At 43.8% G+C, this 125,633-nt stretch overlaps 1 protein-coding gene and 1 long non-coding RNA gene across 2 annotated transcripts in view; both read left to right on the forward strand.

The window, feature by feature from the left end:
* Nucleotides 1-10,544, forward strand: part of LOC310901753 — a 17,052-nt gene extending 6,508 nt beyond the window's left edge. Inside the window, exon 3 of the long non-coding RNA XR_014586122.1 lies at nt 1-10,544. This exon is cut by the window's left edge and continues 4,236 nt beyond it. This is a non-coding gene — a long non-coding RNA (uncharacterized lncRNA).
* A 9,126-nt stretch (nt 10,545-19,670) lies between these two features.
* PDIA5 (protein disulfide isomerase family A member 5) lies at nt 19,671-118,786 on the forward strand. Its single transcript, XM_083842024.1, has 17 exons — nt 19,671-19,836; nt 30,647-30,773; nt 33,815-33,902; nt 47,169-47,252; nt 48,016-48,061; nt 54,486-54,578; nt 55,858-55,918; nt 59,673-59,740; nt 63,915-64,006; nt 64,110-64,181; nt 69,086-69,222; nt 86,218-86,288; nt 87,347-87,510; nt 89,987-90,117; nt 106,507-106,577; nt 115,283-115,417; nt 117,575-118,786. Exons 1-17 carry the CDS (start codon nt 19,753-19,755, stop codon nt 117,653-117,655), a joined length of 1,605 nt encoding a protein of 534 aa, XP_083698150.1. The 5' UTR covers nt 19,671-19,752; the 3' UTR covers nt 117,656-118,786.
* The last annotated feature ends 6,847 nt before the right edge of the window (nt 118,787-125,633 follow it).

A 125,633-nucleotide genomic window follows, 5' to 3' on the forward strand; every position in this document is an offset into this window, starting at 1 on the left:
GTCAAGGGGCCAAAAGAATTCACTTATTAGAACACTGACCTACCTAAATCTCAGCTGTGCTTTCAGTTGGTAGGTAACCAGGTTAAGTGTGATCAATTATTTGATTGCCTATATGTTACACTCAGATTGCAATAACAGACTGGCATATGAGGTTTGATTCTCCTCTCCCTTTCCTCAAAAATGCAAGATCCAACAGTGGTAGAGAAAGGAAAAAAAGGGCAGAAAACGTGATTTTCCGGGAACAATGAATGGAACTGCCACGTTTCATGTAAATAGTATCACTGATCTACGATACTATCATTTCTACAGTCAGCAGGCCAGATCTCACCAGTAATTCCTTCCTCGTCAAAACACGTCGGGTTACTCATACAAGTAAAGGTTTGCAGGCATGCAAATTAGTTTGTAGTAAGGTGGTTAAAGTTCTAAATCATGTATTAAATTACTTCTATTGTACAAGTTTAACTTCATTTTCCAAGCTAGTCTCACGCAACAGGGATGCAGTAATGTAGGTATTCCAGCTGAAGGAGTGATTAGCTGCCGGTACCTTCTAAAATGAGATTTGTAAGCCAGATCATTGGAAAGATCAGTGGTTTGTGTCCTGGCTGTCATGAGACCAGAGAGGTGGAATATTGGCAGAAGATTAGGTTTATTTTTGTATATGTGCTTGAAATATTTAGACAGACTAGGATAGAAATCAACTTGTAAGTTTATAAACCCTGATCCAGCAAAGCAAAAAAGTCACAAGCAAGCCCATCTCCTGTGTTCAAGGAACATAAATATCAAATTGAACAGTGGCCCAAAGTCCCATTAAAGTTCAAGGAACAGCAGTGGTTTTCAAGCACTTGCTTAAAGTTAGGCGTATGCTTAAATGCACTAATGACCAGGGGCATTTTTACATGAATATCCCTATATAACAGATAGCATTATATGTTAAGACATTATACCCACCAGATTTGTTAATATTGCAGGCATTGCTGCATCTCCTTGTTTCTGTATAGAAGCATACTGCAGACAGGTTTGATTTTGCTACAGGAAAAAAAAAAATAGCATTCCAGTATGAATCATCTGCCTGGGCCTGATTCAATAGAGAAGTTAGACATCAGTTTCTCTAGGGTCAGTTTGGGCTATAAACATTTATTCTCATGAAAAATGTATTTAGGCCTTTAAAAGGCTTGGCCTGAAGTGTAACAACCCCTGAACAATCTGATTGAGACCGATATATAAGCAGCCAGACTAAGATGCAAGTGCTTTTCCCTCCCTCAGGAGCTTTATCCTTTACTGTTTGTGGGTTTACCTGTTAATGCTCATCATGGTTATAAGCTCTGACTCGAGAGCTCTCATTAATCACTGCCAAAAAACACTGCATCAGGTAAGCAAACATATCAGCTGCTGAGCTGAAGCAGCGGTACTCACTTCAAACTGTCATTTGCTCCTGACATAACAAGGGAAAAAATTGTGCAACCTAAGTACCAATAATTTTTCACTGCATGATTCAAAACAAGCTTTGGAGATTGGTGCCACATTGCTACAAATGATGACACTGAGAGCTCGTGAAGTTACAGTGATCAGCACTGAAGCACACATCCTCTGCATGTCTTGCGTTATCCCCACTTAGAGTTACTCAGAGGTGTTCAGCTGATGAGCCTGGATAATGATGTTAGATTTGGATTCAGGTCTCAATATTGGGGGAGAGCTTGAAAGCTAGGTCAGAATAATCACATCCTTTGTCAGAGCCAGCTGTGAAGTACAGCAGAAGGTCATCATTTTACAAAAATTTAGGTTCACTTTAATCCAGATTTTCACGCATAATCTGGCCCTAATTCTTCCTCTGATTAGCAATAACCAGGCAAGACTTTGCATAGGCTTTCAGGCAATTAGCAGTTCAGTTCCCAGGCTGCCAATTTTGCTGACTCTGAGAACGCAGCAGTTTTTAAACTATAATCTACCAAACCGCTGCTGTCACGGTGGTAAAGTGTCTGTCAGTCTCAGAGATGTGATGTCTTGCTGCGGTTTGGAGCTCAGGTCAAGATTCATTGAAGATTCCCAAATGCTTTTTTTTTTTTTCCTTAACCAGCTAGACCCTGCAATAAAAGCATACTTCATCGATGTCTTTCTGTGTCTGCTGTAAATCCAGCTGGAAGCAAATTTTCAGCCAATGATCAAAACAAAAAGGCAACAAAAAAATGGGAGGAGAGAACCAACATGCAGAGTGACCTGGAGAGAAAATTACGTGTCTGTGTGCAAGAGAAAAAGTGAGTGTAGTAACAAGTCTAAAGTCGCAACATTCTAGTTAGAGAATGCTGAGTGATGGGCTGCCTCAAAGCAGACGAAGGAAGCTTGGTTTCCCATTTGCTTCCTAGAGTCAGTCCAATTTTGCTCAACTATTTTTCTGGAAGCTGCAACGTATGTTGGAAAAATAGTGAGAAAAGGATTGGGACACTGCAAGGAAAAACAGAATATAGGAGAGATAAGAGGCACCAACTGTGTCAGGGCAATGTTTGAGAATCACTGAGTCCACACATCACTGGTTACACTTGCCATGTATTTTCAGCCGGAGATAGTATTATTCACAAGCAATGTCCAATCCGTTCAATAGTGGATCTTGCAGCAGCTGCTATTTTGCAGCCCAGAAATGGCTGCATTTCAGTGGTAGGCAAAGGGATGCCAATAGTTCCTAAGTGTTTGGGCAGTTTGCTGGGTGGAAAAGAGTTACAAGTTTATAAAGAAACACGTTTATAACTTACTATCTTTTACACAGATGTGTGCTTTATGGGAAAAAGCATGACACAACAAATTCAACCTTCTCTTTAAGGCTCACACAGGAATTCCTTAAGGTCACAAGTTGTAGTCTGTGTACTTTGGGGACCCACATTCTACTGTTTAAACTGTGAATGGCCTCAGGCCAGCTGGTACAAAAGGCAGCTCTCTTTTCACGTTCACATGCTGTAACACTTGCATGGATTTTGTCTAAACTCATATGTGAGTTGTCATGGGATTCCACTCCCTGCCTGTTGTTTGCTGTGCTGATATCCTGACACTTCCAGAGGCAATTTTTCACATCATCAGAAAGGTCCTAACAGTGGACTGGGTTCATAGGTACAAGCGACTACCTAAATGATGAAGGATTCCTGTCTTCTATGTATGCAAGATTAAAAAGGGAAGGCAGGGGAGAGAGAGAACAAAAGGCCATGCACAGGCAAAAGAGCATGAAACCTTAATTAATTTGTGGAAGTAATAACATTTTCCTCAGTTACTCCCATTTTCTGAAGGATAGAACCTCACTGATTGAAAGATGCTCAGGTCAGATATGCTCTCACTTGTCAGCAGCTAAGTTGCTGCAGCTCTTGTAAAAGCTAAAATCTTGTGAGCTTCACGCACTGTTGTTTTTCAAGGCTACTCTCACTCAGCGTACAGTATAGGAATTGTCATATGTTGTAAAACTGGCAATCTATTCAGATCAGTATCCTCTCTAATGGTACCTTAGGAGGGCAGTGCAATAATCTGATAGGTATACTTTTTTAATCTACTTTAAATCTCAAATTATTCTCTTGAAATACTCAATTCTTCCCTGGAGCATACACTTTAGAGTATCTTTGAAATCTGTTGTACATTGTGCCAATTGTGGACAGCCTTGCTATAGCATAACTGACCAAACCTTCTGGAATCTCTTTAAGTTCTTGGCCTCAGTGGCTTCCTGTGACAATATGTTACACAGCTGAAGCACACACTCAGTAAAAAATGCTTATTTTTATCAGACACTGTCTCTTTTGGAATGTCTTGATATTTCATTTCCTCTCTTTTCCAGTTACTGCAGTAGCACAGAGCCCACTGCCAGGGCTCTGAGTGCGCTTGTAAGTCTGAATGGCTCTGACCAGCCCTTGGGGCCACAGCCCGGGACCCCACTCCAGGACCCCGGGGCCCTCAGTCCTTGCTGCAGCAGTACTGGTCTCCAGCTGCCCACAGCCTCACCCATGGGTCCCACCAAGCTGTGTCCCTGTCCCCAGGGTGCCACCCGGTGCCCAGGGCTGGGGTTTTCCCCATGGCGAGGCCACGTTCTGCTGCCTGAGGCAGACCCTGGTCCCCAGAGAGCCACCGGCTCTTATGGCTCCCTGGCACGCGTTCCTTGTGAAACAACACCACACAGTTGGCTTTTTCTTCCCCAAATCTTTTTCTGAAATTGACACAGAAACCTCCTGCAAATAATCTTCCCTCCCTTCCCCCGGCCAGCTGGGAGCCCACTCAGCGCTGACTGCGGCCCTCAGCTTGAGGTTTCTAGTGGCTGCTCTGCCGAGCAGGGACGATCCCCTCAGGACCCCAGACCTCAGGGGCTGTGTTCAGCACTGTCCCCCACCCAGCAGCACCCCAACATCTTTCTGTCCCTTCATGACTGATGAAAACACTTCTGTGTCTGGTGAGGGGTGCTGAAGACCTATCACCCTCAGAGGGGACGGTCTCAAGCTTTTTCCCCCAAACCCTGGAAACCCTTTCATGGGTGCACAAAATCAATTATACCTTTAGATCTGGAGCTCCGAACACCACAATCTCCCTGTTGTCCCAAACATGACTGAAGCTGGTGGCTCCAGGCCTTACCTCCTCCTGGGTGACAGCCCCTGAAGAGCTCCTGACGTGGCAGCAGGACACAGCTCTGCCAGCCTCACTGATGGTCGCTCTCCCTTCTCCACCACCCAGCGCTGTCAAGGTGCCACGCCAAGTCCTGAGGGAAAGGGCAGGCCAGGTAGGCTCGGGGAAGATCATCCAGGTCACAGTTTTTGGTGGAAAAGACATTAACACCCAACAGCCCAGCAGGCTGCATCCGGCCTGGGGCAGACAACCACACTGCCTCAGGGAGGCCGGGCAGCCCTGCCAACACCACCTCCTGTGGGCATCTGTGGTGAATGTTGCTCATCCCCTTGTCAGTTGGCACAGATAACTGCATCACTACATTCTTCCCTTCAAAATTTAGCCATGTTTTGGCTAAAATGGTCAGAACCATCACCCAGGTAAAGGTGAGTGGGACTAGGCTCCCCATAGGTCGTCATTCAGGCAGAAAAGGTGCATCTTTTTCTCTCCAAGGCCTTGTTTTGGTCTCGAATGATGGCACAACGTGTCTTCCCTGAAGGTTATCACAATGCAAAACGTTAAAAATAGATTTATTTTACTCATGGAACAGACCCAGAGAGATGAGATGATTTTCACAGTCAGTCTCTCCTCAGTTGTGCACTAAAACCGTAGCTACGAGCTCATCCTTTTTCTTTGGTGGCAGCTATCTAACTAAATGGGTTTTCTTCAGTCTAATCCAGTACATTGTGCTCTGTGTGGAGGTTGTCAGCTCGCTGTAACTGCTCCGGAGCTGGGTTTTGTTCTGTTTTTAAATAACAGTGAAAAAAATTCGTTTGTGAGCTCTGGATTAATACCCAGCATGGTTTTGGGCCAATGTACTTGAATACATTAATGAAATTTCGCTTTATCCTTGGTGTCTTATCTTCAAGAATATTTTAAATTTACACTTCTTTCCTTTATCTTTGCTGTGTTTCCCTAGCTTGTAAATACACATAATACGTCCTGGTTTTGTTTGCCTGTTGATTTTCTTTGTTAGGATAACAGATAAATAATTAATCGGTGAATAACAGCAAGACTGCTGTTGGAATTATGCCAGATCTAAACTTGAGTCTTCTCTATTTCTTTGTAACGTATTGGGGAAAGAAAAATGAAACAAAGAAGTATGAACACATAAAGCATGTAATAAATTCTTCCTCAGAGTGAAGAGCGTTCAGGAAAACTCCTTCCTTTCCAAGAGCGTCTTTGGTTTGTTTGATATGGTATTGTTGTCAGGTACATTGGGGTCATTTTGAAAGGAGAATGTGACAAAACAATGTTGAGTGTCTGATAATTAAATGTAGCTGTCTACAGCTGCCAGTCAGAATCAAGCCTGAAAATCTCATCAGCAGAAGCACAAAATTCCTGCCACCTAAACTGAAGGAGGAACTCCGTTACCTAGAAATGAGTAACAGGCTATTACAGTCTCTGCAGCCAGTCGTAAAAAGGAAACATTCAGTACACTGCAATTATGCCATGCATCATAACCTCTCCGGTTATGTGCAGAGTAAATGTAGATCGATCATTATTAACATCCATTTTTTGGAAGAATCAGCCTAAGTACCTCACATAATAGAAAATAAACTCATTAGAAGACGACGACATGAAAACTGGAAGCCTAGGTTTCTTTTTCATTTTTAGCTAGGTCCTTCTGTTATTTCCTCTATTGTCTCATTGAGGATCCTTGGTTAGAGCTGCCTGGAAAATTGGCAGTTAAGAAGAGTTTCTTAGATAGAATATTCTGAAGTGGCAGTGAAAAAGAAAAATATTTTGATTCCTAAACATATCTGCGTTGCCTCCTGGGAACTGTAGTGCAGGTGTTGCAAAACAGTATTCTGCATGGTAGGTTGGGTTCCTTGTCATGAATAAGTAGATCAACATGCCCTTCTCTTTCATTTTATTTGTAAAGGGAATTGGTGCGTCACGGCAGTGACATGGCCACAATGCACCCAGGGCGATTAGAAGAGTGTAAGACAATCATAGGATGTGTATGAAAGACTTTAGTAATGTTACAAAATTGTAATAGCTAGTGTTATGATTAGTTTCAGCTGCAGTTTTCTGCAGAGAACAAGTACCACCAACCAGAAACATTTCTAATTAAACTAATTCTGTTAAAAGCTCCGTTCTCCACCAAAAACAGGCTAGAACTGTACTTTTTCATCAGATTTGCTGCTGATAAATGGAGCAGGCACTGCTTCTGCCTGCTTCTTTCTCAGCCCCCTGTGGATCAGATTAAATGACAGGGGTTGTTCCCTCTAATTCTCATACATGAACTGCAGTGCTGAGATGCATTTATGATCATGACCATGCATTCTAGCAGAGATTGCTTCCCCAAAAGCTTAATGGAAAAGACCCTCTTAGAGAGAAAGGAAACAATTTTTCTCAGAAAAAGTCCAGAGGAGAAAACAATCTTCTCTAGATTCTGGAACAGTAGGTTAAGTATCATTTAGCAAGCACAGAGAAAAAGCCATGCCTGACTGCTCTCCTGACATACAAATCCATGCTTAAATGGGCACTGTGAAGGGAGTGGGCTTTTGTGGGAGGCTGTTGCTTCTGGAGAATTCAGAGGAACTCAGTATATTGTGTTGGCGTCCCATGAAACTGGTATATTACTGAAAATGAAGCAACGATGATGAATCAAATTTTCTGGAAACAGCAATACAATAGAAGAAAGAAAAGTAATCCAGTAATTAGTATGCTAGCCGGTATTACAGACTTCAGTATCCTAATATATTGCAGCCTTCCTTCATCAGTCTCTTAAACCTAGATCCTCAGAGGAATCTAATCCTTATTGATGCTGATTTTAATAATACCAGAAATACTTTCAAATATCTCTGGGTCCAAAATTAGAATGCATCTTTTTATAATTTTAGATTAATATAATGCTTCTAGATTGTAAGCTCCCTGCATTGGTGTTGTATTAAATTTGATGGGATAGATGAATCAAAAGTGTGTTCATGACCAGTACTGAAAGGCTAAATAGGGTTCAGGATTTTGAATGCTGGGATTTCAATCTATCTAACATCATAGCAACAAGGTCTGTGATCTTGACCAACTCAGAAAAACCCTCGCTAAAGAAAAGCTAAAAAAAGGAAGATAGAATAGAAATAGATGGGAAAGAAAAAAAATCCAGAAGGAAGAGCCACAAGTGCTTGTTCAGTTTTCAGCCAAAGCTGGCAAAAGATGAGTCAGCTAGGTCTTCCTCGCCAGCCTTTTTATTTAATGACTCTTCTGAAGTGTCGAATAGCGGATCCCTCTATTATTTTAACAATAAACAGATGTGAGGTTAATCTAGCACATTCTTTTCTAGTTTTGTTTCCTTCTTTCATATCACAAATGGTTTTAGTAGTACAATTAGGCTTTTTTGTTTGGATTAATCCAGGCCCTTTTGCTGCCTTTTATAAACAAATCATTGTTACCTTGGGCAATTTAGTGTATATGCCATAAGGAATAGCAATAATAATCTTTTTCATCTGTGTTTCTATAGCAGCTACCATAATAGAGCTATGCTCCATGATGATGTCTCTGCAGAGCTATCACAATGTAAATAATTAATAATAACAGTTGTTTAACACTTGAATGGGACTCTGTTGTTTGTAAACAAAGAACTTTTATTTCCTCTGCATTGCTTACTACACAAAACATAAAATGACTCCCAAGGAAGGAAGCTGTTTTCCTCACGCACTTGGAAAGGCACAGGAACTCAGCAACCCATCAAAAGTGAAAGGTCAAATGGATTTTCAAATTATCTCAATTTGAACGCATTGTGTTATTAGTAATAAGGGTGAAGAAATCTGATATTTATGTTAACAAATTCATCTGTCAAAATGCCATTGTAAACCAAATAGACAGTGTAGTAATATTGTCCAGTAAATCCATGTGTTATTATTTTGAGAAGAGAAAAACAATAAATAGATTTTAAAATAGGAAAATTTTAAAGGACATTTTATTACAGTATATAAACACAACTACAACAGCAAAACCATATCAGAAGTTACACAACATGCTTTGACCAAGAACATTTGTCAATATTACAGAGAAATTGACTTATTTTGCTGTCTCATTATGCAATCTTGCTTGCACTTAAACATGTATTGCAGTATTTAAGTATTAAAAAAACATATAACCAAAATATTTTGAATTAAATTGTTGTTTTTTTTTTTTTTTTGATTCCAGCAGATTTGAGAGTCATAGTTTTCCTTTACATAAGTCATACCATCCCTATTGTGGTACAGATGGCTGAGTATTTTGATTTATGTAACCTGAATATATCCATGTTCCTCATGAAGAAATTATGTTTATATATCAATAAGGATAAAATCCTCACCCTAAAATTCTTACTTTAAACAGAAGATATTAAAATAAATCCTTTCCCACTTAAAAGTTTGGCATTTATGAGTACACAACCAAACAGATATTAATGTCACAGGTAAAAGCACAAACCCAAGAGACTGTGGTAAGGAAGAATACCTAGGGCACACACAGTTGAACATCCCTGCTTCTGTCTTTTTTGACCATCTCAAGACTGAATCAAGAGGGAATGGAAAGTACATATTACTGTCATGAAGCTGCATTACACTAGCAATAAATCGGATCAGAAAGCCTCTGTAATGAAGAGGATTCCTCTCCCAAAGAGAGTGCAACAGAATACAAGACCTTATAGCTTATAGCTCTCATCTTGGGAAATTTTCTAGGAGTTATTTAGTAGTTTTTCATTTAGACAAATTAACTGAATTCAGCATTGCTCACGTTTCCCCCAGAGGAGGCTCTAAGTGTAAGCAATTCAAATAAATATCTGGGCTCCCCTGACTTCTGGGGGTCCTGAACACCTAGTCTATCAAATCCTCACCTACACAGAGTAGCTACAACCCAGCCGTGCCCTGGTACTTATGGCACGTACTAGGTATGTAGCCTTCTTCCTCCGAGTGGCAAGTAGCTCACATGAACTGTGTGCAAAGCGAGATAAAAGCTCACACGTGGGAGATCTCGTGCCTGTGGGAGGCAGAGGCTTGTGGCTCCTTGGCCTGGTATGGGTTATATTGACGGTGCTGGGATCCATGTGTCTGGCTGATGACATAGAGCGGGGTCTGGGAATTTGGCAACAGGAGGTTAAAAATGGGGAATATGGTTACTTTTTGTCACTGCAGTGGTAAGACTCCATTTCTAAGAGATGCTTAGGACCTTGCATTTTTTGCCTGTCCATAGCGACGTCTCAGACACGTGCCCTGTCATTGTTTTCCATGCTAGCTGCCCAGATCTACTGCTTTCATAAACTCAGAGAGCTATGGCACACTTCAAATCTGCAGCATTTTTCACTGTCAGCCTGTATTTCTTGGGTCACATTCGCTGCATCGGCTTGCACTTTTACTGCTACCATTTGCTGCCTGTCATTGACAAGCGCCTTCAGCAGGTGCTCAGTTTTTCTGCTGTATAACTGACAGAAGGGGAAAAAAAAAGTGGTCGTTCCGGCGATGTTCCTTCTGCGGTGCACGCGGGGAAATGAGCTTGAGGTGACCCTGTCAGCCTCCACTAAACCTCATTGTATTGCTTTTTACTAGTTCAGCTGGACAATGCCTTATTAGTGTCTCAGTGCTGTCCTCGTCTTATATTTCACAGACTCCAGTCTGCACAGAACTAGTTTTGGTTGCTGTTTTATTACCATGCTATCCTTCCTCTTATTTATATATATATATATTGCTTTTTTCTGGGCTGCTGCCAAGAAGCAACTTGTTTAAAAAATAAACCAAATCCAGATCCTGGCTTATGTCACCCTAATAACCTCAAATCCGTAGTCTTGTCTCTAGGGTCTACAGCTCATGACACCAAGTTACTTCATAAAATGAAACTGGATTTGATGGCTCGTGGATTTTGCTCCAAAACTCCTGAAATTAACTAACTAGACTGCAGTTTCCTTCAGAAGTATCCTTTGAGCTATCCTGGAGTCACTCTACGAGGTCTTATAGCTCCTGTGAAAAGAATAATTCATTAAGCCTTGTAGCAGATTTCACCAGCAGTTCTCAAAACACTTCACTAGCAAGGAAAAGTATCATTATCTCCATTTTATAGGTCCTTAACACATTTTTACACAATGTTTTTGAACACCTTCTTGTCTTGTCACTGTTCATTTCTTCCAAGATTGTTTTCTTAGAAAAACAGGTATCCATTACTATTTGAGCATTTTTTTTCTACAGTCCCCTTCCTCTTTCAGTGCACAGGATAGATGATGCTCAGTCCATGTGTAGCTCTTCATATTTTAATCTATCCTCCGTCTTGCACATATGCTTGCCTCCTTACGGTATGCTACTCACACTTTGCCTTGATGGGAGTTACATTCATCACAGGGTCTTTTGCATGTCCCAAAAGAGTGTTTCACAAAGAGAGATGGGGTTTCACATTCACAGATGCATGTTTCACAAAAGAGATGGGGTGATTCATGCAGTTTGTTTTCCCAATTATAGTAGCTTAAAAGAGGATGCCCTTTCGCTTGATAAAGGGGGAACTGAAACAAGGCAATATAAGGCTGAGTTCCCTATATTTGAGCATACTTTTTAACTAACTAAGACCTTTTATTTCAGAACTGTCAGCTGTACAGTGTAAGTACTCACTGCACTGCTCTGATGGAACTCAGTTTCTCTTAGGAGCGCTCAGCATTTCTGCAAATCTGATCAGATACCAAGCTGGATGCCAAGAAGCAGAGATATCAACATTTAGGGGTGATGTGGAAAAAAATCATTTAAGCAGTTTGCCCAATGTTATAGAGATCATGTTTTATTAACGATAGGTCTGCCTTTTCCCTTCCAGTTATCTCCAGCCTTTAATTACAAGTCTCCCAACAATTGCAACAAACAGGTTAGGGAGTCTGTGGAAATAAAAAAGCGTAATTGTGTAATTAAAAACTCCACCTCACAAACCATGCTCAGGAAAGCCAATACAGTTTTTCAAACATCCTTAATCTATCATTTCCCAACTTTTGAGTGAGCTACTTTGTTCCTTCTGCACTTAGAATCTGGGGGAGGAGGGGATCTGAAGTTGCAATTTCTTGCTCAGCCTTGGCCTCCCACAGACGTGTGCCAGTTCTCTCCTGATCCTGGGCGGTATTTCTCAGCCTAGAGGCACCCAGTTTCCCCCGTGCAAGAGGCTTATGTTTCTGGCATGGGGTGGGGAAGCAGCCCAGCCGATCTGTGCAGCTGCAGGCTGGCCTGCTGGAGCTGTGGGAGATGGGGGCCCTGAGGACGCAGGCGCTTGCTGTTACACGCGTGCAAACGACAGCTTTGGTTTGCTTTTTTAATCTGAACTTAATTTGGGAAAATTGGGCAGTTCTTCACAGAGACTGCAAAGGGCATGACTCCGCCATGAAGGCCAGATGCCTGCTCCAAGGGAGGAGGGAATTAGAGGCTTTCAGACTAAGTAAAGGTGGTCAGGAGTTTTTAAGGCACCTCATCCGCTAAGCCTAATGCTTAGAGATGGCTGAATAATTCTGGCAGAAGTTTCCCAAAATAATTAAACTTGGAGCAGATGCCCAGAATAAAAAATTTCTGCTCAAACAGTTGAATTTAATGAAGAGAATCATACCTGAAATAATTAGGTTGTATCAGAAACCTTTCCGTACCTGGTGTGGTTTCTGGGTCCACTCACCACAAGATAACCCTGCCAGCTGCTAGAAAGCTCCCGGCTTCTAAAGCCACTTTTGTCTATTTTTATGTGTGTGTAGCCGATGAAGCCAGAATATACAGGAACCAAAAACGCGACCAATGAGAAAATCATTGCAGAAGGAACTGAGAATCGTTATTATTTATGATGTTTACTGTATGTGCCTAACGACTGACCTACTAAGTAGGCCCTTGAGAAAGAGAGCAAGAGACAGTCTTTGGCTCAAAGACTTTATGGTCTGAGCAGCACAAAAGACACGAGATGGAGCAGTGGATATAATGCATAAGGATAGTGAACAAGGAGACGGCAGCAGAGGAACTTTTTTATCTACATCTTTCTTTGGAGGGAAGAGGCGAATATCTTATGTAGAGGTCAGCTAAGCGGAAAGAAATGTAATTGGGAAATGGATATTACAGGGAAAGACGGCCCAGGAGAGAAGAGAATAAGAGGATATCTGCGAGGCAGGAGCGGAAAAAATTGTGTAGGAGCAAGAGAGTTCGAGAAAGCCGCAAATGAAGACAGAGCCAAGATGCTATAGTGCAAAATCCAGACCGTCACCTGCGTGTGCAGAGATCCTGGCTTTGGCGGCGTCCGGCTGGAGCCTTTGGCTGGCCCTCCTGCTCGGCTTTTTCCTGGGGGCACAGGGAAGCAAGGGGAGGAGAAGTCACCTGGAGATCCCCCTCCCTCTCCCGGGCCCCAGCGAACAGTGCTGTCTGCCTGTCCCGGGGCCGTACCGCAATTCCAGAGTCTCCCGCTGAACCCCAGGAGGAGAAAATCGTTTTTCAGCTTCAGCAAACAGCCGTGTGATAAGGCTTTCTGAGAGGGTAGGCATGTGGATACCCTCGATAATTAAGGTGTAGGAAGGAATTTACCTGGCTGGCAGAGCTCCTGCTCGGTGTTATAAAGCTGCAAGGATTTCACCATTGTATTACAGTACCAAGAGCCACACAGAGGTGTTGCTAATTATCTTAGTGAAATAAATATATCCTTAACGGAAGATCTGGAAAAACAACTGAACCTTACTATGATCCTTTGCAGTAGGAACATCCGTTTTCAACACAGACCCTACCAGAGGGTTTCACAGTGGAAACTGTCTGTAAATCTCCCTGTTTCACAAACAGCAGCCGAGTAACCTCCTGTCACCAGGCTTATGAATATTTCAAGAGGAGAAAATGAGAAAAATAATACTTTATAGACTTATTAATGGTTGCCAGGGCCCTGGGACAGAGCTCTGAAACAGAATTTAGGTCTTCTAACTCCTGTTCTTAGCCTGCAAGACAATCTTGTCCTATGAGACCCACCTTAGACAATCTTTTCATTGCTACAGTGGAGGCAAGAGACAAGACTGTATAGAAATGACATAAACTGATTCCCTGGCAATGTTGAAGTGCTACGTAGACAACCAGCTGAAAAAGCAGGAGCAAATCTGCTTCCTGAACAACCTGTTTGCTGTTGTTTTTTTCTCACTCTTTTCTATTGACATTTCAGTGATGTCCACTACTGCTCTCCTCTGCCTCACTTTCCTTAGCACTCTACCTTTTACTTTTTCTGTTTCCTTCCTTTTTTGTTCAGCATTTTTTATCTCTGCCTCCTTTGTTTCCTTGTTTCTCAACTGTTTTCCTCCCTCCCTTACTGACTTTTCTCTCTGACAGCTGGGGCTTGAGCCAAAGCCTGCTGAAGTCAATCCATTACCTTCAAAGAGTTTAGGATCAAGGCTTTATTCCCACTTGCTTCCCTGCTTCTTCTACAATCTCTTTTCACATGCGGCATTCTCAGTGGTGTTTCCCTACTAAAAGATGGGTTACCGCAGTACGCAGGAAGGAAAGAGGTTTAGAGACAGAAAATCCTAAGGACCTAGTAAATTCCTTACTGAGTTGCTAAATTGCTACCCTGGCTGCACAACTGCAAAAAGCCAAAGGATTTGACGGAAAGTTGTTCTTTAATGTTAGCTTCATCACAACGCAGCTCTTTTCATATGACTGTGAGTGGTGGTCCTTGCAAAGACGAGGTCTGTCAGGAAGGAAATCCTTCTCATTAAAGTCTGCATTACTGCACATAGTAACTAGTGACTGCACGGTCGTGCATTTAATTGCATCTGCTGATCTTGAGCTTACACAGGCAGTACTTTAATCACACAAACTAATACCAGGAAAGCTGAAAAATGGAGAAAAAAAAGCACATATTGACTGGATAATGACTATGATTATATGTAATGATATAAATTGCCACAAAGCATCTGTTTAATTTAATATATGCCACGTATACGTGTGCATATGTGTATATATACGTATAGAAAAAGTAGCTATAAAATTATCTACCTACATACAGAGAGGAAAAAGTACTGAATATGTGTGTATTGCATATATTGGCTATATTCTCATAGGACAGATGTATGAAAAATATTTTAGTGGAACATTGTTTGCAGCAAATATACAATATATGATGGTTGAATGCTAATACATTTTTTGTGTACAATATAGAGACAGATGCTCAGCTACTGTGGAAGGATGCAGCTCCATTGAAGGCTGAGGCAAGTAGTGCAAACACTATTTTGGTCAACCAAACAATATTTTGGTGATATATTTACAATTTTACCTTTATATTTAGTCCTTTGTATGCATGAATATTTCGTGTACTCAGACCAGAGGCATTATAACTCCACTCACACAAGAAGCCCCATCGACTTCCCCACTGCCACCCCTTGGTGTGAGGCTACCCCTGAGCAGCATGGCAGAATCAGTCTCGGTATGTGAACTTACAGAGTGAAGACAAACATTTTGCCATCAGGTTAAAGACCTATATTTTTCAAAAATAACCAGCTGGGTCCCTGTTACTGGGGTATGTAGGTGCCATCACAATCCAAGGGATGTTAGCTAAGCTCCACTAATGCACCTATTTCTGTTTTACAGGTGGAGACGTCAGCCCCCGCTAGATCATATGAGATGTAAATCCTCATGCAGGAAACCTGTGGTTGTGCTATGGACTGAATTCAGATTCAGATCTCAGCTCTCTTCACAAGTTCATTGTTCGACCCTTTCCTGATGACGCATTCAAGGTAAAACAGCCTGCAAATGTTTTATAAAGATTCTGCAAATCACTAGAAAACCGTCTCAACCGCAATACTTTGGAAACACTCAGTATTGCTGTAGTTACTGCATAACAGCTAGACTCCAATGGTTGTTTTAATGTTGTTTAAACTATTCTCTCAGCAGGTAACTGAGAGACATAAATTATCTACTACCTGCCAGCAAGGTGCCCATACTGTAAAGGTTTTTGTGTTACTCAGGAACACATTATATCCAGTTTTGGAAATTCAGTGAAAGAAATGACAGTGTTCTTAACAGTAGGTCCACTTAAACCTAAAGGGGCATGCAGACCTCAGAGTTAAAGAAAGCAATAAAATCTGTAATGGAAAAATTCTAGGAAGAAAAGTTTGGAAAACATCTGTACACAACTTTTAACTGACTCCTGCAGTACCTACTGCTTTTTTTCCTCTCCTATATAAAGAGCATCTGTCTACCTGTGGTCCAAAAGTACTTTGATTCTAGACCGAACGAAACAACAAATATAAAGTACAAAAGTAAAATTCCCATGAAAGCTCACAGCATGTGTATTTCTCCTTTGTGCTGTGCATGGTCTGTACAAAAAGTGCACAGTCCTTCAGGACCTCAGAAATGTAAAGGGGTGTGATGCAGAAAATGGAAACACTAAGTGATATGGTTGCATAGGGCATCCTTGCAGAGCATTAAGGCTAAGAGCCTTCAAACTAAACTCCATCCTGATTTGCCTTCATGCCATCCCCATTCACTGCAGAGAGTGAATCAGGTGAAAATCACAGACGTGTTACAGCAGAGTAACAGACAGCAGTCTCTGGAGACTCATGATGTATTTCCACCATTAACAAAACAGTGTTAAAAAGAGTTTATGTAAAAGTATGAAACTGGAATGTTCAGCCTAAGAAACAATCCTCTACATTACAGCTGCACCTTTGTGTCCCTCATTTTGGCGTGCTAATGATCTTTCGTGTAACTTGTTAGCTGATGTGATGGATACACTGCATCTGCAGCCCCGCTCCAGGTGCTGAGGAGGCAGGAGTGGAAAGCTGCCTTCAGGCTCTCCCCTCTGACAGCCATCAGCTAGAGGAAAGCGCTGTGCAGCTGTGCCTCTTCTCTGAGACCACTCCCATGCAAAGTCCTACAAGGGCTAGTTCTGTCTCTTTTCCTTTTCATCATGTACAGAAGAGCTGTAGGAAAGGTCATGATGAGCCCAGGGCTTCAATACCATCAATCTGTTGATGGCAACCAGCTCGTATGTCTCTTTTCAGCTGATGCAATCAGTGCCATGACACAGATGTCACAAAAATTATAGGAGATAAGACCATAGATTAAAAACAGTTGGCTGACGCTGAACTAAAGGAAGAGATGGTGCTGGAAGGAAGGAGGAGACCTTGATGCAGTTAAGGCAGGGAGGGAATTGTCCTTTCATTTTGGGTGCTGTGTGGTTTGGGGTCCCAGTGTAGAATGCTGGATTGCCCCTGGATTCAGTTTGGCTTGCAAAGTGCTTGTGTCTTTTTCTGTCTGCTCTACTGTCATTTTTTTGTGTGGTAAAGGTGACTCATTTTACCTTTTGTGAGAAACTGCCAGAGACTTGCTCAGGTTAAAACGAGAACAAAGAATAAAGCTTGTCAAATAAAGGAGCAACATATAGGAAATACAGAAGGTGTAATTCCTTACAGACGTACATACTGTCAGTCCAGTTTTGTATTTTATCCTTGGTAAAATAGGCATTTGAATATAGACAGACAAGTAAGGATTAGCAGTCCCAATGCAGACTTTGGAAGCGAACCTCATCTGAAACTGTCTGGTTTTATAGCCCTGGGCAAATCACATAATCTCTCTGCTACTGTTTTCTGATCTATAATCCAAGGGCAGTAATTCTTTCTTGCCTCTCAGTGGTGAATAAATGGGTGCTCTGACACCCATTTATTTGAGGTGCCCTATACAAATACTACAATCATGAAGAAGCAAGTGGAATATGATATTAATGCCAAATAGATACAGGGTAAAACTTGGCGTGCTGGATAGTGGCCCACTCGGATACCACTGTAACGAGTTCATTAGTAATGCACAACCAGATTGATTAAGTAGTTGGCACTGGCAAGCCCAGTCCAGACCTGATACTTGATATATTATTTTGACCTGAGACAAATGCTCAATGATTTTGTCTTTTAAGTTCAGGCAATGCCTGTCATGTCAATACAAAATATCGAGCTGAAATGAAAGAAAGAAGCTGTAGTTGTCACAAGGATACCCTCTTTATTTTCTTCTCTATATAAGAATTGTGGCTTTCCAAACTGGACTTTTTTTTTTTTTTTTTTGTATAATCTTTCAGAAAATCCACCACACTGAGGTTACTTTTGCATTGCCTGGTACTGGTAACTGTGATGCGAAGCGTCAGAAGATATAACAGTTTCCTACACGAAGGAGTCACAGGAGGATTCAAACAGTCTTTGAGGACCTGGATATCCAACTGAGATTAGAGGTCCGGATGAGTCAGGGTAGTTGTGTGCAGAAGCCTTTCAGCTCGGGGCTAGTGATCTGGAGGTGAGCAGCGTCTGGAAGAGGTGGCCTGTTCTTGGAAGGTTTGATCGCTTGTTTGAAATGGGCTTCAACTGGGAATCCAAAGCCTTTTGCTGGTAGGCTGATTATTTTATTGTTTTGGGTCCTTCCACTGTAGATGAAGAGATTCCTGCCTTTCCTTTCCTCTCCTAAGTCTTTCTCTGGCTGTGCATCCTTCCTCATCCCAACCTCCTGACGGTTCCTGCGCTGCCCTGCTCGGACATTCACCAGCATTTTTAGGTGAAGCTAAGGATTGCCAGCCCCATTTGGAGGCAGGCTAACCGAGGCCTCCCGCAAACGGGAAGCGAGGTGTAGCACTGTGAAATGGTTTGCTAAAGGTTAGCCAGCTGTGACTGAGGAAAGCACGCACTGTTTCCGCCGCAAAAGATGCCACAAAAGTGTAAACGCTCATAGTAATAACTTTCTCGATGTGTATTTCTGCTTTGCAAAATTACATCTCCACCAGGGGACTTGTTAATGTCAACAGTGTTCAGTTTTCATGATCACCGCTTGAAGTGATCAGTCAGCTGTATGGATCTACAAATTGCTCCCTTGAAGCCAGCCTCTTGGTGTAATGCCCAGGCGACAGCCAGCCGCAAGGATCAGACTCAAAAAGACGCCTTTGATTTCCCTTTGATGTTTCTGAGCCAAGGAAGAATTTCACGCGGCCACTGGGCTGTAGGTGAGGATCCCGCCTGGTTGTGGGAAGCCAGTTGTAACACCTCTGACCCGCTTTGGTGCTCAGATTACCAGAGGACAGCCGGGATATCGTGGCGAGGCAGAGCGGGGACGCTGCGTGTGGCGAACCGGGGGCATGGGCTGAGTTGTTGGCCTGGGTGCAGCCAGACAGTGCCGTTATAACGGAGGTCACACAGACCGATCCAGGTCAGAGTCGCTGCGTTTATTACCGATCTGGGTCAGGCTCCCTGCATTTATTCCCCTGCAGTTTGGCACTGTTGGACCGCACGGCTTTCCTTCAGGTTTAAAGGGGTGAGAGGACCACAGGACTCTCCTTCAGGATTTAAGGTGTGAGAGGAAGGCAGGACTCTTCTTTAGGATTTAAGACACGTGAGGACTGGAGGGCTCTCCTCTAGGATTTAAGACATGAGGACCGGAGGACTCTCCTTTAGGTTTTAAAGGGTGAGAGGACCACAGGACTCTCCTTTAGGATTTAAGGTGTGAGAGGAAGGCAGGACTCTCCCTTAGGATTTAAGGTGTGAGAGGAAGGCAGGACTCTCCCTTAGGATTTAAGGCGTGAGAGGACTGCAGGGCTCTCCTTTAGGATTTAAGACATGTGAGGACTGCAGGGCTCTCCCTTAGGATTTAAGGTGCAAGAGGACCACAGGGCCCTCCTTTAGGATTTAAGACATGTGAGGACAGGAGGGCTCTCCTTTAGGATTTAAGACATGTGAGGACTGCAGGGCTCTCCTTTAGGATTTAAGACATGTGAGGACAGGAGGGCTCTCCTTTAGGATTTAAGACATGTGAGGACCGGAGGGCTCTCCTGTAGGATTTAAGGTGTGAGAGGACCGCAGGGTTCTCCTGTAGGATTTAAGACACGTGAGGACCACAGGACTCTCCTTCAGGATTTAACACTCGCAAGCGGGCACAACTGAGGAGGAGGAAACCAGGTCCTCATTCCTTCGCCTCTCTTCCACTTAACTCTTGCCCCCCTCTCTTTATTTTCTGTGCCCTCGTCCCCCTCTCCTCACAACCCGCCCCCCCAGCAGGAGCTCCAGAAGCCCCTCAGCGCCGAGGCGGCAGCGCCGGGGCGCCGCGCCTACAACCCCCAGCATGCCCCGGGGGCGGCGGGGCGGGGCGGCAGGAGCGCGCGCGCGCGCGGCCAGACGTGGCAGCAGCCGCATCCCGCAGCGGCGGGGGCTCGGCGATGGCTGCGGCGGGGCTGGGCGCGGGGGCTGCGCGCCGCGGGCGGCTCCCGCTGCTGGGGCTGGGGCTGCTGCTGGGCATGGCGGTGAGTGACGGGACGGGACGGGGCGGCGCGGCACGGGGCTCGGACGCGGGGGTGTCCCCGTGCCCCGCGGCGGGAGGAGTTGGGCGAAGTTGGGAGCGGGACGGGGCCGCCGGGGTGCATCGCCCTGCTGCGCCTCGCCTCCTCCCCTTCCCCTCCTCGCCCTCCTTCCCTCCCCTTCTCCCCGCTTCCCTCCTCTCCCCGCAGCCCGAGGGCAGCAGCCGCCCAGCGTGCGGCTCCCGCAGCCCGGCTGCTGCGAGGGGGGCTCCGGGTGCGGGGCCGCGGGGGCTGCCGGCCGCGCTGAACTTGTCCTGCTCGCCTCCTGGTCGCCCTCTGGTCGCCCCCCTTAGCCCGAGCGGTGCTGCCTCGCTGGCTGCGGGGCGTGAGCTCCACCTCGTCCTTCTGCCTGGGCAAATAGAGTTAATAATTAATGCGTAATTACCGGAATTCTCTTAGCACGCCAGATCTGAAATGCGCGACCTGGGAGCGCTCACCTCGCCGGCACGACCCCCAGCGCGGCATCGGTGATCGTCCCCTGCTTGCTGCGGGACGGGCAGCCCCCGGTACCCTTCCTCTGGGGCTCGGCAGGAGGCTGGAGAAATGCTGTGCGTGCTGCACGGCGTCTGCCTCCTTCTGAGCCCACTCTGGCAGCACGGACGGAGCCCTCGCTAATTTATTTATTGAGTTAAAGTGAAACTGAGGGCAGGGCGAACTCTTCCTGAAATGCTGGAGAGGTCTTGGAGTGCCTTTTCCCACCCCACCTGCCTGTGCCTCCTCCCCGATGCGCCCGGTACTCGGCTCAGCGGTCCTTGTGGCAGCGTGCTGCCTGCGCTGGGCATGTGCTGTGCACCAAGTGGACTGAATTTCCCTCCTTTTAGAGACATAAACGTGGGGAGTTATGTGTAACGTTTCCTTCCGCGTCTGCGGAGACCGTAGGACTTTCATTTACTGTAATATTCATTTTATGTTAATGCAAGTGTTTTGCTGTGAGTTCTCCTTGTAGGTGAAGAGATCTTTTTCTTCCAGGTAAAATAAGGCTTCCCTCCTGTGAATATGTTGCTTCTAGCTATTCTAGTTACCCTTCTTTGGACCTTTTGTATTGCGGACCTGTTGCCTTTGAGACGAGCAGAGTAGGCTTGCCATTGTCAGTGAAATTGTATGATGCCATTATAATTTATCCACATTATTCTCTCTTCCCCTTCTTAACTTGCCCGAGCATTTTATTTGCTCTGTGATGCTGCATGCTGAGCAGATGTCTTCATTGAGCTGTTGATTCAGCTAATTCTTTCCCCTTTGCTGTGTACAAGTAGTTTAAATTATTTCTTCCAATTTGCATTATCTTGCACTTGAAGGTGTGATTTTTCATCTTGAAATATGTAACTCGCTCTACGCCAGGATTAAAAAAAAACTAGCCTACAGCTGTGACATTGCAAAACCTGCTTTTAATTTTTTCTTGAGTCAATGTTTGCAAAGGCAGTGAGGCTGCTTAAATCAGGATGTTCTCGGTGTGCAAAGTTAAAGTGCAGGTAATGCTGGCTGCTTGGTGGGACAGAGGTTAACGAGAACATTGTCTTTCTTTGTAGCCCTGCCCTTCTTGATGTTTACAGTTTAGGTTGACACAGCTAGTTCTTTATGTACCCAAATATGATTTATTTCTTTTTTTTTTTCTGGAAGTGTTGAGTGCCAGCAGTGCACCTGGGATAGCGGCTAGAGCTCTGCATGCTTGGTGCTCCTAAAATACAGGGGTCATTTTTAAAACAGGACCCAAAATTTGAGGCAGCTTCCGAGAATTGAAGTCCTTATCTCTGCGAGACTTCCTGCGTTTGTCGAAGTAAAGCTGCAAAGCTGGATGAACAAAATGCTGCAAGGTTTTCCAAGGGAAGATGCTCAGTTATCTTCTGCATCGCTGCAAATCTGTGGCGCGTGAGGAAGGACTTGTGGCCACCTCCGCCTGCCGTGAAGGTTTTTTTTCTTAAATGACTTGGGGAGTCATAGGGAAATTGTGGTCTCACTTCAGAGATACTTCCCTATTTCGGTATGTCGAGTGGTTGACTAAATCCCGTGCTTGAAGGGCTGAACATGCTGTTGGAGGCACTGGGAAGGAGTTTGCTTCAACGAGGGGGATTTGTATTCCTCCCAAGCGTCAGGTGCTGTGTCCTCTCCCTGCCAGAGGCCAGCCGCTGCTTCCAGCAGGATTGCACATCTGGGATATGTTTGCTGTGCAAGCACCGCCTGAATGTTATCTCAGGCCGACGTGGCAAAGATCAGTTAGTGCTCTGCGTGGTGGTGTGAGAGCAGAGAAACTGAGTCAAGAGAACGTGGCCAAGTTACAGCCTTCAGGAAGCACGAGGCTGCTCGCCCTGGTGCCATTCAAGCGCGGTGCCTTCAAAGAAAGCTTTTAAGGCAATGTGCCAGGCTTCCTGAGCCTGAAATCTGAACAGGTCCCAGGTAACGTCGCTGCTGTGCCCTGGTGAGCAGGGGCATGGACTTGTGCATCCAGGCAGGTGGAGGAGTTGGATGTGGCTCTCCCTGTGTGTTGCAGGTAGCCCTGCTGTGGCTGCGGTGGCCTCAGTGGTGGCTTTGCTTCAGGTGCGTTTGCAGGCAGGCTGCAGGGTGCTGCTCTGCTTCTCTTTTTGATGTTGTGGCCCTTGGGCTTGAGTTGAGGAGTGCCTCTTCGTTCGCTGTTACTGTTTGTACTGCAGGTGCTGCTTTGGGAAGTGCCTCGCTGCACTTGGAGCAATGGCGTTGCGGAGAGCAAATCCCTTACTTACTGTCCTCTATTCCTGCTTTGTCTGCTTCTTCCTTAAATATAGATTTTATAAAAGTTGTGGCATGGGCTGTGCTCCATCTCCTCAGATGCCCTACCCAAAGCAAACCTTGGCTTTCAGGGCTGGTTTTGTTACACAGCTCCGTACCTTTTGGATTGGCATTTTGAATCCGTGGGCATCGGTGCCGAAACTCCCATTCCCTTTAGAAGGACTGGGACATTGCTGCAGGCACGGCGTGGACACCAGCAGTGATGCTTCTGCTGAGAGCTGTTGGCACTCGGCCACGAACGCTGTCTTTGTTCTGTTGTTGACCGTTTCTTTTGCTTTTCAGCGACGTGGCTCCTTGAGTTCCCCCGTTTCAGTAAAATGGGGGTACTGAGACTAACCTTTCTTCAAAGCTGCTTTTGGAGGTCTGTGAATGGAAAAACTCAATGCAGGTTGGAACCACAATGAGAACCTAACATTGCCTTAAATTCCTTGATGGAGATGGGGTTGCTCTGGAAGTAAGGTATGGTTTACTTTGATCCTGCCACCATTTTGAGCTTGTGAATCACAGGAGATGGTGATAGCAAAGCAGGTCTTAAATTTTGGCGCTTTGCTAGGTGGGAGCAGCAGGTAGCATTCATGGAGAGCGCTGAGCCTTGTGTGCTTGCAGAACGAAAATGAGGTAATCTTTCTTTGGGTCTGCCATGGGTCCTGCCTGCTTGGGTCCATAGTCCTGTAGCATATTTGCTGAGTGGTTGCAGATAGGCTCCTTCTCTCCACCTCTTCGTTTTTTGGGAGATGGGACACCATGTGCGTGTGGTTGTGCACAGCTTGCACAGATCGTCGGCTTGCTCAGACGCTGCATTTGTTTTGTCTCTTGCAGATCTCTTCTTTTGCTCCAGCTGTTTAAATTAAGCTTATTCGCCTCTCACCTGGCAGAAAAATGTGAGGATTAATTAGTTAATATTTGTGCAATGCTTTGAAGATAATGAATGCCTTATGAAGTGCTAAGGATTTTCAGGTGCCGTTTTTTGCCCTCTCTTCGTTAAGTCCCATAAATAGTGGCTTTGTCTTCCTTTTATAGCATCTTCTACCTGCTTCTTGTGCTAGGCGATAGTTCTTTAAACTTCTTCAAAATCCAGTTTTTAGTGGGGGATTATAGCATATGCTTTCCTTGTGCCCTTAGTTCCTGAAGTTATCCAAATGTGCTTGTTCAGAAGTGACACCTGAAATACTTTTTTGTCAACAGCTTGTTTAATATATATTGCAGCATTGCCTGGCTGGAAAGGAGAGAGTGAGCTTCGTGTTCATAATAAAGAGAAAGTTCTTTGTCAGCATTAGTAATTGACCCTATTACAGTCAGTTGTTAATTAGCAAATAGTTGCACGGTTTTTCCTTCACTAAGCATTTGAAAACCAGAGATAAACCATACAATTAATTGGCTACGTGGAGCTTTGCAACAACATTTAATACAGACTATTATGCCTGTAGCTTATGTTCCTTAAAACCCAGTGTTTAAGAACAATATGAACAGTAGAGACTAGTCAAATCTTGACGTCGCCATGGTATTTTTGCTATCTTCTATATTTGGAAAGTGAACATAGCAAGTACCACGTTAAGTTGAATGCCTTATTTGTTGCGTTCTTCAGTCTAAGTTTAAAGAATATGAGGACACTGTGTCAGGATTTTAATTTGCCTTCCTTCGTGAGCAGAAGTCTCTTCCAGACATGACCCACCACAGTAAAATGTCAGCAGCTCTTGTTTTTTTTTTTTATTCCTTGTATGGCTTGAGGTGAGAATTAATTGATCTGGATTACATACAGAATAAGAATATGTTCTTCCATGGAGTTCGAGGGGAAATGAACAGAAAAGGAACAGAAATGTCCAGTGGGACTGTCTGCAGAAGTGAATCCGTCAGGCAAGAACGTGGTTCCTGAGCGCTGTCAGTCACCTCATGCAGAGGTTCTCGGTCTTCTGGCAGCGTGTGTTGGCTGGAGCGTTCCTCTGAGCGGCTTTTCGGACCCATCGCAGGTGATGTCCGGTGGCCTCTGTGCCGGTGGCCATCAGCACGCCGCAGTATGGGAACCCTGGTGGTTGTCCTTAGGAAAAGATTGTGGTGTGGTCCCAGTGGGATGGTAGGGGCTTCAGGTGTGACCGCTGAAATCGGAGGGCAAAGCGTGTCCCTATCTCTTGCCCTTCCTTCAAATGATCAATTCTTAGCAGGCTTCCTTGAGGTACCTTTGGGTAAAAGAGAGAACCCCGTCTCCCCTCATCTGGTTTGATTAAAATGTTTTTACAGCTATTTTAGATATTAATCATGAATGAAATCAGGGGACTGTCCTGCTTATCACTATCCATCCTGGAAGACATTTGTTACAAATGGCTCAGTGATCACAGCAGCACAGCCCTGAATGTAAATAGCAGAGGAGGGAGGGCTTGAGTGAAAAGCAAGCAATTATTGCACAAGGTCAAGAGCGGTTTGTATGATGAAAAAGGAAGATAAAACATCTGCAGTCAAACGGTGATTCTTGTAAACATGAGAGCTTTGGATTTGAACATCGTGTATTTTAAGCTAGAACAAACTGGGGGGAAGGGAGCAACACATCTGTTCTTCTATTGCTCTCACCTGGAGATAACTTGGAGCTGTTATGTTCAGTACGAGCCCTCTACCTGCACCCTAGGACCTGCTGTGTCGCTGCCTTGTCTGTGGGTTTACAGAGCGGCACCACTGCAGGACAGGGATGTGCCTCCGAACCCACCCTCAGGTGAAGTGCCTGTCCTGCTACAGGCTTTGTTCTGGGAACTGAGATGGGAAGGACAGGTGAGGTCTGGTCTTGTTCTTGGGGTTTCTTATCTTTTTTTTCCCCCACCACATTTTAATGTAGCAGCCAAGACATCTTTTTCGAGTGTGAAACGTTCCTTCCCCCTCCAGAGAAATGAACTATGAAATTAAATTTTGTGATCTCCGTTACTGCTTGGGATTCTGCGGCAGGTCTGGTCTTCAGCTAAATTCCCCTAAACTGCCTTGTCAGACACAATCTGTTTCATATGCACAGGGTCACTCATTGACCATATTTATGGTGGGTTGAATGCTGTTGTCCCAAAATGAGAATGACATCAGTGGGCGACTAAGCTAAGGCAGAAATCAAAGTCAATATGTTGCTGGAAAATGGGCTTTTGAAATTGTGCTTGAGTGTAAGACTCTGCTCCTGCCAAGCAGCAGTTGCGCAGGAATCGGTGTTCACATCAGTCCTAGCTCTTCTTGATAAGCAGTCTGCAAATTGTCTACCTAATTATACATGCAAGTGTTAGTGTAGTTGAATGTTGACATATGGATTCAGGCACTGAAGCACTGTTTCAGCCACATATCTATTTGTAGTTTTTATGCATAATTTGTGTCCAGGGAAATATATATTTCATGCATTTGAGCTGGAAATAAGAGAATAGGAAATAGTTTTTCTGTCCAGTATACAGTGCTACTCCTCTGATAGTTACTTCGTACTTAACTATGATTTGTATTTTCTTGTTTTTAAAACTGTTTTCATTGCTGTTGATAAAAACTTCTCCTCCAGGCATGCTGCTTGTCCTTAGCAAGAGACCATGCCATTGTGAAGCTTTTGTGGGGAGCAAGGCATAAATCGAACTTGGTTCTGTGGGAACAGCAGTTAAGCATTTATCCAATTTAATTTGAATAATAAATGTAAAATATGAAAATATGTTCTTATGGCTGCTTAAAAGATATTCCCATTTTTCATTCTCAAATAAGACTCGGCGAAGATTAAGAACTTGAGAAATAAACCCGACTTTCTCAGATCCTTGGTGATTTTGAGAAAACATGGCCTGAGGGATGAGCACATTCTCCCATAGCGTCAGTCCTGGAAGTATAATTAGCAAATAGTTATTTGCTTGAAACTCTCTTTGCCTCTGGGTTTCTGAAGGCTCAGATGGGTCTCGGGTAGCAGCTCGGAGCGGGGCTGTGGAGCGCGGCGCTGCTCTTCAACGCATGTGGATGCTCAGCAGCTCTGCAAGGAGCTGCTGGAGAGTGGGTGAAGAGAAGGGAAATCACACCTCTTTGACTGCTCAGGCTGCTTCCACCTAGCTGGTAAGATTCAATATTTAAATACAGGCTTTGATTTGAAGAGCAGAGGCGGAGCTAGAGCACGTGTGGCTTTGTGCGTTGTTTTCAAATAGCGGTACCTCAGCGGTTTCGAACTGGCTGTCTCGAGGGGTTTGGTTCCCCTGCGTCTTACTGAGCATCCGTGATGCAGCTTGGATCAGGCACCGCGACCACGTGCGTGCTGCGTGACCTACGCAGTACAAAATACTGTGAAAATGCATTCTGATTCAGATCTTGAGATGGGGAAAATACGCAGACAAGAAGTGGTACCAGATCTGGATTTTGCAGCCTGCCTCCTGTATGCCTTTCTCTGAAAGCCTTAGAGAAATTTCCTGCATCCAAGGATATCGGGTGACTGTTGCACTGGGGACGGCGCTCAGAGCCAGCCGTGGATGAGGACCCGTTCTGCTAGGCACTGTGTGAACACAATGTGAAATAAAACAAACCTTCCTCTGTATTTACCTCAATTTCTTCTCAACGTAACCCTCCCTGGGGAGGGATGGTGCAGATGCTGCATGTATTGGTCCTAATATGTCTTCGGCTTTAATGGGGACCGGGATAGGCAGCTGCTTGAGGAGGCTCTTAGTTGAAGCATTTAGAGTCTTTCTTAGCTTCTCAGCGGTGGTTGTGACTAGATTTTAAATTTTTAGGATGCTCAAGTGACAAGAGAGTTTCACTGACTTCTTATTTATAGAGTTCCATATGTGTGAGTGTAGCACTTCCTGCGGCATGCAAGAGGAGCCTTCCTGCCCAGGAGGGACCGTCACCTTTCTTGACCTCTTCTTTCTTTAATAGGAGCTTATTCTCCTTTTGTGCCCTGGATCGAAACTAAAAGCAGCGTGGTCGCTCCGGCTGGCTGATGAGCTCTCCTGCAGACTCTGGCAGAACGTCTGGAGTAAATCTACCTGAGTCATGTCTGACAATTACAGTTGTACGGCGCAGAACATGCAAATCAGCCTCGTCTTCGCTGCCGCTTTGCCTGTGGGCTGTGCACAAGTGTGATGCTGACTTTTGGCGAGGAGTGCAGAGCTGCTTCCATGAGGTGGTTTCCCCACCCTCATCATTTCGGGCTGCTGCAGCCCAGCTGAGGGTGTAGCTGCTGAGACGAGCGTCGCAGCCTCGGCTTCGTGGCAGGGCACATCAGCCCCGTGGCTGGGACTGGCACCCGCTGAAAATATCTGCTTGTCTCTGTGAGCTGCCAGCACAGGTTCTTTGGGAGGTTTGATGGGAAACCGGCCTCTTATTTATTCCTGGAGAGGGCTTTTCTTAATTTCAGCAGGAGAAAGCCGGAGAGCATAGAACTACTTAATGCTTATCAGTTTGCAAACACCGCGCGATGCAAATGCTTGTCGGAAGGCGGTGAACTTTTCAGCACAGCTGATAACCTCCCATATTGCTGCCGCTGCCTTAGATGTGCAGTCAGGGCATTTCTGCCCAACTGGATGCCTTCAGCTCTGGTTTTTATACCCAGGAAAGGCTGCAACATTAATCTTAATTAAAAGGCAGATAATGGTTTATTCTGCAGGGCTGATGCACAGTGGGTTTTGCTCTAAACTAGAGCATCAGAGAAGGGTGCTGTAGTTAAACTGCAGCAAAATGAATAACGTGCATTGATACCTAGGGAGAGATTGGGCAAAGTAACGGAGGCTATTTGCAATGCAATGTGCTTCTCCCTCAAAGTGCCCGCAGTTCCACCAGCGCAGCGAGTTCTCTGTTAGTGGCAACGCAGACAAAGCAGTAGTTAAAGCTGTCACTGTTTCCAGAATCCAATTTTTCAAAAGGTTTATAGCTCTGCCATTATAAGAAAAAAAAATCTCTGAAATTGACTAAACAGCATTTCCATCTGGAAAAGACATGAAATACGTGTGCTTCGAAGCTATCGGTAAAGCTGTACGGATGCTTTACACAAAGTTCATAATACCATTTGGTGTCAGGTTGAAAGTGGCCTTTGTAGCTTTTTTGTACTCCAATTCTTTCTTCTCAGCAGTGAGCTCATAACTACTTATCCTTATTTAACTGTGATTTGCTAAACCGAGGGAACAGCCTGCGGTTTCACTTTTTCCATCTGTGTTCAACCTTGGTTTCGGTGAAGGTTAGGCTTAGCCTTCTGTAACTCAAGATAGAAATAAAACTTTAGGATACTTGGATAACTGCAAAAAGTTGGGCTGAAGAGAAAGCGTTTAAAAATATTTAGGATTAAAGAGATCTGCTCATAAGTCCACGTTAGATTAATCCCTCCTGCAAAGCCCCTGACTACGATCATTTTGAAGTGTGAGTGTGAACGGCTGCCTCACCTCGCTTAGCACAACTATATTTGTCTGCTCTGATTGACAGCACCATGCATTTATCTCACAAAATACACAAATGATTCACATTCATCAGCCTGAAGTAGGAAGGTTGAGCTCTGGACATCTGGATTTAGAAGAATGAGCATCTGTCAGTTGAAATAAAGCATCGAGGACGTTTGCGCTGAAGGTAGCGGCGTGCTGGCTTTTTCCCTTCTTGCAGGGAGCCCGTCGGATCTGTGGGACTCTCGCCTGTGCAGTGGGGCGACTTGTTCACCCTAAGCCTCTTCCGCCTCTCGCGCTTTTGTATTTTACATTGTAGGTTCATCTTCTGGTGACTTCCAATTCCCAAGCCCGCCCCGAGGGTGACAGCCCTTCTAGCTCGCTGGTCCCTTGCGCCTCCTCACCCTTTCCGCATGTGAAAAAAACTTCTGGCGCTGGCAAAACGTGGCTCGTAGGTGCAGATTTTGTTTCTGTGCCTCAGTGACGTGGTGTTTGCAAATAACTGAATTTGTAATGAAATGTAAAGCCTGGGGCTGCGTCCTCTGGCTTGGGTTGGCTTAGTGCCTTGTTTTTGCATGCGGCCGTCTGTAGTGCACGGGATGCAAGGGGAACAGGCTTGCTCTTCTCCCCATCTACCCTGGACGCAAATTTTACAGCCCGGTTGGAATGAGACATGATCAGAATTAGTCCCGTAATTAAGGAAACGTTGAACCTCTTGTGTGTGTTAGGCAAATGAACTAAAGCTTTTAGCCAAGCAATTAAGTGTTAAGGTTTTACTGTAAGGTGAATGTAAACTAGATAATTTCTCCAGCTAAGCTTCCCATAATCATTCCATTAGTATGAATTCATTACTGTGCAGAAGGGAGGCAGCGTAGCCTGATGGATAAGATTATTATTATTATTGAAGATTATTGCAGTACAAATGAGCAACGGAGGCCCCAGCTGAGGTTACGGTCGTATTTTGCTAGTTTTACTTTATGGCAGGCTAAAAGACAAATTCTGCTCTGGAGCAGTCGCGATTTAAATAGACCAAAGGATGCAACAAAAGAAATGATTTCTTTGCATAGATGCAGAACTGAGACGAGAGAGGGTTTTTAGTGGTGGCTGTTAGCGCTGTATGCGGACACAGTTACTGACAAAGGAAACAAAAACAGAATTTGTCTGCTCTGTGTCAGCCTAGGTTCGTTATTTGTCTTCGTGGCTCTCTCTGCCTTCTGTGGAGTATGAAAGTACTTGGCTGGGTTTTCAAAGTATTCGGAGATCTAGGAACAAGAGGGCTTTCGAAGTGGTATTTTGCTGCTTCTCTTGTTACAGTATATTAAATTTACATGGGAATTTTCGTTTGGTTATCTGACTAAGGAACAAACTTGTAAAGGGGATGACTTCTTAACCGAAAACACATTTATTGACGTTGTGTTTACCTCATCTTTCCACATCAGAATGCTTGCCAGGGGTGGTGTTGGTCCAGTTTCAGTAAATCACGTGTATGGCTTTTTTTTGTTTGTTTGTTTTGCTGATCAAATCAATATAGCAGTTTATTTAAGGCAGCACATCTCAAGATTGTGATACAGGTCAAGGCAATTTCAAAAGCAGTTTGTGCTTTGTTTCTCAGTGTGGAAGCTGTTACTAATGTTCCTCGTGTTGTTTTTCTGTAGGCATTCCTGCCGCCATTTGGGTATTCATTGAAGGTGTCTCCACTCATCGAAAAAATAAGTGACCACAAGGATTTTAAGAAGCTTCTCAGGACACGAAATAACGTACTAGCTCTGTATTCCAAATCTGGTAAGTTCTCTCGTTCTTCTGAACGCCACAGCTCTTTCAGCCCACCAAGTGTTTGCAACCATCTGTGTGCACATGAGGACCTGTGTCCTTTGCTCTAGTGCAGAGACTCCTGATGTTTCAAGATAGAAGAGGCTTCTTAATTTGGCCTCCTAATTGCCCTGTCACATTGGCAAAAATGTACCTTCTGGTTTTGTCTCCAAAATGGCTGCTTGTAAAAGCCATCAGTCAGAGCTTTCTGGTGTGTTTATCGCAGCAGTTTGCAAGCTTTGATTTCCTCGTGACACTGAAAGGCTTAATGATAGTTACAGTACTGAAATCAATCCGTCCTTGCTTTTGACAGCTTTGGATGTCCCACAGTTGTCTTTCAACTCTAATGAACAAAATATAAAAATAAAAAATGAGCTGCTTGTGTAAGAGGGAGAAAAATGGCTCATTTTAACGTCATGCCACCTGTCCCCTTAAATTTCTTTGCTGTCTTCACTCTCACTCAGGCTCTCATAGTTGTTCACTCTTGCTTGTATGTGTCTGTTTGCTCTTCCTTTTGCTGTGATCTGCTCCTTCTGTACCTTTTCTCATTTGTCACCTTGTTTGTTTTGGTGCTTTCTTTTTTTGTGGCACCATGTAAAATGGAGAAGCAACCTTAAGCTCCGTATGCAACTGCAGAATGCTGTTGTGGCCATGGAAATCATTGGCTGGCAGGGAAAAAAAAAAAGGCATTACTAAATTCATTTTCTTTAGTACTGTTCAGATGCATTGTTATTTTGGTGGTGTTGCTTCCTTTACTTTCCTGCAGGACAAGTGGTGCAAGATAACGTTTTGCTTGGTGGGTTGGGTACTCTGGTGGGTTGGGTACTCTCTTCCTTACCTGTTGCAGAGGTTTTATCTCAGAGGCAATGACATTGGTAGAATTGCTCTGAATTTATCAAATCAGAGCAGTATGGGGTGACCCAAGCCTACCCCCCAATATCAGAGAACTTTGCAGACAAAAATGCGCAGAATTAACTTTATTTTGTAAAGACAGGCTTATTCTAAGATAGTTAAAATGACATATATGAAAATTTCTGTTACAAAAATACTTGCGCTTTGTTATAATGGGAAACTTTGAGTGCTTGAACGAGCAAATGGTTTTGCAGTAACAGGTTTAAAGTGAATCAGAAAAGAGTTTCTAGTGCTTTTTGATTTTGAATGGAACACTTTAGATTAAAAAAAAAGAGACATCTGTATTACTCAGCTTTTTAAAGGGAAACTTTTCTTTTTACGCTTAATACTTTAAGTAGTGGTTGCTTTCATTTTTAGTAGCCCAACCAGAACACTTTGGCTCTGATACTCATCATATAAATGTTGTCCTTTGGGCATTGTTCTAAAAGTATGTTGTAGAGATTTTTTTTTCTGTTTTTATTATTTAATTGGTTGGTTTTAGCAATCTAAAGCACTGTCTGCAGAGCTGGCTGTGGGATTAATGTTTCTTCCTCACACAGCGATCCTTGCACAATTAGAAAGTTCTTGCGTAACTGTCACCCAGTAAAGAAAAAAGGCAAGGGAAGAAAAAAAAAGATGAGAATAGAGGTGCAATTCTAGTCCCAGGTATACATCCCCTAGCTGTGATGAGAAATTGGCCAACAACCGATTATATTGCTGAAACAAAGGCTTTGCTTCTCAGCTGAGTATAACTCGATGAGTATCCCTATCCCATGCAGAAAATTCAGTGGTTTCAGGAGATGTCCTTGTGTACAGGGGGCGTTTAGTTATTCCTGCCAGCTGGATGTCCTGCCAGGGCTGCACAGCTAGTGAGTCTTGTGGGACAGGTCTGTTTAATTTGCATTCTTTCGTTAATGGAGTTCTTCAATCTGTTCTGCTGTAAGTACCCAGGAAGCATTGCCACGCCTGTCTACATCCCTGTGCTGGAGAGAGGTGGCGGCTGAGTGTTACCAGCACTGGGGGTAGGAGAGTTTCCTGAGAGCTAACGTGAGTGGGCTGAAGGCTCTGATGGCATCGGGCCCAAGCAAAGGCTGTTGAATACAAAAAAGCCCTTTCTGGCTCAGGAGATTGTTGAGATAAAAATTGTGGAGGCTTAGAAATTATTTGAGGGGAACTATTACTGCTTGCTGGCTCTCCTCATCTGCTCAAACCATGGGTCTTCATTTTCTCCACTGTTGGCGACGTGTTATTGGTCTACGTAGACATTTGATCTGCCCCAATATAGCCATTCCTAAATTCAATTAGGTGAACTGGTTGTGGAGCAGCAGCAGGTAAAGTAGTTCCAGGATTTTTTTTTCTGTTTTATTGAGGCAGGAAACAGTTTCTTATTAGACTTTTGGGGGAACTGATGCTTATTTGAATCTGTATCTTTCTTTCCTGAGCTCTTGTCCCATTTTTCCTCTCTGTTTATTTTTAATACCATTTATGGGAGTGTTTTGGAAATGGAAATGGTTTGCAAAATCATCACATGTCAGGACACTATAAAAATCTCAGTTGACTGTTTATTATGCAGCCATTTTTTTGGAAGGGTCTTCTCTGGGTGCTTTCTGCTCATAGTTTTGAGCTCCTCACGACTGTTGGTTCGAGTTCTCCAAGGGTTATTGTGAGAACAGCAGCATGTTGTTAGATGTGTATTTCAGGGACGGAATTGAGGCAGGCAGGCACACTGAGCGACTTGCCCTTACAGCTGATGAAGGTCCTTAATGAGGTGCTCTAATTAGTGGTAGAAACCAGTTAATGCCCAGCCACAGGAAAAAGACAGTGTGGGGATGGAAGCTGGTTTGCGGGAGAGGACACAGCTCCACAAATGTAGGTCGGGGAGCGCATGGAGGTCTGAGCTCCAGTGGGCTCTTTGAGGGGGGGTTTGGAAGGAAGGAGCCACCCGAGTTCAGCTGTAGCCAGCATTCCTTCTAGTTTACAGAAGATTTTACTGATCCCCTTCTTACTGGTTTCTTCAAATTAGGGATGATGTTATTGCAGTGCTTCAGAACAAAGGAATGCACCGCTGTGGTTTTCTATGTGCAGTAACAATGCTGTTGGTGATTTATTTTTTTTTCCTCCAGCTGCTGCTGCGGAAAGCTCGCTCAGGTTACTGTCCAGTGTGGCCCAGGAGGTGAAAGGACGAGGTACTATAAGCTGGATAGACTGTGGGTATGTGACACGCTGTTTTTCTTTTTTTTTTTTTTCCCCCCACCCTCCCCTTCTGGCTTTTGTTGCTGACTTAGCATTTTCGCTAGCTCTGAAGCTTTTTGCCTGTAACCGAACCCACATCGCTCTGTGCAGTTTGTTCACAACCGCAGGGAGCCCACATCTTACCGTCCTCTGCCTTCCTTCGGGCCGCTGGCGGGGGATCGGTTTTCCCCTATGGCTGTTGTCACTTCTTCTGTGACAGCGTGCTTTCAGCCTGAGGCTGGGGACCCCTTCTGCAGCATCGCCTTTCATGGGGGGCACGTAGCGTGGAAACTCTGACTGCTCCAGCTTTCCCACAGGCAGGGCGAGGAATAATCCCACGTTACGCCTCAGCTGGAGGGCAGTGCAGTTCTGCTCTGACGGCAAACGTTGCGTGTGCTGTGGGGCTGCTTGGTTTTTGAAGTGTCCACCCATTTCTGTTTCTCACTAAAATGTGTTTTCTCTTAAAGAACTTCCTCTGTGCTTGTAGGGCCATGACAACGTTTAACGTGAAGGCGGGGAAACTTGTTTTTGTAAATGGTTGCCTGTGTGTGGTGGAATGAAATGAATAGGTGTGCGCTTTCTGGGGCGCAGGTCTGAAAGCCTTCCACATGGTTCTGCCCCATAACACGTTGCCTGTGGTTTTAGTTTGTGTATCTCAGTGCCTCTCTGCCTCTGCAGCTTGAGGGCTTTGCCTGCAGGTGGCAAATTCTCTTTCGTGCTCTGCAGAGGAGCAGGTTGCTGGCTACCTGTGCGTTTGGGTGGGTCTCCGCGGCGCGAACAAATTGCGCGCTGTGCACAGATCTGTCATCTCTGAAAATTGTGTTCTAGAAACCAATCTCTGTCCATCCAGCAGTGACCCAGAATAAATCATTGGTAACTCAGAGTGAGTGTGCTTTTGTCGGCGGTTAACCTTTCATGGTCCCCCCTGCCACGGCTCCGCTCTCCCTGCCGCAGGCTCCTGCGCTCCTGCCGTCTGTGTGCGTCCTGCCGGGCTGGTCCAGGTGCACAGACGTTTGCAGCTCTGCCCAAGTGGCGGGGAGTGCTCCGAGTCATCAGCTGGCAGGAAGCAGGGCTGCCCCTCGGAGGTCGGTGAAGCCTGTCCCAGTTCCCACCTGCTGAAGAGCCAGCAAATAAATTGTGTTGACCCCGAAGAGGGGAAAGTTGCGGGGGGATGTGGTGCATCTCTGATAGCCGGTCTCCTTTTTTTATGAAAGCACTGATGAGCAGCTTTTGGTTGTTAGTAATGAAGGCTAGTGAATAGAGTAGTGGGCCGGATTCTTGGCCTTAGTCTCTAATCAGCTCTGTTTGTGACGGCAGAGTGGTCACCTTACCTTTGTGTCCCTTATTTCCCCTTTGTTTTAGGCTGCCTCTATGTTGTGGGACTCGCTGCTTGCTCTGTGTGTGCGCGTGCAAGCGGTGTGTGTGCGCAGCTCCTGGAACGAGGAGGCCGTTTGGCTCTTCAAGATGCTGCTGTAATGCAACTCAGCAATAGCCAAATATCTTGCAATAAATCTCCAGGATTTATTTTAGTTCTGGGACAGGAAAGGAAGGATTCAGCATTTAGGATTTGCATTTGAAATCCATGCAGGTATTGGCACTTAATTCAGTGGTTCAGTCTCTGCTCCTGAACTTGTAAATGGTTTTGATGGGGAGGGAAGTGCGGTGTTTTTGCTGTAAAATAAAACTTGAGTTTTTTAAAAATGAAAATTTTTAAAATAGAACTCGAGATTTTTCTTCTATCTCTGCTGCCAGCAGAGAGTTGTCCTGACAGTCCTTGAGCTCGTCCCATGGACGAGGGGAGCTGGAAGACTGGCAGGTAGCAGAGGAGGTCTTGATATACACACACACACAAAAAAAACAAATGGCTTGAGCCTGAACCAAGTTTTTTGGTTGATTTGCTTGTTAGACCTCTAGAGCATTCTGAAATCAGTCTCTTAGCTTTTTAGTGACTTTTAAACTTTTTTTTCCTTATTTTCCTTTGATTACGGCTTCTTTTAATACAGGTGGCTGCAAACCGCTGCCTGCATCACCCCAACAATAAGGAGAGAGGATGCAGGAGTGCTGTCTGCCACTCGTCACGAAGGGCTGGTTGGAGGGACCCAGAGCAGCTGAGTCCTGCCGGAGCTGCCCAAGCCATTTGCCCAGCACAAGCGTGCTGCGAGGCTTATCTGCAAGTCTTCGTGCAGAAGCAAACTGCACGCAGATGCCGGGATATTTACAGCCCAGGCTCAATTTGTTTTACAAATATTGACAAGGAATGGCTTGTTTGGCAGCGATATTTAGCAGGGAATTTTGGCTTTGCGCTTCACACCCCGCTGTAGCGCACTTCTTTGCCTTCAGATCTAAGCACTGGCAAGGTTGGCATCCACGCAGAGTTGTGGTTTGTGTCTCCGCTTCCCTGTGGCGGTGACAGCAGTCTTTTTCTTCTCTTTATTGGCTGTGGGTTTGGTGTTTTTTGTTCTATTTCTTATAATTCCCCTTCCTCCCTTCGTATTCAGGAGAAAGAGAACACGTTGCTCCGCTGATGGAAATGGTTCTTAATTGCCACGTCCCAGCAGTGCGTTGTGCACCGCGTGCAGCAGAGCGGGGCGGGCAGGTCTGCGGCTGCCTGCCTGAGCTGCTGCTCGGGTGGGAGCCACGCTCCCCGTCCTCAGCTTTGGTTGGGTCTGTGGCCTGAGACAGAGGTTAGGCTCAAGCTTTCAGTTCCAGGTTGGGTGGTCTCAGGAGGCTGCCACTCGCTTTGTGGCTCTGCAGCAGGATCACGGAGGTCCCTGGAGCACCGGGGCTTATGTGACAGAGGACCAGGACGTGCCGGGTACCTCTCTTCCAGCACAGGGAGGCTTACCTCGGTGAAGTGCCTTGCAGGAGCTGGGCTGTGGGGAGCACAGTGCACATGGGGATGCCTGTGTGTGTGATTTTGCAGCTAAGGGCCTCGTGCGTAGGCACTTTGAATTGGTTCACACAGGCAGATGGGGGCTGCTCGCAGCATTGGAGCGGTCACTTTTTGCTCCTGTGTGCAGAGATAGCCTATGTGGCTCTGTACGTAATTAAACATGAAGTTATTTCAATTATGAATAAAAGACCTACAAACGATGTGACAAAAATGTGTTTTATTCTCGCCTTTCCATGTTTTAATTAGAAATTCCTTGCTGAGATGTTTGATGTTGAATGAAGGGAGGTGTGAGATGACAGAATATTGAGTTGTTAATGTCTGGTAAGATACAGTCTCCTGCCTGGTAGCTGCTTTTTGTGGCTGTGGGTTTAAACAGAGCTTTCTGCTACCTTGCATTTATTTATTTTTTTCCCTGTAATACCTGGTCCTTGCTCCCTAGCTGAGTTTGGGCTGGCTGGTAGCATGGCTAGAGCAGTAGCGCACATTGATAAATCTGATTCAGACTGTCCCAGAGAGATGGATCGGTCTTGTGAGCAAGTGCTTTGGGACTCGTGCTCAGGGAGACACCTTCTTACAAGAGCTGTCTGTCCCAGCTTCTGTTCCTGGCTCTGCCATTGAGTCCTTGCTATTAATTCGTGCCATTTAAAACAGAAAAAGGTGTATCTGTTTTCCAAGCAGTTGGATAAATATTGCCTGATTCATTAGTCAATGTTTATAAAGAGTTTGGAGAACTTTGAAAGGAAAAATGCTACAGCAGCACAAATGGGCACTGCTCATTTAGCACGTTCAGATGCTGTTGGGTAGGCGTGTAAGCAAGATGGGGACAGGATTATTTATTGAATTCTGTTTAGTAGCAGGCTGATAGAAGTTCTGAAAATGGAAGGGATTCGTAAGGGAGCCGAAAGCTTAAGATGCCTGCAAAGAGAAGGTGTGCTGTCCTGCTGTGTGATCTCCACATCCAGCTGCAATGCAATGTGAGTTGGGGTGCGATGGACCTGGTGTGTGCTGCGTGGGCAGGCTGATCCCGTACGTGTGGTCCGGAGCCTCTGCATCCTGCAGAGTCCCTCCTCTTGCTGAACCCCCGTCTTCTGAGCCATATGAGAAGTGGGGTTGAGCGTAGATGTACTCAGGTAAAAGTTTTATGTAAAAACAGAAACTCTTGCTGACAAATCCTTATGGTGGTGAGTAAAAGGCACAAAGTGATGTGTGTGGGAGCAGAATGAGATGAGCTTAATGCTTGAATGAAAGGCAGTTTTTGTTGCTCGTCTCTAAAGCAGACAAAGACCCAGTCCTGTCTTGTGATTCTCTGAGATCTGGTTTTGAAGAGCAATCCGTATAAAGTTATCCTCTGCTCTTCTTCAGAAGGTTTTGCAATAGGGGCCATGGGGTGGCCAAGGACTAAAGTTATCTGGAAGAGTGTAAATAGCGTGTGGAAGAGGAAGGAAAGTAAAATGGCTGTGTTGAAGAGAGGAAAGTGTTCGGCAGGGTTATAAGATGCGTTATGGTCAGGTGCAGCTTTGGGGAGGTAGCAGAAGAGGTTGAAATTAGCTCTTTCTGTCCAGAGCATAATTGCTCTTACTGTAAAATCCTGTGGTAGGCAGAAGCGGGGAATGTGTGAGACTATTGATGGGGCAGCCCTGAACCAGAGGGACGCTGGCGTTTTCTCAAAGAGAGGAGAGCCATGTCTGGGACTCCTGGTTCTTCTAGCATGGTTGCTTACCAGAAATCAAATACCTGAGTAAAGTGTCTGCTTGCTGCCCTGTGGAATTGCAGACCAGGCACGCAGTGCATGTGGGTGGCGCTCCTTGTGAGCGTGTTTGATTTTTAGCATAATTCCTACCCAGTTGTGTAGACTGGTATTTTCAAAAAAAGCACCCGTTTCTTTGGCTCTGGGTAAATATTCCCTGCTCAAGCTTGCATGGTTCCCTTTGCTGTAGGTCCCAAACATAAACAAAGCTGTGTGATTCCCATCTGCTGTCATAGCGCATGTGCTTGGCTTTAGCACATCAGACTGCTAGGAAGAGGAAGAGCCATATGGCTAAAATGTCTGGCTAATTTTTGGTTGGTTTTAATTCCACTTTTCCTGCTTTGGTGTCCTGTGTCATTCCCGTAGTCCCTTTCCCCAAAAGCTATTTTTAAGTGTTGCAATGCTGTGACACTTAGCATAGGGGTGAGGTGTTCCCCTCAGCATCCCACCCAAATCTGGCTGGTAAAGCGGCCCCTTCGAGGCTACGTATCTAAACATCTGCTGGCTCAGAAGAGAGCTAAACCTAGTAAGTAGTCATCTCTTCTGGGGTGCCCCCAGTTTCTGTGTTTGTATGCCTTTTAGATAAAATCTTTCTTCCCAAATTTTTCACTTCCTAATGCTTTGATACAGTAAGGCTTTATCCATACACAATCATAAATTAATTTATTTAATGCCTTGGAACAGGAGAGAGAAATTTCAGAAACAAGGCTGCTGGTACAGATGGCATTAAGTGTCTTTTTGCTCTTTAGTTTCTACCTTCGCTCCCATAAAGCTGATCAGAAATAGGAGTTATTTGGGAGTAAGTCTACTCATCTTCCTTCTTGTAGTTGAATTTTAAAGCTGATGAAAAGCTTTGAAATTGCAAATAAAATTGACCAGATCTAATGGGGAGAGAAAAATAAAGAAGAAAGGAGCATGCTTGCACTGAGGTAGCCCCTTTCGAGTATGTCTGCAGTGTTTGGATTTCTGCCTTTTACTTCAGCTGCCCTGAAGGTGAAGGGCAGTGGTGGAGTCCGTTCGCAGCCAGGCCGGGGAGAGTAGGCCAGGTATCCATAAGGAATGGTTTGCAAGCATAGTTGTACTGACAATGTGATCCTTGTGTGGGTGGGATTTATATGGACAAACTGTGCATTTGCAGCACGGATTTCCAATGCCTTCCTCCTCCCATCTCTTTTGTAACCGCTGTGCAGTTGATGCCGAATCACCTTAAAGCAATTTTACTTCACAGTCAGAGTGACCGTGCAGGAAGTGCTGCTCCATCCTCAAAAACCTTCCCGTAGGTAAGCTCTTGGTTCCTAACATAATAAACCTGTTCAGTCTGGGGTATTGCACTAACTCAGAAATACAGAGCATTTAGCTGAAATCCACTCTGGTGCCTGGACATACAAGTCTGGGTTCCTATCGCGGTGTCAGCCTACCCGTGTGTGTGTGCCACGAGTCGTGTTTTGCCTCGAGGCAGTGATTAACTGTGAATCTTCAATGTTGTAATTTTTCAGTCTTTAATGAGGAGTGAATGAGCTAAGAGTTGACAGGAAGTTACCTCGGTTTTCCTGCAGTTACTACTTCATTTCAAAAATCCTCTACGTGCTCTCCAGGCTCATCATGCAGCAAGAAGTCATAAAAGAGGTGGCAGAGGAACAGTACGATACGCTGCAGCTTCCTCGAGCCTGGAGGTGGGACATCCAGAACCTGCCTTCATGTGGTTTTCTTTAGGATGAATTCAAAGGTACACTGTTGGTGCTCTTGTGCCCAGGTTAGGAGAGTGTCCCTCTGCACCTAGATGAGGAGGGTTAGAGATGGCTGGGACATGTCTGAAGAGGAAGGCTTCATCTTTATAAAGAGAGTTCAAGTGTTTTGCATTTCTAGAAGTTCCTTTGGTAGCTCCTTTGCCAGGTGTGCACCTTATTTCTGTGCAGGTACGTGTGCTGCTGAGTGCCTCTTACTAATTTATATTTCCATGGAAAGTAACATACATTATTACTGACTTTCTACAGGGCTGGAGCTTACACTGTATAATTTTTTTCCTTAATTGGTTTTGTTTGATGATACCTGTCACCTTTTTGTCTTGGGGTTCTTTCTGTTCTTTAGCTCACTCTTGCTTTTAGTGAGAATTAATCTCATGGGTTTTAATTTTGGGAAAAGACTTCTTTTCGATCTCATTTCTATAGATTCTTGGTCTCTCTAATTGACTAATGGGCATAGTCATTTTTATTGGATGCCTGCTGGTGCTGGGTCTCCACAGCACAGGGATTTTTCTGTTTGCATTCCTGGCACGTTTCAGGGGGAGAGTTTGGAGCAGAAGGCTCCAAAGATTGCCCTGTGGGTCACAAAGGGGCTTTCTGCTGTGCTCTGGAGGGGAAAATCAAACCTTAAATTCAGAAGAGAGACTGCCCTGTCAGTCTGCTAATCTGAATCTTTAATTCTTTCCAGCAGCGTGTTTTCCCTTTCTGGTCTTCGCATTCTCCATCCCTTAAAAGATTCAAGCTTTTTGTCTACCGCCTTGTTTGAGCTGCTCATTTGTTCTGTGCCATGGAAACCTGCTGCTCTTGTTACTTGTTTTGTAAGTTCATTTCCATAAGGAATCTAGAACGGTGACAAAGCGTTGCTTCCTCTTCAAAGACAAATCCAACGTTTTAAGCTTCCTGTTTTTATTTCTTCTGTGTCCATCTCTCTTGGGTCCTGTTCCTATTTTGTTTGTCTGCAGGTTCCTAAACCCTACTGCTGAGCATGGTATCTAAGTGCCTGGCTGCACCAAGAGCTGTGTGTGTGTTTTCTGCTCGAGTAGATGTAAGCTGTTACCGGCCACTGGCTGCTCAGCACAGCTCTTTGGAGAAGTGCTCTTGCAAGCCAGGCTGATGGTCTGAGAAGTGATTTTTCTTATTTTTTTTTTATTTCAGGTCTGTCTCAAGAGTGATACAGAAGGGTCTGGGATTGTTAGAGAATATGAGGAGCCTTACAAACGGGGGATGCAATAAGCAGAGGTTGTGGCAGCTGCCACCCCAGACTAGGAGGGAGGATGACACGGAGGCGATGCCCCCAGCCTGAGAGGAGGGGGTTTGGGCACGTCGGTCTGTTTTCATTTGGTCAGCAGAGTATGCAAGCTGCTGTGATGTGAATGGCCTTGTTGGAGCCTAGGGTTGATGATTGGAAGGAGCATAGTCAAAATGCCATATTGGCCAACGCACAATGGCTAATGAATTGTGTTTTTTGATTTCTGAACCCTGTAGGAGCAAATCCAACTACAACTGACTGCTAATGACTTCCTCTTTCAGATTAGGCTTGCAAGTACAAACGCGGTTTTTATTTTTATGCGGCTTGTCGAAATTTCTGGCGTTGACACCCCTTTTGCTGCCTTTTTTTTTTGTTTTGGGTCAGAAGCTCAATTAGTTGTTTGGCAGGATCTCAACTCCCTGCTTTCTCAGGATGTTCATCAGCCTGTTGTCTGGAGAGGGTACTCTCTGGAAGATAGCCAGAGGGCACTGCAAAGGCTGTGCATTGGGCCGGGAAGCCCTGTTTGATAATTCAATTCTGAGGGGTAGTCTGAAACCGCACTGCCCTGAAATTATAACTGGAATTGTTCTCTGTATGCTGCTTTTCACCACAGTGTAAGGGAATGAAGGCAATTAAACAGCAGAGGCAGTAGCGAGAGAGCGCACTGATAACCTGGTGACAGCCTTGACTGGTGCCTTCCAAAGCTTTTTCCAGTGTTGGAAGGCTTGTTTTATGGGCAGCCCCGCTACAGACCTGCCTGCTCCTCCTCCCGACCTGTTCAGTCTCATCTCTTCCAGCTGCTGGGACAGTGGCAGTGTTTCTGTACAGCAGAGCCTCCATCCTGATGGGGTCTACAGGTGCAACTGATGCAAGGGACTGCTGAAGCATCACTTAGGAGTGTTGTTGAGCCCTGGTTCAGAGACGTACAGATAAACAGATTTTATCTGCTCCACAGACCGTGAGAGCTGTGGTTCCTGCGGTTATGTAATATGCTGATGGGAGAGCAAGATAGTGTGGGTGCACGCACAGAAACTGACCTTGCTACTTAAATCGGTGCTGCCGCAGTGTTTTTGTTAATCACTTCTCTGGTGCCTGGGAATGCCGTGGGTACAGGCGAGAAGGAAGATTTGGTCCCGTCTGCGTCACGAAGCGTTGCAGACGCCAGCACCATCTGAGTGACATGGCTGCACAGCACACGCAGACGGTGCTGCTACGTCGGCAACTGGAGATGGCCACTTCCTGATGGCATTTTCGTCAATTGCTGAGTGAGCATCTGACAGTCATTCCAGACCCTTCCTCCCCAGAGGATGCAGTGGTTGTGGGGTTGTTTTCCCATCTTGCTGAGGAGCCGGAGGCCAGCAGGACATGATAAAGGCAGTATTTAGGGAGCTGGAGAAGGTCTTGTTTGTGCTTGTGAGAAAGGCTGGTGCTGCAGGTGTTTGGTCTTACCCTGCTGCCTTCGTGACCTGCCAGGACAATATCTGAATTTGCCCCAAGGTTGGTGTCTTGTACTGCTACCTCCAGGCACTGTCTCTTAGTCAGGATCTGTCCAGATTGGACTTGTTTTGTTTTTAGAAATCTGTGTGGACCTGGTGCAGCCAAACTAATTTTTGTATTCCTCCTGCCTAGCTTTGTTAGCTGCTCTGTTCTTTCCCTCTCTGAATTACCTTACCAGGCTGGTGCTAAAGCCTCTCTGTGGGTAACTCCTGCCACCAGGTTTTCTCCCCACTTCTGCACCCTTCTGGCCACGAGCCAGCAGCTCCCCAGCCTGCGGCAGAGCATCCTGCACCGCTCTTGATGAGTGCCTGTGGGAACGAGTCCCTTTTGGATGTTGGCTTCGCCGGTTGTGATCCGAAGGAGGTCAGATCTCCTTAGCAAGCCCCTCACCCTCCTCCCGTCCTGGTAGCAGATGGCTGCCCCTGCAAAGCAGTTATTCATGCCAGCTAGCACTGACAAGGGACTTCAGAGGTTTGCAGGGAGTGCTGCTGTTGGGGCTTTCTGCCAGCTCCGCCGTAACCCCCAATGACAGAACAGCCGACCAGTAGAGGAGACCGGGATGTGCCTGGAGAGGGTGAGGTGTTCCTACGATGCGTGCTGTCCTTGTTGTTTAGATTCCTTGCTTAGGCCAACTCAGACCTTTTATACAAGCTGCTGTGTGTCTTTGCTTCTCCAGGAGTGTTTTGAAGCTCCAGTTTGGTTTCGCAGGAGCGGGGAGTGTGGGGAATGCGCCTGTGGGAGGGGAGGGAAGCCATGCTGATGCCCCACTTAAAGTTTGACCTTATTACCGTGTGGCTGCTGGTTGGGTCCTCGGGCGATACTGCAGATAAGGTGATGCTTTGGATGGTTTTCCAGGGAGAGAAAGCTTTAGGAATGCCCGCAGGCAAAGCGGGGCCCCTTTCAGCAGTAGCACGGCAGGGATCTGCTAAGTTTGAATTGCTCTGCACAGAAATGCCACGAGGCAGCCAAGGACAGCTGCTGGGGACACGTCACTGAGCCACCCTCAAGCCAACACCTGGAGTGTCTTGGCCTGGGTGGCAGAGGGCTGATTCTGGGGGCATTTTGTTTGTTGTCCATCAGCGTCCCGTCCCCCGGCTTCAGTTGTTATAACAAACTCTTACATTGCCTCTTCAAGTGGCATAATTAAATTGTAAGAACCGGAGTCCTAATTACCCTCTCCCATGTGGGAGCTGAGAAGCTCGTCTTCAGAGAGAGGCTGTTGGCTGCGATCCAACGGAGGCGAATCTCAGAGCAGGCTGCATCTGTGTTGATATTTACTCGTATTAAGGATAATGGTCATTACCAAGTGATATCAGAGCAGGGCTGCTCTTTGCAGGTTATTTTTGTCTGGCTGTAAATGAAAGAAGAAGGAAAAGTAGAATGGGTCCATCTCTGCTGTTTCTGCACGTCTCGTTTTCTGCCTTTTCCAGAGCAACTTCAGCATAGCATCTGAATCGGTGGGTCTGGCATGTGCAAAAATCTACACTGATGCATGAAAAAAAATTACCGATACATATTTGGACATTTCCTATTCGGGGAATTTGCTCCTCTTCCATCCCTCGCATCAGTGCGGATAGATTGCATAAACAGAGCAAACTCCCAATGCACTGGTGCAAAGAATCAGCCCAGTAAATAGCAAGAGACATACTGGCGCAAACTGCTGCTTGCTTTCCTGCGATAATGGCTGTGCACTCAAGCAGCTACAGGGATCTCTAAAAATGGAGCAATCCTGAAAGCAGGGCTGGCTTAGTCTGTTCCTTCTAGTGAAACAGCTGTTCTTATCTTTCCTTTTTTAATAGAAGCTCATGCAAACGGGAAAGGAGTTGGTAGGCATTGGAGTGGTAGGAGTTGCTAGTGCCTCGCTTACAGGTACGTCGCAGGGGTCATATTTTGCAGCCTTTCCAACTATACACATTGCAGAAATTTTCTAGAGATCCAAAGGCTCACTCAACTGATAAACAAGGAAAAATTCCCTATTTTTCTCCGCATTCTTTGAAGTTGCACTGTATTGATGGCAGAACTGGCAACAGAATTGTCTCGACACCCATTTTGCTCCTCTGCCCATGCCAGAACAATTGTCACCACATCCTGGGGTGTCACAGACCCTGTTGCCAGAGGCAGGTGTTCAGCATTACAGTTTTTACCTCCACCACCACCTAACCTTTGTCTTGACAAGGCTGAGGTGGCCACAAACATCTGTATATCCTGGAAGCTTTTGGGAGTGTCTAGAAGGATATTTACAAGTGTTAACTGACCTTAACGTGGGCTGACCTAAGCTGACTGCCAAACATTTAACTCCAGCAGTGCCATAGGTCTGTGTCCCTAGATCTGTGTCTGGGGCAAGATGAGGGGCAGGGGTCTGAAACTGGTGTCTCCTCGTGAGATTTGTTGACCTGTGAGTCCTCTAGGTTTAGCCCACAAGACTGTTGGAGGACCGCAGGTAAGCGAAGACAGGGTATTTCTGGGCCCAGGTTTGGTGGTGTGGCTGGCTTTCTCGGCCGAACTCCAAATCCAGGTTACTTGTTTTGCAACCTGGTTTGGTTGCAAGGAGGGATGTTCATGTTATTCAGTGAACAGATGACATGTTTTAGCTCCGTCTTCCACTGGAGTCTGGGGGGAAAAAAAGGCAACAGCAAACCATAGGAAGATCATTGTCTTCTCAGGCTTGGATCTCCAACCTCCTGGAGAAGCCAAGGAAGTGTTTAGGGGCTGCAGTGACTGGCTTTGGCTATGATCTGAAAACGTAGGATAGACATGAATCAGTAACACTCTTAGGAGAAACATGCTTCTCTAGAATTGGGGGTTGCAAGTGCTCCGTACTGGTGAGGTGGTTATGTGCTTTGCTGGTTCCTTAAATTATTCCTTTCAGTTTCAGCCTAACGTTCTGATTCCCATGCACGTGTCTATAGTATCCCCTTCCTTATTTCCATCTAAAAATAACCGTTTGGGAAGTTTCCACAAAGGTGTGCTGTCATCTTCAGCACACTGCAAACTTACTGTTTGTTGTTCCTCCCGTTTGCAGAAAGGCAGCTGGAGAACATTGGTAGAATTAGCACCAGTGCTGGCAGCAGCACTTCATTTGGTGGGACCCTTGCATCTCAATGCCTCTAATGTATCTCTAATTGGTTTAAACTTGATGGGTTTTCAGTGTTTTCATTTTCTAAATTGATTTATCTGTGCAAAAAGTACGAGTTGTCCTCTGCTGGGAACAAGTTTTCAAGCTTTTTAATCTTGCTGTTTGTCAATGCAAAGACTAGCTTCATCGGCGTGAATCATCCTCTTCTCTTTGTAGTCCCACTGCTTCACTCATCTCCCCAGGTCGCTTCACATTCGCTTCAGCTTGAAGCAGACTTACATCTGCATTTGTGTCATTTAGGACAGCGTATTCCACAAAGACCCTTTACCTCCCACCTAACCAACAGTGCAGTTTTCTCCCGTGGCCCTTTTCCTTAACTCAGCCTAATGTGGCGTGAGCTGAAAGCACTTCACTCTTTTCCGGTTTGAAAACCACCTGCTTCCCTGGTAAGGGCCCAGGCCACATCCCTCAGACGTATTGTGGATGGGGTTGCTGGGCTTGGGGCTCCAAAATATGGATTGATTTTTATTTTCTGTGAGACCTTTTTAAGGCTGGCCACTTCCAATCTGATTTTGGAGATGCCACGGAGATGTTTCTTCTTTTTGAGTTATCTTCTGCAAGACACAAAAGCTGACCTGCTTTTTCTCTTTGAATCTTTTCACAAACAGTGCTCTTTGGCTACCACCCTCACAGTAACAGTCTTGAAAGTTGATTTCCTGAATTTTATATTAATCCCGTGGACAGAAGGTCAGCTCAGAGGTACTTGGACATGCTAGAATGGACTCCTTTTCTGACGGTCAGAGCCTGACATTGTGGTTTTAACATAGTCCTTTGTGTCCTGACCAGGCAAACCAAAGAATTAAATTGGCTAATGCAGATTTCCGCAATGCTTGTCACACAAACTTAGCTGAGCAGCTTCTAAATTAACCATTAGGTGCAACTAATTACTGAAGAGGAAGCAGTGCAATGAGTTTTCAGAACTGAATGCATTTGATTTCTTTTTCTTGTAACCATTTTTCTTCCAATATGTGTTTTTTGCAGTGACACTGAAAGCCGAAAATTATGCAAGAAGATGAAAGTAGATCCTAATTCAAAGGAGGAAGGAGTGGAATTGCTTCATTATAAGTGAGTGCTGGGCTGGTATTTGTAGTTCCTAATTGTTGATGCCCCTGTTAGGACTATTCTTTCTCCTTGCAGCTCTGTTCTGCTGCTGCATAAGGACTTCTTGTTTCTCCTGTGCCCTCTGATATGTGAAATTGCTCATGGTTTCTTCAGTTTGGAAGCATGCGTTGTAGCAGAAGTTAAGTTTACTCTGCTGTTGAATAGCATACATTAAAAACATGAGCTGGACTTGTGGGAGAGATGTCCAGTGAACTAAAACTACCCAACGCACAGCGTTGATGGCTGAGATTTGGATCTCTTGCTTTCTCTGTCACTTGCCTACTGGCATGTGCCTTGGGAAGTGGCTTTACCTCTGTGCTTTCCTTTCTGCCTTGGGGCAGTACTTTGTAATATGCTTGGGGAAAGGCAAGTGTAGTGAGAGTGTAAGATTATTTTTTTTTCAGAAAATAATAGGAGTGGGAGTATTGTAAATGTAAGAGACACCAAGCAGCTGCATCTCCAAAGATTAGTAAATTTTCTTGTTAAAGCATCAGAGAGGAATTATTTACTAGAGACCTGTTTGCATGACATTGTTTTTGCATCCTCCCTCTTTCCTCGCTCTTCCCTACCCCTCCCTCCTTAAATTGCTGTGGTGTCAGTTCTGCTTAGTTCTGTGGCTTTGGCAGGATAATGTTATTCTAGTTAGTGAGAAGTGAGGGAGAACAGCTGTATGATTTCCAGCAACGCTACTGTAAGTTAACACTATTCCCCACTCCTTGTTCAACAGGGACGGTGCATTTCATACTGAATATAACAGAGCTGTCACATTGAAGGTAAACTTGATTATTATTCTTTTGCTAGGTACGGGGGAGACATGGATTAAAAACAGGTGTTGGTGGTACTCCATGCTAAAGGCATGAAAGGGATGGGGTTAATCTTCATAAACAGCTGTCAGAATGACCTAAGGGTTTTTGTGTGCATGCATCTGCCAAGCACAGATCCAGAAAAGCTGTGTATTATTAACAAGACTGAACCCATGTTAAACTGTCATGTGAGTTAATGTTCAAGCTGATAACAAATAGCGATCTTCTGGTTTTGATTACCAGATGCTATTGATGGCAGTATAACTAAAAGTATTAGTTGATACTGCTTTTTGATAGGGAGTTCCCTGAGGATTTTAGGTCTTGTGTTTATAAACAATTGAGTGGCCTTATCTTGATTTGATCGTGGAACTGCAATCCCTATAGATGTGCCCACAGTGCAGCAAGGATGAAATGACCTTTGTTTTCCTGCAAATCTTGACACAAAACAACAGGAAGCAATGTTCTGTGAGCACAATGGAAGGAAAAAGACATGAAATTTGAAAAGAATACGTAGATCTCTGTGACAGGGGAAATGTACTGTAAACATGCTGAAAGTGAGCAACCTTCCTTTGCAAAGCCCTGGTGAAATGCTGGGAGTGCTCTGTGATGATTTGGATTCCAGAAACATCTTCTGTCTAGTTCTGATGCCAGTTTGAGTTTCACTTCCTCCTCTTTCTCCGGCAAATCTGGACTCTGCACAGTCACTGGTCGTGTTGGAGGCTTGATGAAGTCAATTCAGGCTGTCAGGGTTACGCTCGCTTCCCTTTTCTTCTTCCTTCAAGGGTCTGGGCTGGGATGGAAGAAAGCTAGTGTGAGATGCTCTTTGAGCCCAGTTCTGTCAGAGCGGCTTACTCCTAAGCATGCCTGCTCTGTTACCTTCTGTCCACAGCAGAGTTGCTGTGGGGTAGGTGATGGAGGGGTCTGTCTTGGAAATGCTGTATGGCTTGAATCATCTGTTTAGCCTGCACTTGAGGTTGACGTGCTGGATTCACACAAAGTGGGGAGAGTAGGACTGTGCACCTTCCCGTCTCCTGCAGTAGAAATGCTGCCTGGCACTAAGAAGGGCAATGTTAGATACCTAGCCTAGTCAGCAAACGGCTGAGGCTCCTTCTGTGCTTACTGAGGAAATGCCCATGCCCTCTTAGTGTTAGTGGGTGGGGTGATGGAGACTTGTTAGGTGCCTCAATGAGGGTGGTTCGAACAGTGGTTGAGATATCATTCCTGCTCTCCATAAAATACTGCAGCTGGGAGTTAGTGCCGTGACTCAACTCCTTACAGATAGGATCATCTGGAAGGCACCTGCAGAGCCCCAAGGAGGGTTTCAGCTGAGACGCAATCATAGCAGAACAGGAACTATATGAATTATTCTTTTAGTTACGATTTTGTGATGAGTGTTTTCCCCTTCCCTCTTGCCCACTGGTGTATTTTCCTCTAGCTGATGAGGAGGAAGCAGGTCTGGGGTGACCCTGTGTACAGGGAAGTGTGAATCCAATGTGGACAGAAGTGGGGTTTTGAAGCTCCCTTCCTCCAGGAGCTCTATTCTTTCTTAATTTAACTGCCCCTGTGAAACCAGCTGCTGGTGATTTATGGGTTGGGCAGAGCATCAGAGCTGGGCAGTGGTCAAAACTCAGGTGACTGTTTCATACAGCTGCCAGCAGCAGAATGATTAATGGTGTCTGTATTTCTCCCTCCATACCACTTCTCCCTGTTTTCTTGTGTTGAGGCAGTGACACTTCTTTCTCACCTTCAGCTGGGTTTGTGACAAGTTTTCCAGCACATTACAAACAGCAAGCAGTAGAGTGATACAGTTACATCAGGTATCATACCCATTTTATGGACAAATGGACAGACTAAAGAACAGGGAGATTAAAGGATTTGTTTCACATCATTCAGCAGGCTTGTGGCAATAAAACTCGGATCTCCTTCCCAGGCATCCAGCAGACATACAAATATTAATATGATGTTTTGGAGAATAATGGACAGAGCTCTGAAGAGGAAATGCTTTATCGCTGTAAAAGGATTCTTCTGAAATAATCGGCAATTTCATAGATATGGCTGATCCAGCTGATAGCGTACTCAGAATCTTAAGAAAATCTCTTCATTTCTTGAAGTAACTAAACCCTTATGTAATTATCAGAGATGTCCTTGTGGGTTAACTCCTAGAAAAATGAGGAATGAAGGGTAGTTCAGTGTTCACAGTGGGGGGACATTAGTGCTCAAAACCTCTTGCTGCCGAGACCTTTGTTAGGATCGGAGCTGTTTGTGTATATTGTCACGGGGGTGGGTAGCAAGGTAGCAAAGTTTGGTGATGTAAATTTTTTAGGAATAGATATAAAAAACAAACAAAAAAACCCCACCAACAACAAAACAAACCCAAACTTAGAAGGGTTGGAAAGGCTCTCACGATACCAAGTGGCTTGTCAATATGAAAGCTAGAACTTGTTGGGTAATGAACATGAGAGGGAAGGAAGGGACACAGCTCCAAATATGCTGGAGTAATCGCGGGCTAGGTTTTGAATTATCAGCTAGGACAAAAAATGGCCTGAAAACATTGCCGCAGTGCTTAACAGTAGTTTAAAAAATCAAATGATTAGTGAAGGAGCAGAGGGTGGAAGATGAAATGTCGTTCCTCCATCAGAATCCGCTGGGTTCTTTTATGTTGCATCTAGTACGTGTTTCTGGTTGCCCCACTGAGTGAAAGACATGGAAGTACCGCAGAAGGGCAGTAAGGATGATCAGAACTATCAGTGGCTTGAGTATTTACATTAAGGGTTCTTGGGCTTGGAAAAAGGACAATGGAGGGGGATTATGACGGGTATTTATATAACTGTGAGTAGCTTGAAGAATGGAATGATTACCTGCTTTATCTCAAAACTTCAGTGCAAGCAGTGGCATTTTGAGGCAGCTGATTTGAAACAAGTCTGCTGTGTTTAAAAAAAAAAAGTAGTTGTGGAACTTGTAGCCATATGTTCTGAAAGCTAAGAATTTAAGTCTTAGAAGCAGTATTAGATAGTCGTAAAGTATAGATCCATTGGTAGCAAACAGAGGTGCGAATACAACAGCTGGTGCAGAGTCCATAAACTTAATTACTTTTTGCCAGAAATTGAGAGCCCAAACTATGCATGCTATGTAAGAATGGTACCAGTGTAGTTTTCCCCCAATTATCTGCAGTGAGCTGCTGTTGGAGACCTGAGGTTAGATCACTTTTTGATCATAACTGTTTGCTTTAGCCACGCCGTGTCCTAATCCACTGTAGCTGTAAGACCAGTATCCAGGCTGTTTGTTTTTTGAAGCCTTTTCTGGAGGGTAAAGTACAGGGGAGTTTTAATCTTTTTTTCTAAAGTTGAAAAAACTCTTTAAAGTATAAATCTGTTCAGTACTAGCAAAGGGAATAGACTAACCCAGTAAATTAGACCTGCTCTAAACTCTGTATCCTTTTCAAGTTCCCTCTTGTAGGAGGGTGTGTGTGTATGAAATCATGGGAAGCTTCTTTATAAGCATCTCTACTGCATTACTGAAAAGGAGGGAAATGTGCAAGGATGTTTCCATATTTATTTTTTTCAGGTTAACACACGAGTCCGTAAATGATAGCCAGCTATTGTGCTATTAAAACTTGCAGTGTATGCTGGACAAAGGCACATCCTGTGTTCTGCTGAATTGGTGTTTGAGGTTCAAAGCTGTTGCAGGGGTTCAGGCAGCAGGTTACAGCCCAGCATGGGTCTGTCGGGGCCGCAGTGTCAAAGCAGGTCCTGACCCCATCACGGCAGGGCAGGAGCGTAGCTGGTTCTTCAGCATGGGGGCTGCTGTGCCGTGGCCTGGACTTTGCTCAGGTCTCTAACCCAGCAGCCTGGGGACCACTGCTCTTCTGTGATTAGACAGCACCATGGTTTGTTTGTGGGGATTTTTCTTTCCCATTTAAAAGCGTGCAGGAAGTGCTCTTCACAGAGTGGAGTAATGAGTGCAAGGCACCGTACTGCCTGCTCCTGCCAGAAGACATTACACATCTAATTTTTTTCTTTCTTGGCTGAGAGGGAGAGGCTGCAAGAATTAAATCTCTTTAATCCCCCATCCTCTAACCACATCTGTTTCTACATCACTGAACTTGGCACGTAGGAATTCTTGAAACTAACGGAGTCAATCGGACTCATTAGCTTTTTAAAATGTTGACCCCTCTCTCCTCCCAGCCAGTATATATTTGACGTCTGTGCAGACTGAGAGCAAGCAGAACTTGATGAGGTGTTCGGAAATGTGGAATATCTCCCTGGCTTTGTCCTTCTGTCCTTTACCCATATGTTACTGTCTTCTTACAGCATCATTTGGGATGCTAATGCCTTTAGTTCTGGATTTTTTTTTTTTACAACTATAGCTGCATTATAAATTACTTGAATTTCTTCTAGCTGGCTTCTTTCTCTGCTAATGCCATATGAAAACAAATTTCTTCTACTCAAAGTGTTTGTGGTCCCAACACTACTACCTAACTCCTTAGGTCTTCTCACTGGGTACATTAAGTGCTTTGCTTGCTGTCTAGTGACTAATACAGGCTGCCTCTTGTGATCAGACCAATCTCTTCAATATTAGCTAAGCAAGTAGACAGAAACATTAATGCCATAAATGCATCCTGCTGTAAGCTCTGAGTCCTCCCAAGCTTTGTAGTACCAGTTGAGATGCAGGAAAATGAGCTGAGCTGCGCTATCTGTTGATAAGCTGTTTGGGTATTGTACCAGAGCAGCCCTACCCAAGGCAGAGAGGTGGCAAAAATGTTGCTTGGGACTGTTTCAGTGACAAGTGTCACCAGGTGTGCTGCTAACCTGCTCTTGAGAAGATGGCTTACAAAGGTGGGCTTTAAGATGGTTGCTCTTGGTGTGCGTTAACATATACTCAGCTCTGATCTTCAGTCAGGAACTGGTTTGGCAGAATATCCCATGGCTGATAAAGGCTTTAATGAATGTTCTCACATGACTTTCTTTGCTTAGACGGCAAGTAAAGTTTGCTTACTGCTGTTGTGGCATCATCCACTTCCCTCTTACAATGAAGGGAATCATAAAATCACAGAATACCCTGAGTTGGAAGGGACCCACAAGGATCATTGAGTCTAGTTCCTGGCTCCATGCATTACCACCCCAGAATCAAACCACATGTAAGAGCATTGTCCAAATACTTCTTGACTCCAGCAGGCTTGGTGCTTGACCACTTCCCTGAGGAGCCTGACCTCCCTCTTGGTGAAGAACCTCTTTCTGAAGTGCAGCCTGAACCTCCCCTGGTGCAGCTCCATGCCACTCCCTCGACTCCTATTGCTTGGTCACCAGACAGAAGAGATCAGCGCCTTCTGCTCAGACCTCGCTGTGTGACTGGTGTGGCAGAGTTCCTGTCAGGGACTGGATGCGTACCTACATGCAGTGCCACAGAGAAAGAAAAAGCAGTCAATCTGAATTGTGAATGAGCATGGAAATACAAGGATTGCATTTCCTAGAGCACAGACATCTGAGGATAAGTGATCCAGCTGACATCCCTACGTACGGCTGGAAATGGGGGGCAATGCTACTCTGCTGAATTCCATGGAGAATGTCTCTGACTTCAGAGGGCTGGAGTTTCCCTCAGGCTCAGTCTGAAATCAGAATCAGTAGGAACTATTTCTTTGTGATAAAGAGAATATCTGTGATCTGCCAGCACAGGAATTGTTGGTTGTACATCTGTCAGGTAGAGCAGTTATAAAGTAAGGTTGCACAAGTATTCTGCTTGTCAAATAAAGGAGCTGCAGAACCATAGGGTCTCATATTTCCTGCTTCTCTTGTCATGTTTGCTTGTAACACTCCTACTTAAAAATCCACTGACTGCGGTTTCTAGGTAAACGGGTCATAGGGGAAACTACTGGTGGATTATTTTTCCTCTGACCAAATGAGCAATTTGATCTATAAGTTTGGAGTTCATTACTTTTGTTCAGTGTGCCCTCCAGCTGGTCCTATTGGATGCAAAAGTTGCTCAGATGCAGTGAAGGGCATGGAAACCTGACCTCTACATAAAGAGAAATCTCTTATACTCAGCCATGGTGTAGCTGTGGAAGTATTACAGATCTAGTACCATTGAAAGAGTTCTCTGAAGGATCCTTGAAGCTTCTGTCTGTATGTTGGTCCACCTCCACGTGTTTTCCCCAGTTTTACAGTGTAAGCAGGCACTGGTAAGCTGGCATATCAGTTCTGAGGAAGGTACACAACAGTACGTCACTTGGTTCTGCAATAGGAGATTTGTTTTCATCTCCACTATAGCAGATGAGTGTAAAAATGGAAAAACAAAGGCCCTAATTGGATAGGTTTCACATGACAGCATGGATTTGAGATTGGAGTCTGATGGTTCTCATTCATTTTGCTTTAAAAGCTTTTTTTTCTTTTTATTACAGTCCATGGTAGCCTTTCTCAAGGATCCAGAAGGTGCGCCACTGTGGGAGGAGGATCCCGAAGCCAAAGATATTGTGCACATCGACAGTGAAAAGGTACGTCAGCTGGAGAAATGTTCTGTATGTTTTATAAATATATGGAACGTGAGGAGTGTGCGTGGTTGTTTAAACTCTTAGTGAAGCACCATTATATCTTTTGGAAGGGAAGATTAAAGCACCCAAACTGTGACGTGACAAAGTCTGTGTTTTGTAATAACCACAGAGCAAGGTCTCCTGCTTCCCTCCTTCCTCTGCCCTGTGTGTGGTCATAATATTAGTCTGTCAGCTAAACAGCAAGCATTAAAGCATTGTGGATGTTGGGGTGGAAGAGACCTGTTTGTCTCAGGAAGCGTAGCAGCTTCCAAGATGCAGTTGCTGCAGGAGGCAAGTAGGAGGTAAAATGCTATTCTTACAACTGCAGGTTGTCAAAGTTAAAGCTTAGATTCTCTCATGTGCCTGAGGTCATCTCAGGAAGTCTTTGCAGCAGGTAGGAACAGGCTCCAGATCCGGAGTGATTTAACCTTGTACAGTAATCATCCACCGTGGCAAGTGGGAAAGCAGCAAATAAGATAAAACTACCTTAAAAAGCCAGTGCCACCACAGAGCTCCCCATGATTTTCTCTCTAATATGATCAGCTTGGTCTTTTATATTAGTTTTCTAGCCTATTGATTTTTAAAACTTTAATTGATTGGACCCTCACTGGTATTTCGTAAAGGGCCTTTTCAATTTTCTAGCTTTCATTTTTAATATTAGAAACAGTTATTTTGACATTAGATTTTTGTAGGGAGATTAATTTTTAATGTTCACCTTCTGTACTCTATTATAAGTCTTCCAAGGGTTGTGTTCAATTTGAAAACTTCATCTCATTTCTCCACCATGCTGGTACTGAAAAATCTATTCTCATGGCCTCTCATAGCCCTGACCAGGTTTCATAGTGTGGAAACTGAACTTTAGTTTATTATTGAGTCTGACTTCTTGAGTTAGAATACATTTTTTGGATGGATCAAGGAAGAAAATGTTTCCAGTCACAGGTTCTGAACTGAAAATTGATCAAGCAGTACAATTTCCACATCTTAACACCAAAGATACTAGTCTTCAATATTTAGCGGATATTTGTGTCTATGAGAAGTTTTGCCAGCTCCTTTCAAGTTACAGTTGAGCAAGCAGAAGAAACTGTGGTGTTGTCCGTTAGGAAGTATGACCCTTCTATTCCCTCAGATAAATGACCCCATGTTCTATTAATATGTATACTGACTTAAAAGTTTTAACACTAGTCATAGTAAGAGATGCCATTTTGTATAAGTTTGTTTTTACTTTATTTGGTTCGTTCGCTAGGAATTGCGAAGGCTTCTGAAGAAGGAAGACAAACCCGTTCTAATGATGTTCTATGCCCCGTGTAAGTAATCCAGCATGTCCTTTCGCTTCTTGTTCCCTTCTTCACTGAGAGATGTCCAAGGCTGAGTGGAAGCCCCACCTGTGCTTTACTAATGCCATCTTGTCCCATCTTTATCATTGAAATCCATGTGGTGGGTTAGCTTATGTAATTTCTTTACCTGTTGTCCTTTCTACATTTGCATTGTGGTAGAAGCATGATACGCTGAGCACGTTAGTGTTAATGCAGCTTTCTGAGGGGGTGTAGTCCCTCAGTGCTTCTAGCTGGAAGTGCAAATGAGCATTGTACGTGCTTTTTTCTTTTGCGCTTTGGGCCATGGCGTAAGACAAGTGGTTACACACAAACAGAAGATCTCTAGAGGAGGCCATGGAGTTGAAAGAAGCTCTATTTGTCCTCAGTAACTGGATGCAGAGGGAACTACAGTGCAGTGGTCAAGAGCAGGAATACTTTTCCTGCTCCATCCAGGAGGCACCCTAGGTGTTTCTGTTGTCACTGGTAGGAGTATCCTGAATACAAATGGAGTTTAATTGGTGGGGTGGCAGGAAGGAAAGAGAAGAACACATTGGAGTCGCTGCATTTCTTTTGTGACCTTGGCACTGCATTGCTCTGATCTTGTCATTGTATTGACTGCTTCTTCCTTAATTTTACAAATTTACAACTGCTTCTTCGCATTTTGTGGTGACAGGCATATGAGAGGCTTTCCAGTTCTTGAAAACAAAATATTGTTGTGCTGGAGTTGTTGCTCAGCTGGAAAGCAGGGCAGCCATGAGAAAGGAATGAATGTGTGACCTAAGCTGGAAAAGCCTCCCGGCGCTGTCCTGGTTGTGAAATTGATGCGAGGCATTGCTACCAATTTGCTGTTTGTTTCTCTTTTAAAATGAGCATCCCGTGGCAGGATTATCTGCTGTTTGAGTGTATTTTCTCTGGTAATTATTGCCTGAAACACCATTCTACCTTTTTTAGTCTCATCTGTGTAGAACCAAGACGGCCAGAATTGCCCAAGACTTAGCTTGATGCATCACTCAGAGGATGTTTTTTCCTTAATTAAATTAGCAGCAGCGCGGTGCCTTCACGCTCCGCAGCAGGCCGGGCCTGCGCGGCCTGGCCTGGCGTGTGGTGAGTGCCAGCGGCTGCGGCCGCCGCGGTGTCGGCGGGGGGCGATACGCCCGCTCCGCCTGCAAATCGCCCCCTCGGGGAGCGTCCCGCTGCGGAGAGCTGTCGCGGTTTACCTGTATCTTGAATAATTGTTTTCTCGCAACTGAGTCTCTTCCTGAAATGTGCCTTATCTAGCCCTTCGTTTTCTTTGAACCGTTCCCCCAGAAGCCCTCCTCCTTCCAGTTTCTCTTCTTTTGAAGTGGCAAAACACCTGCTAGTCTTCAGTGCTGTAATACTTTTTGCTGATTTCTAAACTGCTGTGAAGGAAGCCTACTTGTAAGGTTTTTTTTCCCCCCTCTGACTTCACGATTCTTAACTCCCTCATCTTTTATTTAACACATGAGACCTTCTGATTTGGTTCTTATCCAATTTTTCTTTTCTTACTCCTGCTCCACTTACTTGAGACAGAATACATCCAGCAGTTGTATTAAAATACAGACTTTGGGAAGCTGGAGTTGCAGGTTGCTGTCTTCTGACATGGGCGTTAATGTTCATACCTGGGAGCAGCAAATCCAGGCCGGTTACTAAAGGGAGTTCTTCATTTCCTTGCTCGTGAGGGGTGAGGTGGAGGGTCTTTGGCAGGAGAGGATGTTGGAGCCTTTGTCTAGGAAAGCATGGGGAAGACGGCTGCATTCTTTCTCAGCTTGGCTGGAAGCAGAGGGTTTAGATTCATTGTGGCAGATTCATAGGAAATGGGCTCTTTCATTACGTACTATTGCAGAGGGAGATGAAAGCGACGGCAAACTTAAATGTAGTTCCTTTAATATTTCAGGAATGCCTGGTCTGGGTGAAACGACTCAGAGTAAAAGCATGCCTTTTCCTTAGAAGATATTACCTGCCATTTGGAGACCATTCACTGTACTTTTGGACTTTATATTATAAGTCAGACAGCACTAAATATGAAAAATTAGGTATACTTACAGGCATTCAGATTTACTTATAGTTAACTCTGCCAAAGAAGGCTCCTGCAGAAGATGGTCCGCATTTGGCAACAAAAAGGAGCTGTTTAAAATGTCATTGAAAACAGGGGTTTAAAAATTGAAGTGTTACCTAGTGGAAAAATTAGTACGTGTTTAATTAAAAATCTCACTTTTGAGTCAGAATACAAGAAAAAAGAATGGAAGAAAAAGGAGTTGAGTTACTCTTGTATGCCTGCATGGGAACGTATATGGCTTGACAGTCCTGAACAGTGTAGTGCAGAAGTTAATGGGTAGGAGAGGTCCCACTGCAGTGGGTTTGGGAGCAAGGAGTTCAAGGCAGCGGCAGGGCTGGGATGGGAGTGGAAGGATGGTGGGGTGGTTGGTGGCTGTGGGACGAGGCTGGTATGCCTCTGTAGTCCGGGGGAGAGTCCAGGGAGTGGTTAGAGGTTCAGGAGGAGAAGTGAGGGAGATCACTAGTTTGGGGCCTGCTAAAGACAACTGAAGTAGAGGATCCAGAAGATGGTGTTAACAGCTTGTATCTTTTGATGCCGTTCCAGTGGTTTGGATGAAGTTGAGAGTTCAGTGGGCCTCAAATGAGTGGTCTGTGCCCACCAAGAAACCATCATCTGACACAGCACTAATTTAACAGCCTCACTGACAATTTGAGTGGAGAGATCAAAGGTGGAAAGACCACAGAAACGAGCTCTCTTTCCTCTGATTAAAGAATGTTCCTCTCAGGCACGCTGACGTGGTCCTAAACCAGTGGTTGCAAAATATGTTCCTCCTTTATGGAAGATGCTTTCAAAACCCTTCTCTCTTTACCGGAAGAAAAGTATTGACTGCTGTCCCATGGTGGACCGTGAGTCTCTGTACTAAGTGTCTGAAGTGCATGGCTGCAGCCTCCTTTCTTTCATGCTGTCTGCAGTCCCTCCCTTCCCAGTGTGCGTGCACATATTTTACTTGGCAAGGGTGAAACCTGCTGCTTACAAGGTGATTTATTGCTAATCTGCTTAGCACTCGAGCATCATCAGACAGCTCTTAGTGTGCTCCAGCTATGCATGTAGTCTTCCTCGCTCACTATTTGTCTTTTCCTCAGCATATAAAGTTCTTGTATATTACAGGGGCTGTTGGTTCTCCTGAGTTATCGCCTTCTCTATTAACAGAGGATGGCTTAACTTTTGATGTCTGCTTAACGTGTTTAGGAGATGTCTCAAATGAGTTTCAAAGACCTGTTAAACTGAGATGAATCTGAAGTGCACCCCCCATCTCCCCCCTGATTAAAGACCGTATTCTGACTTTCTTAGTCACTAGAGTGCCCGTTCAAAATGCACAAAGCTTTTTGGTTTGGCTTGATGAGCATAACATCTTTCATCTTGCATTCCACTGTGAGCTCAGCCCAGAGCCTTAGGAACGTAAAATGGTGTTACTCTTTCCAAAACTAGGAAAAGAAATGAATATGAAGCTGAGCAGCATGAAAAAATAGCAAAAATAGCTGTATATAACAAGATGTAGCAGCCTTAGAAAATAATAATATAATAATTACTTAGAATAAATAAGGAATTTCATTAAAAAAAATATTGTATATAAAAACATGTATTGTGATATGCTTTGGAACATAGGTCCTGTAGAAGAGTCTGAATGGAGTTGTTGGCATGTTACTGACACAATTTCTTTTTTATCAGGGTGTGGTGTTTGTAAGAGAATGATGCCGTCTTATCAGCAGGCAGCCACAGAACTGAAGGGTAAATATGTAAGTGAGAAGATAAGATTTATATAAAAAAAAAAAACGAATCTTTTTTTTAAGAAAATCCTTTTAACAATTTATTTTTTGAATATTTAAAAACACAAATATTTATTGAAGTGGGTAATTTTTAAGCAAGCTGAAACAAAGCCAAAAATGAATGATGCTGTTCCACATTCGTTCAGGATTATCTCCTTTTTTTGCTATTACTAAAACTTAGCATAATGAGGCATTTACTCACTTGCCCTTTATATCTAGTATGTGGTTTTTGTCAGGGAAAAGTGGGCTCTGACACTGCTTTATCTAGCTTCTATTTGGTGAGTTTATAGTCTTCTTAAGCTCGTTTTTGTAAAGATAAAGAAATATTTGCCATTGTGGGTTTGATCACCTTTTGGCTTGATGTTTCATAGACAAGTATGGATGCCCGTCTGAGTAATAATTAATCCACTTGCTCAGTGGAGAATCACAGTGTCATGGGAGGGGGATTACTGTACGTTGCCTTGATCATCCTCCTAACAAGTAAGCATAAGCGTTACATGTGTAGGCATTGCTATAGCTTTGTCAACAAAGTTAGCATTTATACCAGGCTAAAATGAAAGCAAGTTTTGATCCTAATAAAATCAATTTGCAGCAGCTGCAATAACTTGGTTCCCTGTTTGTACTAATAGGGCATATTGATCTCTCTAAGCAAGATGAAGATGTTTTTCAAGTCATGTTTTTGTAATACACTATGTATAATTTATATAATACCAATAATACTTGAGTGACACAGAAATGGGATTGTTGTTCCATGGCTCTGGCTGGATTTGATCTGATTTTACCTGTTGAATCACTTGGGTTATAAGTTAGTTTCCTCAGGAGAGGCAGCATGTGATGAGGAAAAGATGAAGTACTGTAGTACATCGCTGGGGTGGCTCTGGTCAGTGCATCTCATGAGCACTGATAGCACTTGGACGCCCCCATGTTTTCCCAGCTAGTTGTTTTTCAAGGTGTTTCCTCTAAATTTTTCTCTAATTCCTTGTTTGCTTAGGGCTGAAAGCAGTGGGAGTTGTTCAGATTTCAAGGGTTTACAATGTCCTAAATAAGGTGTTTTCAAGAGTGCTTCCATACAGCCAGGCAGCATTCAAATTCCTCTCCCTTCTGTGGAGGGTGTGCTGTTTTCTGGGGGACTGCACTCCTGTCCTGCACAGCAGGTCCATCACAAGGCGTGGGGTGGACAGGAATTTGAAGCATAAAGAAACACCTACACACATACTGCCAGAGAGAGGGCATGCTGCAAAACACTATTTTCCTGCAATTATCCCTTGTCCACATGTAGTTCTGTTTTTATTAAATTCAAACCAGAGAATTTAAACTCCAGATCTGTTCTAGTTTGATAATTTCCAAGAAAGAAAGGAAAGAGTTTAGGTAGACTTAGGCTAATCCTGCGCAGCTCAGGGGTCTGACACCGGTCAGAGGTGCTTTTTTGCACTTGTAGTGTTTTTAGTGCAGGTTTATTTCAGAGGAAAGTCCAGTTATGCCACTGTCACCAGTGTCTTTCACAAATATCTATCTGTTCATCTAAATCTGACCTAGTTAGCTTCCTGAGTGGGACGTGTACACGGTTTGCCATTTCTAAAATTAACTCTGCTGTACCCATCGTAAATTGTCCATGGGGTGCCTGAGAGCAATGTTGACCTCCAGATCAGGCATTGCTGGAAAGTTTGATTGTTTTGGATGAGCTGAAGGTTTGGCATTTTAATCAGACCTGTCGTTAGCTGTCAGGATGTGCCAGGGTTAAAAGTGATTACGGCTATTATATAGCAGGAAAATGAAATACAGTATTGCCTATTTAGTAGGTCATAAAAATGAAAAGGTGAACTGTATCTGTCGTTGGTTGCTACAATCTTTTGGAACTGGTCCCATCTTGCTGTAGTTGCTGAGAGGAAGACTGTATGGTTCAGTATTATGTTAAGTTTAGGGTTTTCTATTCCATTAACCCTAGCACAAAAGAAAAAGAGTGGCTCCAAATCAGAAGAGAATGGTTTATTTTATCCTTGGCACAAGAGATTCCCCTAGTTCTGCTCCATCAAGGAGCAAGATGTGAGGGTCACAGGAGAACGGAAGTCAGAAGCCTAGAAGATATGACCAGCTAGCAAAGGTTCAAAGTTGATTTAGATACAGGTAGCTTGGTGGGGAGCGGGTGAAGTGTTGAAATATGTCAAATGTCACTGCAGAGGTGAAAGAAATTAACTGATCTTCGCGTTTACTGTGGATATTGCAAGAGGTAATGGACCTCAATTGAAGTCAGGGTCATTCAGTCATTTGCTAAAAGACAATTAGCTAAACATCTGGCAGAAGAAGCTTAGGTATAGAGGGAGGATCCTGACTTTGGGTAGAAGGTATATTTTGGTGGTCCCTGTTAGCCTTAATGGTACCTGATTGTGTGACTGTAGGCCAGCTAAAGCAGTAACTTCTGTTTTTAAAAATGAAACCTATTGTAATAGACTTTTGGTCATTCATGCGTCATACAGTGTATGAACACCAGAATGAATTCACGTTCTTGACTCAGATCAATACTGCAATCTGGCTGAAGATGTAGCAGGGTTTCTGAAATGGCTGGAAATGCTCATGTAGAACCTAGGAAATCTTTTGAAAGTTCTTGGCAAATATTAAATCTGGTAGGCTGGTGTAAAGGGGGGAATTAATGAAGCCAGTTCTCACTGTATAAAGCGACTGCTGCATCTTGATCCTATTGAATTTACCTATCCTCAAGAGGTGACATAAAGGATAAGGGAAGGGGAGAATTGGGCCTTAGTATCTCATATGAATGAAGTCAATCTGGTTGATAGAATTACAAGGAAAATTCAAAGTAAGAGATGTGACCAGCCAGTATAAATCTTATTTCTGTACTCCTCTCTCTGAGGTAGCTTTCCTTTATCCTTTCTCAGGATAGGTGAGAGAAAACAAAGCATCTTCTTGTGACTTTCCAGCACACTATTAGAAATGGTTGACCTTCAAACATGGATTTTGTACTTCAAGATTTATTTCGTGCTGGCTCCGAGCACATTTGGTTGGTCTATGCAGTTTGCTGCAGTCAGGAACCTGGTATTAAATTCTGATATGATATTTCAGCTGGAAGGAGAAAATCCTGTTTTTGGAGGGGGAAGGAGGAGGTGTTAGGATTAAAACCCTGCTGCTAAAATGATCTAAGCTGTCAATGCCATTAAAACTAAGTTAATCTTGAAGTTGTATCTCAGCAACTGGCTGGCTGAAGGTTTGACTGCAGAACAACCTCAGTGTGAATCTCAAACCCACAGAAACTCAGAGTTAGTCCTATCTTCAAAATTTCAGGTCAAAAGTCTTTGAAAAAAATCTTTGAAAGACAGTTGGAGTGGGCACAGGAGCCCGGAGCTTGAAGCTTGGGGTGGATTGCTGGTGTGGAGGGTGGGTTGGGACAGAGGTAAAGAAAGGGAAGGGAAGCTTTCTGTTTCACTTACCAGCCTGAAAAGTTGCTGTGCTCCCATGCCTGTCTTTCAATATCTGTAAGAACAGGCTGTTTCAACTGTCATTACACCATACCAATCAGGTAAGTTAACGTATTAAAAGTATATAAATGCCACGTGGCATTTCCTGGGCTCATGGAGCATGTTTTACATCGAAGTAATGCTGATTTTTTCCCCCTTGCCATTCAGTAAGCACGCTTTTGAACTGGGATAGTCAGTGCTTGGTCAGGTGGACTTTCTGGACATCAGCTGAGACTGTAAACCAAAAAATGTGGATAGAACTCTTTGTGTCCTTGTTAATGTTCGCATGTGAACTAAGGCGTATACTTGCATAAGAAGAAAGAATTCTAGTTGGACTTGTGCTCTCTTTGCAGATTTGTATTTTAAACTACTAGCGAGATTCGGAGAATTCCCTTTTGTTATTTCTGTTAGGGGGTGAATAAAAGGAAACGGAGATGCTGCGAGAGCAAGGAGTACATGACAGGCTGAATGGTGTGTGCTTTCTGTGGGCTATTGCTCTGTTTTTCCTTGGTCAAAATCAGAAACGCTTCATTGCCTTTTATGAAGTCACCCTTGCTTTACAGCAGTATGAGTGAAATCAGAATCTGCACAGAGTTTAGCTGTCTTTACTGCTCTTTAAAAGTCATGATGTTGCTACTGTATTGTAAGAATCAATATAATTATGCTCTTTTTTTCAGGTTCTTGCGGGGATGAATGTTTACTCTGCTGAATTTGAAAGGATAAAGGAAGAATACAATGTCCGTGGATATCCTACAATCTGCTACTTTGAGTCAGTTATGTTTTGCTACTATTTAAGAAATCATACACTCAACTATAATTGCATGTTCTTATCTTCATGGCAAGCACTAAACCTTGTTTTGTTGCTTTAACAGGAAAGGAAAGTTCCTGTTCCACTTTGAGAACTATGGTGCTACCGCAGCAGATATAGCAGAGTGGCTGAAAAAGTAAGGCACTGAACTTCCTACACTCCACCTTTTATGTACCTTTCATTATTTACAGAATGTAATGGTTTAGGATCAGCCATCTCTCCCTCATTCCCTCTGCTCAAAAGAGCAAACAAAACTACCCCTCTGAGACAGGCTAAACTAGCACAGAGAGATTGCATGCTAAAAAAACAAACGTTAGGCATGCCTTGCGTTTTACAATTGCATTTCATATGTAATAAGGTACTGACTATGGACCAAAATTAATGCAGATGCACAGATCTTGGCTTTGTTAAAAATGCCAGCTTAAATTTCCAATGATCTTAGGTGCCTAAATTTAATACCTCACAAAAGGTATGACTTCGGTTGTTCTATTTAAAGTGTATGTGCCAAATACGCAGTTCTCATTAGTTCTTTAGCCCTCAGATGGAGTATTTAGAGTGTTTTCCAATGACAAGCAATAGAAACAAGCACCTTGGATTGCTAGTCATTTTTACAAAGTTTGTTTCCTGTTATGACTTGAAGTGGTGTTGAAAGTGTCTTGTTCTGCCTAAAGACATCTGTGCGGTTGTAAATATTTTGGGGGCTGAATGAGCCTGTGGGACTAGCAGTTGAGAGAGGAGGACAGGAGAAAGTGTGTTTGTGTACACCTTTTTCTAAATAGTTGATGTTCAGCTGGTGCAAATCAGCACATTGTCAAAGCTGGTGGAGCTGTTGGAGAGAGCTGTGATTGGCCATTACCAGACTGCTGCCTTTAGCAGTAAGGCCCAGCCCTTGGCTCTTGGGTTTTGAAGAACCTTTGTAACCTTCCCTTGTTTTGTTGCAGCCGAGGAAGTAATATTTAAATGAAGTCAATGTAAGTTGCAAACCACTGTGATAATATGGCTTAGCAAAATTGGATTAAAATAAATTTTTTACTGCACCAGTGGGGCTATGCTGGGGACATGGGAAGGGTTGCAGGTAGCCCAGGGGCTTCAGCAGTAGTAGGCTAGGTGGTTCAAGACAGGGACCCACAAATGTAGTGACTGCGGTGTTCCTGTTGGCATCAGGAGGTACGAATGCTGAAAGCAAGCACTGCCCTGTGGATCAAAGAGAAGAGATCTAGGTATAGTCTTTAAGCTTCATTTAGTCCATTCAGCCTTGCAGAAATTAATGATCAAGATGGCAACTCCAGCAATGTTGAGGAGATGATCAGCCCACAGAGCAAGGCTCTGACTTCATCACCTGTACCATATTATGCTTTTCAGTTCTGCAAGGATGTCGTTATCTCTTGGCTACCATGTGTGAAACATTAGATGTTTGGGGTGAGTTTTTTCCCTGCCTGCCCACATAATATCCAGATAATCCCTGTAATATGCAGTGCCGTTCTATCAGTGCTGTGACAGCAAGTGAACACAGCTACTGGAAGCAAAGCAGAACAGCTGCAAGCTCTTTCCAATGATAATCTCTGCTAACAAGCCACAGTGGGCTTTGGCTGATAATCCAGCAGTCCAGAGCTAAAGACAGCTGTTTGTCCTCACTTAGTGCTCAGTGCATGTTTATTAGTTTCCCAAAAGATGATCTGAGTAGTAGCCTTCTTACTCCTGTTTTGTATAATAAATGCAACTTTTAAGGAAGGCAATGTCTGAGAAATTATGCATACTTAAATTTTGCCAGTAATTGATGTTGTAATTAAAACGGAATACTGTATATAGAGGGTAAATCTGCTACGTGCATAATATTGCATTACTCTGAGGAGTATAAGTAGTCAAATGGTATGGGGGGGCTTTAGGAAAGCCAAAGATGGTAATTAGATAGCTGCAGGGTGTATACTCTATATTTCAAAATAGCATAATATTAAAACTCTCACCAGATAACTCAAGCTAGAATTTAATATCACTGTTGTGATTTCCTGTGATACTGGTGTCTTGAGCAGTGCCCTCTCATTTCTGAGGAGGAATGCTGGCTCCCTTTTCTGAAAACACAAATACAACAAAACAGGCATAGGCTATGACTTAGCTAGGCACCAAGACCAAATCCTAAATTTAATACTCAGTCTCTGCCCTCCCTGAGTGTCAGGTGTAGTTCTGGGTTTCCCAGGCTGTGTTGCTTTTAATGAGAGGTGATTCTGAAGTGATGTTGGAGCGGGTGGAGGCTGCTGCCAAGACAAAGCTGCACAAGTCAGGCGGGGAGCTGCTCGGATAGGAGATGCCAATCAGCCGAGCAGGTGTGCTGAGCAGCAGGGGCATGGCACTGCCAGAGTGTCTGTGCCAAGGAGAACCAACGTGTGCTTATACTGTGCATGCACGTGCTCTTGTCCATATGTTACTGAAAGAGAATCCAGGAGACGCTGTGCCACATGAAATGACCTGTTTTTTGTGGACACAAGTTAGACACCGCAAAAGGGCAGCTGTTTTCTCTTAGCTCCCTCTTGTTGTTTTGACCTCTAAATGTTCATGGCTAAGTGCTGAAAGTGGTTTATCTGTGTTGATTTAGGGCAGGGGGCTGCGGGGTATAACAACAAAGGTTAGAATTACTTAAGCTGTGAAAAGGATGTTTTTCATATTCTTTTCCCTCAGAGCAAGAGCTACTAGTTTGGAGGGTTCCAACACCTTTTCATTTGTTAGTTGGTGAAGGCACTTCTTTCTTATGTTGAAGTGTCCTAATGCATCAGCCTACAGGTACTTAACCCCTCTTATCTTCCTAATAGGCACTGGCTACTATCTTGTGGAGTTTCAGATGTTTTTATGGGGTGATAGAGAGAAACCATCACAGTCTTACTCCAACACACAGCATTATTAACAAAGGAGATGCTATCTTGTACATACAATTCTTTTTTTAATCCATCTTCTTACACAGCTGCATCGATCTGGATGGTAGGCAAGCCAGACAGTTTCTTGCTGCCTCCAGTAGCTGCTTAGTTTGTCTCGCAGTTTTTGTGGACTTCTCTTGGGCCTTTCCTTAGCACCAACTAGCTACTGAATTAAATCAAGAACTTGCTCTCTGTTCTTAATTCAATTAGCTCTTGATATCTCTTCAAGACTTCTGTCATCCTATTTTTGGTCTTCAGGCGTTGGATGTGCCTTCTCTCAGTTTTAAATGACATTTTAGATTTTGCTTGTTGTCTCCTCCAGGCTTTGAGGTACTTCTTACCAACTCCTGTGTAGGCTAATTAGCATGCACAGCATTTTAAAGTGGGCCATTTGAATAAACATCCCGTGCCCTGCTTTACTAATTCCTTGCTGAAATAGGTCATGCCAGGCTCTGCTGAACACAGCTTTCTTCTGGTGCTCTGTGGCCAGCGTGTCCATGTTCATCATGCTCAAACTACTCGAACCAACTCCCCTACCAAATTGATTGTGTCATGGTATTTTCTGGAAAGCCTTCTTTCTGCCAGCATACCTGTGGATTATTGCTGTTTCTTACAGGCTTGGCAGCAAGCACAGTGATTCTCTGGGTAGCTTTGTGACACAGCCCCTGAATTGTCACAGCTCCGCCTGTACTGTGGGTCTCTTGAGCCATATAGGTGGTAAACTTTCATGGATGGGGACCTACCTCTTTTTCTCTTTAGGCTGCTTGGCTTCATGCAGCTCCCACCTTTGTTTGGTTTTTGGTTTGTTTATCCTATGAGCAGCATCAGAGGTGTGCATCACAGCTTTGCATACATTGCTTAATATTCTTGGATTGGACCCATTGCTTACATCAACAGAACTTGCTATCTGAATCTGTATCTCTCTACAGATTTCTTTTTATCAAACTAGGCTTTCAGCCTAGCAATGAGCAAAGCAGAATAAATGAATTATCATCCGTTTGCCATTCCTTGTTCCAGGCAGCTAACACAATAATACATTTTAATCAAAAATAGTAAATCTGCTTTCACCAGGGATGGGGCCGCATCCAGATTTGTGCTTTGCCAAAGAATTTGGGGAATTTGGGGGGATATTTGGAACTCATTACTACACCTGGCAAGGATAAAGTAGCTTCAAAGTCTGGCTCCAAATGTTCCTGTGTTTGGGTGTACTTTATGTGAACAGTGCTTTAATAAATAAAATGTCAGTTAGCATAGTTGAGTTCACATCTGCCAAAATCTCTTATAAATGTACATTGATAAAAGGAAGGAGCACTTGTGTAGTGGAATGATGAGCAATTGAACTGGTCCAGAGCAACTGAGGTTCAATTTCCAGATTTTCCAGCGTGTCTTTGAGCAGTCTCTCTGGCTCTGAGCCATCAAAGATGGTTAAGCTCATGTGCAATCACAGGGAAGTCGGTGGAGCACGTCACTTATCTTTTAGATTAAGCATGCAGTTTGAGTAGCTTTGCTGAATTAGGCCTGTGAGCCCACTGTCGCGGGAGGACACAACGATGCTTCCCCCGGTCACAGGGTTGTTCAGGGTAAAACCATGCATTCCCGGTTAAATGCCGTGGTGTACACTGCACACAGCTCACTCATGGTCCCAACATTGCCACTCCTCCTTCCTGTCAGCCCTATAATCAATGTTCTGTTGGTATTCAAGGTGACCGGTTAGATTGGCTGTTTCTACTCTCTGCTTTTTTCTTTCATTTGCAATGACTCCTGTGAACTACTAAGTGTGAGTGCTGTAAGAAAGGAAGCAACCTGCTGAGGAGGCTAAAAGAGTAATAGAAAAATACATCAGATTTTTATAATGTAATAACTAAGCGGCCTGGTTATCTCTTCATTCTGTCCTCTTCCATTTCTGATCTGTCCTTGTGAGCTCCTTGTGAATTTTTTCCTTTCTCTTCCAGTTCTGTCTGACTTCTGGCATTTATCAGTTCTGAGTGGAAGAATTACTGAAGCTGTTCAGTAGGGTTAGTGTGTCAGACCTATGTGGACGTTTGCACGAAGGTGGTTCCTTGCAATCCAACTTGCTAAAATTACTACTTAGTACCTACGAGCTGCTTTTCAGCTGTGTCTGTTTGTCTTGTAGCCCACAGGCACCTCAGCCACAGGCTCCGGAGACTCCCTGGGCAGATGAGGAAAATGTAGTTTATCACCTGACTGATGAAGACTTCGACAAGTTTATAAAAGACCATTCATCTGTGCTAGTGATGTTCCATGCACCATGTGAGTTTGCTTTTTCTATTCTGTACCCTGATCCAAATGCTTGCAAACAAAACCAATGATAATTTGCTGCGTAGTTTTCACAGAACCATAAAATCAAAGTCCAGCCTTCTCTTGTTTGCTGTGAATCTTAAACACACAAGGCATGAAATGTTTGTGAAGTTGATGGTTTAGGATAGAGTTATGCTGCTGGAAGAGGTACTTCGTAGGCTGAGTCAAAGCATAACTAAAGAGCATAATAATGCTTAAATAGTCAGAGGAGTCGTCATTTTACAAGATTACCGGCAATGTTTGGTTAGTCTTCTGTGTTATTTGCTTTCAAGCCAGAGCTCTGGTTGTTTCAGCAACTCCATTTGAGATCTGTGAGGTCACAAGTCCTTGTTCACAGCTGCAAATGCACCGCTCTTAATCACGGGGGTGACTCACTTTCACTCCTCTGCCGCAGTTCTCTGGCAGTCTAAGGGGTGATGGTCATTCAACATTGTGCTGAAGTATGCCAAAACATTATTTAAATTCAGAAAGTCCTCAGGGCCTTTGAAAACTGATACAGAGCTGGTAGTGATACTACTTACAGTTTGGCTGAGAATGAATTGGGCTGATTTTTTTTGATGAGTTGAGACTTCAGCTGGAGCAATAAAATGCAGTGGGTTGCCCTAAGGTATTTCCCTCGGAAAGCTCTTCCAGCCACATTGTCCTCCTGTATCTTGTACCCTCCAAATTAATACCTGTGTTAACTAGTTTGTTTGCTAATGATGCAACATGTTACAGCTACGTAACAGGTTCTACCAATTCTTTGTATCTTCAGTTGGAGGTTCAGGCTCAGATCTGCTGTGTTGGATGATACACAGCTTGTCTTCTCTTGCTGCTGTGTTGCCAGTTGCACTTGGATGAGATGTTTGTTTTCATGGGCATAGATTTGAAGGTTAGGGCTCTGGAGGCAGGAGGGTACGTGCTCACAGCAGAAAAAGTGAAGGTCTTGGCAAAGGCTAAAATCCTGCTTCCCTTTAAACCAGCAGGAGTCAGCACCTAAATGCTTTATTTTAAGATCTGCTCATAAGACTCACTTGGAAAACACCGTAATGAATTTCCTTTGCCTGATGAAACGTCCAGCGATTTGATCCACGGAAGCAGGTGACTGCTGTTTTGTCGTTGTGTTCACTGGATTATTTGTAGTAATGAAAGTGGGGCCGGAGATGGACGCCTGGTGTGAGAACTAAAACACAAGTAGCAGAACTGATGAAACCTGGTTTGCTAAGGAGTTACCCTTCGTTACCCAAATCCTTCCTTCCCCCAGCTTTCCGTGCACCCCCACTGTGCAAGAGACAGCACAGGCGGCTGCTCATCTGGAGCTGCGCACTTTCTGGCTTGGCAGAACAACAGCTGCCAGTCAGGAAGGTAACTGCTGAATTTCCCTTCTTCACCTCTCTGTGTGCAAGGGCTTGGGATAAGCATCCTCCCCATATAGCCCCAGATTTCTTTAAACCTACAAAGATTTATTAGCATTTGAAAGCTTGGTTGTTTTTTGAATTTGCAAATGGGCAAAGGAATTTGATAATCTGTTTGGAAGGAGGCAGAGAGGGAAGAATCAAAAGTTGGTTCTGTAGACCACATTCCTGTAGGAAGTCAGGTTAAAAATAGATAAATACATGCAGCTACATTCAAATTTTGTAGGAAATTCAAGTTAGTTTTAAATCTGAACAGGGCTCTGTTTAATTTTTGTTTTCTAATATCCTCAGAAAACACAGATAATATAATTGTAGGCATGACATGACCCATTTGGAGAGGAGGAGCCCTTGCAGCTGAGTGTGTTTTGTACGGAGGGGCATTCTGTACTAATGTACAGCAGTACTTTGGCAAATGCTGTTTTAAAAGTAAATCAGTAACTGAACTGGGCTGTTGCATTCTCCTGATAACATGTTCCAGCTGCTCGGGATTGAAACAAAGAATGTTCCTTACCAAGAAACTTAATTTTAAATGTAAAGTGAATATTTAGGGCATAGATAATGTGTAACATATTTTATTTACATTCAAGTGGTAGTGGTCTGCCTACCTGCAGAATCCAGCTTGTAAATGTGTTAAAGATCTTTGTGGCTGTAAGAATCCTCTATGGTCAACCTCAGCAGAGAGTGCAAGGCTTGCAACCAATTAATGACAGTCAGCTATCATAAACAGTTTTCTCCATGATTAAAAGATCTTCTCTAAGCACTTCTTAAATTTATTAATGGAGTCACCTTATGAATGTAAAGAGATAAATTACTCCAGTAAAAGAAGCAGTAAAAATGGAGGAAATCATTTAAAAAAAAAAAAATCATCCCTTTGTGGCTTAGGATGTGAGAGTTTCTTCTAAAAATTAGTTATTTTATTCTTTGAAACATGTACAAAACAGGCCCAGAACTCAGGATATACTTCTCTGTAACTAAGAATAAACAAGAGGATTTCAACATCGGCCTGGAATTAGCAAGGACTTATAAAGCTATGTCCCTATGCAGTGTACACGTGACTTGGAGTTTTTATAACAGGTTATAAATCTCGTGTTCATGCGAAGATCTTTTACTAGAGACAGAATTATTTCAGTGATGCTTTAATTACAATTCCATAGTCAGATGGCCGATGTATTAATACACTGTAGTATTAAAAGATGTGTGGGAAGACGGAAGCTTTTTATTCCTCCCCTGCAAGTGCTGAAGATGCAGTTGAACCAAACGCACTCATGGTAAATACCTGTGAACTGCAAAATTAGGCACTGTGATGAATGTGGCCAGTTGGATCTCCCTGCCTGTGGCTACTAATGATCACCTGTGAGGACCACTCTGTAATTATTTACAATCAGTTGCTCTCAGTAGCCCAATTAGAAGTGTTGCAGCATTTTGTGTTAAGTGCAGCCTAGTATGTAACTAGGTTCAACTAGAGCAGCTACAGGTCATTTGGACATATCAGGGGCGTCTGTAGCATGTAACTTGCACCTCTTGCTATCGGAGACCTTACACCTTTTCTACAATAATTTAGTACAGCCACTAAACAGAAGATGTGCTGCTTTGAATCGCTACTGCTGGCCCTGAAACACATGGGTGAGTGTAGGTGGAATGAGTTCATCTTGCTCTCGTTTTGCAGGTCACTAGGGACACAAAGTAGGATTTTTAACCTTCTGAAACTTCTTTGTAAAGACCTTAAGAGGATGTTCAGCAAATCTGAATGTTTAGCATAGGTAAACAGCGACCCAGCCAGCTGAGAGTCTGAGGGCACTCTTCCTCCTCAGCCAGTGCAGAAGGACGCACAGCAAGCATTGTGTTCCTTCTTACCCAGACATTTTGCTGATGTTCTGTAAATGCTGGTGGTGAGCATATTGTTAGCCTGGATACATCCAGCCATCCTGACTATACTCAGCGTTGCTGTTCGTGTCACATGTTATGTGGTGAAGGTGACTAGTCTTGAAGTGATTTTTCTGTGTTGCTGTTTTACACAGAAGAAACCTGGGCTATGAACTGGGATCTCTGACACAGCACTATAGAAAAGGAGAGCAAACAAATGGCCTTTTCCCCTGAAGGTTTTGGAGTTGTTGCGTGGGTTGGCCATGTTCAATAGCACGAGTCTCTAACAGATGCATCACACGAAGCAAAGGTATAGCTATGTATGCCATCACTAGACCAAACAAAGCTGTATCATGGCATAAATAAAGGCATCTACGTAGCTTATCATAATGTTCTGTTAGCAGTGAAAATAAGGACTGCGTGTCTGTTTGTGCCTCTTGCTATCCGTGCTGATCAATTTATTTAGCTGCCCAAGATGACAGCTGGGTTCTGAGTGTCTCTAAATTTAAGCTCTACTGCCAGTCAAATGTTGCTAAATGCTTTAGTGACATAGTGGCTCACTGGGACTTAAAATGTTCCTGAACCACTTGAGTGCAAAAGAGCCCTTTTTTGCACTTTGTTTGTGTTTTCATTTGTCCCCGTCAAACTGCTGAGTCAAATGCTATTTTTAGAATAATGCTGTCCAAAATATTTGCCAAGTTAGTGCAGTTTGCAGTCTTTCAGACTGGGTTTTGTCAAAAGAATAAAAAGCCGTTAATTTCCCATTCTACGTTTTTCCCATCATTTTGCTCCAAAGCACGATCTCAGAGTCTTGCACAAAATAACCCTAACCAAGTCACGGATAAGTCAATTCAAATGCTACTGAAGAGAGTTTAAAGTCTTGTATTGAAATTAAAGCAAATTCAGCAGTGGGTTCTAAAAAATGTCTGCTTTTCATGCACAAGAGCTACTTTTCATTATGTTTTGTTAACACAAATGACACTGCTAACACTTTAAGGCGTACCTGCTCAGGAAGCCTCGTGTACAATAAAGTCCTGGCGCCACCGCAAGCTGTAGCTTCCCTGGGTACGTTCAGCAAGTGCAGATCTAAGTAGGCAGTTGCTGTTGCTCGTGAGTGATGGTTGGTAGCCTCCCATGGCTGCTTTTTTTTTTTTATTCCCCTCTCTCTCAAACCCCATCAGCCATAACAAAGTCTGTGGTGTGGTACTGATGCCACAGGCAAAGGAAGAAAATAAGGTTGTTTGGCCCTACTATTACTGTGAATATGCATTAGCATTTTAAACAATTAATATATTTTTTTTGCACCATTTCTTCCTTGTATATGAGCTTAAGTTCATGTTGAAACTGTCTTCTACCCAGCCCTCTTCACAGGACTTCTTCATAGACATTAGATAAGCTGTAGCTGTGGTGCGTAAGGTTAGGGAAAACGTCAATATTCTTAGTGGGATGTTGGAGCCATCTCTGTTTTTTTTCCTTGATAAGAAAGGCAGGCAAGGAACGTGCAGCTTTTTTTCCCCTGCGCCTTTAATTTGCTCATGGAAAGTGCTTTGGTAATGCAGCTATGACATTATCTCTTCTTGCTCCCTCTTAATAGAAGGGAGGGAAAAATAAATCTTGAGATGATAAAATTCAATACAGTTTTGATGTGTTGTTGAAATGTCCATGAAATTCCTTTCCTGTCCTCGGATATTTTCTCTCCCTTTGTAAACTAGCCTGATAAATTACACAGTTGGTGCTTTCCAAAGCCGACTATTCATCTGTGCAGGTTTTTAATTGCACTGGGAGCTGTTTTATCAATTTAGCTTTGGAAAAACAACTTCTCCGCTTTCCTCCTCCTTCCCTGTGCATTAAAAAACAAGGTTTTAAGCCACTTTGTGGACTCATTAATAAGAATGCCAACCAATTAGCCCAATACAAGATGAAGGCCTCCAGCTCCCAACCAAAGAGCAGAGTCTCCCCAACAGCACACCGCCCTTGGTTTCGGTGAGTTTGGTTTTGTTTCTTCCTGCTGCGCGTGGTGAGATTAGGACATGGGAATCTATTGCTCACTTTATATTTAAAGCAAAACCAGAAAGTGTACAGAAAATCAAATCTTTTTTTTTTTTAAAGCTGGGTTTTACAACTATAAATAAATAAGTCTTCTTTTCAGCCCCCCACTAGTGCCTTATGAAAGTTCTTCATGGAAGCCAGCCACCATTGCAGCTAGCGCTAATTGGGACTTCTCTTGGCAGCCTCAACAGAAAGGCCACGGGTTGAAAAGGCTGAGGAATTAATTTACTGTGTAGCCTTAAAAAAAAAAAAAAAAGCCTTTCCAGCACAGGATGTGCTGCATGTAATAAAAAATAAGTAAATACAATCTTCTCGAGTTTTTCCATGCTAATTCATGATTCAAAGGCATGTGGGTTATCCAAATAACAACAACTCTGAATGTGGAATGGATAGAAATATCCTTTAATTTTTGTTTGACCCTGTCATATCTGACGTATTAGTGAATTTTAAAATAAAATGCTGGCAGTTTTCATTGGCTACATACAGAGCTTTTGGCATCTGCTTCCAGGCATACAGCCTCTAGGATGAAGCAAAGCAGTAGGTAAACATTGGAAATATTCTAGTGGTATCTTTCCATAAGAAGTTTCAACCCGTCTCTGTTGATGGTAATCGGTCTAGTTCAGGTGGAAAATACTTGTTCACCACTGAAGGTTTGCCTTCTGACCGCAGCCTTGGCACCAGCCAAATTGGGTGTTTCATAAAAAAAAAAAAAAGTCTGGCTGATGCCCTCAGGGAGGGGTCTCAGGTGGTTTCCCAGGAGCAGCAATAATAGGGCCCAGGTGCATAATTTTGATCAATCCTTGGTCAAAGATAACTTTGTGTGAGCAGGGCTTATTACTCGGCGAAAGTTAAACGAAGAGCAGGCTTTGCCAAACGCGGTGTAGCCTTATGAAATGGCAGGGGGCTGGAAGCCAGGAGCTTGCCAGGATGTAGGCTTCAGTCAGGAGTCTCCTTTAGTCTCTGAAAGGTCTCTGTAAGCTTTGACAGCCCAGCCTCGTGTATGAACTCTGCTTTTTAAATTGTACTTTCTGCATGGGCAGGGCTTTAAAAGTAATAGTGCCAGTTCTTCTGATTACAGCATTACGGAATAAAACGAAGGCAGGCAGTTCGGTGCTGTGTTAGCTGCAGGCTGAAATGATTGCTGGAACCCCATAGTGTGTAAGGTAAGCCGTGTGTTTGTAACTGCAACAGATGCCGTATCCAGCTGATACGGCTGTATTTACTCATCCATGGGATGATGCACAAGACACGTGTCAAGGTGTGTGCTGTGGGCTTGGTCCTGCTCCTGCTAGAGCCAGTGCAAAATACTCTCCTCGGTTTTAGAGCAATTAAAAAAAGCTTTGAACAGGACACTTTCTGAACTGTCAGGTAGCTCATAGGCAGAGCCCAGCTGTGTTTGGCTTCTTGGTGAAGCAGTGCAGGTGTCAGGATGGGAAGAAGTTGCAGTGCCCTAATCACCGAAAGGTTGAATTGTTGTGCGAGGGCACGTGGGTGATGAATGTTGCAGTTTTAAGAGCCTGGATACCTAGCTGAAGAAAAGAGAGGTGCTTAAGTTTCAGCGGAGCATTTCCTGACTCTTCCCATCCCTTAGGTGCCTAACTTTGATGTTGCCTTAATGCATTTTTAATGGCATGTATAATAAACTGTTTCCCTGGACAAGCGTAAATTGTGCCAACTTTCTGTTCGCTGAATGTATGCACTTCTTAGCTGTGTGCCTTGCTGGAAGGCTCCTGGAACAGATAAATTCTTTGTATAAAACAGGAAAATTCTTGGCTCCAGAATCTGCTTCCAGTGAGGCAAGAAAGTTTTGAGTGTTGATTTCGGAGCATTAGGGACTGACATTCAGACCAGAGTCATCAATACTTAAAAGCGTGCAAGTCTACAACAAGATGGAGCTTGATATTGCATATATTCGGGTATCACCAAAAGAAACCTTGGGATGTGTAAATAGTTCAGTCCAGCGGCCTCCCAGTGCCACGACCTGCCTCGTTAAAGTAATTACAGCAGTGATTTTCAATGAAGATTTTAGGCACACATTAAAACATGAGTTCTTGAAAATGCAGCAAATCAAGAAAATGAAGAACCCGACATGAATTTTTTAATGACCATCCCACCTACGTTTCTTGAGGGATTAAAGATAAAAATCAATATGGGTTTTTAGTGGTACTTAATATAAATAGGAATATGGAAAGTATAAAAATCCTAATAACTAGGTTGTGCAGTAAAACTTGATAGGATACTTAATGAAAAGGGTGAGGACAGTAATGAGAGACTCCATTGTCTCTTTGGTGTCAGACTTTTGATAATGTGGCGTGCAGTTCATATAAGAAAATCCTTTTTGAAGCAGTTTGTGCTCTTTGAGCAGGGTAAAGTCATAAAAAAGGATGATCCAGTGATAAAAATGATAGCCTTGGCCTGGAGATGTAAAAGTTTAGTTCCTTGACGTGCTTTGATTTGTACAATTCTGACGCATGTTGCTAAATATTGGTCTCTGTTTCCAATCTGTGAAGTGGGGATGATATTTCACCTGGCAGGGGAGTTTATGTAGCCAGCCACATACAGACTGCGAGATGCTCCAGTGCTGCAGCAGCCGGGGAAGGGAAGGCACGTTGTAACTGAGCGTTGCGAAGGCTTGGTAAGCAGGGAGGAGGTAAGATTGTCTTCCACAATGCCACACCAGAAGCACAAACAGGCTTTTGGTCCCCAAGTTTAGGAAACCTTGGCTGTGACTGGGAGAACACAGTGCTGGGCCAAGATGATCACCTGCAGCCTGATTAGCTCCTGGGCTTGAAGGGAATAATCGAAATTTTCAGAATAGAAAGAGTAGTGAAACCAGACTTTTTGGGTGTTTGTGACTACTGTGCCTTTGGGCTGGATCTTGACCTGCTCTGTGCCACGGCGCTGGGGACAGAAGGAGAGGACAGGGTGTGTAGCTCGAGGAACTTATTTCCTAGCAGCTGTGGGTATTTTGAGAGTGCTATGCAGGAGGGTAGTAGAGGTGAAAAGAAGGGAGCTGAACTGTAGACACATGGTTTTTGTGAACTTTGTGAGATTTGTTCAAAATGCCTCACTGTATGCTAGCCTGTAATATGGAGCAATTAGGCTCTCTATTAAGGAAGGCATTTACGAAGGCTATTCCAATCAGAAAAAAAATCTTCCTGTAAATGTGTGGCAGGTGGTGTGAAGGGAACATTAGTTTCTTTGGGGATTTGCTGCCTCATTTCTCCCATTACTGCTGCCTTCCCTCTCTCCTAAAAAGTCCTTACAGTCCTACCGAGGCAACTGCAAGGGAGTAGCTACGGCTGCTGGAGAGCCGAGGGGCAGCCCAAAGGACGCTCACCCTGCTCTCCCCAGCTCTGCGGGCCTTGGTAGGCTTCGTTATTCATCAGAGCGGTCTCTTAAAAGACTTGGGTAGTTTTAGCTGGCCTTTTAGTCCAGTGACAAGTCCGCATTTGTGTGTGTGGCTGGGATGAGACTGTCCTGCAGACTTAAGTGTACTCATAAGCTGTTGACGTTTTTGTGGTGAGTTCAGATAGGAGCGAAGCGTAATTTATTTTTATAGGTTTATTTTGCTCGCCTGTAATGACCAGTTAACAGCAGGAATTAGTTTTAAGAATTAAGCAGTCAGGTTTATTTCTTCTGAAATAAATTAATTTCCTTGCCTGGATGAGCTTAATATATGGTGCAGGGTTCTCATTTGGAAAGGGCCTTACAATATCTCTGCTGCTTGAATCGTTACCAGCAGAGTTTTCATTATCAAGTTTATCTTTCTAAATAATTTATGGCTTCAATTTTTATTATCCTGTGAAAGGCAGGGTAGGGAACTTACTTTAAAGGGCAAATAATGAACAGAGAAACCTACAGTGGAAGGTTGCTTGTCTGTCTGTCTGCTCCTTGTGCCCTTTTGGAGGGTGAGTTTGGCAAGTGGTGCCGCCTTTAAGTTATTAATAAATGAATCTGGTGCTTTGCTGTTGTGCTGGTGGTGGAGGTGTCTCCTGGGGTCCTGCCTGCTTGTGGTTAGCAAGCATCCTAGCACGCTTCTGCTAAGTAGGTGACTGCATCTCAGCTGGTAACTCCTTTTGCTCTGATCTTGGCCAGAAAGTGTCCATAATATCCCTTCCTGATGCTTGCCTTCTGTAGGTGACTTCAGTAATAGCCAATGTGACCATATTTTTTAACCCACAACCCCTCGATCTTCAGTGCTCTGGAATATAATTACCTTTTGTAGGGAAATCTCAATTTTGCATCCATTTTGCTGTTTGTTTTTTTTTTTTAAATACTAATTGCATCCTAGGCAGTCATCTGCTTGCTATGCTATTTTCCTGTGCTGGACAGTCTAACCTCTGTTCTCTGGCATTTTTATTGCTAAATTGGAAGTATAAAACCTTTCCTGGTGGGGTAAGACTGTGAGAGAAAGCAGTACAACTTCTCCTGCCTTCCCAAGGCAAAATTTTGTTGATCATCTGGTAATGGAGAGGGGGGATTTTTTCTTGGAAGTGGAATAATTACGGTCTAATCGAGAAGGAATCCTTCTGGTGGTATTTTCATAAACTCTCAACAGTTTCACCTTGAGGCAGCCATGCTGTTGTCTCCCTCTTTCATATTGCAATAGGGGAAGATTAATTTTCAACACCTACTCAGGGCAATGTTCCTCCAAGCTGGTGTAGGAAGTGTAATTCATATCTCCCAGTGCCAGCTGATCCACCTTCCTTCACTTCTTTTCCCACCTAAGAGGGGTGGTAGGAGGCACCACTGTCTCCCGACGCTGTTTTTTTATTTTTACCGGGTGCACCACGGTTTTGAGGAAGAAGCTCTATGCTTGCAGCATAATCTCCAATAGCTGAAAGCTGAAGCCAGATTTGGGATGGAAATGAGGAACCGTGCAATTTTTGTTGTCGGGCTTTTTATGTTAAATAAAGACAGCGATTAGCTTAAAGAGCTTTCCCGAGCACGTGCTGGAGTCTGTGCCGTGGAAGATGGGGGTATATTTTTCAAAGGTTAACTTCAGGAGCCCGGCTCAGCTCTCAGGGCTCCCTGTAGCCCTGAGAGATGACTCTGGGAGCCAGATGGAGCAGAAATCTCCTCTCCTGCTTCACTCTTAGGTGCCCCTGGGAGGTAGCAGCTTGTGGCTGGAGTTAGCTTTAGAGAACATCTGCCCATTCCCCAGAGCCTTTATTGTCAAAAGATGTGCTCCGGTGTGATCAGAAATGAGGGTAGAAGCATGTTTTATGCAGGAGGTCTCAAGAAATGTCTTCCTCGAAGCCCCGAGAAGGCAGTCTGCGGGACCGGGTGGTGTTTCAGCCTCCTCTGCGCTGAGTTCCCTCCGCTGAGGCCTGTTGCTGGCTGGAGGCAGCCCTTCTGCTGGAGCTGGGAGAATGGCACCAAAGCAAAAGGGGGTTCCTGGAGCTTGGTTAAACTCTCACCAGTTTGGTCTGATTCATCTTAATGTAATGCAGTGGTCCGATTGTCTTTTTGGAGGAAGAAAGAACACACCAACTTGTACTTTAACTGTCTAAAAAAAATGCCATTACGAATCTTCTGCTGAGCAGTTTCGGTGATGCTGAGGGAAATAATTATGTCAGCACGGAAAAAAAGATGATCAAGAAGTGAATTTCAAATGCTTTTACCTCTGCAACCAAGGCAGTCAAATACGGAGCCGAGGCTCGGCTCACTCCGCGTGCATCCCCGTGTACCAGGCAGGCGTCAGGTGGCTCACGTGGCTGATCAGCAGTTCACTGGTATCCACATGAATGGCCGGGGCCAAAGAGCTGCTTCTAGGCCAGGACTTTCTTCTGCTTGTGCATAGCGGGATCAGGTTTGTGGTGGTGGCAGCGGTGGGGATGTGCTGCTCCCCTGTCACCGGGATGAGCTGCGCAGCCCACGCAGCCGGGGCGTTGGGCTGCAGCCGCATAAATGCGGCACAACTGCACTAACCTAAACCAATGAAGTGTTTTCTTCTAATTCCATATTTCTAGTTCCTTAGAGTTTTTTCCAGGCTGACCTTTTACAGCCCTGTAAAGCCACGAAGCTGTTTGCTTGTTATTGATCCCTAAGAAAAATAATGCTTGGTCAAATCGAATCTACCTTTACGAGTACGGTAACAGGGTAGGGGCAGTCTGAATTTGTGTATGCGTGCATACACAGCCAGCTGGTGAAAATTAGAACTCAGTGTAATGTTAAAGATGTTGAAGCTGCTCCTGCTGCTCTGTTAAGAAAGCATCAGGTATCGAATCTGTTGTCTCAAAGCATCGGGACTCTTACCTGGGAGGGCAGTGCTGCTGTTCAGGAGGAGATGGATGGTTTGGAGGTGTGGAAAAAAATCTCAGAGCAAGTACTGTAGAGAAAACAGAATACATAAAATTTCTTGAGCCCCGGGTCTTTCCTAAGGTGAATTTGTTGTAATAAGCAGAAACCTGGAGCTCTGCTTATGGCCCGGGTCCGAGGTGGTGAGGTTTTGTGGACTGTTAGGACCACTAAGTGAACATGGAACCAGCGCGGCTTGAAATGCATACCTGTGATTGTGGGGAGAAAAAGCTGCTTTCATCTTGGTTTGCACCCTCCCTCCCTGACGGATTTGTGGATGATTTCCCATCACATGTCTGCAATGCAGACGGCTAAATTATGCAAGGGAATCTGCAGCTGTTGTAGTTTATGCCCTCGTACAGTGGTAAAAGAGCTGTAAGCTGCCTCGTGTCAGGCTGTGGAGTTACTCTCTTATATACTGTATAAGAAATCTTTACGTAGTAAAAGCTTAAGGCAGTAGAGAATAGACTGGTGTTCTCACGTAGGTGATGAGAGGGCTGGGGCTGTGTGTCCTTGCTCTGGCTCCAAGGATTAGCATCTCCCCACCATGTTCCTGCTTTTATATGTATAGGTGTTTGGGTTCAGAGTTAAAAACAGGGTGCGTGTAAGGTCTGGCTGCTCTGCTGTGTTGAGAGGTCACTGCTCCTCTGGGACTAAGAGTGGAGAAATCAAAGGGATTTCCTCTGGAGTTATTTACTTAGAGAGTGAAGGTGCATCTGAATTTTTTTGAGAATTATTTTTGCTCGGAGGTGTCAGTAAGTCCTCTCTGAGTGTAGCCTGAACTGCCGGTGACCCACTTGCTGAGAGCAGGACATGCGTTCTGCTTCGAATTTGGTTTCTCGTCAGGCCAATGGAAACATTTTTGGTATGCAGGTATAAATGTGCGTGGAGATGGCATGATACAATAAATATCTGGTACACGATAACAGTACCCAAGCAGTCTGTCGATAGCAGACATTTAATGATTCTTTGAAATCTTTATTTGCAATTTAATTTGTCTCTAGGGTTCTTCACGTCAGAAATTCCTTATCCACAGTCGCCGGGATGTTGGCATTTATCTCTTGCCTGTCACGTACATTTCAGATCGTCAGACCATGTTGTGTTAAAATGAGAGGACATGACCAAAAGCACAGAGTTTATTTGTATAGCTATAATAACCCGAAAGAAGCAAGCAATAAATGACAGAGGCAGAGTTTTACGTTCTGAGGACAGCACTAAGATGGCATTTGCAGGAGCTTAGCTGGGGGTGCTTGGCTGCTTCTCTGCCTCTCCTCTGCCGGCAAAACTTGGTTTTAGCAACGGAAGTGTTCGAGTTTCGAGTTGATTCCCTTCTGAAAATGTTTGGAGCAGCTGCGCTCAGTCGTGAGTCTCTGCTGCGATGCCAAGCAGGCTGCTATAAACAAACACATGTATCTGAGGGGGGAAAAAGGTTGCTCAGTGCAGTTGGTGGCCATCCCTTTGTCGGTGTGCTGCTCACCCCTGCACATTAGCCTCTCTCTGTCCACGCTTGGCCTTTCCATCTGCGCTGGAGCATGGTCGTGCTCTGCGATGGGCAAAGCGCTGGTGAGTGCTGTCCTCTGCCCTGCGGTGGCTTCCTGGAGGGAGGTGTGTGCGGAGACCCCAGCCCCCATCCTCCTGGGTGCAGCTGAGCTGTGGGATGGCAACTGCACTGAGGGAAGGAGCTATTTATCTGCCTGACTGTGCAGTGCAAATGAGAAGATTGATTATAAATAAACCGGGAAAACAGAATTCTTGCTTCATTTAGGCAGCTCTTTGAGCCAGTTAGCAAGAGCCTGGCTCGTACCACAAGTCCTAGAGCCAATTTGTAGGCTTTGACTTGTTCGTCCTCTCTTGTATCACTCCTCCTTTAGTCTTGCTCTGTGTGGTCTTTCCTTTTTAAGCAACTTGGACCCTGCAGCCTGGGTCTCCTGTTGTGCAGGTGGAGCCAGATGAGGTATCGAGAGGGCAGGTGAGGTGTCCAGGACCTATAGGCCCCCAGGGGCGGTGTCTGCTGCAGGACGGAGGGTAACTGACTTGTAATTCCCTGTCCTCTGAGAGAGCAGGAGGAAGCTGTGGGGGTCCTCCTGTGCCTCCAAGTCCCTGCTGTCCCTTTGGTGTTCCCACCAGCCCTGACCCACAGAGGTTCAAAATAGGCTGCAGGGCATCCTTGTGTTGGCTGTGACTTTCCCCGTCTCACCTGGAACTGAATGAGTTGCTTCCCTTGCTTCGTCTTTCAGGTTTAATGTCAGTATACACTTGACACAACAGTGCATCTTTTAAGAGCACATCTGTCAAAGGTGCCCGCTACAAAGCTGGGGTTTCCTTCCGCAATCCCAGCTGACCTTATGCAGCACTTTGGAGCATCTGGGCTAAGGGCCTGTAGGGTTGTTATTTTCTCATTTGTTTTATGAACAGAGAATCTCTAAAACTAGAGAAGTTTAGCGCAGAGGGATACAGCTGCTGCTGAACAACATAATGTGGCAATCAAAAGAGAGGCAGTGACCTTGGTATTCATTTAAATGACTTTTTCATTGGCCTTGAGAATTTAATGGCAATCCTCACAGGATTATTGAAAGGTAGGATAAATAATCATAGGAGAGATGAATTGATTTGCAGTGTGTAGATCTGACTTCTGACTCGCCTCTCCCCCTCCCTGCCATGGTAGGCAGAAGCAGGCTGTAGCACGCAATACCAAAATTCTCATAAAGATGGCCAGATAAACGTCGTTTATCGTGGGAGAAGCTCTTGAGATTTGTTGTCCCTGTTTCAGATTCAGTTTAACGTGCTGGCTTTTTTTCCAGGCTGACATATCATGCTGTCCTCTGCCAGGGATAGAACAAGCATTGCATGATAAAGATTTGAGGACTTCACTTTGCATTTAAGTGCCTTTAAAGACCTGATCCTGCCTTCCCTTTATTTTAAGCATGAGTTAGCAAGCTTTATGGAAGTCTGTAGTGCTGTATCTGTGTGATGTTTGTGAAAGAACCCAGAACGCTGACATTTCATAGTCTGAATATCTTTCCCCCAAATTATACTTCCATGAATTTCAGATGCTTTGGATTTATTTATTTTTTTTATTTCCTCAGCAAAGTATGCCTAGCTCATTTCTTCTTTTCTCTGCATAGGTATGTGGAAACTCAGGTTGTTTGATGCTTTTGGTTGATCAGATCTAATATTAATAACTGGGGAATATAGTGTAGATGGTGTGTGGATACAGTATCTAGCGCACAGTATGAAGTTTGCTCAGGCTGGAGGACACGCAGTGTAAAGCCTGCCAAGGTGAACTTACCTCTGCAGAAAAGTCTTTTTTTCAAACAAATTTGAGCTAGCTAATTCAGTGAAGCTCCCAGGTATCTGAGCTGTGATTCGAGATGCCCTTTACTTAGAAGTGAAGAAGAGCACAAAATGAATAAAGTTCCTGCTCCGAAAAGGAGAAATAAATCAATTCAGGCAGGTGTCAAAGGGAACTGTCAGCCCATTCCAGAAAGCCATATGCCTGCAAGTTTTCTGTGGGTGGCAAATAAATCATTTTGCCAGCCTCTTTTGTGCCTCTAACCAAGACGAGCAGTGCTGAGACAGTGACTCTTCCTCAGCCTTTTTCAGCTCCTTCCTGAATTCACCTCTGAAGCTCTTGTATCAGGTTCCCGGCTTGGTCACACATGCTCTCCATGCCGTGTAAAACCAAAGCAAAACTTCATCCTGCAGCTGAGACCCTTTTTTGGCTGCTCCTACCGCAATAAAACATTGGCTTTGCTCAAAAGAAGTATGTGAGGCTTCTAACGCAGCGATCACTGTGCGAACAGCTAGGCAGCGGGGACTGGAGCTGGTGTTTGAGCTGGAGTTCGGCGTGGGATCACCAGTTTGGGTATTTGCGTAATTCTCAGGTGGGATTTGGACACTCTTCAAATCTGTCTGCCCTGCGCTGCAGTCACAACCACGGCCCTGCTATAAGCATGCCTTGCAAGCGTTTCCTGGTGTGCTGCAGTGCTTGGAGCTCTGCGGAGGCCCCTGCTTGCTCGGAGAAGTCGCACCCTGCTGCCCTGTCACTTCTTGGCTGTGAGCAGTCTTTGGCTGGTTGAGTTCAGGCTTAGGATTGTGCCTGGCTGGCTTTTTCAGTCAGCCCGTTAGTGGGGATCAAAGTGGTTCCAAATTCCATCCTTGCTTGATTTTTCTTTTAGACAATGATGTAAAAATAGTCCCAGCCCCTTTGTCCGTATGCCTCAGGAACTGCTGCTGCCGAAGCTGTATTGAAACAGATTGCTAGCTGTATCTTCTGTTACAACTTTCAAAAGCTCAGCAAAGTCTGGGCTTTCAAGTGCCCATTCCAGCAATAACAGCTGAAGAAAGAAAAGCAGGCTGCTGCTGCAACCAGGAGGAAAAAGCACGGCGAGGGCTTGCAGAGTGGTTGTATTGCGTTGGGGCCAGAAAACTCAGAGCGCCTGTTGGGCCACGCAGTGTGCCTGGTTCCAGCTCTGCATGTTTACAATCGGCACACGAAGGCTGGGTGTTGATCCTGGCTGCTCCATCCCTTGGGCCAGGACTGCGGGGCAAGGAGGGGGCTGTCCCCGAGGCACAGCATCCCCCTGCATCACAGCAGGACCCTCACCTGGTCCCAAAAGCTCAGCTTGCCTGAAAGCAAATGGTGAAAGCGTTTTAATTTGCACCCAAATAATTTATTTTAAATCTGTTTTTCTCGTGCACTCATTTATTTTACTTTATTGTAATGTCAGCACTCGGCAGTGAAGTAATGGCAGATCTCTCAGGAGAACTTGCACGAGCGAGAAAGCACCATTATCTTGGTTTTACAGGCCCTGCTTATGTCGAGAACATATGTGGTGGTGTAATTATGCTGATGTGATTAAATCAGTGCAAATCCTTGCTGGAGGGACACTCCGCACTGCTGTAAAGCGGGGCTTATTATCAGCGCAGTTTAGTTCAAATTACACAACTCAATTAAGCTGTGCTCGTAGAAACCTCGGCTTAAAGTCAGGAAGTCACGTGAGGGTCTGTGTCGGATTTTTATTGCAGATAAAGATTTGGAAACTGAAATGGGTGAGGTCGCGCCTCATCCAAGAGCATGCTAGAATTGTTGGGCTTGACAAGTACTGCCCATAGTGCTTTCTGGGAGGGAGGTGATCTGGGTGAAGATTTCTTTCTTCAAAGTGTAGTGACCACTTTGGAGAATGTCCTAAATCATTGTAAGCCTTTGCAAATAAAGTAAGTCAAATGCATACTAGATTCTAGTAAATCTCTACCACATGGTTTTGGATTTTGGTAAGGCTGGATGGGTCAATGAATAACCATGGAGTGTACAAATAACTGGATTTTTTTTTGGCAGGGTGTGGGCACTGTAAGAAAATGAAGCCAGAATATGAGAAGGCTGCAGAGTTTCTCCACGCAGCCAGTGATGTAAGTTAATTTCCTTTATTATATCCTTCTAATAATCAGTAATAAATAACTGGAGTAATAAGTGACTTTTATCCCTACAACAAATTCAGCTGTTCTCATCCTCCCACAGGACCCTTCAAAATGTGCTTCCAAAGTACAGTCTCATCGCTAATGCATGAGCCCTGCCAAAGTCTTAGAAAGAACATTCTGTCTTGAACGAAAACAAAATCGAAAAATGTTTATGTATTCTGCTACAGGCCTTATACGTAATATGATCAAATCCAAAATGGATTTTTTTTGCCTTATTTAAAGGCACTGAATATGAAGAAACACGGACTTTTATTTATGAATTAGATTTGGAAAAAAAAAAAGGGGGGTTGATCCCTCTTTCAAGCATCTTGCTTTTATGGTTTCATCATTCCATTAGCATCATCTTAAGTGCTCCATCAACATGGAGCTGGAGAGGAGAGACCTGATAATATAAGTATTAGTATTAGTGTTATTGATTCAGTCTTGCTCTCTGTACGCCATGCAAGAATAGAAGCAGGATTAATCTCCCCAAACTCTAGACATCTTCAGTGGAGACATCGAGTCCCTTTATAACCATAAAGGAGAAGGAGAGGGGGATGTGCAAAACAGGTGAATCACATCCTACAGGTGATTGTAAAAGTGGTCCATGTGTAGATGCCCGTGAGGTAGGGAAAGATGAATTTGCCTTAAAGTAAATTTGTCTTTAACAATGCCTATGTGTCTCGGGAGAAATGGACTTGTGGGAGGAAATGCCGTTCCTGGGAGCAGCTCTTAAGCATTACAAAGAATTGTCTACAGGGAATCTTCCTCAGAAAGGAGAGGAGAATGGGTAATACACTGGTTACATTTAGTCCTTAAGATGTCCCTTCCTGTTTTTGCATCGGGCCTGTGTGTCTTTTTGTGTATCTATACTGAGAACCTGAGAAAGCGAAGGCACCTAGGTCATGAGTAATTAATTTCCCCAAAGTCCAGTGCTTCTTGCCAAAGGTGTGTGTACATGTTCCCGTGATTTACAGTCAGTGTTCTCTGTTTTATGTTCTCTGTTTTAGAGTCCAGGTGTCCTTGCAGCAGTAGATGCTACCGTCAACAAGGCACTGGCAGAAAGATACCACATCTCAGGCTTTCCTACTTTGAAGTATTTTAAGGATGGAGAGGAGAAATACACCCTGCCACACCTCAGAACGAAAAAGAAGATCATCGATTGGCTGCAAAAGTAAGTTTTGAGGGTCTGAGATAGTATTCACGTTCCTGGCTACTGCCTCCTGAAGACTGCTTTGTGAGGAAGTAAATCCTAAAACCTAGCTTTATCGGCTGCCTAAATCCCTTGCTAACAAAAACAAATTGAATTCCAGTATTCAAAGCCCTACAAACGTGTATGTTAATTATGGTCTCTAATACACCAAATCCTTTATTTGCTGTGGGGTTTTTCATAGTTGTCCTGGTAATTCTTTCCCAAAATAAATATTTTTCAAATGCATGCTAAGCCTCTCTCCGGAGAAGGAATAGCAATGGCTCTGAAAAATAAACAGAACATTTGTTGTTCCCTCTTCATACTAAGCAGCAGATTTCACTGTAAGTAACTGAATTTCTGTAGTTGTACTTTTCTCCTTCCAGCATTTCAGAGCCAATGCCTAGACTGCCTGCTACATGGGGCTGAAAGAAAGGCACCCAGACCAACTGAAACAGCACCTTTGTCTGCACTTCCCTGCTTTCCTTGGGTGGTGCGCTAAAATATGCAGAACTTGACGTATGATGAAAATAATTTCATTTCAAAGAAGAAAATTGCTGGTACAATTCTCTCTAAATATTTTGGAGTAAAATATGCATTTCTTTTAAGTAGTGTAAGCCAAATATATTTTATGCACTATTCACTGAAAAAAACAGTGTCTGTCCTTTGTGAAGTCATTTAATCATTAAGTGCAGATGGCATGAGGAATGCAAGCTTAATTTTTCCAACTCCTATTTGGTGGGGGGAAAGGGGATTGTATCTGAGTGCTTCAAATCAAGTAATAAGTTTGGCCTGGCAGCATCTTTGTCACATGCTGGGAAGTTTTATCTGTATCCTACATTTACACACAGTACCCCCTTGGCCTCCTTGCTTACTCAGCTTCAAGTTGCTGTGTCAGTAGTGGATGTTAAATCACTGTCCTAGTTCCACCAGTTTGCTGGGGTATCTTGAAAAGTGTGTAATTTTTATTGGGTTAAACACTCAGGTTGACACCACCTATTCGTATTGGCAGTGGAATAAGCAGGGAGGAAGAGGTTGTTCATCCTTTCCAGATCCACCTGTGCCTCTGGAAGATTTCTGCCTACCGCCTTCGGTAGCCAGTAACACAGGGGCAATACAGACTTCTTGTCCCCTAGCCCAACTGCTAGATGCTCTCCCAGCTTGAAGTGCAATGGTGTAAGATGCTTGTTTGCTGACCTGAGATAAAATTGCGACAGCTCCACTGAAGCTGATGGAAATAGGGATGTATGTGGGGTGCAGGCTGGAGATAAAATTTCAGCTTGTGAAAACCTGTCCCAGTGAGTGGTCTAGTCGCAGCAGCATGAGTTTCAGCTCTGCTGCCTGGTTTGTTTGTGCTGTCTGTAGTCCGTGCTGCCACACAATATTGTTACCAGTATCTGGGTAGCTTATTCCAGGTCAGCATGAGGAGGTCTGTGTGAGATGAACTCACACCTCTGGCTGTAACTGTAATCGATGATAGCTTACACTGACTGTGTGCATGTGAAAATTCAGATCAGCTGCCCTAATTCTATCGTTAACAACTGGCAAATCGATATCGATGGAAATATGATGGATATCCACCAACTGACCTTGAGAAGAACTTTAAAAATTTAGATTTTCTTCACTTAGTTTTTATGTACCTGATACAACTTAAAATGTGTCATTCAAAGTGACAGGAAAGTCTGAAAAGCTAATTTATTACCAAGGCGACATATGAAGGTCTTTATATCATGGCTCCATTCTGATGATTTTATATAAGTAATCACTATTTAAGATACAGCAGGAATGAATTTAATGAGTCTGAGAGAAGTCTGTGAGCTGGTGAATAGCAGAAGTTTTGTTAGAGGTGCTCTGGATGTGCAGGATTGCTCTGATCTAGTCAGTATGTGCAGTCATAATTGAAACCTGACATTCGCTTTATCAAGGTAAAATATTCCAGTTCAGTCACCCCCAGTCTTCCAAGTGGAATGATGCTGATTATTGCATCCTGGCTTTAATATCTGAATTCAAGAGAAGGTCATGAAATTCTATATAGAGGTTTGTGTGATGGCAATAAAGAGTACAAAAAGGATGTTTGAATGGAAGACGCTGTCCTATATTGGTTGCCTTTTGATTCCACCTGCTTGCTGTTCTCAATTCATGCCTACGGATGACACAGTGATATTAGAAGCAATGTTCTTTTTAGCCAGATGTTGGATGTAATGTAGGAGATCTTTGTTCTGCATTCCTATTCATATGCTTCAGTGACATTGTTTAAATTATATTTTTACTGAGTTTTAGAAATTAACGCACATTTTTGTTATTACCTGGTACTGGAAATACTGAGCATGTTTTCCTACTGCCCAGGCACCCGGATGGATTGCTCCACCTTGGTTCCCTCAGGGTACTAAACAGGATGTGATGGCCTTTTGCATGCTTCCAGAAACATTCTCAGACTAATCTCATTCAATTCCTTTTCTAGTCCTGAAGCACCACCTCCACCTGAGCCTGCATGGGAAGAAAAACAGACTAGTGTTATCCATCTTGCTGGAGAAGACTTCAGGGAGTCCTTGAAGAAGAAGAAGCACACCCTCGTCATGTTCTACGCGCCATGTGAGTAAACACCGCTCCATGTGGTTGAGTTTTATAAACCCTACAGTTTATGAACTCCTAAATTAATTCCCTCACTGTCCTCAGGTTTTGTGAGGGTAAAGAACTGATTCCAAATATAACTGTATGGGGCACTATTGTATGTATCTCTATAAACTGGAAACAAAACATTATGCAGGGTTTATTTAAAGAGTTCTTGTGGTAATGCAGACAAAGCAGGCAGGGGAACAAAAAGGAAATGGATTTGTTTTCCTCTGCTGTATTTTATGGTCCGCATAACAAAATGTGATCCGTTATAGCAGGACAATGGGCACAGAGAGCCTGGCCCATTAGTGCAGCACTTCAGTAGTGAAATTGATATAGTGGTGTAGGAGGAATCACCCCCCAGAGGAAGAGAACAAATTTTGATGGAATAAATTTTGTCCATAATATGTCTACGTTTAAATCGCTACTTAGAATATGGACATTCATCCTTTCAGATTATTTTGCATGAATCACACGCATGCTTTCTTTTTGAAGCTCCTAACAATATTTCTAGAAAAGTTTTGAATCAGGCCCTTTGTAAGTTAGGTGAATGAAAGAGAAATGCTACACATATACTCCTCCCCCTTCATATTAGATGGCTTCTGTAGGCACATGCCATTTCTAGGTACCATTTGTCTTTAGATATGCCTGTGATTCTCGTGGTATTGCTGCAGCTAGCAGACTCACCTCTTCCAGCTTCCTCTATTGTCCCAGAGGCAGGCAGAGTCGGTACAGGTGCTGAACTTTTAAGGGTTTGCCAAAGGGAGAAGATAGTCCTGGCACTCAGTATCAGGTAGTATTAATTTGCTTTTATAGCACAGTGACTCAGCTCTGCAGTACGCAAGAAAAATTCTTCCCCATCAGATGGCCAGCCCTGCAATTCACATATAACCTTCAGATAAGCATTTACCAACTTGTTCCCACAGTTCTGTGGGAAGGTATTTTCCAGAAAGAGAGAAAAAGCTCAGGTCCTTAATGCTTAGTGAGGCAGCCCTTTATTTTGCTTTTCTGTTAGAAAATTAGACATGAATGCTTTGGGGCTCCTGCTGGATGTGTGTGTGGAGAGAAGGGAGGGGTAGAATTCAGAAGGGAGATTTCTGGAAGATGGTAAAAGGAAATGAAAAGGGACTTAATCCTTTCTGAACTCCAATTCCTACCATCTATTGACTAAAAATTGCCCATGTGCCAGGAATTTGTGATTCATGGATCTCAACTGGTTAAGAGTAAATTGTAACTTTAAAATCAAATGATTGCATGTGAAATGGTGAGATTTAGGAGTTTGCCGTCTTGGCTTTCTGTGAAAGAGAGAGCTCTTCTCTTTTGTTTTTAAGTTGCTTTTCTTTACGGCACTTAAGTTCTTAGTCTTTTTTTTAAGTACATGTTTAAACCAAAGACAGTACGTGCAAGGATTACATAGCTCTCAGAGTTGAAAGGACAAGACAACTTGCCTGATGGGCAAATTATGACACCGCTGTTTGCAGGCTGTGGTGAGCAAAGGTCAGCCTGTCCGTGCCTGTAGGAATGGGCTGTAAAAGCAAGGTCTGCATGATGCAAGACTGGTCCTTTGAGGCTGCCTTCATACATATTCTTCTTGCACTGTTTTGGACACGGTGCTGCATGAGACTACCTGTATACAAGATGGAGCAGTGTTAACTGAAACCACTTCTAGACTTAGCACAACTCTTAAGCCAGCGTTGCTGTTGCGTTGTCGGTATGTGGGTCACGCGTAGCTTCTGATTTGGTGGACGTGTTCTCAGTAAACGTGGAAGCGCCCGCGTGCAAAATACAAAGCGCCCACACAAATGGAGTGCAGCAAGCCTGCCCTTTGGTGGGTGCGGGGGGAAGTAACAGATGAGTATTTTAAATCCGTTTTCTGTGAAATAATTATTAATGCAACAGAACAGTACAAATCATTCTATTTTTCTGATTTTCTACAGTGATAATGTGCTAAATTTGATAGATTAGGTTTTGTTTACCGTTTTCTCAATCTTGAGACCTCTTGGAGCTTACATTGCCAATTAGTCTTAACTTGCTTATTTTAGTGCAGAAGGAGCCCTGCTAAAATTGCCAGGCCACATTAAATCAAATAATTTTCTGTTTCTATTCAGATCCACATCTCGGGTCAGTGCCGACTCACAGTATGTTACTCCATTCACTTGTGACTCCGTGGCAGTATTTGTTACACTTACACATATGCTGGGATATTTTAAGGCTGGGGGTGTGTGTATACATGCATATATACAGTATGTTTATGTATAAATATTTATGCTAAGAAATGTATCTCTCATCTGTCATTAGAATTTAAAGCAGAAAGTTGAATATTCTAACCTTTTGTAAAGCTTTCAGCTGGAGTGACAAACCTTTAGGCAAAGGCCACAGATATATATCTTACATGCAAATTAAAATGAGATCTGGCTTTTCTGTGGCAACTTCTCGTGCAAATTAGTTAATATGTATAGGAGAGCCATCAATCTGCTGCTCTATAGATAACTCCGGACTGAGCTGAACGGTGCTTTAATGGTACTGAACAGTGCTTCACAGTGATTTAGCTCTGGAAAAGATGACTGTTACATCCACATGGAAAAGATGGGGAACTCATCACCCATTTTCAGGGTGATGGAGTAAAGCATAAAGGTTATTCCTGGTGCCTGTGGAATATTTTAAGGACTAAGAATGTGAATCAAAACTCTTGAAAGTACTGGGGGAAAAAAATCTACTTCTGTGAACCTGACACTTGCAAAGAATGATGCCCATGATTTCACACTCCTATTCCTCCCCAGTGGCGTTCCTGCGCACTGCAGCGACTCATTAGGGGCAGGAGGCAGCTGTAAGGGCAGGTCTTCATTACTAACTGGGGACAGAAGTGCCAGCTGGAGAAAAGCTAATGCTGCTTGTAACTGTCTCGGACCTGATCTTCATCCTGCTGTCCACTGGGTAGGTCTGTACCCTCTGTGGCCACCACACCACGCAGCCTTGAGGGCTGGCACTTGGAGGGGGCTGCTGGCATCTGTGCTGCATGGCACCTGGCCCAGCTCTTCTCTGGACTCTTTGGGGGTCCTTGTGGACCTAAGATTTAATTGGCATTACATCTCCCCTTATCAAGTTCAAAACCTCTGAAATAAGAGGAAGGGAATGATATAGCCTGCTGAAGTGAAGCGAGATGCAACAGATGTATGTCATGTCCAGGAGGCTGGCATGAAGGGTTTGAGAATTTAAAAGCAGTAGGGTTGTTGCATGAGCATTGAAGGGGTGTTCAGGGAGGCCTTATGGGATCTGTGTCTGTTTTGTCTCTATAGACCAGCCCTCGGAGTACTGGGTACCACTGGCTATTCCAGGTTTCCTTTTGTAACCGGTTAGCTTGGTTCAGAAATGCGGAGAGGAGACAGCTAGTCCGAGTGTTGTTTGGTGTGCACGTAGTATGTGGGTGATCAGGATTTGGGGGATGTGGACCAAATCAGGATCTGAGCCAAACTAACAAGAAGAGATCCAGCCTAGCTCAGCAGACACCCAGAAGGACACTAGCTGCGTGTCTGTGCTCTATGCCCAGAGCTGGTTTCAAGAGTTGCACCAATAATTGCCTAGCGTTTTAGACTGACCAGTTTGGATCAGTGCTGCGTCTGGGACAGTTCTTCATACGTCCTCATTTTTCGTTCGTATAGCTTATCTGAATGTATTTTATCTGCGTTTTTTACTTTTACGTGAGCTCTCCCTACTCCGTTACCCTGGATAATTGAGATTTGACTTTGCCAATGCATTAAATTTTAACCTCCTCCTACTATAGCACTGAAAACGGTGCAAAATAGAAGCAGTTGGTTGTTGATTAGTTGTCAGAGTCACAAAGGGCAATGAAGTTCCAGTAAATAAAGTGTCTTCTCAGTTGGAGATGTTTTTGCTGCATGATTCAAACTGAATTAGCAAAAAAAAGTGATTGAATCTTCAAGACTGAGTGAAGCTAGGTGAGCATATTGCAGTGAAACAGGAACACACAGATTGTTCCTCAGGAAGGCACTGTGAATTTAACCCAGACTTTTGTCTGGAAAAGCCTTTGCAGTCCTACATGAAATTTCTTGCCAAGCAGACCCATACCAAATTATTGACCATCACATTCTCTAAGCAAACCTTGCATGGTTCTCTCTTGCTCTTTGCTCATCCCTGGGATTTAATGTGCCTCTCTGCTGCCATAATTTAGAGACGTGACCATCAAGCTTTTAGCTTTTCTTGGATGATGTTCCTTCAAACTTAGGTTAGGTCTTTACTGCTCTTTTAGCAACAATTCAGAGCCGGGGATGCAGACTCCGTAGATGGGCAACCTGATCTAGTTGACCCTGTGTTTTGAGCAGGGGGCTTGAACTAGGTGATCTCCAGAAGTGCCTTTGGAACTTGGCAGTGCCGTATTTCCAGGGACAGTAACACTGGAGATTGAAGTGTAAAGATGGCATTTTTTCGTTGTTTTCTTGTTGGTTTTTTTTTTTTTCTGGTTTTGTCTCCCCATGTACTTCTGATTCTCTCTAAACAGGCAAGGCTTATTACACACACCTCCCACCCCAATTCTGGTACAAAGCAGTAGCTGTCCAGTGGTGGCTTTTAAGAATTAGGGGCCAACACGTGCAAACATGCTCCTGTTGTTCAGTGGTCGAGATAGTTGCTTCCAAATAGACTACAAAAATGAATCAACTCTGTCAGAAGCAGGAGGTGTCTGTAATAAAGCATCAATAACATCCAAATGGTGGGGAAGACAGAGCGAGAGGGGGAGGTTGCTTTTATTTATTTTTATTTTATTTTTTTTAAGATCATCCCTTTCTAAGGGGAAGGGCTTGGTGCTGAGCAAATTCATTCCATTCCTAATTTTTTAAAAAACAAAAGGTAAGTGTTCTTAAACAAAACAGAAAAGACTTCTGGCAGCAATGAGAAATAATAGGGGAAAAACGCTCCCTTTTAATGGCTTGTAAGGGCAGCAGTTGCCAATGTTATTAACTTGCCAAATGGCCTCAATTTGTGGGACTCAACAGGGTTCACAGAATGAATATTTTTAATAAATACTTTGCTGGGAGCTGATTTCCGGTTTTGCTTCTTTGTTCAGTGGTGAAACTTTTCCTTCACTGCAAATTACTTTTGTCAGCTGGAAAAGGTTATTCTCTGGTGAAGCCTGACCCACAGGGGTTACGCAAAGAACACCTCCAAATAAACGGTACCGAGGATGATTTTAATGAGGTATTTTTGTATTGTATTGAGTTAGCGGCTGTGCAGTGACAAATGGAGATGCAATTAAAACACATCAGCAGCCTCCCTGGCTCTTCACTTTTTTAAAAAAGCTTTTTCTTTTAGGACTGGAAGAAACGAATGAGGGTGCTTACTCTGTTTTGCACTTGATGAAATCACAGAAGAGTCTGTGACGTTTATAAGGTTTTGTTGTTGTTGTTTTTGCTAAAAGGTGGGCATTGTTCTAAGTTGCTCCTGGGAGATGGCACCGGGGTATTGTTCTGGTGTGCAACAGAAACGTCCTTTTGGCTTCCAGTTGAAGCAGGAATCTGACCGTGAGGCATCATCGCTGTCTGATGGGTTGTCCCCTGGCCACCTAGCAGTAGGAAATTGGATAGGGAGCAAGGTTTTTGGTTCTGACTGTAAATCAGTCCTGCCTGTCCCTGTGCATCTCATCAGCAGTGCATAGAAAGCTGAAGGCTACAGCAAACTTGCATTAATTTTACCCGCAGGCTTTGTTCGAAATACTGATAATCCTGCTGCTCTGTTTCTGTATCCTGGTATGCTCCTCTGTCTCTTCACAAATAAACTTCCCAGTTTCTTCTGCCCAAGGTTTGTGCTGAGGAACGTGCATGGCAGAAAAGCCCTTAGCTGAGACTCCTTGCCAGACTGGGTCGCACAGAGCGGGTTTTGGCCATTAATGCTAACAGCCCGCTCCTCTCTCCTTGCTCCTGTGGCTTGAGCTGCTTTCAAAAAGCTGTTCTTAAGAAAGCAGTAATGGTTCCTTTTCCTCTCTACCCTTTTTTGAAGTAAGCTGGGACAAAGCTGGCTGCTCCTTGTCTCTGCCCTTGCACAGGAAGGTTTGGGTCTCGGCACCGGGCAGAGCCGGGTGGCATGGTTCTGTATGAAGGACACACAGTGGCTGCAATACTCAGCCAATGCCTTGGGTTAACAAGGTCCAAATGCACTGAGCACAGCAGCACAGATGCGTCCGGTGCCCTGTGATAGCCTCTGCATGGCTCTCACCAGGTGGCTTTCCCATCGTTTGCGAGCACGTCTTGTTAAGTTTTCATTAGGAGGTCGTACCAGAGTCTGAACAAAATGTGCGTGTTTGTAAATGAAGCTTAAGCTATCAAAAATATTAAAAACATGCTGAACAGAAAGAATCCGTTTCAAGGCAAAAACCCTTGCAGGAAGGATTTTCTGGTTGTTGACTGAGGCAGGAGCGAGGTCTGGGCCCTCTGATAATGAGGTTTCAAATCCTGCGTGGGCTGGCATTGCAGAATTTCGATATGTCAGCTCTGCCAGGAACACTTTCCTCCTGCAGTAGTGGTGCTCCTGCTACAGACTCACGTTAGCGAGGTGCATTCCTGGCGGTGCAAATAGTGCTGATGCAACAGGGCCCATCAGCAGGCTGGTGATAAAGGGTGAATTTATAGAGTGGTCTCTGCAATCAGGCTGTCAGAACTGCTCTTAGCCCCAGTGTTCGTGTCAAGGCTCTTAATTAGTGCAGAGAGAACACTTTTGTAACTGCTCTTAAAACGCGAGTTGGGGCACTTCACTGGGCCGCACGTAGCTGTGGCTAGTGTTCGGAGCAGGCTGTCGTGGAGCTGGGGCATTAATCCTTAATTTATCTGGGTGATCCAGTTCCCCTTGTTTTGTAAAACAGGATTCGTGTTTTAAATCTGTAGCGATCCTACAATGCTACAGCTGCTTGAATTGGCGCGAAGAATATTACCGGTATCTGAATGGTTCAGGCTGGTGAGAAAGGGAGGAGGATTTGGAGCGCATCCCCTTGCCCTGTGAAGCTCTCCCGCAGGCGGCACAGCCGTAGTGGTGCGAGGCCACGTACAGCCTGCCCGGGGTGCACCAGGAGACATTCACCTCCAGCTGTGCCACCCACCCTGGTGCGCTGTTGCCAAACGTGCTTCCAGTAAGACAGACGCTTTTGCTGGTGATGCAACGTGGTCACAAGGGGGGCTGGTTTCGAGCCTCGCTCGGTGCATGCGTGATGGCGTGGTGTGAAGAAGCTCGGCCTCCCCTGCTGCTCTGCCAGACCGCTGCCAGCCCAGAGCAGTTTGCTTTCGGAGTACCAAGTGCGTTCACTGGCGTGTTAGATGGCAGAATTATTTCATATGCTTTTATACTTTAGCTGTGTTTGTAATTAACCGAGGCTGATGTTTGGTTCTGAAACCACAGCCGTACCCCTGCTGTTGTCTGCTTTGGTGCCACGTGGGGCGGTGATGGACCTTATCTAGAAATCCAGGTCTCCTGGAACTGACACAGTAGTTGTGTTGTGGATGTAGCTACTGATCTTCAGCCTTTTCTGGCTCACTGTGCAGCTTTCCCTCTTAAGGGATTGCTTGGTGCTGTATGCTAATTGCTGTCATCATTAGTGATTCACCGCAGCCAGTCGTGTCCTTGTCTTCTGCAGTGGGTAAAACAGTCCAAGGGTTTTGCACTGAACCTCTCCCCAGTTCTTACCTTTGCAGCTTGCCTGTTCTGATGACTTTGCTGCCACTGCAGTTGCTCATTTCTAAGGCTGTGGTTTCCAAAGGTTTGGTTTTATGTGTTCCTGTTCTCCTCTGTATACCTCAAAGTGCTGCAGAGCAAACACGTAGGTAAAGCTGGGCGCTAATTCAGTGCACGCCATATACAAACTGACCAAATATCCTTCAAGGGTTAATGCAGTTCAGCAAGCAGTAGGTGATTTCTCAGCCGCTTTCACGCCAGGTAGAAGTTTAACCACACAGGATTTTGGAAACCAGCAGGAGGAGTTTCTGCTGTAAGCGTGCAGTTGCACAGCACTTAAGGGTGTATCATTCCTATGCCAAATGGCTGAGAGGCAGACAAGTGCAGTGCTGCTATGGAGAAGTGGTGTTTTTGTCCAAGACGCTCAAAGGCACTGAAGTAAATTGGCCCTCCAGCTCCTGCAAGCTTTCAGTAATAAGCTGGGTGCCTGTTGTCGTCTGCAGGAGGGAACTGCATCTTTTGCACCAGGAGTAGATAAAACGATCTCTGTTTGGTGTTAGCACAGTGCTTCTTGACTTCATGGGGCTGTGCTAGCAACTAATGTATCCCTGCAGCAGCCATGGGAGGTAGGTATCATTGTGCCAGATACACATTTCCAAAAATGAAGATACAGAAACTGAAACTTGTCTGAGAGCGTTGTGGTGACAGCAGAGCCAGGGATGCTACTCGGGAGTTCTCAACTCTCACCTCTGTGCGCATTTTCCCTTTCTTGTAAATGCCCTCTTTCTCTCAGAAAATCATAGGAAATTGGTTTGAAAAAAATGTTTTAAGAGATCTTATAAAAACAGTACCCTAAAGGAGAGTCAACTATACTTAAATCCTCTAGAAGCTTCCTTCAAAGCCCAGAGCAGAACAGAAAGTCCCTTTAAAGTTGACAAAGTAATTGTTCAGATCAGTTAGGAAAACAAACAGGCAAACAAACAAAAACCCCACCACATGTTGTGAAATCAGTAGTAGGCTGCCTGTCATGGTTAGGAGTAGCGAGGCGAGCCCTGGTCGACCTGATGCTTAAATGAAAACCTCATGACCTTTTTCATATCAAAGGACAAATCCCTCTCAATTATTAATACCTTCTGTCTTGGAAATATGATTATGCTATGTGTCAGGTCATGTTGTAAAATGAGCTTTGGTTCCAGATATTCAATTAGAAGGCCCTCCACTTTTCTACTGGAGGAACAAAAGCAAATTAACCTTTCAGTAACATCTCCAAATGCCTTTCTCAAATCTGCCTGTGATTTCAATAACTTGTGTAGCTACACAAATTGTGTTAGTTTAAGCAGTATATCCATTTTCAGCTCTTATCTGTGCAATTACTGCCCATGGCCTGCCTTCCCTTGATTGACCAAGTAATATTCTTGTTTTAATTCTGGCTAATCACTCGGAACTCTTGAAGTGGAAACAGGCTTTGCTTTGCTGTGCAATCTACAAGCTCCTGGGTTTCCTTTGATAGCTGCACAATGTGCTGCTTTCTCTTGCTTAGAATAGCAGTCATTTGAAAACCAATAACGGAGGGCACTATCTCCCCCTGTTATTTTAGCCGGCGATAATTTCGAACAGAGACAGGGAGTCAGAAAGTCATTCCACGCTCTGCACCTCGCACGCTGAGGGTGCCATCCTGCCGCATGCTGAGCCCGCCGAGGCCCCGATGCTTTTGCAGGGGCATGAATGGAGTCAGCCCCTCGCAGCCGTGCTCCTGGCAGGCAGGATTGCGGACCCCGAGTCACTTAACCTCTTCCTGACTCCGTTTAACCTTGGGTGTAATGAAGGAGGGGGATAATCATGTCTTTTTCTCCTAGGGGCAATTTGAAGCGTAATTAATTGATGCGTTTGAGATCATCCATTGAGAGATGCTGAAGGGGGAGAGGAGCCCTTCCTCTTGCTGAGGACAGAGCACAGACAGCACAAATGCCACGGTCTCTCACATGTCACTGGGCTTTCAGATCTCCTCTAAGGAGTCGGTCAGGACTTTGCTCTGAAAATACTGACAGTTGAAGTTGCCATATTTGATAAGGAAAGTCTGCAACATCAAAATGTAGGCATGTTTAAACTCTTTTTTGAAAAATCTCACGTAAAATATATGCGCCTGGCTTGTGACTGTACTTGTCAGGTTTTATTACGTACAAGATGCTAAAAGCACGTGCACAGACAACGTTGGCAGGATTATACATTGTTACGTATTAATGGTGGGCAAAAAGTACAGTATAGTCCTGTCTGAAGGCAAAGCACCCGATCTGTGCTGGTAGAGCCACCTTGGTTGGGGTGCTCTGGTCAGGGTCAGCAGGGACCAACATCCTCACCTGCCCTGTGTGGCACTGCAGCTCCCGGCCATGCAGGAGACTCGTACCAGGACAGCAAAACCATCCTGCCTTTGTAGCGGCTTCAGCTCAGCAGTGCGAGTCAAGGACAGGCTGTGGTCTGCTAAGGTAGAGAACCACCACGCGAAAACAACTCTTAGAAAATTCCCTTTCAAATGAAAAATCACTGATGATGGGAAATGTTTCTTGTCTGAATTTGACCAGCTTCTGCTCCCAGCCAGCTCTGGAAGTTACTTAGCCTATGGCAACCAGCTTTTGAGTAGCTTTTTAGAGTGAAAACTGGGCTGATTCATCTAGATTTCTGTCACTTCTTAATCTTTGGATTTCAGCTATTGACTTACTTGAGTTTCTTGACTCCCTTTCCCATGAAATGTGCCATTGAACTCAGTTCTTGATTTGTGGACTGAGAACTGCAGGCAGCAGTTATGAGGTGCTAGGCATAGAGGCCCTCTCCCTCTCCACACCTACTTAATATTTTCATTTACACATTCAGTAAAGTTTCTTCTGACAACTCCATTTTCTTTCAAAGCTATTGCTAGTATTGTTTTGGATTCTTTTGCTTCTAATGCGTTTAAAGCCCCTTATATATTTAAAACATCATTATTACCTCTGCTGACTGTAGATACTGCTTTGATGTCCATTTGCTTCCTTTATCTGTTTTGTACAAATTGTTAGCTTTTGATTTATATTCATTAAAAACAGCTTCACCTTTCTTCTGTGTGCTATGCTAATACGGCTTCCACTCTTCTAAGGAAACTGAATTAACCTTGTACTGCTCAGCTGTAGAGAGGTTATATTGTATTACCGCCCTTTGTAGTTTCAAATTTAAAAAAGCATGAAGTAACTTCAAGGACCTTTTTCATATTTAAGCAAGTGGAAACCTGCATCTTATGGAAGCAGAACTTGCTTCCTTTAGGCAATTCTGAGAATTTCATATAGTTTTATTTTAAATTTAATAAGGTGACTGTTGTCCAACAGGGTGCATCTGCTTCACGCACTAGTCAGGAGACATCTTTATAATTGTTATCTGGTCCTAATACTTTAATACATCGGAGCTTTAAGAATCTCTATTTTTTTTTTTACCTTGTCATCTCTAAACAGTTCACTTGGTTAAAAAGAGAAACCCTGCCAATGAAAAATTCTCCATTTGAATCTAATAACGATATGTAGGTTATTCACTTGATTGTTTGATTGCTTTGAAAGTCTCTTTTGCCTTCCACCTGCATCCCATGGGACCCTGCAATTATGGGAAATGTTTACAGTTGTGCATACAGGATATTATTTCTGGGGTTTTACTGAATTACTACAACATATGCCTGATTACTCTTATATCTGGGGTAGTGTGCACTGTTTTTTAATATCAGTTTCGTGTGTTTCTTACCTTGGCTGACAAATGATTTTATATTGTTTTTCCTCGGTCTGCTTTTTGTTTAAGAAAAAAAAGTTTGCAAGGTGACATGAGCACTTGGTACATTTTTCTGTTTTCTATGCAATGTCTTGGTTTTGCATGGTTGCCAACTTCTTGTGATATCATGTTGGAAACAGCATCCAGCTCAACCCTGTGGTCATTCATTTCTTCAGAGTCCTCTAGCCTGTGTTTCCACGAGGATTAATCCTGTTTGTGCTGGTTTCTCCAGCACCTCTGTGTCCACAAACCACATCCAGCTCACTCATTCTTTCCTCAAATACACACAAACTACACTGTACCATGTTCCTGCTATCAGCAAATTCAGCCAGCACAGAATAAGCTGGGTTGTATGTTTCCCCCTTCATCTCCCCAGGAAAGCACTAGCTTTCTTTTAAACGTCTCACTAATTAGAGATTTAATCTGGCTCCTGTGCCAGCCCCTCAGTGACCATGGGTCTGCATAAAAGCTGCTTGCCTGCTTGATTTCCCTCGTTTGCCACTCATCAGCCATTCCTCTTGAATTTTTACCTACAGAAGCTGTATTTTTCATGTACCAGATCTATCGAGAACTACTTGGTTTTTAAGGTCAGCGATGTGACGGTGCCCATGTGACTGTACTGCAGTGTCTTCCCAGACCAACTTGACAGCATGAATACTGAAGAAAAAATAAACTGTAGAAAATACTGGGTTCACGTAAGATTTTAGCTTGGTAGTACAAAGGCAAAGAGAACGGAGGAGTCCCTCTGTTGCAGGTGTTCTCGCGTGGATCCATGGATGTGTGGTTTAACAGGCAGTCTCATCTCCTGGCAGGCTCCAGTGGTCAGGCAGAGCAGGTAGCGCCGTGGCTGTGTGGAAGGGCCTCTAGAGTGCAAGATTTTGAGCACAGAAAGGTGAGAACAGCTGGACAGAGTTGTAATAACGTTGTGTCATTTGCCGATCAGGAACAGAGAACAGCCCTAACACGTGCTACTGCATGTGCGTTAGACTTGGAGCTTTCTTGCTTGCCCGCCAGGTGATGCAAGTGTGTTCCTGCAGTAGGAAATGAGGTTAGCTCAAGGTTTTCAGAAACGGTTAGAAGTTTTAAGCACCAATGCCGGGATCCCATCAAAGGGGTGGATGTTCCAGGAGCAGATTTCTTACAGATTTCTCAAGTCGCACAGGAAATTACTGCTCAGTTCTTGTCTGCTGTTAACCCCGTTGAGATCAGATTTGATAATGATGTAGAAACGAATACAGAAATGGGTAAAGCAAAGCCCTGAACCGATGTTAGAGGTCTCTGCTGCCAGATGTGCCATTTCCAATGCTGATCAATTGAAAATCCACCTCTTGGCCTTGTAGGAAGCCTGTGCTTCTACTGTAGCACCCAAATTAATTAAGTAAAATGTAATAAATCTTCCTATTTTTATAGTCTGTAGTGCCTTACTGTCCTATAAATACTACTGAGAGGTGGGTAGGACCTTTTGATTCTTGACACCTTACCCACACCTTCAGATGCCACCAGTTTAATCTCTTTCCGCTACAGCCCATCTGGAAAATCCTTTCTAAGGAGTCCACACGCTTTCCTATCCTCGTGTACAGCGCTCAGTACATTTCCTTTCTTTTCACTTTCAAATCTGGAAGATAGTGTTAACACTTAAAATAAATGTGTGATAGTGGGTGTGAAAATGGAATGGGGAGAACAAGTTTTCCGTCTGTCAAAATGAAGACATCAACCTCTGCTTTTATTTTTTTTGGCATGTGTGCTTTAAATAGAATGACTGGGTTGGGTGGCTTCCAAGTGTTTGCTACATTTGGCAATCCTTCTAAGTTGTAACAGATGAAGTTCTGCTATTCCATATGATATGCTCCTTCCCCCTTTTTTTGGTGACTCCTTGAAGCTCCTTGGGAATTCAACACAATATTCACATCTGTTCCGTGGATGGATGTCCAAGGCTAACAAAATGCCTACTGGACTTGGAGTTAGCTCCGCCAAAAGCCATATGGTTGTGTTTTCGTTTTGCAAGCACTGTGCAGTAAAGAAAGCAGGTTGGGCCAAGAGAGAAGAGAAGGGAGTGGAGAAGAGGGATGGAGCTTCAGATCAGTAAATGAAGGTAAATCTTTTTTTTTTTTCCTTTGGTATTAGAGTGGGAAGATGAGATGATTACAAAAAGAGGAAATGAAAACTGTAAGCATAGATTTTTTTTTTTTGAATTACATGGCACTCGTCTCCTCTGTATGGTGCTGTTGACTGTAGCCTCAAGGCATGTTTTGTTTTGCCTACCTTTTTCAAAAAAAGTAACAGTCTGGATAATTGGATGCTCCTTTTTGGCCACTTAAGTGTGCATCTTTGCAGAGAACCATGCTCATGGCCCTTCTTGATGCCAGCTATTGAACTCCATGAAGCAGCACTCACCAGGGCAGAAGGGACATTGAACGTCTGACACTTCTCTGGGCAGTCACCAGCTAAACTCCCACACGGGCTTTCTTACCAACTGTATGTTGGCCCCTGTAAAAGGGCAGCTTGCATTTTAACAGCCGATTTCTGTGTCTGAAAGACTATGCTTATTTGTCATTTCATGTTCCAGTCTTATAGAAGAGCGTGGCTCATGGAGAGCTCTTACTGCTGCAACCTTAGAGGGAGCTTAGAGTGAGTCCTTATCAAAAGCCCCATCCTCAAAAGGTCCAGCACCCACGAGGTGGGAACAACATCTACTGATGTATCACAATAAAAGAAATATCTTTTACTAAGAGTTTGAAAGTTGCTGTTTGGTGAAATTAAAATTCCAAGCTCAAGATGGTGAGCAGAAAGGGGGACCTGAAAAGATTCAAGTTCTTTGGAGTCTATGTTATAGTGCAACAGCTGGGTACCTTGCTTTCCAGTAAACTACAGCATGTGAACATGTAGATTGCAGCGAGTGCTCCTGTTCTAGGGCAGTCTGATTTTCATATTTTTTGACTCTGAAATTATTTTTAGATAGTGGCACCAGTTCTGATTTATTTCTGTACAGCAATGTTAACGGGCCAACCAAGGCTTTCACCCCACAGTACAGGACATTAGCCAAGATGTGTCAAGAGACAGGCTTGACCTGAAGGCTTGTCAGTCTCAGGCAGACAGGACAGGCAAATGGTGGGAGAGAAAATGGGTCACTGACGTGGGCTTATGGACACGGGAGCAGTGCCTGGCAGCCTGGGGCACTGATATCCTCCTCTTCCTTTTCTTTCTTGACTGTTTTCTCACTGACTAATGTCAAACTGCTCAAGAAAGTTAATAGTTTGCAAGCTGTGGAGGATGTGTACTGTCTCCCACGGAAACACAGCTGCCTTCAGACAGACTGCCATCATGTTGCATAAAGAGTTTGAGGCCGGTGAGGTGGATTTGAAGAAATGCCTCAGTTTCCCAGGAAATTTTCCTTTGACTTTTTGGCGCTGTTAGTTACTGCATAAACTCTCGGTGGCATTTACACACATCCCATTCTGAAGAAGAAGAAAAATTAAAAGCAGTGCATCTAAGGAATGAAATCGCCTTTTGGTCAAGATGAAAGGAGCGTGCAGTTTTTCCTTTGTGAGAAGGGATGCGCAGAGTTTATGCACAGATGCTGTTTTTCTTGTCACCCAAAAGAGCGAGTGCAGTTTGAGACAGTGGCTTTGAGCCTCAGAGGGTATTTGTTCAGCACTGACTAAAAAGCAACGCAGCCACTTATTTACCAGTGTTTTACAGTGACAAACAACAGCACCATAAGCTATAATTGAAGCTTGTGAGCAATTCATCTGTTTTGTTCTGTTCTTATCCAGAAATAATACCACGATGAACTCTTGTGCTTTTTTAGTTACATGGGCTTGAGAGAAGTGCATCCATTCCTTTTTTTCCTGCATCTGAGCAGAAAAAGTGACCTGAGTGTTTGCTTGGGAACAACTTCTTTATGCTACACTTGAAAAAAATAGTCATAGATGCGGGTACTTTTTTCAAAGGCTTAGTATTGATATTTTGTGAGTAGCTTAGATTAATCAGACAATAAACATTGCTTCTGAATTAAGAGCACTCCAATCTGAATCTTGAATCAAGAAGGCAGTTCCTGTTCCTCTTGGTACGTGTTCTTTTGAAATGTTTGAGTATATTTAGTGTACGTTTAACCAGGGGATGAACTGGCCCTTTGTTCAACATGGCTGTGGTACCACCAAGTGTCAGCCAGGCTCCCACACAACACATTGGGGTTCTTCCACACTGTCTAAAAGTCTTCTGGGGTTGTCCGTTTTGTGGTAGGGTGGAAGGAGAGTTGAGGATGGCCAGCAGTAGTCATCCTAAGCCAGGACTCTGTTCTCCATATGTGAAGACGTGTTGCCTGCTGGACTTGCTCTTCTTCCCCTCACTTGTGATCCCAATGCCTTGGCTCTAACAAAGGCAATTCCCAAACATGTCTAAATGCTCCTCCTGTTTTTTTAATATAGAATTTTTATTCCAGCAACTTCCTTTCCGAACTCCAGCCTCCTCCCGTTCACCACTGCATTGTCTTTATTCCCATCTCCAAATGTAGCTGCATCTGTGGCAACAGCAGTAACAGCCAATGTGGTAATACCCATGAGGAAGTACAACAGAGTGGAAATGGTTTGTCTGTTTGTGGTTAGTGATCTTTCAATGCACTTAAGTGACTGGTTGTAGGAACCAGCCCCTGATCCCTATATGGGATGTCACTTAAACGTAAATATCTGCTTGTGTTGCTTGCAGTTGGAAGAATTTTAAATGCGTGCTTGAGTCTGTGTAGCTGAGGCACATGGTCTACAGATGCCTAGTCCTGCTCTGCTCATCCCACAACTGGAGAACTCTAGTCTAGAATTGTTTTTAACACAAACTTTCCCCTAGTTCACCTCTGTGTCTTGAGTTTGTCACAGTACCTTATTTACAACTAACATTTATGCTTTTTCTTCGTGTGTCAAACAGGGTGCCCACACTGTAAAAATGCCATTCCACATTTTACAACTGCCGCTGAAGTCTTTAAAGAAGATCGAAAGGTAACTTGCTGTTAATCATTTCTGAGATATTTAAGAACTTTTCCCACTGTTTGTGCTTTGCAGGCTTTGCTTATTGATCAGGTGATAGGCTTGCAGATAAAATTGATGTTAAGCTAATAGAAATGTCTCTGCATCTTATGGGTTACATCTTTCTGGTCAAACTGAGTTACATTTGTTCTCTGCGTTTTTGTTGTCTTTTCTGATTAATTCTTTGTGCAAGAATTCTTTTCTGTGAAGCAAAGCATATTATTTCTTAGTGGAAGATTAATAACAGATAACTTATGACTTCTCCATTCCCCTTCAACTTTTGTCAGGCATAAACAGGGTGCATGCAGAGAAACCATAAGTATTGTGACAGCCCTGAGAACCTCAATCATACTTATGCAAGCAAAGATTAGTAATATATTTCTGTTGGTTGGCTGGCTTGAGTCCAGGATATTGTGCCCTTCTAGGACCCTCATGCTTCTGCCTTGAAAGTTCATCTGATGGTTGAAGCACGCCAGTAAATTTATGTGAATCAGCTGAGCCATTTTAACTGACTGTATACATGTCTGATACTAAAAAAAAAAAAAAAGCCACTGGACTTAACCAGCTAACTACTTAAAAACCTGCTTAAACACTTATTATCTTTGACTAAACTGTGTTTCATTCTGATCTCAGTATTTGTTCTAACACCATGATTGCTTTGTGTTTCACTGCGGCATGGAAAAGATTTCAATTTAATAGGGAAATGAAGAGGTAATTCTGAAAGTTATACCCCTATTAACCTGCCTGCTACCATAAGGAAAGAATTTCTATGGTGTTTTTTTTTCTCTTGTCTTTTCTATAACTCGCACAAGGGGCATCAGATTGTCAAGAAACAAATCATTCTTGTATCACTGAATGCATCCCATGAGAAGTCCTCCACACCCTCAGGCACGGGTTGTACATGGAAGGTTTAAAAGTTGTTCAGCTTTCAGTTCTCTTACTGCTGTAAATCTGTGTATTCAGATGCCTTTTGGTTACCTGGTTGTTCCTGAAATCTCTAAGAATGTAACCTTGTTTTTCTGCTTTCTTGGCAGTTCTAAATAAAACTGCTCTTTCCTACGTTCATTACAATTTCACTTAGAGGATATGAAGCAGATGTACCAAACAATGTGGAAGTTGCTTCCTAGAGCTGAAGGATGCATTGGCAGCCAATCTGAACCATTGTGCAGTTTATTGGACATCACGATGGTGGTAAATGCAGGCTTGTGAAACTTTCAGTTCAGACCGCAGGTTAAGAAAGGACTCGGAGCAGAGCAGTGATTGACGGTTGCAGTTCTTGATTTCAGTTTAAGGCTGAAGTGGGGAAGTATAAAATGTAATGAGTTGGAACAGGAGAGCCAGCAGGGAATATTAAGGCTGGTACAGTTTCGAAGAGGTGTGTGCAGTTAGGGAAAACGATGTTATTCCACCCTAGTGACTTATGAAAGTGCCAGGGATTGATTATCTAGGGAACACTATTTAATTGCATACAGCCATAACCTGTCAAGGTGTTTCTTGCTGCCAGTTTTTGCCCTTGCGGAAAAGAAAATAAACCTGTTTAAAACTTCAGAAGGGCACATGCCTCTTCCCATAAGCAGCACTAGGCATATTCCCATATTTCAAACCACCTGAGCTTTAAAATTTCTTTAATTTCTAGTTCCGTAGGGCTTGAAATTTCTCAGAAATAAATGCTTAAGGAGGAGGGAAGAAGTTTTTTCTTTCATGGAAAGATTACTAAATTTCATTTTCAGTCTGTAATAGTAGCTTTTTTTTCCTTCCCCTGGAGAAAGATTTTTTCAACTTTAGCTAAGGATGGTAGCATTTAAACCCTATCTTCTTGTCAGTAGGGGTGGTCCTTTAATTAAACATTCAATTTTGCAGAAGCCAAAGAAAAATCAAAATCACTCCAGCTGTGAATGGTTATAAATGGTATCTTAACAGGTGTCCTTTGGGAAACTTTGAGTCTTTACATGGGAATTTTGAAGACAAGCAAAACTTGAAGCTGTTTAAAACGTGTCTCTGGCTCTCCATATTCACAGGAACAGGGCAGTTTTGGCGCAGGAGCCCCCCCGCAGGGATGCGTGCAATGCTCTGTACTTTTTTCATCATCTGCGCTGCTGGAGTCAGAGTTTAAAAACGCAGTGCTCAGAACATTGGCCCCAAATGTCAATTCTTGTTGGCCACATCACTGCTGGTGGTTTCAGCAGAAACATGGAGCCTGTGTGCTGGCCTGGGGCAGCTGTTGTGGCAGAACGGTTCTGGGTGTAACCAAGGAGGGCTCTGGCATAACTCAGCGTGTCTGCGTGGCTTTGTGTATCCGGGGGCATTCAGCGCCATGAGACCAGATGAGTGGAGAGGCTCGTCCAGTGAAGCAGTTAGCATATTGCTTTCAGCTATTTAAAAAGAAAGGAAGAAAAAAAAAAAGAACAAAACACCATCCATCTGGAACATTCTTGCCTTGGGGAGCTGTGGCCTTTGCATACAGCTGCTAGGGGAAAGCCTTTGGCCTGTGTTATGCAGTCAGAGTTTTGGCAATGACTGTGTACATCAGAAGATGCAAATGTGAGTATTGTCACTTTGCTGAACAGACCGAAGAGCAGGAAGGCACGTGCACTAACTTCTCCAGAGACTCTTGAAAGGGCACCAGCTAAATCTTCGAAAAATCTGCATTCTGCCTTCTGGCTGATCCTAAAGTTCAGCTTGAAGGAATTGATTTGTGATGCTCCAGCTTGGATTAGCTGAAGGAAAGCTATTGACTCCTGAAACTCTCTCAGTAACAAATCTCTGGAACTCCCCCAGAGGGGCTGGTGTTTGACCAATCTTCTCCAGTTTCACAGAAGGCAGTTCATGTACAAATGCATTGACCTAGATCAGAGCACTGCAGCTGGAATCTAGTGAGTTTGTACAGAAACAGCAGTAGCAGAGATTGATGGAAAGACTGCAGCTCCTGAGTTGGTGTGCTAGCAGGGAGCTGCAAGTTACAGGGAAACTGCTAAGTCCCCAGTATGTATCATGCATGGGCTTCATTGCCATGTTTTTAGGTTTGAACCATGGTTCAGCATCATGATACCTACTAAATCAGTGTATAGAGTTATCCAAATGAGTTAATATTTGAGTTTAGCCAAGAATTTGATCTCTCTTTACTTAAAAAGGATGTGTTGAATTTCTTTTTAATTAGGCTCATTAAATATGGCAATGTTAGCGTTGTACATCTTGGTGACTACTAATGGATCTTCCCTTTGCAAATAGGCCTGCTTTGAGAATAGCTGATGAATTGCAGCCATGGTAATGCTGCTATGGTACATCAGGACCTCTAATAATGAATCATCCATTTGCAAGGCCATTTGCATTGAAAACAGCAGCTGAATCTCAACAAGCTTTAGCAGGCTAGTTCATAACTGCTGTTAGGATCCAGAACAGGTAATATAAATAGAAACCCATGGAGTAATCGTAGAGAAGAATGTGCATCTGTCTTACTCACAGGTGCTTTTAAGACATTTGGCAACAACAGACTTTTTTTCATAATCAGGTAAGTGTCATCTGGAATTGACTATACTTTAAAGCCATTGCTTAGTAGCATTCTTTTCCATACTGCAATCTTACATTTATTTTAATTTTTTTAAGCTTATCATATATCATTCCTTTCAATATAACTAACTGAATCAATATTCAGTTAGTTATTCGCTTCCATTTTCATAACAAAAGTCAATATTAGCTCCAGCAGAGATTTATTTCATTGAATCAATAAAGCAGTGTATGGCAGTACATATTTTAGCAGGAGAGAGACTGGGATTGCAGAAGATATTTTTACTATACCATTGTGTGATGGCTGGGAGACAAACTGTTAAAATGAAAGGGGTTTAAGAATAGAAAGGAGGAGTTACCTGGGAGGTCAAGGGATCCCACTTTCAATTTTCTACAAATCTGTTTGAACCACTAGATGTAATCTTGTTTCTTAGCTGCAAGATCCCTCTAGAACAAAAATTTGCTTTCATAATTCTGTTGGAAGGCAACTCTGCTGGCTGTTGCCTGATTAGATGGTGCTGCAAATCCTTCTTTCTCTTCTGATACTTGCATGGAGGGGGAAAAAAAAGGCATCATCCTTCTGTTAGAATTGAAGCATGAAGAGATCAGTGGTCACATTTTCAGCACAACTCCTCTTCTACTTAAGCACCTAAATGAAAGTTCTGATTTTTGCAACAGGTCAGCATTCCTGATCAGACCACTTCATCTGAATAGTATGCCATGCTCACTTCCTTTTTTAAGAGCTCTTTAGAGCTAGTTGTACATTACTCACATTCAATTCAGTGCAGAGTTCAGTTTGCAACTTTACAATTAAGCTTCCACTTCTCTTTTCTGTTAAGATAAAGGTATTTTCCAGTCCCAGATGTTGCTACAGTGCTAAACTATACTGACTCTGGAATAAAGGACAAATGCATACTAACCCGATGTTGTTACTGTTATGCACACTAACCTGGTGGTATTAATTATTATAAGCTACATGCTAGTTGTGAGGAACTACCAACAACATCAAGAAAACTAGATGTATTCCAGGGAATTTCCTCTGAGGTCCACAGTCCTCTGATTGACTTCCTTTTCATTCAATAACTGTTTTGTTCCTGCTACAGTTACTGAACAGGATGGTGGTAAACCTGAACAGCATTGCCTCTGGAGAGAGAACTTCTGTATAATGATGTGTTGCCGATATTTAAGGCAGTGCAGCTTTGGGTTATGGAGAATCCATAACCCCGTGGAGTTTTGTGCATGTTGTAGATAGAGCAGTGGGCTTTTCTTCTATATTTCAAAATGGTTTTTAGTGAATTTCTCCCTCTGGCTGTAGGAAAGTTAGGAAAGCTCAAGAAATTAAATTTTAGCCCTAACAATCAAACCTCCATAAAATCAATCCTGTCTTCTGAAAGCTGTTATGTTGGATTTTTTTCTTCCATGATGAACATATATACACCTAAGTCTTACACCGGCTCTTGCTGGTGAGTTTCTTGCTCACAGATTTTTACATTTTTTTTTCCCCTCGTAATTCATGAGAGATGATGCCAAGTGTCTTGGTTCCTGGATATGTATCAGGGATGTATTATGTTTAATCTGTCTGAAATTTCTGGTTAAATACAGTTGTTTTTACAAGGCAAAGCATATTGGGTTTTCTACCCCGTGTTTTCCAGTGAACTGTAATGCAAGCAGGCTGCTGGTAGTTGTTTGAACATCATTTCTGAGAATGGTGTTGAAGTCTTGAAACAGTTTTTGGTAGAAGTTTTTAGGGTGGTTTGTTTTTCCTGACTCAGTTTCTTTCTTTAATGATATAGAAAAACTCATTGTCTGTAAGATTGAGGAGAAGAAAACGTCCCCGCAATGTATGACTGCTCGCTTAGCCCAGAACTCAAGCAAAGACTTCCTTTTTGTGGGCTGCTGCTTTCTATGTGCAGTACTTCAGTGTAGCGGTGATTCACCCTAACTGAGAACTGCTGTAGTAGACTACTCTGTCAGAAATGGAGTTTAATATCCACAGCCCATGAAAACACAACCAGGATGAAGCAAGGGGCATCAGTTCTGTCTGCTGATGTTCTGGTATGTTGTGGAGTTCACTTGTCTGAAATTGATAGAATGGAGTTGGTCCTCTGTCCAGAAGTGCGGTTTGCTACAAGTGGTTTCCAGCATTACTTCTCTCTTTTTGCAGTGCACTATATTTGATCTTCCTCTGCGAGACAGGCAAGACAATTAGGAGTGCGATGCTATGGTAATGAGTGCATAGAGATGGTAGCAACCTCTATATTTAGGCTGTCTTAACATTGCCACTCTAAAGTAATCACTCAAGCTTTCCTAAGTACTCTTACTCAGCTTCTGTTGGCAGCAGGCATTTGAAATCCAGCCCCAGGATGCAGTCTTGGGAATTAGATGCGTCTCTATGAAATTTTGTGCGGGTCTGTATGAGTTACAAGTCTCCTGAAAATTTCCATTTCTCTTCTCTCACTGGCTGTAAAAATAACTGATCGGGAATGCATGATCTGAAGAGCTGGGCTCAAAATGACGTTTGTAGGAGCAGCAGCAAGTCCATGGGGTTTTGTGGGAGCTTGCATCAGGAGTGTTCCAGAGAATGACAGACCATGGACGTATTTTCCAAATGCTACTCTAGGTGTACACGTTCCTTGCTGTTGGGTCTGTGGAGTTAAGGCATAGCATTAGGGTAACGTGACTGTTGCAGCCAGACTTAGACTGGGACCTTTGTGCCTTACTTCAGTGTATGACAAATGCACGCAGATGGAGCAGCTGAGATTCCACGTGCTGTAGAGGAGAGCTGTATCTCAATCAGACCGCTAAGCATTTCTTTCAGAGGCCACCTCCTCGTAGCCCATCAGTCATCTGGTTTGAGGCAGTAAATAAATGTGTGGTGAACAAGGTTAAAAGTGGTTTATAGGGCTGTATTCCTCCACTGTGCTGTCTCCTCTCTGCGGGTTATTCTCACCAAAAGCCTTTTATAAAGGAAGTAGGGCTCTTTCCTCCAACCAAAGCTGGTCTAGATGATTCCAGGGAGGTACAGTATAACTTCCAGTCTACTAAAACCTAGTTTTCCTAATCTCCAAGGTTTTAACTAAGAACAGATGCATCATCAGTCGTTGACAGTTCCATGTCTCAGACTGACTATGAAGATCTGGATGAGTGCACATATACCTGCCACTTTTTCTGGCTCTTGTCTCTCCCTATGTGATATTTAGAGCAGTTGGAAAAAAAAAATAGTTATTCTTCCTGCTTTCAGTGAATTAAGACTTCTAGTATTTTTTGTAAATTAATACTGTGACATCAAATAAATGTTTGTCTCCATTGTGAGTTTTCCTTTACACAGAAGTAGTGAACAGAGCTCTAAATTTTGGCTGACTGCTGAGGTCAGGAAGACATAAATACTTAGATGAAACCCTTTTGCAGTGTGTTATTCCTAACTGTTTGTTTTAACTGGCCCTGAATGAGTAGGAGTCTTTCTGTTTACAAGGAAAAAAAAAAAAGTGTGTTCATAGAAACACTCAAGAGTCCTGCTTCTGTTAATGGTCTTATTCTTTAAAAAAGGAAAACAAATTATTTAGGAATATTGCACACTTTATGTAGTGCCTCCCATCTGAAGATAGACCCAAGTGAGATCCTACTGAACATTGTCTTATCAGGCTTTCAAAGCCAAAGCAAATTACCTGAAGCTGGCTTTGCCGATCTCTTCAATTGCTGCTAGGTTAATGAGATCGGGTCTTCTCATTTTGACAGTGTCACCATGAAACTGGAGGACGTTAAGTGATCTTTTAATTATGAAAGAACAGTTTTACTGCATCCCTAGAGTCACGCAAGCAAAAGGTATTTTGATCAGATGTTTGAAAATGGCACGTGTAATGAAAATTTGAAGATGAGATGTGGCTGCTATGGAATTAGTACTTGATACATTGTAACCCACAGTTGCAAAAATTCTTCTTCTAATTTGGTGTGTTGGTTTTTTGTTTCCATAGCTTATACTTAAAACTGCTTGCTCTTCAGCAAAGCCTGTAACGGGGCTGTGAAGGCAAGCCTGCATAGCAGCAGCGTGCGTTCGGAGCCAGAACTGCCACTCACCGAGCAGCCAGTGTGAAATCACAGCAGAGGGCTCTGCTGCTTGAAATAAAAGCCTGTGAATTGCATTTTGTTTTAACATCAAGAATGTTAAGTACAGCCCATTCTCAGTACTTCACAGGTTCAGGTTCCAAATGTCAAATGCTCTAAACTAGGGTTAGCCGGAGCTGACGCTCTGGGGCTGCGGGGCTGCACTTCCCTGCGCTCTCCTGAGGCAGGCAGGGGAGGAGGGTTGCTGCGAGCAGGCTGCTTCCTCCCGACGGTTGGTTTGTGTGACAGTAGCATCTAGAGGTTTCAAAAGGAATTAAAGCCCACTTTGCTAATGGCTGTGCAGAGCATACCATGCCCCTACATCAAAAGAGGGGCAAAAAAAAGGCAGGAAAGAGAACAGATGAAGCCAGGCAGGGATTGCAACAGTAAGCACCTACTTCTCTACAGGCACTGCTCAGTAGACAACCCTTTGGCCTCTCCCCTATCCCCATTGTCCTTGGAAGAACTGAACAGGGTTCATGAAAGCTATTTGGGATAAAAATCACAAATCTTAATAGCTTGTGAGAGTGAGCTTCCATGTTTGTCCATGACCAGCAGAGGTAATGTTTCCCGGCAATGGTCGTGTCACAGAAAGGAGGTTGGGTTAGGTGGGTCCTTATGGTTATCGGTGTCACCCTGTCATGTTCATCACTTAACACTTAAAGTCCTGCAGTGTGACAGCACTGTGACTGCCATGCTTGGACTTCATTTTGGTTTAACTAATGCACCCTCTGGATTTCCTGCTTGGAGTCTAGCACAGAGCTTTGCGAGGAGGCCAGGAAGGTGATGCTGTGTGCTGGGAGCTGAACCCACCTCGCAGCTGTGTGGGCCAGATGCTGCGCAGGCACTGCAGTGTTGTGCCGGGAGGAAGCAACTTCTGCTTTCCTCTTTGTGTGGTGTGACCCAGTGATGACCCTCTGATCTTCCTGCACAGCTGAGCCACCACAACAGCAGTTGCATTTTTGGCAGAAGACGTAGGTCTCTCCCAGCGTTAGGTCTAAGCTGCAGCAGCACCGTGACTGTGGAGCCTTCCTTTGTCTTCTGCTGCCTCACGCTGATCTCTTGCATTTCAGATCGCCTACGCTGCAGTGGACTGTGCCAAAGAACAGAATCATGACCTGTGCAAGCAGGAGGGAGTTGATGGCTACCCCACCTTCAACTATTACAACTACGGGAAATTTGTGGAAAAATATACGGGAGAAAGAGGGGTGAGTAAAAGCAGGAGTCATCACCTGATAAAGGGAGGAAGGTCTCCTCTGCCAGTACTGCCTCGCAAATGAATACTGCAGGGCAAATTTTTATCTTACTGAAAGGATATTTAACTGCTTCTGTTACTAACTTACATGGATGAATCATTGCGTACCACGCCCCTGTACATCTCTGTATTACGAATGTACTTGGTCTATTTTAGGAATGTGAGAAGAGGAAAAAGGAGTAGATTTGGTAATGCTTTGTTACATATTTTATTCTTTAAGCTGAAGTCTGCAAGTGAATTTGGACTGAGCGAAAGCAAGGGATTTATTACATGGGCTGCAGCTAGGTGCAGAAATGCCAGAAAATACAGATCTTGCTCCTGTCAGTTCTGGATCTGGATCATGCATACACTCTAAACATACTTCAGTTCCACTAGGCTGCCAAACGGTGACAGACCATTCATTTTTATAGCAGGGACAAAACTGTCCTTTGGAGACCAAGGGAAGCTAAATGTCTCATTCTCACTGAATCAGATTCACTCCTGGAACTCAGGATGGAAAGACCAATTGTGCCATCTAGCCCATGGACTGAAGTTTCATTCTTTTGTCCTGCTGTGGCCAGCTAATTATATGCTATGAGTGCAATGGGCAGAAATGGCATAATGCCTTCTGTGGTTGTAAAATGCCTCAAAATAAGGGAGCCATCTAATTATTTGCATGTCATCTTTGTCATGAGCTTCTGGACGGAGGTTATTGCTCAGCAGTGATTGATTGCTGAGAGAAGCTAGGGTCTACAAGAAAAAAAAACTTGGGGACTTCAAGCTATCCAGTGGTTTTGCTACAAGAGCCTGCATGAAAGTCATTGCTGCTGTTACAGCTCACCAAATTATAGAGAAGCATGAAGGGAAAAAAAAAAAAAAAAAGCCAAAATCTGAGGTTGTTTGTCAGTCAGGATCTTAGAGAATTCTTCATGGAGCTTCACCTCCTTGTTTTTTCCAGCATTAGGACCACAGTAATGACCATTTTATGGAGCTGATCCAGGCGTTGTTATGGATACTGCCTTTAGTTCAGATTGTGGATCTTTTCTTAAAAGTAAAGATGGGTGCAGTAGCCAACAATTAAGTAAAATTTCAGCCATAATCTTCCTCATATTTCTTACCCATGTGTATGGAAATGATATATGAAAGGTGGGATCTGTGGTGGCTGATAAAAAAGAATTTAGCAAGACAGGAGTGGTCTGAGGCCACAACAGTTGGGAGATGATTATGCCCGTGCTGGAAAGTGGACTGACTAATCTTTTGCGTGCAGCCAACCCTTTATTGGGTAAAATTAAATTACCCAACAAGAACATTGCAATCTCTCTGGTGCTGACAGCTGTGTTCCCTTTCCACCTCTCCTCAGTCCCATGGTCTTCTGCAGGATCCAGTTAGGTTTAGTTATCTACTATGGTGGTAACATTGGAGGCAGTGCTTTGCACAGTGCTTTCCGTGGAGTTTCCAGGTCTGTTCACACATCTGTTTCAGTTACAACACCTTTTGAACCACCTTTTGCCTTGCAAAAGAAGGCATTCAACAGCTTCAGAAAATCAGAAGTTTTAAGTTGTTAAAATACAAAGGTCTAGGCATCCAGATTTCAATGTTTGACCATAATTTTGATAGTAACTTGAAAAAATGTAATTCCCCTCATCTGGATGTGTGAATCATTAGCAAAACTATTATGCGATGAGGAACAGCGGCAAATGTGTATACAGCCAACAAATGATCCAATAACAGCTTTCCAAATGCCACAAATACATGTGCATACAAATAAAGCGTGTCTGAGCGTTTTCAACAAAAAGGCATAGGTGGCATTTCTGGGGACAGATTTTACCTCGTCATCTGAGTTTTAGGGCCTTTCTTCTTGTGGCCCCATCTTTTCACAGTTTCTCATGAAAAATGGTGGAATGTGGAATCTGTGTTGGTTATTTTTCCCCTCGCGTTTCAGCAGAGCAGCACTGGACCCAGAGTACTGCCTGAGGAGGCAGTGCAGAAGCAATAACTGGTCCATAGTTGATTTTCTGCCAATTTCCATGCATAAGCTAAAAGTGGTCTTGATGCATAGTTTTGATTGTGGATTTTTTTTAAAAGACCCATGTTTTTCTGTTTTTTTTGTTTTTTTTTTTTTCAAAAACAGGAGTCTGGATTCACCACTTTCATGCGAACCCTTAGAGAAAGAGACCACGAGAGAGTAGGAAAGAAGAAGGATGAGTTGTAACGTCTGCCTCAGAAGAAGCTTTCCGCTGCACTGTGAATCGTTTCAGGTCTTTTGTTAATGCACCTGAGACTTCACATATTCTCAAGACAGAGACTTTTTTTATAAACAGCCATGGCCATTTTGTACAATTTTGAAATAAAGTGAAACTACAAGATTTTTAAAAGGAAAAAAAACTAGAACGTTGCCGTAATGTTTTAAAGAAAACTTAGCATTTTCTCTCATGTTGTGAGACTATGCCCACTGACACTCCTATGCAATATTTTTGTAGTCTGTAGTGTGTCTGTAGGTGTTGTTTGATAGGGTGATTTTTTTTAAAGGTATTGCAGTACATGTTAAAAAAAAGGGGGGGGGGAGGTAGGGGAGAACACTTTTTTTTTTAAACCAGCAAAGGATAGTGGGACTTGTAAGACACAGATTATCCAAATGCAGTTTTACATTCTTGTGAAATAGTTACATGTTCTTCAGTGAGATTTGGGGAAACAATATTAAGGTGCTCAGGGATAAATAAGGTATTTGAATTAATGAAGACATTGACATTGACCAGTCCAGATCTGTTGATTTCATTTAAATCTCGCTATCAGGACTGTTTACATACCTTTGTAGAATGTACTGAGTTAATTAAGCCAAGTATCAAAAATCTACACAGCATGGGTAAAATTAAACTAAGCCTTCTTTTTCTGGCATCAGTACTGCCAAATGCCTCTGTAAGGTAGGAGTGATTACCTTCTAGGGGTAGACAGTTACCCTTGTAGGGTATACAGCCTCCCTTAAAAATTATGATTGGGCCGTATGAAATATTTGTTGGAAAGTGTTATGTTGAACAGCTTTGATAAATGCATAGTACTTCTGATAATGCAGTAATTATGTATATTAATGTTTACACTCCAAAAGTTTATCTGCTTTTGTATGTTGGAGATTTCCTTTTTTGTTTGTTAAGGAGTTGCATAAACAATCTCTTAGCCAAAATCATCACTGTAAAAACTGTATTAGCAGCAGCAGTTGATGTGTTACACTTGATGCTTTAAAAAAAAAGACATTGATCTGGAGGTACTTATGTCTTCACAGGAGGGAAGAAGAAAGGGCAGGAAGTTGTGATTCACTTTGAATGAAAAATAAATTTAAAAAAGATAATTACTCTTATTGTTAATCAGCCTTGTTCAACTTGGATTGCCCACCTCACCACCTCATCTTGCTGCGGGCAGCCCGGTGCCCGGCTGTGCTGGGTGGCACTGCGGGGTGCCCAGCTCTGCGGGGATCGGCGTCTGTCCACCTGGGCACTCAGCAGGTGGACAGAAGAGCTTTTTACAGTGAGGTACCATGCCTTGGCTCTGACATCTCCCTTTTGCTCCTCAAGCTGTCTGTCTCATTGTCTTTTGCTAGTTTGGAGGCTCGGTGAAAGCCGTGTTAACGGACAGCTCAGCGCGGTGCTGCTTAGGGGGTGGATGGCATCTCACCTCCATTCCCCATGCAGTTTCGTCCTCTCTTGCCCAGTTAATGGCATTGTATGGTTGGTGTTTGTTAAGCTGCTGAAGACATTAGTGAGTAATCTGGAATACCAGCAGCCTGATTGGCCTCGTATGGTTGCCAGCTTGTTAACCATGATATAAATTTAAACACTGATGGAGCTGTGCCAAGTATGTTCTCTTATTAGGCACCTGATGAGTCTCTGCACAAAAAAAAAAAAAAATCAGCTGCCTGGTAGTACATAATATCCTAGTGTGAAAGTAGCTTAATTTATTAAGTCTCTGACTTTTTTTTCTTTTGTGTTAGCATAGTTGCTTCAGGTTGTGTTCAGTGCTTTTGGAGAAGGTCATGATAGTTCTCTCTTTCGAGCTATCCTCATGTTTGGTAGCGTGTGTTTTGCCCTCCATTTAAGAAGTAATGTATATTGATGCCATTTGATTCGAAACAGGAATTCCTTTAATTCCTTTGCTTACTAGTAGTCTATCAAGTATGATAGTTCAGAACTTACTGCAGTTTTTTTTGATCTGAGTCAAAGCAGCTGGCACTAAGGAAGGCAAATAGCCTCCAGAAATGCTTGAGCAGTAGGCTGCTGCTATGTTTGTGCTAATTGCCGAGAAATGCGGACTTCTTTTAAAGACGAAAAATAAATCAATGAAATCATAGCTTGCCAATAGTGATATCACTTTTCAGGATCATTCTGAATTGCAGGCTTTCGTAAACGTTTAGGATAGGACAATTGCATGCTGTGCTTCAGAGCAGTAATTCCTTACAGCTGGTTATACCATAACAATTAAAAATAAGGATTTTTGTTTTTCCCTTCAGTCTTTTGTCAGTTACTTCTTGGACTCAAGCTTTTCTTTTTTTTTTTTTCCTTGGCTAATCATGTGTTAATTCACAGATATAAAGTATTTGAGAATACATTAACTTCTGTTACAGGGTCACAACTCATCTGGTTTATAGTCTGATTTTTTTTTTAAATCCAGTTCTGAATACCATAAACAATTACATCAAATGGCTGACAGGAGTCTTAGTTAATGTGAACTAGATTATGCTATGATCTAGGAGCTTTACTTCCAAGGCTGTTTAATTAGCAGGCCAGGTTTGAATCTCAGTTACTCTGTTGTAATTCTGTTGCCTCCAGTAAAGAAAATGTTCAGTGCTTGTATTTAGTAGTGAAGTCAGCTTGTTTATATTTGTTTTGGTCAAATTATGATGAAATTGATTTTTTTTTTCTATGAACTGTGAATAAGAAGTATCTTGCATATAAGAGCTCTTATTCTGGGTAAAACGGCCAACTGTTCAAACAGACATTCAGACTTTCCAGGCAGTCGTGGTGGATGCATAGCTTAGCCATTCATAAGCACATGGGAATTTCTGCTGTGGTTAAAAATGAGTAATCTGATCTTTCAAATCATGAATCATTTATCAGCGAGAAATTTAATTGCTGATAACAAATGGGTTGCAGTGAATCAGAGGTTCTGCTCTTGCAGTTATGGGTTTGGCCTTTCAGCCTTTTAAGGGGTGTTTGATATCTGCTACACAGTTAACCCTAACAGATAAAATCTTGTTGGGGAAGGGTACATGTACACCAGCAGAGAGGTTGAGCAAGCATTGTATGTTGTTTTGTTCCTCAGAGGTTTAAGCGAGATGTAAATACCCCACTGGTTTGTGCTTGACCTGTTTTGTAGTCAGACCAAGATACCAAGGGTAGCAGGACCAAATTTTTGTGCAGGCTAGTAGGAGCTGCGTAAGGAGGTGGTTCTTCTATCTAATGAAAGTGCCTGAGATGTTGGATTTGTCTCATCCAACACAGGAGGGGAAAGGGAGCCCGGACAACATCCCCGGAGTGTGAATACACTGGGGTATGTGAGACCCGGGTTGGAGTCCTAAGTCTGAGCACAGGGTCGTATCCTAGCCCACTCCAACCCAAGCAGATGCTTTGGTCTCTGCTGTTTTACAGGGTTATCCATCTAACCCTGACCCAATAAGCACGTCATTTGCTGAAACTAGAGCAACTCCTACAGGAGAGACTAGAAGAGACTTGCTTTCTAATCTGAATCAAGAAAAAGCAATCTAGCAAATCTCTATTTCCTCTTTCTTCCTCCTGTAAAATTGCATTCTGAATCTGATATCCCCATTGACACCACCCTACCCCCCACCCCAAACCCTCCTAACTAGTTGCAGTTGCATAAAACAGCCTTGGGAATTTCTCTACTCCCACTCAGCCCAAATTAGCCCCTGAAATTTTGCTGACTTAAATTCCTCTCAATAGCCATCCACTAAGCTGGATTCATATTAATGGTCAAAGATTACAGGGGCAAGGTTTATGTTCTTACAGCATTTAATTTGGGAGTAATAAGGGAGATGCAACTCCTATTATGAGTCAGCTTTAAGAGAATGCTTCAGACAGAGTCTCCTTTCAGATGGAATTGCTTCATGGTTGGTTCTACTTTTGAAGATTTACAGCTTTTCAAAAGAAAATTCAAGACGTGGTGACTCAGTCTACAGGTGTTTTCACAGTCTACTTTAAAAAATAAAAAGCAAAATTGCTCTCCATATTCTTGATAGTGTTATGTTAAGAGAAAAAAAAATGTTGCATTTATAGATTTCCTAGAATAATACTAAACCCCTGCCAACTGCGTTTTACAAACTATGAAACAAGCCATTCAGTCAGAACGATGCTCAGTGGAGCAGGGACTGTTGTCCACGTGCACCTCATTTTAATTTAATAGGCTTACTTCAGTGTGATTGGGTCTGTAATGTTACACTGGGATTTGCAGGAGTAAATTCTGGAAACTGAGAGAGGGAAAAAATTAGCTTTTATCAGCAGGTGCTGAGCACTGGGGCCAAATGCTGGCATTTCCTTTGCCTTTGGCAGCCCAGCATCAGTGAGTGCTTCACGGCTCCGCTGGAAGTGAGCACAAGCAGCGCTGAGCCTCGGGTGCACGGCCCTTTGGCTAATCCAGTTGTGTACATAACTGATTGGAAACCCGAACGCCTCCTGTTATTTTCTTTGGCTTGTCATGAGAAGATGCTCTGCTTTCTCTGTGTCTCCTGCTTTTATTTACTGATTGAGAAAGGAGGGTACCTGGGTGTTTCTACAAAGGAAATGACTCCAAGTACCATTTTATCTGCTGGCAAGCACGACTCCTGGAACGCCTGCCCCAGTGCTGCTGGAATACTCCCTGCGAAGCAGCCTTGACTGCCCCCGCTCTTGCCAAGGCTCTGGCAGGCACTGCATGTGGATACGATGCAATGTTGCAAAAAACAAGGCTGTAGTTTCTGAGGAGTAAAGCTGAACTGTAAATTCTGTACAGTCATCAGCCTACTGTAGCTGTTTTTGAGGTCATTGGGGGGAAAAAAAAAGGTATCAGTCCCAGATTTAGGCAATCATTGCTCCAGTGCCAGCTCGTAATTAAAGGTAGGAGGATGTTCAGGTGTTACCACTCGGCTGCATGAATTGGTCCTTGGTTTGTGAGATTCCTGCCCTGGAACTCCTCTGTCCTTCTGCCCAGAGTACTTGCCTCTCTTGCAGGGGATGATGCTCCTTAAGGAACAGTTTGTGCGTGCCTGCTTGGAAAGCATCACAGTGCTAATTATTCTCATTAGATTTTGGCCACTAATAATTTATCCTTCCTACTGCTCTTGAATCACTCAGTAATGAGTACCAGTTAGTCAGATGTTGCAGATACTGCTCCCTCCCAGTCTACAACACAATTCCCTTCAAGCATTCATCATAAGAAAAAGGCTTCTACGTGAACAAAATCTTTTCAAATTAGTCTCTGGTGCCCCAGTTAAGTGGGTGTCTACATCGCAGGCATGCAGAAGAGCCTTCTTCATTAATATGTGCAATTCTGCGTGAGCTGATTAGCTCTTGCAGCTCATTTGGTAGCAAATGTGTAAATCTGTCACACTCTAAATGCCAAATATGTGCACAGCTAAATGATGGAGAAGTATAAAACACGGCGGGAGTTGGAGACTTTACTTGTGAAAAGAGGACCTTATCGTGTGCATTAAATTGGAGCTCTGGATCTATCTGGAGCATTTATCACTCCTCTGCTTTGTCATCTTTCTGCTTGCAAAATTAATAATTCTTCCCACCGTGTTGATGGTCCTTTAGTATGTGTGGGTGTTTAATTTTGTGCCTAACATTTGTAACAGACATATGATATCTGGTCTCGGTTCCCATAAAACAATAGCCATAACAGTGCAGTCTTCCTTGCACAGCACACGAAACCAAATTAATCAGTTGCTAACTATGTATTATTAATAACCCAGTTGCCATCACTTTTCTTGTCTTTTTTTTTTTGTGACAAACCTGGGAAGAGAAAGAAGAGAAAAAACCGAAATGACTTTTTTTTTTTAAATATATTTTCAGCCAGAGCGGCATTACCCAATTAAATGAATGCAGCCGTGTATCTGCCCACACACGGGCGGCACTAAAAAATTGTCACCTGCACAGGGGGAGGCTGGATTACTGCTGCAGACATTAAGTGCCCTCAGTCAGTTACGCTGGGACAAAACAAGAAAATTGGCCTGAAGAGCTTCTAATTTACGCGTGTTTTTACTTCTTGTGGTGCCAAGTAGCTGCAGAGCCAGCCAGGCTTGTAGGCCCGGGCCTGCCAGCGCAGGGCAGCAAGGCGCCCTCCCCTCGCGTTCCTCTCGGCGTGCAGGGGAATCCCAGCACAGGCCCAGCTGGATCTCTGCCGAGAGCAAGGTTTTGGCATTATCTTCTAGCCATGCAGGCGATGGGGAAAGAGCTTCCCCTGTCCCGTAGGCAGGGGTTCTGCAGGCTGTGTAGGTGGTGGTGCTGAGAGCAGTGGGGTGGTCTGGGGCTCTTGGGGGGTCTCTGTTAGCCTGGTGCAGGTCTCTTGACAGCTGAGAGGGCAAGGGGACCCACAGGGATGGACAGGTCTGCTGAACAAGTAGGGGCTGAGGTGAAATGAGGCAAAATCTCAGAACTTTTGCTGGGTAAAATATCCAGTGACTGGCTAGCAATAGCCCTCCCTCACAGCTGTGTGAGGTCGGGTGCTTTTTCTCCTCATGTCACATTTCTGTTGTGTCAGGAATCACAGCTGCAGTGTTTTCCTCTTGTCTCTTTCCAACAACTCTGCTGTGGGAAGCCAACTTTCTCCAAGCTGAGCATAAACTGCTGTGTATAGGATAAGACTTCCTAGGAAAACGTGCATCATCATAATAAACGATACCCTCCTACAGCATCCATGTTGCTGGTGAGGGACGCTTTACTCATGTACCCCACTCTCTGAGCATAGAACAGGACGATCAGGTCCAACATTTCCTATTGCATCCCCAGAATTTGCCAAGACCTCTCTAACAGCCTAGGGGTTGCTTACAAGAGTGAGAGCAAGGGCAACTGTGCTTGGGCTGGCCTGCAGAGGTGATGTGGTCTTCCCCAGTGACGAAGTGGAGAAGACAATTTGGGCTGAGGTCTTTTTTCCCTTTTCAGAGTGGAGCAAGTTGCCTTTGAGGTAGATCTTCCCTGATGCAGGGGGCCATGGGAGAGCTGCTGCAGAAATACAGAGCCTCTGCACGATGCTGCCGAGCTCCCAGCAGAGGTCCCTTAGGACTTACGGGTCCATTACCTCTGCAGGAGATAGGAACAGGATAACTCCTTTTGTTTATAAAATCTACTTCTCTGTCAAAGCCTTCTTTAGGTGAGAGAGCAGAACAAAAAGAGGGACTGCAGAAGTAGAGTTCACTGTGTAATAGTCGTGTCTCTCCAGTGAGGTACCATAGTATTAAGTGCGTTAGGTTTATTTTGGATAGATGTGTAATCTTAATTGTTGTGTATTGCTTGTATTGTAGTCCCAAGATCTAGGTCCTCATTATGCTAGATGCTGTACAAATATATAAGAGACTGTCATGCATGGAAAGGCTTTTATTATGTAAATAGTCAGGTTGGGAAAAAAGAAGTGGTGTTATCTCTGTTTTACAGATGAGGCAGTGAGAGAGGGGAAAAAAAAAAAGCATTTTGCCCAAGGACACACAGAGTCTGTGGGTCAGTGCTGGACTTGAAATTCCAGTCTCGATTTAGTTTCTTACCAGTTCTTTCAATTTGTGTACTGCACACAACATAATTAAAAATAAAAATGAAGCACAAAGACAACAATACCATGTGTAATTTATCTCTATCTGGAACAATCAGTCGGTACCTCTGGGCCAAATCCTCCTTCGCTTTTCTCTGTTTCTCCAAAACTTGTATTTCTTTCATGCCTTATACCTGTCATCACCTTACAAGTCACGTTACTGCACGCTTTGTTCTCTGATTTTCTGCAACATGCATCATTTTTGAGTTGGACTACCAACCTGCTAGGGAAAAGGCTCTATTTTATGAGGCCTAGTCCCATTGGAGCAGCCTGCTGAATTTGTATTCTGATCCTTTTAAAAATTGTTACTAGCAATATTAAGAATAAAGTGAAAAGGATGCGTATGCATTTCTGCCAGTGAATACAGCAAGGCATCCAGTATGTTTACAATCACTGCTCAAGTGTAC

The sequence above is a fragment of the Anser anser genome (genome assembly GCF_964211835.1).
Source record: "Anser anser genome assembly, chromosome: 6".
NCBI lineage: Eukaryota > Metazoa > Chordata > Aves > Anseriformes > Anatidae > Anser > Anser anser.

Excerpts from the sequence above, each read along its gene's own strand:
- PDIA5 (XM_083842024.1), top strand. The coding sequence starts at position 19,753 with ATGGCTGCGGCGGGGCTGGGCGCGGGGGCTGCGCGCCGCGGGCGGCTC. Across the intron at positions 48,062-54,485 it reads ACAGAGCTGTCACATTGAAG|TCCATGGTAGCCTTTCTCAA; the intron begins GTAAACTTGATT and ends TTTTTATTACAG. Across the intron at positions 115,418-117,574 it reads AATATACGGGAGAAAGAGGG|GAGTCTGGATTCACCACTTT; the intron begins GTGAGTAAAAGC and ends TTTCAAAAACAG.